This window comes from Syzygium oleosum, unplaced genomic scaffold, assembly GCF_021117445.2.
Source record: "Syzygium oleosum isolate NSW1041296 unplaced genomic scaffold, Sole_v2.1 Sole_v2.04, whole genome shotgun sequence".
Taxonomy (NCBI): Eukaryota; Viridiplantae; Streptophyta; class Magnoliopsida; order Myrtales; family Myrtaceae; genus Syzygium; species Syzygium oleosum.
Genome location: NW_026607488.1, coordinates 10,784,866 through 10,929,044, shown reverse-complemented (window position 1 = coordinate 10,929,044; position 144,179 = coordinate 10,784,866). Strand labels below are relative to the sequence as shown.

Here is a 144,179-nt window from a genome sequence, read left to right as displayed (position 1 = left end):
TTCAGAAGCTTTTGCTGTCTGAAAACCAATTCAGTGGCCTGTTACCAGAGACACTAACCCAATGCAAAGTGCTTGCAAAAGCTGCAGGAGCTCCATCTCGGTCCAAACAACTTGACTGGTACGATACATCGAACCATCAGTAACATGTCAAGTTTGGACCAACTGTACATAGAATATAACTGCATCGGAGGTGACACTCAAAGTGAGATTGGCATTTTTGTCAATCTGAATGAAATGAGCCTTCAGGATAATTTGCTAACAGGCAAAGTGCCTCAAGAGGATTTCAATATTATTTTGCTCCAACTGCTTTCTTTGATGGACAATTCCCTCTCCGGAAGCCTTCCCTCAGGTAGCGATCTAAGCCTTCCGAATTTGGAAGAAATCTTTCTAGCAAACAATGGCTTTGCCAACAACATCCTGAAGTATTTTTCGAACCTAATTTTTATTGATGCCGGGATCAATCAACTCAGCGGACTAATACCTATGAGTTTGGGCAACTTGAAGAACCTTAGATACTTCACAGTTCAGTCTATTAGCTAACAGGAGAGACTTGTGGTTCGGAGCTCAGTTTTCTCTCTGCTTTGTCTAATTGCCAATCCCTGCAGACCTTGGTTCTGGAAGAAAACTGGCTTTGTGGCTCCACACTGGAATCTATCAAAAACTTCTCAACTTCCCTACAAATTCTAGTCACTCCCCATTGTCAAATAACAGGTCACATTCCCAATTAAATGGGTTTCTTGAAGAGCTTGACTTTCTACAGTTGAGCGATAACAATCTAGACGGCAACATCCTGTCATCTATTGGAGGACTACAACAGCTTGCAAAGGCTGTACCGTGATAACGGCCATCTCGAGGGACCGATTCCCCTTGAGATATGCAACTTGACAAGTTTAGGATAGTTGCTGCTCCAGCAAAATAGTATATCAGTGTCCATCTTAAATTGCATTGGAAACAACTGGTCAGTCCGTGGAGCCTTCAAGAACTCATATTCCTCAATAGTCACAATTCTTTCAATGGATGACTACCACTTGAGATGGGGAAAATGACAGCTATAGAGAGCAATGATCCTTCTTGGATCGACTTAACAGCGCCATACCAAGTTCCATCCAGGAGTTGAAGAGCCTTGCTTCTCTTAACTTGTCAAAGAACTGGTTTCTAGAATTGATACCGCAATCAATTGGTGACCTCAAAGGATTGGATTTCCTCGACCTCTCCTACAACAAGTTATCCGGCACGATACTCAAGTCCCTGGAAGGACTAACATATCTGCAAAAATTGAACTTGTCCTTTAATAAGCTATTAGGAGATATTCCTAATGGCAGAACCTTTGGAAATTTTTCGATTCTCTCGTTCATTGGAAATAAAGCACTTTGTGAAAATGCAATTTTTCAAGCCCCACTGCGCAAAGTAAATAGAAAGAAATCATTAAGGGACAAGCGGCTCCGGTTACTATACATTATGATGCCAATTGTATCAGCTATACTTTTAGTCTTTGTCATTTGCTTGCTCAGAAAGCGACTAAACACTGGTAAAAAAGGTCTCCTGCAATTAACCACCTGATAATATCATATCAGGAGCTCTACTCGGCTACTAACAACTTCAGCGAAAGCAATTTGCTCGAAGCAGGAAGCTTTAGCTCTGTACACAAACGGACTCAGGCCAACGAGATAGACGTTGCGGTCAAATTACTGAATTTCCATATCAAAGGCGCTCTGAAAAGTTTTGCACAGAATGTGAGGTTTTCTGCATAATTGGCACCAAAATCTCGTCAAGATGATCAGTAGCCACACAAACACTAATCTGAGAGCTCGGGTGCTGCAATATGTGCCCAATGGTCCACTATAACTTGAGTCTCCATCCGCGAGTGAATATAACGGTCGACGTTGCAAAGGCACTCGAATATCTCCACCATGGCCAACTGGAACATGTTGTGCACTGCGATCTGAAGCCTAGCAATGTCCTTCTAAATGAGGACCTTGTTGCACAAGTCTGACACTTTGGAATCATGAAGATTTTTGCCGAGAACAAGATTGAAACAAGATAGAGTTGTCACTTCCTTGACAAGAAAATAAGGTGGAGAGCTGTTCATAGAAATTGAACATAGCATTATCTTAGTTTTGTACATAGTAACTTCGTTTCAATGGCTTTGTGTCTAGACATCTGCAGCAAAGTTCCTACTCTTCTTTTGAGACAAACCTTCTTTCCCTTTCACAATTATGATTGGAAAATTAGCATTCCTTTTTGTTTCGCTTGAACTAGAAAATCAACATCCTCGTAGATAGAATATCACTCACACGGTAATTGTCGATGTTGACGTGTTGCCTGAGAAAGTTCGCCATCTTTTGTTGCTCGCTGAACTTTGCCTTTAGTTGAAAGAGGTCAATGCATAAGTTGAACTTTCCAGTTATATCACTAAAAACAAATATTAAGCTTTTAAAGTTCGATCTGCAATCAAGTAACTCCCTTGATTTTCTTTTTTGCTTCACCCGTTTGTGCCCAGCCCCATCATGTAGTTGGGCCACGCTCTCTTTTCCTTGGCCTCCACTAAATTTCCTCGTGTCGCACATGTGGCGCAAGTGTGTCGTTGCCCCTCGTCGCCATCTACGTCACGTCGCCGTCTACTTCATTAATCCTTTGTATCTCCATCTCTCTCGCCACAGAACTACGCTTGGTGTATTTACCGAAAAACTGTTCCATCTCCTCCAGCGTCTGCCCTTGTATCTACCACATCATCGTGTAGAAAAGCTCCCACGTGATGCTCGTGATTGCCACAAAAAAGAAGAAGGCCCCATTGATGGTGATTGCCTTGTATAGCGATAAGAACATCATTAATAATACTCCGCTCACCATCCCGTTCACCGCCATGTCGGCTACACACCGCTGAGCACGTAGCCTTTGCGGGAAGATCTTCGAGCTGTACACCCATCGGTCCCACCCTAATGGAGAAGAATGCTACGTAGTACAACACCGAGGCAATACGTATGGCCACCGCCCATAACAGTTTCATGTGGCTATGGTTGCTGATGTTGAGGCACATTCTGAGGGAGGCGAGTGAGAAGATCATCCCGTCGAAACTATTTAGCAACAATAGCTATCGCCCGGCCTATGTCGAGAAAGGTGGCAATGAGGAAGAGCATTGTCTTTTCGAAGCCAACTGCAATGGCGTAATGAGCTTTTTATCGTAGGAGGTCATGTTGGCCTTCTCGAAAATGCAAGCGCCGTAGAGGATGACAGCATCGATACCAAGGGCCTACGGAAAGAAGTGGATTCTAACAACGTAAATAAGGATGTGGCGGACAGACAGGGTCAAGTGGAGGATGAGATCCCACCACACGCCGTCCCCAATGCTCCGCTTGGTGACATTGACAATGTTGTCATTGCACTCCTCAGGGATTTTGTTAATGCATCATTTATGCAAACTTCTCAATCCGTCTTTAGTTCGTAGAAATGTCCCTTTATTAAAACACCTGATGAGTGCAATGACGACGTCGTCAAGGTCACCAAACAAAGCACTGAGGAGAGTGTATGGCAGGAGCTCCTCCTCCACCCTACCCCATCCATCCACCACATCCTTGTCTACGTCGTTGGTATCCAATTCTTCTAAAATGCCAATGGCATAGATGCCGTCGTCCTTTACAACACTCGTATTTTCGAGAAGGCCAGCATTACCTCCTTCGACAAAAAACTCCTCATGATAAAATCATTGTAGTCAGCTTCATAAAGACAATGATTATCCTCATCGCAATCTTCTACCTCGACCAGGTGGGGAGCCGACCGTTGCTGACAAGTAGCATCGGTGCGACGATCTTATTGCTCGCCTCTCTCGGAATATGCCTCACCATCATCAACCACAGCCACACGAAGCTTATGTGAGCAGTGGCCATTTCCATCACCTTAGTGTTGTCCTGCATGATCTTCTTCTTGATCAGGATGGGGCCAATCATATTGGTGTGTAACTCGGAGATCTCCTCGCTGAGACTGCATGCGCAGAGATACGCAATCGACGTTGCCTTGAATTGGGTGGTGAGTGGAGTGTTATCAATGACGTTATTATCGATTTTATAAGGTGATTGCCATAGACGGGGCCTTCTTCTTTTTTGCAGTGATTGCGAGCATCGCGTAGGTGTTCTTCTACATGATAATGTCAGAAACGTTGGGGCAGATGTGGGAGGAGATGGGTCAGTTTTTTGGTAAATACACCAAGTGGAGGTCTGCGGCGAGGGAGATAGAGCTGCAAAGGAATAATGGGGTCCACGATGACGAGACGGAGGAAGTTGCGAGTTCTTTAGATCTCAGTAGGTAGTGCAGATTTGAATATGGTCATCACTCAGCAATCTATCTCGATACTGATGATGAATGGCATTCGAATAAGTGCGAGATTAATACTAAGATGATTGACCTATACAACCACTTTAACAAGCAGACAACATCATATCATATTAATGCCTATGTAACATTATCTGGTCACATTGTTTATTAAAGAGTATGATATATGGCAGCGTGACCTCTTTTTGGAAGCTATAGCAATCTTGTTCATCGTCAGTGCTTAGGGGATTACAGTCCTTTCTTGGTGCAAGTTGGTTGACGTTGAGTGCATGACTATCTTTCAACCCGCATAACCAAAGCTGATAATCATCCCAAATCTAATATTACCATCTACAAAAAATATAAAGCTCTAACCAAGACCTCCAAATCGTAAAAATCAAGTGAGAACAATGACCTACCTCTTGGATAGCTTGTTCGGCGCACCACCAATGACCTTGGTGATGCGGAGGAGGGCGAGCTCGGCCTTGAGCTCACCCAAAAACTCACGTTCACAGCAACAGTGATAGTGGTGACAAGCTTGGTGATGATCCCATCCCAATCCTATTCATAAACATAAGAGCAACGATGACAGCGAAGAGAAGCATATTGCCAGAAAGCAATTACCATGAATCACCTGGTCATGATGCGGAAGATGAATACGAACATCGATCGACAATTCGATTGCCTTAATTCTGACAAAACAAAGGAAATTGGTGAACCAATCGGAAGCTGGTCACAAACGATCGAACGCCAGGCCAAGGCGCCTTCGTACTCTTGTCCAAATCTTGAATCGACGGGGAAAGAATGTACGCTCGCCCGTCTCTTGAAGTGGCGCGGTCAAGACCCTGGCCGTGTGCACTTCTCCTAAAAGCGTGAACTCTCAAAAACCCATCTCGCCAAATTTCTTCCTCCTCTCAAGAACCACGGGGCTAAGGATTCGAGTGAAATTTGAAAAGAAAATTGCGATCTTCAAGAATCCCACTATAACAAATAAAGGTGGCTGTGGAGATGAGTTCATGCTTCAAAAATTGAAAGCCCAACGAATTCTATCTTCTTGCAACAACATACGAGCCAACATGCAAGATTTCCCAGGTTCCTTAATCCGAAGTCCACTCACCTTTGGTAACCGATTTCTTTCAAAAGAGAAGTTCCGATCCAAAAATCTCCTTTGGCGCTATTTTCAAATGTCAAACCGGCGATCGGTTCTTGGCCTGGATCAATCTTGTCTTATTTTGATTCAAATCAAACTCACTTGAGATAACCACTTGGATTCTTGAGCGAATGTTCCCCATCAGATTTGCTCTATCCCTTTTGTTCTTCACCACACCAAGATTTACGGCCACTATTGTTATCTTCATCTTTTGAATTCATGAGCATGCGATGGCCGGCTATCTATAGGAGGTGATCCCATGTGCGATAGTCTGTGGTAACGTCATGGAGAGGCCATGAGATTTGCACGTGCAATGCATGGTGTGAATGAGATCCAAATGTGATCTATGCAAATGGTATTTTTGTTTAGGGATCGATCTCTAATTTTCTCATGCAATAAATGACTAAATGAACTAGCCAGAATTGAGGTATCAACACATTTGACCAATGATCATTAGCTTATCTATTGTATTATGCTTAAACATCTATCTTTTATTAAGGGTGCGTCTGTTTTGCGGAAAACTTCGTGATATAGGAAAATACTTTTCGGAAAATCATTTTTCAAGAAAAAAATAAGTTTTTCTTTGTTTGGTGATATGTGATCGAAAATATTTTTTGGTGTTTGGATCTCGTTTATAAAATGATTTCAATCTCATGACTTTATCTCAGGCAAAAAAAATATTTTTTATTTTATTATTTTATCTTTTTTCTTTTCTTTTCTTTTTTCTTTTCCTTCTTGCTCCTCTGCCGGTCACCGGCCTTGGCAATAGCCATAGTAGGCCACCGCGTTGGCCAACCTGGTTGGCCTTGGGCGACCTCAACCTCGTCGCGGCGAGGTCGGCTTGCACCTGTGGCTAGTCACTGACCGTCGCTGAGGCCTAGCAACTGGCGGAGGAGGAAGTAGGAAAAGAAAAAAAATAAAAAAAGAAAGAAAAGAAAAAGGAAGAAAAGGAAAAGAAAAAAAAGACGGGGTGATGCAAATGGACCGGAAAGTGTTTTCACCTTCTTAAATTTAGGAATTCACTTCCGTTCTTGATCGGAAAGTGTTTTGGTTGACTAATAATTTTCGGCGAACCAAACATATGAAAGTTTTTAAAACTAGTTCCGAGAAGACACTTTACCTCAAACAAATGCACCATGAGTTCATAATTTCTGAAAAAAATGAATAAAAGGAAAGTCTCTTAAATATGTTCTTATATAGTTAGTTTCTAACATATCTTTCTTCAATCATATAATGTCACGCCCCGCACTCCTCGGCGCGCCACATCCCTCGCAAAGGTCGATTCGTGTGCGATGTCCCAGGACGTGCCGCCGACCCAACACCCAACACAGAGATTTAAAGCACATGCGGAAGTAATTAAAACCACCCGTACATTAAAATACACCTAACCAAGGATAGCCATACAACAACCAGCACGGATAATTATACACTTGCTTTGACATCGGGAAACATATACAATATTCATATACAGCCCACACTCAAAAATCAAAAGCGGGTACGTGGCTCGGCGATCAAACACTATATCTAGCCGGGGCTCCTCCCAAAACGTTTCAATACGCCTGCCATCCTCAAGGCTGGGGGTCTGAAAAATTGGGTTTCAACAACAGTGAGAATAAATCTCAGCGAGTAATTCCCTAAACCTAAATTAGGCTAAAGTGCACCTCCTGACGAGTACTAAATCAACACACCAAGCAAATCATAATTGACTTAGGCCCTCGGGCCCAAATCCAACACTCACCTTGCCCTGCAGGTTAGGCACTTACAGTTCAAGCATAAAACATAGGACCCAGTCGCAGCACATGTACACATCATTTGGTCACAACGCATATCATGCTTATGCTCGTGCTCATACGCGTGCTCACGCCTCATCAATGCATTTTCGCACGCTTGCACTCTAGCACACTTGCCATTTATCAATTTCTCCTCCGACCCGCGTTAAACGCATCAGGTCCGACCCGCGTAAAACGCATCAGGTCCATCACTTCGAGATCGATCTCTAGCCCGCGTAAAACGCATCAGGCTCATGACACATTACCCGCGTAAAACGCCTCAGGTTGGTCATCTTCCGGTAAACCGGGCATCGTCCCGCGTAACACGCCTCAGGACGGGTTCACTACCCCGCGTAAAACGCATCAGGGTTTATTGTGATCACACCTTCACAAGCACCAATTTTCATCTGAACCCCGCGTTAAACGCATCAGGGCATTTTAGGTGATCACAATGCACATGTCACTCGAGCACACTTGTAAATGCACATGCCGTGCCAATGCTCGTGATGCAAACTCATGGCCATAAACTTCACACTCGGGCATTCACGATTTCACAATGGACATTCAATAGCACAACGTCAATTAATTAGTTCACAGTGCACCATGTCCAATCAACATTTCAATATGCCCAACTCACATATTAGCACGACCATGAAATTCAATTCAAGCACTCATGCACGGTACACAATTCACGCGTATAAATCACACAATCAGTTCAGCATGAATCCACAAAAATTGAGGCCCATCACATTACTCCCTTCCTGATAGCATTAGGCACATGCCATGGCACTACAAAATCACTCGCATTTAGGGACAATTCAACCACTAGTTCGGTCAATCCATCATTTCCGGCACTTACACTCCAAACCTCAATTCAATCGCGCCTTGTCCGACTAATTTCCAAAGTGGACAGCCACTAAATCAATTGCGCCGGGCCATTTAATGACCTCAAAATGTTCCACTAGACTCCCCAAGACACCATTTTAATCAGCCACCATAATGCCAAATAAGTTGCGCACTAGAATCCACATTTTAAACCCGAAACTTCCCAAACTTGGGCTAATCCGATTCAGATCTGTCCAGCCAATACTCGGCGCTTCTCAGGCTACTAAACCTCCATTTATTTATCGCACTAAGCCCGTAGAACAGCCACCAAAACAGCCATGGCACAAACTTGACACACAATCCATGCACATATTCACACAACCGGGTCAACAAGAATTCGCGCATTCGAGGCCCGCCAAGCTATTCCCTTCTTAGCCCCGCTAGACATGTGACACGACATCACAAATCCAACCACAAATAAAGGCCAATCAGCCAGTCAATCAATCAATGCGATCATTCCCGGTAATTGCAAGATTAACTCCAAATAGATCGCGCCTTGTCCAATTCAATCCGTTATGGACAGCCACTATACCGCTAATTTTAGGCCAATAAATATCTTCAAAATGCCCCATTAAACTTCCCAAAACATCATTCTAATCAGCCACCACAAAGACCAAATGAGGCGCGCACTAAAATCCATATTTAAAGCCCGAACTTACTCCAAACTTGGACCGTTCCGAACCAATCTGTCCAGCCATCTCACGGCACCTCGCGGGTCACTAAATCTCAACTAAATTGTCGCACTAAGCCCGTAAAATAGTCACCAAGACAGCCACCATTTGGTCTCCCAATTTCACCCGCTAAATCTACAATTCCGTCCAAATCACGGCACCTATGCCTCGCCACATTACAGCACACTATAGTCCACTAAACCTCAATTAAATCATCATTCTCAATCACCAAACGCACCACAAAATCAGCCCCTAGCGGCCTCCACTCGGTCCTCAATTTGCACTCGCCCAATTCACATTTTCACCCAATTTAAGGCGCCTATGCCCAGCCACCGCACAGCACTATACGGGCCACTAAACTTCAATTAAATTATCACACTAAGCCCGTAAAATAGCCACAAGATCAGCCCCAACATCCGCCACAACGAAACCCCAAAATTACCCTAATTTAACCCCTAAAACTCATCTAGAAACGCATAAAAGCCTAACTAGGGTTTAGGGTCGAACTCACTTGGTGTCATAAGCTCCAAACCCAGCTGAACACGTGGCAATCGTGGCTGGACAGTGGCGGTCCCGCGCCGGAACAGTGGCGGCGAGCGGCGGCTCCGGCGAGCGGCGGCGACGGTCTAGGCGATTCCACGGCCTAGAGAGGGAGAGAGGGACATGGCCAGAAGGAGGGAGAGGAATGGGATGGCTGGACGGCTGGGCGAGGTGGTGGATCCGGGCCGGAACAGTAACGGCGAGCGGCGGCTCCGGCGAAGCCCTTGAGCGGCCGAGAAGGAGAGGGGGAGCGGGAGAGAGGGAGATACGGTGAGAGGGAGAGGGAGATGGAGGCTGAGAGGGGGGTGCGGACCGGCGGGCTGGCCGGACGAGCCGCGACGGAGCGAGCCGGCGGCGGGCGGGGATGGCTGGGCTCGCTAGAACCGAAACAGGGGAGAGGCCGGGGAGGAGAGAGACAGGGGGGAACTGGTCTCGCGGCAGGCGGAGGCGGCACGGCGGCTTCACGGGAGGCCGGGTGACGGAGGACAGCCGCCGGGCGACCAGCAGCGCCTAGGTCGCGGCGGTCGGAGCGAGGCAACAGCTTGCTCGCACGCCTCGCGAGCGGGCCGGCGACGGGCGGTCGCGGCGACAGATAGCGGCGCGGCTCGATCGGGGCGACGGCGGCGGCGGCGGCGACGGGGCTGGAGGCAAGCTTGGTCGGTGGTCGACGAGCAAGACGAAACGAGCGGAACCCGGTCGGGCGAAGGGAGAAGAGGAAGAAGGAGAAGAAAGAAAAGGGAAAAGAAGGAGAGAGGAGAGAGAGAGAGGGGAGTGTGTCGGGGGGTTGTTGCACTGGGCATGGGCTGAGGGGACGCATGCAGGGGGGGAAAACGTGCGCACAGAGGAGAGAGAGAGAGAGAGAGAATAAAAGAAAATATTTGAACATTCAAATATTATTTGCAATCCGATGGCCCAAATTAAAAACCGAAAGTGGTCTACCGGTCCAAAATAAGCCTCGCACATAAAAAGGGACAAAGGCCAAATTAATTAGACCAAATCATAACGAGGGAGGTCTACTAGTCCAAATTCATACGTGGTCAAAAATTCCCCTTTTTCCATCATTCCTGACAATCTCAACGCTGGCCACAACAATATCGACACCGTCCAATTTATTTCGTCCCGAAACTTCCGAAAATCGACTGCCAAGTTCGGGGTCTAAATAACGGTCAAATTTGATCGAGTGCGATTCTAGCGAAATCTCTAATTTAAAATTATAACCGGGAGTGATCAGTTCCCGGGCGAGATTTTACTATAAGTACACTGACAAATTACGCGTTTTATAAATCCCAAAAATGGGCCGAAATTCGGGATGCCACAACTCTTCCCCCCTTACAAAAATTTCGTCCTCGAAATTTACAATCCAAACTCGACTACTCAATCAATTGGGGGGGGGGGGGGGGTATTGGTGTCGCATCACTTCCTCGCTTTCCCATATGGCGCCTTCCGTCCCGTGATGTTCCCCAATAACTTTTACTGTTTTCACCGATTGCTGAACTAACTCTGGACCCGTTATACTTCTTTCCCCCACTTCATTCCAACACAAAGGTGTTCTGCACGCCCTGCCATATAGTTCTTCAAACGGTGCCATCCCGATACTCTGCTGAAAACTGTTATTGTAGGCAAATTCCACCAAATGTAACTGTTCTTCCCACTTGCCCTGAAAATCTAACTCACACGCTCTCAGCATGTCCTCCAAAGTCTGAATAGTCCTCTCAGACTGGCCATCCGTCTGCCCATGATAGGCCGTACTGAATTGTAACCCAGTCCCCATGGCCGATTGCAAACTTTTTCAAAAATTCGCAGTAAACCGGGGATCACGGTCCGAAGTGATTGATACCGGTACTCCATGAAGACGAACAACCTGTCGCACATATAACTCTGCCAGCCTTTCTAGCTCTAAGTCCTTTCGCACCGCCAGGAAGTGCGCTGACTTGGTCAATCTATCTACTATCACCCATATAGAGTCGTGTCCGCTCTGGCTTCTTAGCCATCCCGTTACAAAATCCATTGTAATGTATTTCCATTTCCATTCTGGGATTTCCAACGGTTGCAACATTCCGCCAGGTTTACAATGTTGTGCCTTCACTTGTTGGCACGTCAAACACTTGGCCACGTCCACTTTCATTCCATTCCACCAATAGTGCTGGCGAAGATTCTGGTACATTTTAGTGCTGCCCGGGTGAATGCTATAATTGCTCCTGTGAGCCTCCGACAAAATCTCTTCCTTAAGTCCCCAATCATCGGGCACGCATAACGTCCTCGAAACTTAAGAATTTCGTCCTCGGACACTTAGAAGTCCGGTTTCCTCTTAGTGCCATCCATCTCCAAAATCTTCTGAATCTCAGGGTCCATAGACTGCAACGCCTTAATCTTGGCTTGCACTTCCGGTCCAATCCTTAATGTCGCCATCAGACTAGAGAGGTGTCCTATCTCGAACTTAAATTCCGAGTTCCACGCTCCCTCCAATAAAATCCACTCTTTGACCAACAAATGCGCGATGCTCGATTTCCGACTCAAGGCATCTGCTACCCGGTTGGCTTTACCGGGATGATACAATATATCATAATCATAGTCCTTTAGCAACTCCATCCAACGCCCTTGGCTTATATTCAATTCCTGGAAACTCTCTTTGCGCTTTTCCCGTCCATTGGAACTTCGTTTTCCTTCTTAAGCAACATCATCAATGGAGTGGCTATCGCTGAGAATCCTTCCACAAATCGTCGATAATACCCTGTCAGTCCTAGGAAGCTCCGCACCTCAGTAACTATTGTCGATCTCGGCCAATCCATCACTGCTTCAATCTTTGCCGTATCCACGGAGATTCCTTCTCCGGAAATTATATGTCCGAGAAACGCTACCCGATTCAGCCAAAATTCACACTTGCTAAACTTAACATACAGTGCATGCTCTCTTAGCATCCTTAAAACCTTTTCCAAGTGTGCCTCATGTTCCTCGGGACTCTTTGAATACACTAGGGTATCACCGATGAAGACAATGACGAACTGGTCTAAGAATTCCTTGGATACTCAGTTCATTAAGTCCATAAGGCTGTAGGGGCGTTCGTCAGTCCAAACGGCATCATTGTAAACTCGTAGTGCCCATACCTCGTCCTAAGTGCCAACTTCGGCACGTCCTCTTTATTGATCCTCAATTGGTGGTAACCAATCCTTAAGTCGATCTTAGAAAACATCAATGCCCCTTGTAACTGATCAGACAGGTCATCAATCCATAGTAACGGGTACTTATTCTTAATGGTTACCTGATTCAGCTGTCTGTAGCCAATGTACAACCTTGACGATCTGTCCTTCCTCCTCACAAATAAAACTGGTGCTCCCCATGGAGACGTACTCAGGCGAATGAAGCCTTTATCTAATAACTCTTGCATTTGGACTTTCAATTCCTTCAATTCCGACAGTGACATCCTATAAGGTGCTTTCGAGATCGGTTCCGTTCCTGTGGCTAATTCAACCACAAACTCCACTTCTCTATCAGGTGGCAATCCCGGCAATTCCTGAGGAAAGACATCGGGAAGATTACACACATGGGCTATGTCCTTTAGCCTTGGTTCCTCGACCAACTAGTCAGCCACAAAATAATTATCTTTCTATACTTTAAAGACCAAGCTCAATCCATCCAATTTCAATCCAACAATCTCCCAAAAACGAATCACATCGGTCCTTTACAAAATCAGAAATTTCTAAGTAACACTTATCCTTCCAAACCCGTCCAAAAACATCATCAGTAATCCATAAATCCTTATACCGATTGCGCCTATTTACCATAAAATTAATTATAAGTCTTTCATGACCACTCAAGTGATAGCTTCAAATCCATCTCCTACTACACCCAATATCACCTCGTAACGCATACCGACTTTCAAGGCACATCTTTCTCTTCCTTCTCAGCCAAAACGTGCACTTTTCCTTACACCCTTAGTCGATTCTGATTAATCTTCAGGGCAGCTCTCGCTTAATGTCCTACCTGTGATCGATGTGATTGCATCAGTGGTCTAATCTATCGGTTCAGCAATTTCTCACTCGATGACCTTGCTGTCCACATCCACAACATGCTCTACTTATACCTTGGCAATGGCTATTTCTATGTCTTTTTCCACAAGACCTACATATGGTGTCGGAGTAGTAGTTCGGCTCTCCAAGTTCTTCCTTACCGGAGGGACAAGTCTCATATTCTCTGTCATAGACCTTTTTCCCAAGTTCCTATTGTCCCTAACCGGCGCGTACCGCGGTCCCGAAGCGGCAGCCATTTCACTCATATCCATTTCACCCATCGAGCCCTCTCACACAGCTCATTGTAATCCCTTAAGACTCAAAAGTAATAACTGATTGCAAAGCTCCGATTTCAATCAATCCCAGAACCTCTTTGTCCTATCCACATGGTCCTTGACCATCCTTGGTGCGTACTTGGCTAGCCTTACAAAATTGACCTCATACTGATCGACTGACATCCGATTGCGAAGCAGGAGAAACTCTGTCTTTTTCTGTTCTTGTGCACTCTCCGAAAATTACTTCCCATTGAAGTCCCCTACCAAAGTATCCCCCAATACTGCACAGCCTTTTCCGACTCTTATACATAAAGTGACGTAGCCTCGGGGTCACTTTTCCCATCAAACTGCGGAGGTTTCAATTTCGAAAATTGCTCAACTAGCTATTGCATCTGTCTGACTGCATTAACTTACTCTTAACCTTGGTTCCCATCATTCCCATTTAAAATTCCAACTTCTTCGAGTGCCCTCATAATTCCATCTACCCTGGGATCCTCTACAACTCCAGCTTGCGGACCTATGCGACCTCGACCTCGACCTCAACTTCAACTACTCAAACTCACAAGGTCACACCACTCACTTACATGCTATAATCTCATTCAGGAATTAGAAACCTAAACCAAGCTAAACCGATCTAAGGTCCTAGGCAGGTATACCTAACAGCAGTCAAGCAACCAGCATGCAATTTACACAATAGCACAACATTTCAACCAAGGAGATTCGCGTACTTACCTCGGGTCCTGCCGCACCTGCACTTTACGGGTCAACTAAAACAAGCACTCAATCAAACACAAGCAGTCAGGAGGTACACATAGCACACGAGGTCACCCTACTGACTACCCATGGTCATCGCTCCTTGTCACTCCAAGCTTCGACCTAAATGAATCGAGCTAACCTTGCTCTGATACCAAATCAAACGGGGATGTCACGCCCCGCACTCCTCGGCGCGCCACATCCCTCGCAAAGGTCAATTCGTGTGCGACGTCCCAGGACGCGCCGCCGACCCAACACCCAACACAGAGATTTATGCTTGCATGCGGAAGTAATTAAAACCACCCGTACATTAAAATACACCTAACCAAGGATAGCCATACAACAACCAGCACGGATAATTATACACTTGCTTTGACATCGGGAAACATATACAATATTCATATACAGCCCACACTCAAAAATCAAAGGCGGGTACGTGGCTCGGCGATCAAACACTATATCTAGCCGGGGCTCCTCCCAAAACGTTTCAATACGCCTGCCATCCTCAAGGCTGGGGGTCTGAAAAATTGGGTTTCAACAACAGTGAGAATAAATCTCAGCGAGTAATTCCCTAAACCTAAATTAGGCTAAAGTGCACCTCCTTACGAGTACTAAATCAACACACCAAGCAAATCATAATTGACTTAGGCCCTCGGGCCCAAATCCAACACTCACCTTGCCTGCAGATTAGGTACTTACAGTTCAAGCATAAAACATAGGACCCAATCGCAGCACATGTACACATCATTTGGTCACAACGCATATCATGCTTATGCTCGTGCTCATACGCGTGCTCACGCCTCATCAATGCATTTTCGTACGCTTGCACTCTAGCACACTTGCCATTTATCAATTTCTCCTCCGACCCGCGTTAAACGCATCAGGTCCGACCCGCGTAAAACGCATCAGGTCCATCACTTCGAGATCGATCTTTAGCCCGCGTAAAACGCATCAGGCTCATGACACATTACCCGCGTAAAACGCCTCAGGTTGGTCATCTTCCGGTAAACCGGGCATCGTCCCGCGTAACACGCCTCAGGACGGGTTCACTACCCCGCGTAAAACGCATCAGGGTTTATTGTGATCACACCTTCACAAGCACCAATTTTCATCTGAACCCCGCGTTAAACGCATCAGGGCATTTTAGGTGATCACAATGCACATGTCACTCGAGCACACTTGTAAATGCACATGCCGTGCCAATGCTCGTGATGCAAACTCATGGCCATAAACTTCACACTCGGGCATTCACGATTTCACAATGGACATTCAATAGCACAACGCCAATTAATTAGTTCACAGTGCACCATGTCCAATCAACATTTCAATATGCCCAACTCACATATTAGCACGACCATGAAATTCAATTCAAGCACTCATGCACGGTACACAATTCACGCGTATAAATTACACAATCAGTTCAGCATGAATCCACAAAAATTGAGGCCCATCACATTACTCCCTTCCTGATAGCATTAGGCACATGCCATGGCACTACAAAATCACTCGCATTTAGGGACAATTCAACCACTAGTTCGGTCAATCCATCATTTCCGGCACTTACACTCCAAACCTCAATTCAATCGCGCCTTGTCCGATTAATTTCCAAAGTGGACAGCCACTAAATCAATTGCGCCGGGCCATTTAATGACCTCAAAATGTTCCACTAGACTCCCCAAGACACCATTTTAATCAGCCACCATAATGCCAAATAAGTTGCGCACTAGAATCCACATTTTAAACCCGAAACTTCCCAAACTTGGGCTAATCCGATTCAGATCTGTCTAGCCAATACTCGGCGCTTCTCAGGCTACTAAACCTCCATTTATTTATCGCACTAAGCCCGTAGAACAGCCACCAAAATAGCCATGGCACAAACTTGACACACAATCCATGCACATATTCACACAACCGGGTCAACAAGAATTCGCGCATTCGAGGCCCGCCAAGCTATTCCCTTCTTAGCCCCGCTAGACATGTGACACGACATCACAAATCCAACCACAAATAAAGGCCAATCAGCCAGTCAATCAATCAATGCGATCATTCCCGGTAATTGCAAGATTAACTCCAAATAGATCGCGCCTTGTCCAATTCAATCCGTTATGGACAGCCACTATACCGCTAATTTTAGGCCAATAAATATCTTCAAAATGCCCCATTAAACTTCCCAAAACATCATTCTAATCAGCCACCACAAAGACCAAATGAGGCGCGCACTAAAATCCATATTTAAAGCCCGAACTTACTCCAAACTTGGACCGTTCCGAACCAATCTGTCCAGCCATCTCACGGCACCTCGCGGGTCACTAAATCTCAACTAAATTGTCGCACTAAGCCCGTAAAATAGTCACCAAGACAGCCCCCATTTGGTCTCCCAATTTCACCCGCTAAATCTACAATTCCGTCCAAATCACGGCACCTATGCCTCGCCACATTACAGCACACTATAGTCCACTAAACCTCAATTAAATCATCATTCTCAATCACCAAACGCACCACAAAATCAGCCCCTAGCGGCCTCCACTCGGTCCTCAATTTGCACTCGCCCAATTCACATTTTCACCCAATTTAAGGCGCCTATGCCCAGCCACCGCACAGCACTATACGGGCCACTAAACTTCAATTAAATTATCACACTAAGCCCGTAAAATAGCCACAAGATCAGCCCCAACATCCGCCACAACGAAACCCCAAAATTACCCTAATTTAACCCCTAAAACTCATCTAGAAACGCATAAAAGCCTAACTAGGGTTTAGGGTCGAACTCACTTGGTGTCATAAGCTCCAAACCCAGCTGAACACGTGGCAATCGTGGCTGGACAGCGGCGGTCCCACGCCGGAACAGTGGCGGCGAGCGGCGGCTCCGGCGAGCGGCGGCGACGGTCTAGGCGATTCCACGGCCTAGAGAGGGAGAGAGGGACATGGCCAGAAGGAGGGAGAGGAATGGGATGGCTGGACGGCTGGGCGAGGTGGTGGATCCGGGCCGGAATAGTAACGGCGAGCGGCGGCTCCGGCGAAGCCCTTGAGCGGCCGAGAAGGAGAGGGGGAGCGGGAGAGAGGGAGATACGGTGAGAGGGAGAGGGAGATGGAGGTTGAGAGGGGGGGTGCGGACCAGCGGCGGCTGGCCGGACGAGCCGGCGATGGGCGAGCTGGCCGGCGGGGATGGCTGGGCTCGCTAGAATCGAAACAGGGGAGAGGCCGGGGAGGAGAGAGACAGGGGGGAACTGGTTTCGCGGCAGCCGGAGGCGGCACGGCTGTCACGCCCCGCACCCTACGAGCACGCGATCATCCCTCGATGGTCGATCATTGAATGCGACGTCCCAGACACGTCGCCGACCAAACCCAAACATCAGAGATTAGGCACGCGCGGAAACAAATAAAAACAACCCGGACAATTAATAATGACAAGGGGTAACAATAGCACAAAACAATAACTGTAATTCCTACACTTGGCAGATACATACGACGTCTACAAAAAGACAATTCCTAAGCTAGGCCACAACAACAGAACCACATTCCTCAAAAGGGACAAAGGTTTACAAACTTAACTCCTCTACAAAGGGGGGGCTCAAAATACCGAGTACTTGACCCGTCCTCGATCTCCGAGATACCCTTGCAGCGTCTCCAGTCACTCATGATCGCGGATCTGAAATGGTTATATAATAACCGTGAGAACGAGTCTCAATAAGCAACCCCCTATACCCCACGTAGGCCAATGCGTACCCAGACAAGTCGTATATGCAAACTACCCCATAACATATAGAGTTCACATCATTATACTTACCTTGCCCTCGAATCACGAGCCAACCCTGCATATTAGTCCAAACAAGATAATGCAAGAATAGTTCATCATCATATCACGGTCACCCGGCACACGCAATCTCACTCGCATTCAACCAGCCCAGCCAAGCAACCACACGTTCAACTGGTCAATTAAATCACACGCTCAACCAGCCAAATCAGTCACACGCTCAACCAGCCAATTCAATCACACTCAAATCACATGCGTGTCCGAACATCTTTCTCACAACTCGCGCCACTGCGCCTCAAATTCATTCTCACAGGCACACAAGCCTCATAATTCGATCAATTCCAATGGCCGCTGTCAACACGTCCCAAGCCATATCATTCAATCAATTCCAGTGGCCGCCGTCAACACGTCCCAAGCCACACTATTCAATCAATTCCCATGACCGACGTAAACACGTCCCGGTCCAATCACACCTTTAACGGGCCACCATCAACACGTCTCAAGCCCGCATCCATTTGGCACATCGACCATTCATGCCTTCACACGGACCGCCGTCAACACGTCCCAAGTCCGTAGCCCTCCGATCGATCCGGGCTTAAAATCGACAGGCAAACACACGCCAATCAATTAAATCAATTTCACGCCAATTGCATCAAACAGCCCATAATCACAACTCAGTCCAATTCACAATTCGCCACCTCAATCCACAAACCCGACGTTCAAGTCGGCCACACGCAATTATCCAATCGAGCATATTATTTAATCAAATTCAAGTAGCAAAACTATAAAATAATATAATTAGATGAAACACGCCCTAGCCGTTCTAAACCCGAGACAAGTCGATGAAATACCCACATACAAATCAGACTCACATCACAGTCCATCACACTTGCCCACAAATCCGTCATTTATGCCTACCACATACGAACATCAAGTCCACCCATGAATGCCACTACAATATTATCAATTAGCCCACCATAATTAGTCATTAATTAAGCCCCACACTTCTCACAATTTAAACTATCAATTAAGCACGTACAAAAATTGTTCACAATCCACGTTAAGCCCCTAAACCGGTACTAATTACCCCCTGGACAAGTCTAATAATACCCAATGTACTAGGTAAGGTTTAGGGAGTCACTTACCAAGTTTTGGCCCGGGAAAAGTCGTCTCGGGCCTAGGATGGCCAAGGTGAACAGTGCGGACCAGGCACGTGCGCGGGAACGGCGGTCGGCCGCGGGCACGGGCACGGGCGCGGCGACGGGCACGGGCGCGGGCAACGGCGCGGCGCGGCGCGGGAGCGGGCGCGGGCGTGGGCAACGGGCGCGGGCGTGGGCACGCGGCTTGGTCACGGTCGGAGCTGGTCGGCGGGCTAGGCTAGGCTGGCCGGGCGGCGACGCCCGGCGGCGGTGACGCGGCGGCGGCGGCCGGGCGTGGCGGCGGCGTCTTTGGGAGGAGAGGCCGGTCGGGTGAGAGAAAGAGAGACAGAGAAACGAGAGGAGAGAGAAAGGAAGAGGAGGAGAGAGAGACAGGAGGGAGAGGAGGCGGCGGACCCGGCGGCGGCGACGGTCGGCTAGCGCACGGCGGAGCGGCGGCGGTGAGTGCGACGGCGGCGCAGCGAGCTGGCTCGGCTCGGGCGAAACCGGACGGGGAGGAGGCCGGGGGAGGAGAGAGCAAAGGGTTAGCGGCTGGTCTCGCGGCGTCGACGGGGCGGAGGCGGTGGGTGGGCGACGCGCCGGCGAGCCGGGCAAGCGCCGGGGTGACGAGTAGCGGCGGCAAGCTCGCTCGGCTGCTGCCGCGCCCCGCGGCAAGCCGACGAGGGGCGATCGGGGCGGCGGGCGAACGGCGTGACGGCGGCGGAGCTTGCGGGCGACGTGGCGGGGGCGGCACGGCGCGATGGCGGGCTCGAGCGGCGGTCGGCGAGCGGAACCGGACGGACGGAGACGATCGGGCCCAAAAAGGAAGAAGAAGAAGAAGAAGAAGAAGAAAAGAAGAAAAGAGAAGAGGAAGAGGAGAGAGAGAGAGAGTGTCGGGAAGGGGAAGGGTTGGTCTGCTGGGAATGGGCGTGGACGGGACGGGACGCATGCAGAGGAGACGTGCGGCCAGAAGAAAAAGAAACGAGAGAGAGAGAGAGAGAGAGAGAGAGAGAGAGAAACGTGCGCGGGGGAGGGGACGGGCGGCGCGGCAGAGGAGAGAGGAGAGAGAAAGAGAGAGAAAAAGTTAATATTTATCCTCGAGCGCGAACCAACGGACACGGTTCAAACTAAATATTATTCTAACTATCGCGATTCAAACCCGGAAAAAGATCTAACTGTCCCCGAAAAATCCCAAACAATAATATAAGACAACGGGCCAAAATGAAATAACTCAAGACTCACTACGAGGGAGGTCTACCAGTCCAAATTCGCACCCGGTCCAAAAATCCACTTTCTCACTATTCCTAATCACCTCGACGCTGGCCACAATAATATCGACACCGTCCAATTTATTTCGTCCCGAAACTCTCGAAAATCGACTGCCAAGGTCAGGGTCTAAATAACGACCAAATTCGATCGAATGCGATTCTAGCGAAATCTCAAGATTTAAAAATAATAACCGAGAGTGATCAGTTCCCGGGCGAGATTTTTACTATAAGCGCACTGACGAAATACCCGTTTTATAAATCTCAAAAATGGGCCAAAATTCGGAATGTCACAACTCTTCCCCCCTTACAAAAATTTCGTCCTCGAAATTTACAATTCAACCCAACTATTCAAACAAATGAGGGTACTTGTGTCACATCAACTCTTCACTTTCCCACATCGCATCTTTGGTTCCATGGTGTTCCCAAATCACCCTGACTGTTTCAATTGACTGCTGAACCAACTTGGGACCCGTGATGCTCCTCTCACCCACTCATCCCAACAAACCGGTGTTCTGCAAACCCTGCCATACCATGCCCCAAACGGTGCCATTCTAAAACTCTGCTGATAGCTATTGTTATAGGCAAACTCAACCAAGGGCAATTATTCTTTCCAACTTCCCCTAAAATCCAATGCACATGGTCGCAGCATATCTTCCAAAGTCTGAATCGTCCTCTCAGACTAGCCATTCGTCTGCGACTAATAGGCCGTGCTAAACTGTAACCTTGTTCCTAATGCCGTATGAAGACTTTTCCAATAAGCGGCAGTAAACTTAGGATCACGGTCTGAAGTGATCGTCACTAGTTCTCCATACAGACCGACTACAGGTCGCACATACAAATCGGCATACCTTTCCAAGGCCAAATCCTTTCACACCGGTAGAAAATGTGCTGACTTTGTTAACCGATCCACTATCACCCAAATCAAATCATGGCCCCTCTGGCTCCTCGGTAATCCCATGATGAAGTCCATCGTGATGTGTTCCCATTTTCACTCGGGAATTTCCAATGGCTGCAATATTCCACCCGGCTTGCAATGTTGCGCCGTCACTTGTTGGCATGTTAAACACTTAGCCACATGCTTGGCCACATCCACTTTCATGCCGTTCCACCAATAATGCTGCCGTAAATTCTGATACATTTTTGTACTCCCCGGGTGAATACTGTACGTACTACGGTGTGCTTCAAACAAAATCTCTTCCTTCAGTTCTGTATCACTGGGTACACATAACCGTCCACGGAACTTTAGAATCCCATCCTCGGATACCTGAAAATCCGATTTCCTTTTTATGGCATCCATACTCAAAATCTTCTAAATATCTGGGTCCGTCGATTGTAAAGCCTTAATCTTAGTCTGTATTTCTGGTTCAATCCTCAATGCTGCAAGTAGACTCGAGACATGACTCACTTCAAACTTAAATTCCAAATCTCGAACTCCCTCCAACAGAATCCACTCCTTGACCATCATATGCGCAATGCTTGATTTCCGGCTCAGTGCATCCGCTACCTTATTAGCTTTTCCAAGGTGATACATAATCTCGCAGTCGTAGTCCTTAAGGAGTTCCATCCAACGGCGCTGTCTCATGTTTAATTCCTTTTGGGAGAACAAGTACCTTAAACTTTGATGGTCCGTATAAATCTGAAATTTCTCCCCACACAGGTAGTGTCTCCAAATCTTAAGAGCGAAAATAATCGCGGCTAACTCCAAGTCATGCATCGGATAATTCTGCTCATGTGGCCTTAATTGCCGCGATGCGTATGCCACTACTTTTCTGTATTGCATTAGCATGCATTCTAATCCTCTTAGCGACGCATCACTGTAGATCTCATAACTTCCCGGTCCTGACGGGATTGTCAATACTGGCGCGTCTATCAACCTCTGCTTTAACCCCTGAAAACTCCTTTTGCACTTATCGTCCATTCACATTCCATTTCCTTCTTTAGCAAACGCGTCCGCGGTGTAGCTAACGCTAAAAACCTTTTTACGAAACGTCTGTAATAACCTACCAGACCCAAGAAACTCCAAACCTCGATTACCATTGTCGGTCTTGGCCAATTCATGACAGCTTCGATCTTTGTCGGGTCCACTGCAATTCCTTCCCCGGGTATCCTATGTCCTAAGAACGCCACCCGATGAAGCCAGAATTCGCACTTATTAAACTTAGCGTAGAGTGCGTGTTCCCTTGAGGTCCGTAGAACCTTTTTCCAAATGTAACTCACACTCGGCGGAACTCTTTGAGTATACCAAGATATCGTCTATGAATACGATTACAAACTGATCCAGAAATTCCTTAAATACTCGATTCATTAAATTCATAAACACAGCAAGGCGTTAGTCAATCCCAAATGGCATCACTGTAAACTCGTAGTGTCCATACCTCGTCCTAAATGCCGACTTCGGCACGTCCTCCTTCTTGATCCTCAATTGGTGATAGCCAGTCCTCAAATCAATCTTAGAAAATATTGATGTCCCTTATAACTGGTCGAACAGGTCATTTACCCTTGGCAACAGGCGTTTATCCTTAATAGTCACCTGATTCAACTATTTGTAGTCACTACATAACCTTAACGATCTGTCCTTCTTCATCACGAATAAAACTGGCGCTCCCCATGGAGACTTACACAGACGAATAAAACCTTCATCCAATAACTCCCGCATTTGGACTTTCGATTACTTCAATTCCGACAATGACATCTTGTAGAGTACTCCCAAAGTCGGTTTTGTCCCTGGGGCCAACTCAACCACAACCTCGACTCTCCTATTAGGTGGCAATCCCGGTAATTTCCTAAGGAAAGACATCGAGAAGATTACACACCTCGGCTATGTCCCTTTAGCCTTGATTCCTCAACCAACTAATCAGCCACAATTTAATTATCTTTATACACCTCAAAGACAAGCTCAATCCATCCAATTTCAATCCCACAGTCTCCCAAAACAAATCACATCAGTTCTTTACAAAAATCTAAAATTTCCAAGCAATACTCATCCTTCCAAACCCGTCCAAGAATATCATCAGTAATCCATAAATCCTTAAATCGATCGCGCCTATTCACCATAAAATTGATTATAAATCTTACATGACCACTCAAGCGATAACTTCAAAATCATCTTCTATTGTACCCAATACCATCTCATAACGCATCTAGACTTTCAAGGCGCATCATTCACTTCCTTCTCAGCCACAACATACACTTTTCCTTACGTCGTTAGTCGATTCTGATAAATCTGCGAGGCAGCTCTCGCTTAATGTCCTACCTGCGGTCGCTGCGATTGCATTAGTGACCTAACCTGTCGATTCAACAATTTCTCACTTGGTGACCTTACTGTCCACGTCCACAACATGCTCCACTTCTACCTTGGCAATAGTCATTCCTATGCCTCTTTCCATAAGACCGACATGCGGCGTTGGAGTCGTAGTTCGACTTCCCAAAGTTCTTTCTTACTAGAGGAACAAATCTCCGATTCTCTGTCATAGACTTCTTCCCAAGTTCTTATTGTCCCTAACCGGTGCGTACCACGATCCAGAAGCGACAGCCCTGTCACTCATATCCATTTCAACTATCGAGCCCTCTCATACAGCTCATTGTAATCCCTTAAGACACAAGAGTACTAACTAATTGCAAAGTTCCGATTTCAATCCATCCCAGAACCTCCTTGTTCTATCCACACGATCATTGACTATCCTTGGTGCGTACTTAGACAACCTTACAAACTCGATCTCATACTGATCAACTGACATTCAATTTTAGCGAAGCCGAAGAAACTCTGTCATTTTCTGTTCTCGCGCACTCTCTGAAAGTACCTCCCATTGAAGGCCTCGATAACGACACCCCAGCTTGGAAATATGCCCTCTGAAATATCCCACTTCGGGGCCCTCTTACCAATCCTTTGCATCTCCTTAGAGTTGATATATAGCCAGGGTCACTTTCTCCTCACCAGTGCACCCGAATACCTCCAAAGCAATTTAGCCTCAGGGTCACCTTTACCATCGAACTTCAGAGGTTTCGATTTCAAATATTTTCCAACCAGCTGACGCATCTATCTGACTGCATTAACGTGCCCTTGACCTTGATTCCCAACATTTCCATTAACGGCGACAATAATGGCCTCAGCATCAGTGGCATTAGTAGCAACAGTAGCATTTCGCTCCTCAGTTTGCCTTCCCATTAAAATTCCAACTCCCTCGAGTGCCCTCAAAATTCCATCCACTATGGGATCCTCTGCAACTCTAACTTGCGGACCTACACGACCTCGACCTCGACCTCTTCCTCGGCTACTCATACTCACAGGGTTCACACCACCCACTTACCTGCTATAATTCCCATCGGGAATTAAAGACCTAGGCCAACTATACCAGTCTAAAGCCCTAGGCAGTGAATCACAACAATAATTCACTAAGCAGGCAACCAATCACAACCAACAACCAATCACAACCAACAAGGTTCGTGCACTTACCTCAAGTCCTGACGCACCTGCACCTCACATAATATTGCAGAAAAAAATCACTTAGCAAATCACAGTCACACAGTCTGGAGTACGCATGGCCCACAAGTCTCCCTAACTGGCTACCCCAAAGTCATCGCTCCTTATCACTCCAGGCTTCGACCATCTTGGTTCGAGCTGACCTTGCTCTGATACCAAATCAACAGGGATGTCACGCCCCGCACCCTACGAGCACGCGATCATCCCTCGATGGTCGATCATTGAATGCGACGTCCCAGACACGTCGCCGACCCAACCCAAACATCAGAGATTAGGCACGCGCGGAAACAAATAGAAACAACCCGGACAATTAATAATGACAAGGGGTAACAATAGCACAAAACAATAACTGTAATTCCTACACTTGGCAGATACATACGACGTCTACAAAAAGACAATTCCTAAGCTAGGCCACAACAACAGAACCACATTCCTCAAAAGGGACAAAGGTTTACAAACTTAACTCCTCTACAAAGGGGGGGGGCTCAAAATACCGAGTACTTGACCCGTCCTCGATCTCCGAGATACCCTTGCAGCGTCTCCAGTCACTCATGATCGCGGATCTGAAATGCTTATATAATAACCGTGAGAACGAGTCTCAATAAGCAACCCCCTATACCCCACGTAAGCCAATGCGTACCCAGACAAGTCGTACATGCAAACTACCCCATAACATATAGAGTTCACATCATTATACTTACCTTGCCCTCGAATCACGAGCCAACCCTGCATATTAGTCCAAACAAGATAATGCAAGAATAGTTCATCATCATATCACGGTCACCCGGCACACGCAATCTCACTCGCATTCAACCAGCCCAGCCAAGCAACCACACGTTCAACTGGTCAATTAAATCACATGCTCAACCAGCCAAATCAGTCACACGCTCAACCAGCCAATTCAGTCACACGCTCAACCAGCCAATTCAATCACACTCAAATCACATGCGTGTCCGAACATCTTTCTCACAACTCGCGCCACTGCGCCTCAAATTCATTCTCACAGGCACACAAGCCTCACAATTCGATCAATTCCAATGGCCGCCGTCAACACGTCCCAAGCCATATCATTCAATCAATTCCAGTGGCCGCCGTCAACACGTCCCAAGCCACACTATTCAATCAATTCCCATGACCGACGTAAACACGTCCCGGTCCAATCACACCTTTAACGGGCCACCGTCAACACGTCTCAAGCCCGCATCCATTTGGCACATCGACCATTCATGCCTTCACACGGACCGCCGTCAACACGTCCCAAGTCCGTAGCCCTCCGATCGATCCGGGCTTAAAATCGACAGGCAAACACACGCCAATCAATTAAATCAATTTCACGCCAATTGCATCAAACAGCCCATAATCACAACTCAGTCCAATTCACAATTCGCCACCTCAATCCACAAACCCGACGTTCAAGTCGGCCACACGCAATTATCCAATCGAGCATATTATTTAATCAAATTCAAGTAGCAAAACTATAAAATAATATAATTAGATGAAACACGCCCTAGCCGTTCTAAACCCGAGACAAGTCGATGAAATACCCACGTACAAATCAGACTCACATCACAGTCCATCACACTTGCCCACAAATCCGTCATTTATGCCTACCACATACGAACATCAAGTCCACCCATGAATGCCACTACAATATTATCAATTAGCCCACCATAATTAGTCATTAATTAAGCCCCACACTTCTCACAATTTAAACTATCAATTAAGCACGTACAAAAATTGTTCACAATCCACGTTAAGCCCCTAAACCGGTACTAATTACCCCCTGGACAAGTCTAATAATACCCAATGTACTAGGTAAGGTTTAGGGAGTCACTTACCAAGTTTTGGCCCGGGAAAAGTCGTCTCGGGCCTAGGATGGCCAAGGTGAACAGTGCGGACCAGGCACGTGCGCGGAACGGCCGGTCGGCCGCGGGCACGGGCACGGGCGCGGCGACGGGCGCGGGCGCGGGCAACGGGCGCGGCGGCGCGCGGGAGGCGGGCGCGGGCGTGGGCAACGGGCGCGGGCGTGGGCACGCGGCTTGGTCACGGTCGAGCTGGTCGGCCGGGGCTAGCTGGTTGGCCGGGCGGCGACCGCGGCGGCGGTGACGCGGCGGCGACGGCCGAGCGTGGCGGCGGCGTCTTTGGGAGGAGAGGCCGATCGGGTGAGAGAAGAGAGACGACGAGAGAACGAGAGGGAGAGAAAGGAAGAGGAGGAGAGGGAGACGAGAAGGCGAGGGGAGCGGCGGACCGGCGGCGCGGCGACGGTCCGGCTAGGCACCGCACGGCGGAGCGGCGGCGGTGAGCCGCGGCACGCGGCGCAGCCGGCTGGCTCGGCTCGGGCGGAACCGGACGGGGAGGAGACCGGGGGAGGAGAGGCAAGGGGGTTGGCGGCTGGTCTCGCGGCGTCGACGGGCGGAGCGGTGGGCTGGGCGGCACGCCGGCGAGCCGGGCAAGCGCCTGGGTGACGAGTAACGGCGGCAAGCTCGCTGCTATTGCTGCTGCTGCGCCCGCGGCAAGCCGACGAGGGGCGATCGGGGCGGGCGGCGAACAGCGCGCGACGGCGGCGGAGCTTGCGAGGCGACGGTGGCGGGGCGGCACGACGCGATGGCGGGCTCGAGCGGCGGTCGGCGAGCAGAACCGAAACGGACGGAGACAGTCGGGCCCGAAAAGGAAGAAGAAGAAGAAGAAGAAGAAGAGAAAGAAGAAGAGAAAGGAAGAGGAGAGAGGAGAGAGAGAGTGTCAGAAGGGGGGGAAGGGGTTGGTCTGCTTGGGGAATGGGCGTGGACGGGACGGGACGCATGCAGAGGAGACGTGCGGCCAGAAGAAAAAGAAACGAGAGAGAGAGAGAGAGAAACGTGCGCGGGGGAGGGGACGGGCGGCGCGGCAGAGGAGAGAGGAGAGAGAAAGAGAGAGAAAAAGTTAATATTTATCCTCGAGCGCGAACCAACGGACACGGTTCAAACTAAATATTATTCTAACTATCGCGATTCAAACCCGGAAAAAGATCTAACTGTCCCCGAAAAATCCCAAACAATAATATAAGACAACGGGCCAAAATGAAATAACTCAAGACTCACTACGAGGGAGGTCTACCAGTCCAAATTCGCACCCAGTCCAAAAATCCACTTTCTCACTATTCCTAATCACCTCGACGCTGGCCACAATAATATCGACACCGTCCAATTTATTTCGTCCCGAAACTCTCGAAAATCGACTGCCAAGGTCAGGGTCTAAATAACGGCCAAATTCGATCGAATGCGATTCTAGCGAAATCTCAAGATTTAAAAATAATAACCGGGAGTGCTCAATTCCCGGGCGAGATTTTTACTATAAGCGCACTGACGAAATACCCGTTTTATAAATCCCAAAAATGGGCCAAAATTCGGAATGTCACAACGGCGGCTTCACGGGAGGCCGGGTGACGGAGAGAGACAGAGCCGGCCCAGGCGAGCTGGGCGTGGCCCATTGGTCGCGGCGGTCGGAGCGACGAGGCTGGCTTGCTCGCGCGCCTCGCAGGCGAGCCGTAGACGGGCGGTCGCGGCGACAGATAGCGGCGCGGCTCGATCGGGGCGACGGCGGCGACGGCGACGGGGCTGGAGGCAAGCTTGGTCGGTGGTCGACGAGCAAGACAGAAACGAAGCAGAACCAGTCGGGCGAAGGGAGAAGAGGAAGAAGGAGAAGAAAGAAAAGGGAAAAGAAGGAGAGAGGAGAGAGAGAGAGGGAGTGTGTCAGGGGGGTTGGTCTGCCTGGCATGGGCTGAGGGGACGCATGCAGGGGGGGAAAACGTGCGCACAGAGGAGAGAGAGAGAGAGAATAAAAGAAAATATTTGAACATTCAAATATTATTTGCAATCGGATGGCCCAAATTAAAAACCGATAGTGGTCTACCAGTCCAAAATAAGCCTCGCACATAAAAAGGGACAAAGGCCAAATTAATTAGACCAAATCATAACGAGGGAGGTCTACTAGTCCAAATTCGCACGTGGTCAAAAACTCCCCTTTTTCCATCATTCCTGACAATCTCAACGCTGGCGACAACAATATCGACACCGTCCAATTTATTTCATCCCGAAACTTCCGAAAATCGACTGCCAAGTTCGGGGTCTAAATAACGGTCAAATTTGATCGAGTGCGATTCTAGCGAAATCTCTAATTTAAAATGATAACCGGGAGTGATCAGTTCCCGGGCGAGATTTTACTATAAGCACACTGACAAATTACGCGTTTTATAAATCCCAAAAATAGGCCGAAATTCGGGATGCCACATATAATATTTTATTTAAATGAACCAAATTTACTTAACTAAGAATGATAAATACTCGTGAATCGATCTTACATTGTTCTGCGTCATATCCAAGTTCATTTTATCGTAATTCCTGTATAATTTTTCAACGCATTTCACATAAGAATTATGAGAAAAGTTACGACAAGCTTCAATAGAGATTGGTATTTCGAGATTCTTGCACTGACGGCAGTTGTTTTTAGGATCCGCATCTATTATATATTCAATGGAAGCTATTGATGGATATTTTCCAAAAAAAAGTCAGAATATGGTTCTTATGGGAGGTTTAAAAAAGCATGTACCAATTACACAACCGGCTTTTTTTGTAGGTACACTTTCTCTTGTGGTATTCTCGGGCCCCCCCTCGTGCTTGTTTTTGTCCAAAGATGAAATTCTTAATGATAGTTAGTTGTATTAACCTATTTTCGTAATAATTGTTGTTCTACAGCAAGATTAATTGCATTTTATATGATTCAGATCTATTTACTTACTTTTGAGGGACATTTCAATGATCATTTTCAAAATTACAGTGCTCAAAATTGTAGTTCCTACTGTTCAATATCTTTACGGGGAAAAAAGGTTCCAAAAACAAATAATTTTTTTTCGTCTATTATAAGTTCATTAACAATGAATAATAATGAAAGGACTTCTTTTTTTTTTGGAATAAGACATATCCAATTGGTGGTAATGGAAAAAACAGGATGCACCCTTTCATTATTATCACTCATTCTGGAACTAAAAATACTTTGTCTTATCCTCATGAATCAGACAATACTATGCTATTTTTCATGGTTATATTAGTGCTATTTACTTCGTTTGCTAGAGTTGTAGAAATTCCCTTTCCTTTTAATCAAGAAAGAATTCATTTGGATATCATGCAAATTGTTAAATCTGTCTATAAACCTTTTACATAAGAATTCAAATAATTATGTGGATTGGTATGAATATGTGACGAATGCAAGTTTTTCGTTAGTATAGGTTTTTCCAAAATAAGCCTATTTATTCATCTTTACAAAATTTGAGCTTACTCAATTTGTTTTCTAAAAGAGGTCCTAATATTTTAGGGGACAAAATTATAAATGTGATATATGATTGAGATAATTGTGGTTACGTTGATGCTTTTTATACAATATCCTTAACTTAGGGTATAAGAGGACTAGCTGAACTAATTCATTTTTTTGATAGGCGAGTAATTGACGGAATTACGAATGGTTTCGGTCTCACAAGTTTCCTTTTCAGAGAAGGTATCAAATATATTGGGGCCAGTCGCATGTCTTCTTATCTCTAATTATATTTATTGTTTGTATTAATATTTTTATTAATTTATTCTTTTTGTATTTTTTAAATTTGAATTTTTTTATAAGTTCCATTTTTTTAACAAAAATAAAAAAATTAAATTCTTATTCTGTCACGCCCCGCACCCTACGAGCGCGCGGTCATCCCTCGATGGTCGATCATTGAACGCGACGTCCCAAGACGCGTCGCCGACCCAAACGAACTACGCAAGCGGAAGCGAAATAAAACAACCCAGACAGTAAAATATGACGAAGGGATAGCACAAAACAATAATTCCAAATACACAACGTTAAAACGGAGTAGTGGTTGGATATCCTACTTCGCTATACAAAAGAGGGGCACACAAAAATATCGGGCAACTTGACCCGTCCTTGATCTCCGAGATACCCTTGCAGTATCTCCAGTCACTCATGGTCGCGGATCTGAAATGGTTATATAATAACCGTGAGAACGAGTCTCAATAAGCAACCCCCTATACCCCACGTAGGCCAATGCGTACCCAGACAAGTCGTACATGCAATCTACCCCATAACATATAAAATAAAATCGCATCCTTATACTTACCTCACCATCGAACCCATGTAAACTCTGCACGTTAGTCAAATCGCGACAAGACAATAATACTAACTCAATAACATATCACGATCAATCAAACGCCAACCACACTGGCACTCAATCAATCACACCAATTCAATCACACATTCAATTAGCCAGTCCAATCAGTTCAATCAATTCAATCACACACAACTCGCATGCGTGGTCGAACAACTTTCCACGACCTCCCAGGTCCTTTCACACTGCCCGCGCCACTGCGCCTCAGGCTCAGCCCTTAGATCAAGCCGGGCTCGGTCCCGCGTAACCACGCCTCAGGACATTTCTCTCGACCCGCGTAACCACGCCTCAGGTCATTACTTGCCTTTCTAGCCACACCCGCGTAACCACGCCTCAGGTTGGCAGCCCTCAGATCAAGCCGGGCTCGGTCCCGCGTAACCACGCCTCAGGACATTTCTCTCGACCCGCGTAACCACGCCTCAGGTCATTACTTGCCTTTCTAGCCACACCCGCGTAACCACGCCTCAGGTTGGCAGCCCTCAGATCAAGCCGGGCTCAGTCCCGCGTAACCACGCCTCAGGACATTTCTCTCATGCACATGCACCACCACACAATCTGTCATCTAACACGTCGTACATTTCACAATCAAATTACCAAGCTCACACCAATGTCAATCTGACACACTCTAACAACCAATTTAATTCACACTCCCCACGTCGGTCCACCGACCCGACATTCATGTCGGCACATTCAAATAATCCAATTCACCCACAAGCGCCACGACAATTCAGTCAGGCATATTTATCTCAGTCAATCACTAAATCAGCCGCACAATTATCGCCACAATAATTCACCAATTAAGCACAATCAGTCTAATTAGCCCACACCTAATTAAAGTCCTAAGCCGGTACTAAATTTCACCCTAAACAAGTCTAAAAATACCCAAAGTACTAGGTAGGGTTTAGGAAGTCACTTACCTAAGTTTGGCTCGGTAAAAGTCGGCTCGGGCCTAAAATGGCCCGAGTGAACAGTGTCTCACTCGGCGCGGGCAAGGGCGCGACGGGCGCGGGGCTCGGCCACGGTGCTCGGCCACGGGCACAGCCCTCGGCCACGGGCCGTGCCACGGGCACACGCATGGGCACGGCGCGGGCAACGGGCACGGGCGCGAGCACGGCGACGGGCGCGCGGCTTGGTCGCGTGGGCGACGAGCCGGCCACGGCTTGGGCAAGCCCGGGCACGGCCGAAATTGCCGGGCTGGCCGGGCGGGCTGGGCGACCGAGGCGGTGACCGCCGGCAGCAGCAGCGACGCTGCCGCGTGAACCGAGAAAGAGATCACCGGTGGGGTGAGGGTGAGGAGAGAGAGAGAGAGAGATCGGGGCGAGGGAGAGGGCGAACCGGCGGCGACGGAGTGGCACTGCGCGGCTCTTTGAGCGGGGTCGGGTGGCGTCGGGCTGGCCGAGCTTGGAGCGCGGCAATGACGGCGGCACGCGGCGGCGAACGCGGGAAGACAAAGGAGAGAAGAGGAAGTCGGTGAGGCGGTTGGTGCGGCTAGAGGGTGCTCGGCGGGACGACGGCGCGCCAGGCGTCGGGGCAGCGGCTGGGAGCTGGCCGGACGACCGGGCGGCAGGCGGACTCGCCGGGCCGCGGCGGCAGCGGCGGCGAGCCGAGCTCGCGCGTTCGGGAGAGGAGGAAGGTAGCATCGGGACGAAGCTGCCGAGCGACGCGGCGGCATGGCGAAGGCGCGAGGAGACGGCGGCGTCGGCGGCCCGGAGCGGGGTCGGGCGGAGGGCGACCGAGTGGCGAGCTGCGGAGGCGGGGAGGAGGCTGCGGTGGACGGGAGTCGGGGAGGGAGATTGACCAGGGTGACGGGGCGGCCGAGGGCACCGCAAGCGGGCGGTCGGGCGGCGCGGCGCGGCGGTCGAGCTAGCGACGGCGGCGCGCGCGACGGCCGAGCGAGCTCGGGCGATCGGCGTCGGGCAACGGGGAAAAGGAACGAGCGGACGCGAGAGGCTGGAACGAGCGGCAGGAAGAAGAAGAAGAGAAAGGAAGAAGAAGAAAGAGAAGAAAAGGAGAAAGGAAGAGAGAGAGATGTGTCGGGGTAGGTCTGCATGGGCGTGGCTGAGGGGAGACGTGCGCGGCCAGAGGAGAGAGAGAGAGAGAGAGAGAGAGAGAGAGAGACGTGCGCGAAGGGACGTTGCACGGGGGTGGGTGGCGCGGCGCAGAGGAGAGAGGAGAGAGAGAGAAAGAAAAAGATAATTTTTATCTTCGAGCGCGATCCAACGGAAACGGTTTAAACTAAAAATCGATTTAACGGTCGCGATTCAAATATTAAATGCGATCCGATGACCCAATTTCAAAACCGAAAGCGATCTACCGGTCCAAAATAAGCCTCGCATATAAAAAGGGACAAAGGCCGAATTAATTAAATCAAACTATAGCGAGGGAGGTCTACTAGTCCAAATTCGCACCCGGTCAAAAACTCCCATTTTTCCATTATTCCTGACAATCTCAACGCTGGCTACGATAATATCGATACCGTCCAATTAAATTCGTCCTGAAACTCCCGAAAATCGACTGCCAAGTTCGAGGTCTAAATAACGGCCAAATTCGATCGAATGCGATTCTAGCGAAATCTCAAGATTTAAAAATAATAACCGGGAGTGATCAGTTCCCGGGCGAGATTTTTACTATAAGCGCACTGACGAAATACCCGTTTTATAAATCCCAAAAATGGGCCAAAATTCGGAATGTCACATATTCTGTTTAATGATTAATAGATATCTTTATCTTTCTTAAGTTTTTCAAACCATAACAAAAATGGATCTTCGTTAAATATTTCTGACTTCGAATTCTCTTTAGTTTTATTCCCATCCATACAAGAAATTTTATAAGCATGGCTATTTTTATAGAATGTCTCTTGAAAGTTGAATTCATCCCTTGTTTTTTCCTTTCCATTCACTCAGATCTCTTCCCTTTCTTTGATTTTTATGGCCTTTTCTTTCGAAAAAAGGGAAGGAGAAGGATCTTCATCGGTGAATCCCTCTTGTTCCTGTTCAGTCCACTTCATTTTGAAAATTGTTTTCATTTCTACATCCAATTCTTTTTCGCTTTCCCCCCTTTCTTCCTTTTTGAGGTTTATTTAAATTTTTTAGTAACAATGGGTGATGGTATTCCGCCTAAATAGTAAACACAAGTAATACATAAGAGATTTTAGCCCAAAAAAAAAAGTAATACATAAGAGAATACTAGAGATTCGAGCCATAGAATTTCAAAAAAAGGTTCCCAAGATCAAGGTAAAAGAATGTAAGGAGCATAATCTAGATTAACAATGATACCTTTTCATGTTTTGTGTCGAGCTAATGTTTTTATTTAACTATCATAACTATAGCCCATTTATCTGGTACGAGATAGTATTCGCCAAAGCAGTGCCTTCATTTCCGAGTCCGGACTTGAACACCAGAAACCACCGACATCAGAAAATGTGCATCAATGTAGGCTTCCTTTATTTTGCAGAAAATAAATGATTTGGAAATTATATTCAAAAAAATTATTTCTTATATCGCTTGAAATAATTAGCCAATGAGATATGTTTTCATATCGACAAAACTTTAACCAAGTTACGAGACGATGAAATCCTGACATATAATGCCAGTAACAGCCCATTTATCTAGTTCGAGATAGTATTCGCCAAAGCAGTGCCTTCATTTCCGAGTCCAGACTTGAACACCAGAAACCACCGGCATCAGAAAATGTGCATCAATGTAGGCTCCCTTTATTTTGCAGAAAATAAATGATTTGAAAAATATTTTCCAAAAAATGATTTCTTATATCGTTTGAAATAATTAATCAATGAGATATGTTTTCATATCGACAAAAATTTAACCAAGTTACGAGATGGTGAAATCCTGACATATAATGCCAGTAACAGCCCATTTATCTAGTACGCGAAAGTATTCACCAAAGTAGTGCCTTCGTTTCCGAGTCCGGACTTGAACACCAGAAACCACCGGCATATGAAAATGTGCAGCAATGTTGGCTTCCTTTGTTTGGCAGAAAATGAATGATTTGGAAAATATTTTTCAAAAAATGATTTCTTATATCGTTTGAAATAATGAGCCAATGAGATATGTTTTCACATCAACAAAAATTTAACATTTTCATGGACGTTGAAAATAGTTTTCGTTCGTTCAATTTTGTAAGCGATATAAGCAATTATTTTTTGGAAAATAGTTTGAAAATCATTCATTTTTCGTAAAAGAAATGGAGCCATACTAATTGCTGAACTAAACATCATTGGGACGACATTGTTCAGTGTCTGCGGGAACCTGACATGGCGTTGAAGGAGCGCATATGCACAAATGCTAGGGATCATGAAGCGGCATATGTCCCTGCCTCCATCGGTATATCAGGATCTTACTTGAAGAAGATAAGAATTTTGCCTGCGTTGGCTGACATGATCACTAACAGAATGCTAGCTAATAGGAGGACTGACCCCATAATGTATCCAATGCACTTGCCATTCCTATCTGTTAGAATGATGAAATAATACATAAGGACTAATTCACAATTATCTGTGAAGTCATGTTTGGAACTATTTCTACACATCGTAAGATGAAATTTTAGAAATTTGTAGATATATCCTAGGAATCCACTTCACGCCATGCTTGAAAAGAAAATGGCATCAATTGCAATATCGGATTTGGGGCGGGGGAACTATCCCTGTCTCCTGTCCCAAACAATCATATTGAAATGCGCATGACAAATTTACTATTTCTTGACGAACACCCACTCTACATCTAGCTATTAAGAGATGACATGTTTAGCAGATCAATCTTGTCAAACTGCAAGAATCCTGAAGGAGCTAAGGTTGCTAGCAATACATTGTTATCCCGTTTTCTAACAGCTTTTTGGGAATACAAAAATGGTATTCTCTCACTTGGAAATCAGAGCCAGATTATGTCAAGAGCTTGGATACTTAGGGTCCATTTGGCAAGTTGCCAAATATTGAAAATTTTTGTTCTTTTGTTCCCAGAATCAATTTGGGAACAGAAATCCGTTTGTTAAAATTTTTGTGTCCGGGCACAAATTTGAAAAAAATTGTTCCCATAATCAGTTTTGGAACAGAATCAAGAAGCAAAAAAAAGTAGCTTATTGATTATGGGAACAATTTTTCCATTTTTGATTCTTCTTTGTTTTCTTCTTCCACTTGGTTTGTTGTTATTCGCCTGCCATCGGCCACCGAGACCACAGGCTAGGGACGGCGAGGGCGTCGCGGCCCTCGCCGGGTCCCCCTCAACGCCTGGGCGGGAGCAGCTCGCGTCCGCGACGGCGAGGCCTCGCCCAACCATGGAGAGGCCGACCTCGTCGTAGCAACCCAGGCGAGGGAGATGGGTCGCAACGGCGAGGTCGGCCTCGCTAGATGTGACATTCCGAAATTTCCACCAATTTGGATTTATTGAATAATTGAGTTTTATGAAATGTGCTCGCAGTAAATTCTCGCCCGGAACTGATCATTTCTACGAATGCTAACCATTAGGGAAAGGCTATTAGGGGGAATTAAATTCGCGCGGCTAAAGGAAATTCGATCGTGAATGGATTTCGACCATTAAATCGCGTAAGTGATATTTTGAGCCACTGTTGGCCGATCCAAGGATAGTTAGGAGTCAGTTCGCCACTGTCCTAGTAGTGAATCACGGGTGATTCCGTAGGACCATGAAACGACGTGACGAATGATTCTGAAATTATACCGAACGATCGTACCCCTCGGATCAAGTGATTGATCTTCGCGATTTTAATGACAACCGAGGTCGTCACGTACCGAACGGACTTGCACGTGACTCGATTTAGTATCAGTCATGAGTCGATTGAGCGAATTTCCCCAGCAAGCCGCCCGTTAGCTCGAGAAACGCTCGAGTTGCGTTTAATAGAATTTAATTATGGAATTTTGCCCAAATTGGACACCGAAAAATTAGGAAGTCACGACGGAACGTTAGGACAACGTTGCACGTGACACGTGTCAATTTTTGGTGCGCTCAATTCCTTTGGAAAAATTCGATTTCGGAGAGAAACGGAGGAAGGGACCATTTTACCCTTGGGAATTAATAAAGGGTTAGTTGTGTGAGAGAAGGGCATTTTGGTAAATTGCCAAAAGTTGGTCAAAATTGATTTTTAAGCCCTTGACCCCCTTTCTCTCTCTACTCTCTCTTCTTTCTCCCGCTCTTCCCGTGAAATCCCCCCTCCTCCGTGAGTCCCCTCCCCCTCCACCGTATACTCTCTCTCTTTCTCCCCCACCGCCGGCACCGCCGCTCGCCGCCGCACGCCGGACCGCCGTCTAGCCGCCTTGCCGCCCCCGTACGCCACCACCACCATCCTCAAACCTCACCATCTCACTCTCTTTCCCTCTTTCTCTCTTGGCCGTGAGCCCCCAATCACCGCCCAAGCCGCGTCGTTGCCACCCAAGCCGATTGCCGCCACCCGGGAGCCGTACGTCGTCGCCGCCGTTCCCGATTAAGGGCCGCCGCTTTCCGTTCTAGCCGCGATAGTCTAGAACGCGGGTAAGTCGCGCTCTAAACCCAATTTAGGATTTCGGGTATCTACAGGCGATTTTAGGCGAAACCAGGCATAGAGTAGGTGCGGAATGGCATGATTTAGAAGTGGGATTAGGTGGCGGGCCTTAGAATTGAAACCAGAAAATTTTTATTGGAAAATTCAGAAAATAGGGGCTGCGAATTACTGTTCACGAGCTGTGATTTACTGTTTACGGGGCTGTGATGGTCCGATCGGGACGCAAGTTGGATTTCTAGAACCGAGATTTAATGGTGAGAAAGTTCCGTGAAGGACCGGAATCAATTTGGCGTCATTTGGCAGGAGAAAAATAGAAATTTACGTGTTTTACGTGTGTTTTAATTATAATTGAGTTGGGATGGTGAAATTTACAATATGCGGGTGCGAAAAATTGGGGTTTATGATTGGAATTGTTTGGCGGGCCTTGAGGATTATTTTTGGAATTTTTGGAGAATAAATTGAGGTGAATTATAAGCTGCGAGTTACTGTCACAAGCTGCGAATTACTGTTCACGGGGCTGTGATGGTTTGTTCGGGACGCAAGCTGGATTTTTAGAACCATTATTTAATGACGAGAAAGTGTCGTGAAGGATCGGAATTAATCCGACGCCATTTGGTTGGAGAAAATTGGCAATTTGCGTGCTCTGGGCATGTTTGAATTATTCTGGATGGGGTTGATTTAATTGAGTATTTGTTTGTGTGTTATATGAGGTAACTCGAGGATGAAATGAGGATGTTTCGAGGCTGGAGTGAGATTGAATAGAGTGTCAGATGTTGTGGGATGGAATTGGCAAACTTAGGGCTCGATTTAAGGCCAGGTAGTATCGGTTTGGTGTGTGGTAGTATGGTTAGATTGTGATGTTTAATAAGCATGGAAATGTCAAAATTATGCATATGAACGTGGCTGTGATTGTGGGCCCTTGAGCGGCCTTGTGTGTTTATTGAACCGTGATTTGATGGATTGAAATGTGCTTGATTATGTGCACGCGTGAGCCAGATTATTTTAATTATTATCAGGCCATGTCGAATGCTGAGTGAGCATGGGTTGTGTGTAATTGATGCGTGCACAGGCCACGTGTGATTGGCCAGTTGTGTGTGGTACATGCATGTTGAGTATGTGCATGAGTAAGGAAAAGTTGTGGTGTGGCAAATGATGGTGGGAAAGTGTGTGAAAGTGCGAAAGTGCGAGTTTGGGATCGGGCCGAGTATCATAAACTCGGGCCGCGATCACTTAGGTCTGTTGCATTTGGCACAGGCTGAGGCTTGAAAAAGCAAGAATGAGAATCGGTCCGAGGCACGATCAGCTCGGGTGAGACCGGGATTGGACCGAGGCATCATAAGCTCGGGTTCCAATCATGTAGGCATGTCGCATTTGGCGCGGGCTGAGTTGGGATCGGGCCTGGGGCGTGTGATGCTCAGGTCGCGATTGGGGCCTGAGGCGTGAACGGGTACGCGGGCCGGATGTGGTGAATGATCGCAGTGTGCCTGAGGCGTGTACTTCAACGCGAGTCACTGGCGAGTGTTGTGGAAAATGAATGGTCGCAGTGTGCCTGAGGCGTGTACTTCAACGCGGGTCACTGGCGAGTGTTGTGGAAAATGAATTGTCGCAGTGTGCCTGAGGCGTGTACTTCAACGCGGGTCACTGGCGAGGAATATGAAAGAGGAATGAGGATGGAAGGAATAGTGGGATGAGAATGATACATTCGCGTGTGTACATCTGACATGATTGAGTTTGAATGCTGTTGTGCGCATGATTGAGCCTGGCAATATTATTTGAGGTGCCTGCGATGTGATGTTTCAGCGTGTGTGAATATATGTGTGTGATTGCGTAATTGTCTGGAGGTACGTGATAGCCTATGTTGGGTTTAGGGGTGAACTTACTAAGAAGTGTCTCACGATTGTTTCAACCAAACCATTTCAGAGCTCCCGTCTCGCCTGAACAAGGAATCAGTCGCCATCGCCACCGCCAGAACGTTTGGTACAGTTATGCACACCGAGGATAATTTCGTGGAGTACACTCTAATTGGACGCCGTGTCGAGGACGCAAGGACTAATGAGGAGGCGATGAGTTAATGTTCGTGTAGTACTGTTTTGGTAGATAGGGCGTCTACCTTTTTGGTGTATGATTTTTAAGGTAATCGTAGTAGGTGTACATATAGATTTTATGGACTCAAGGAATGGCGGACGGGTATAGGTGTACTTGCACATGGATGTTGTAAATTTTTGTGGTAATGTGAGGTTTGTAATTGTTGGCAGTTAGGCGTGCTAGTTAATTCTGGTGTTCTCCAATTTATTTGTCTGGGTTTAATTATTTGTTTCCGCTACAATTAACTCTGATGCGAAGCCGTTGAGTCGGCGACGTACTCCTGGGATGTCACATCGTTCAACTTATGGAAGTGAGGTGTGGAAAGCATTGGATTTGAGTCGGGGCGTGACACTAGATCTGGGTGAGGTCGAACCTCGTCGGCCCTAGCCTGTGGCTGATCGCCGGTGCGGGCGATCGACCATGGCCAAGGAAGGGAAGGGAAAGAAAGAAAAAAAAAAGAAAAAAATATTAAAAAATTCAAAATATTATTAAAATATTATTAATAAAAAGAAATTTTGTATAGTTATTAAACACATTTCTGGTCCTTTTCTATTCTAAGAATAAAAATTTTGGACAGTTACCAAACGCCTTCAAATGCTTAGAAATTGTTTCCGGATATAAAATCAAAAAGAATAATTTCTGAACAGAATCAGTTTTCGGGTATAAAATCGTTGCCAAACGCACCCTTAAAGACTTGGTGTGATCCGACTTTCAATGCTAAATTCTTTGATTGCCGTGACTCAGTCAGTGGAAGGAATGGCTTATCCTTCTTTTCAACTAGTTTGATTGGAAAGTACACACTGCTTCTTGTTTCCTTTGAATTATGAAATAAATATTCTTTGACGAGTGGAAATAAATTGAATATTATCCATTCCATAGTCAATGGCCATCGGATACTGATGTGTAGCTTCAAAATTAACCAGAGAAAGTATCTTTTGCGATCACTTAACTTTTGCCTTTGTTTTAAAACGTGTCACTTGAATTTCCAGTTTTATCAATTAGGTCACATAATTTTAATTTTGGTTTCAATCCAGTTGATCAATCTAATTCTGGATCAGTGATCCATTGAAAATCTAACTGGACAGAAACTTGAATCGCTGTTAAGTGACTTGGTGAACCAAAGTTTAGTGACTTGTTGTTTAAAAACAAAACCCAGTTATTTGGTCATCAAATACAATTTCGGCACATCCTCACTTGCATGCAATTTAATAGACGATTCTGCTGCTCCGAGTGTGTAAAATCAAAATCAATTTCCGTGCTCATAAGTTCATGAAAGTGTTGGTAACATATAAAAATTTTGAAATTTTTTTCTTTTAAATAAAATCTTGGCCTACAGCTTCACCTCTAAACATGCGAAGTTATTCCGTGATCAAGATGACAACAATTATAAACAAACTAGATCATTTAAAAACTCTAAGTTGCGTGAGATCAATCCTTTGAACAATTAGAGATTCAACTCTCTTAGAGTTGAAAGATTTTTATGAGTTATGACCCTCACTTCACCTCCAAAACTAGTGAAATTCTTCTATAATGAAACGGAACACAATAATCAACAAATTAGCTGATTTAAAATTTTTAACTTTTGCAATATTACTCGTGAAGAATTTGAAGCTTAACATTTCTTTCATTTTAAAGTTCTTTTCAGAATGTTGGAGTCTCTTATTGATAAGTTAAAATGCTATAATGGTACATTATTTCTGAGAACAAGTACGCCAACATCAACAGCGATTCTTGTTATGTGACCCAATGGCCCAGAGATCCATGTGGAAATTAAAAAAAAAGGTAACATATCTTGATAGAGTCAGTAACAATTGATCTGATGGATTGATCATGGAGAATTCTGCCTTAAGCATAAGGTTTCGATGCTTCTCGTAACTTCTTGAGATTCGATTGTGACTCGTGTGAAAGCAATATTTTGTGATCTCCTAATCTGGGCATGTATAGCGGACCTTTGACCAGACTTAGGTCCTGGACGAGCGAAGTAGTCTGATGCCTAAAGTTCGCCCCGAAAGAGTGGGAAGAGGATGATTCTCGCAAACACCAAAGAGGAGAAGTTCAAACTGATAAGATTGTCCTGATACTTCCTGGAGACTTATTTATGTCAGACTTCAGTTTAAAAGGTCGGAGAAGAACAGCTATACTTTGAGATGGTCTCTAGTAACTATTACAGGGGACTTATTCATGTCCGACTAATTGATCAAGAATAAAGAAGACAAAGTACGATCCGCCGACACGGGGTACTCCCCACAAGTCTAGGATGTCAAGAACAAAATTATGCTAAAGAAAGCACAAGTGGTGGACTGTGCACCAAACTCTTCCTAAATCCTAAACACAAGTAAGGTTGAGACTGCGACATTAGATCCTCATAAAGAGATTTCTGAGATCTTGCTGTATACCCATTTTGCATTTGTTTCAGACTTTTGGCAGAAGTTCCACATGTGGCTTTCCTCATGGGCGGCAGCATGAGATCCAGAGGGATAAGTACATCTTATTTCATCAATTCGCACTAGGTTTCAACACCAGGAACCGGAGGGTCTGTAGTCTACCATCCGATTCCAATGGCAATATTTCTTCACCGTAGCTTTTTGATAACAATCCAGCGGCAGGACTCCCGGCGCTATGTACTCTGTCAGTGGCTTTCTTTGCCTGCAACAATGCCAAACGTCAAGTACCAACCAAAGATCAAATAATACTTTACACGGTGAAAACGTTCGATTTATCGATTCACTATAAATTACCTCCTTCTTCCAGTTGGTACATCCTGTTAGGACTGCAAGTAACAATCCTTGCGCAAAGAGTGCAACCATAATCCCGGTCCAGAGGCCCTGCAGCTCAATAAGAAGAACAAGAACATTGGACTGACTCCTAGTTACGATGAAAGCAAAGGACGAATTGCATTAGAATGGTAGGGTAACTGTGATTTACCGTTCCACCAATGTGACACAGAAAGCTAGGAATATGGCGACCGGAACACCCAACAGATAGTTGGCACCCAAATTGATGAAAGCTGCAACCTTTTGCCATCCACATCCTCTTGCAGTGCCTGAAAAAACTGTATATTGTAGCATCAAAACAGTTGAAGTACAGGTGGGTTTTGACTTTAACATATTTGAGATTTGACTCATTCTCCGTCTTCCCTCCCTAATTATCAGGAAGAGTAGTCAATGTTAAACTAGGTCAGATGCGCCATTAAACTGCAATAATAAGCAAAGTATACCTGAAAACACGGACTGAATGCCACCAAGAAAATGGGAAGTTGCGATTAGTACCAGCATATCTCCCACATAGTTCACAACTTCTTCTGTGCTATAGAGGTAGCCCCATGCCCTTCGACTGAAGATCATGAGAGTACCAGCAAGCAAGCCTTCCATGGCAACCATCATTAAGGAAACATAAATTGCCAAACGAGGTGCTTGTGGTCTTCCAGCACCCAATTCATTTGAAACTCTCGTGCTACCAAAATAAGGCCAAGAAAGTGTGAGACTGTACTATAGCTGCTGCTTTGCAAGATCTACTGAAGTAAATAAGGCTTAACCAGTTAGGATTACATTATTGAACCACTGAGTCCTAGAGGTATCATGCAAACCAAGGAGCTGGTGTTGAGGCTGAAACAAGCAGAAGATACTAATTTTACATTGTTTAAAAATGATAGCAACTGGTGCCAAGAGCTAAGCAATTTTGTTTGCTTCTCGTTGATACAAAGTACAGATGCACCTGATTGAGAGGACCGACGTTTCAAGTTTTGGGTTGGGAAGAAGTCCTGATAATAACCATCATTTCGAATGACCAAATCTAATAGGAGAACGATCATGGCCCTCTGCTTGTGGATACCAAGCTTGTGGTATTGCTTAGCCCCATAAGACTGACCGCAAAATGTATCCAATGCACTTGCCATTCCTATCTGTTATGGACCAAGAATCTATCAGATGGTGCAATTCTTAGATGTCATAAAATGAAACTCAAGAAGTTTGTCACTATATCCTAGGAACCCAATTGAGGCTTGCTTGGAGCATCATGAGTGTTTTGCCATAGTTCACTCAACCTATATCCAGTGGAAGAATCTGAACAAAATAATTGTTTTATCTATTTCATTTTCGGACTGGGGTCCCCAATAATCTTCTTTAAGTGCAGTTAACAAATATCCTAATATGTGACAAACACCAACATTGAGTTTCCAATCTCAGCATTGCTAAACCTAGCTAGAGGGGAGAAAGGGACACATTTGGCGCACTGTGCTTATTGAGAGATAACATGTCCATTAGATCAATCTTTGTCAAACTGCAAAAATCTAATAAGGAGCTAAGGTTTAGATAAGCGATCTATTCATGGTGATTGGAAAGCCAGAGAGCACGCAGTCTTAATAGAAGTGGCACAATACATCTTTCAAGATAAACAACATCCTGGAAGAAAACTTTCATAGAAGTGACATAGTATGGTGCTACTTTCAGATTCTTAAAATCTTTAGTCTCTTTGTTCGTTTATCTCAAGATTAAAACAGGACGAATTGTGGTATCTTACCAACATGCTAAAGCCAGTCATGGAAGCGAAGGACGTGGCCATGGAAGCACCGGAAAGTGCCAGCTCTCCAAGATGACCCAGAAACGTCACCGAGATCACCTGCCAACAATATATCATCAGGTTCACCAATACCAATGGCCCGGCCAATGACAGTAGTTGCTTGATTTCCAAGAAAATCTCGTCTTTCTTGAATCCATTCCCTGATGTGGACGCCTTCTTCTCCTGGGAAACTGCTAACAGCGGTGACTCCAAATGTTGTTTCTGTTCTTCCACGTCCATTTGATTGGTTCTTCTGTGCTTTTGGGCAGAGTGAGCGAAGCAGAGGGAAAAAACAGGGCAATTGCTTTAGATATCCCAGAGATTCTCGCGGCAGAAATGACGAAGTTGACAACACACGTTTCTTTCTTTGACGGTTAAGTTTTTCTGCTCACATGCTTGGTGAAGTACAATTAGGCAGAGTTTTGTCGAGTTAGATTTCTTTTGGGTGTCTCTTTATCTGCTTGAGAGCTTCTGAGGTGTTAAATGCAAATAAAGGGAACAGACACAACCAGAAGATCCCACCAAATGAGACAAACCTTGTTTCCCTTTCACTATTATGATTGGAAAATTAGCATTCCTTTTTGTTTTGCTTGAACTAGAAAATCAACATCCTCGTAGATAGAATATCACTCACACAGTAATTGTCGATGTCGACTCACATATTTGGTTGCTCGCTGAACTTTGCCTTTACTTGAAAGAGGTCGATGCATAAGTCGAACTGTCTAGTTATATCACTAAAAACCCATATTAAGCTTTGATTTTCGATCTTCAATTAAGTAACGCTCCCTTTTCCTTGGCCTCGCCAAAATTTCCTTGTGTTGCAGATGTGGCACAAGTGTGTCGCGCATGTTCCATACACATTTTCTTTTTTTCTTTGAAAATTCAATTATAGTAATTCTGCTTTGTTCAATTTCATGTCAAGAATAATTACTCTAAATGCTCTCACAAAGTCAACTATTTTTTACCACATACCCCCAACCTTATAATCATTTACCTAACCGCCCCTCGTTGCTATCTACATCATGTCACCGTCTACTCCATTGATCCTTTGCATCTCTATCTCGCTCGCCACAGACCTAGTGTATTTACTGAAAAACTATCCCATCTCCTCCACCGTTCGCCCCTCTATTTCTGACATCATTGTGTAGAAAAAGTCCCCGCGACGCTCATGATCTATGCAAACAAGTAGAAGGCCCCGTCAATGGTGGTCGCGTTGTACAGCGATAAGACATCATATATAATACTCCACTCACCATCCCATTCACCGCCACTCCGATTACACACCCCTCCGCACGTAACCTTTGCGGGAAGATCCCTGAGCTGTACACCCATGTGATCAGCCCCATCCTGATAGAGAGGAATGCTACGTAGTACAACACCGAGGCAATACATATGGCCACCGCCCATATGAGTTTCATGTGGTTATGGTCGTTGATGTGAGGCACATTCTGAGGGAGGAGAGTGAGAACATCATCCCGTCGACACTGTTCAGCAGCAACGGGTACCACCCAACCTATGTCGAGGAAGGTGGTGATGAGGAAGAGCACTCTCTTTTCGAAGCCGACTGCAATGGCGCAAGAAGCTTTTTGTTGTAGGAGGTCATGTTGGCCTTCTTGAAAATGCAAGCGCTGTAGAGGATGATAGCATCGATACCAAGGGACCTACTGAAAGAAGTGGATTCAAATGGCGTAAATAAGGATGCGGCGGACAGACAAGGTCATATGGAGAATGAGATCCCACCACACACCGTCCCCAATGGTAGACTTTGACAATGTCGTCATTGCACTCCTCAGGGATTTTGTTAATGCGTCATCTATGCAAACTGGTCAATCCATCTTTCTAGAGTTTGGAGAAATGTCCCTTTATTAAAACACCTGATGAGTGCAACGACGACGTTGTCAAGGTTGCCAAACAGAGCATCAAGGAGGGTGTACGGCGAGAGCTCCTCCTCCAACCAATTCTGTCCATTCACCACATCCTTGTCTATATCGTTGGGATCCAATTCTTCTAAAATGCCTCTGGCATCGATGCCGTCGTCCTCTATAGCCCTCGCATTTTTGAGAAAGCTAACATTACTTCCTTCAACAAAAAGCTCCTCACGTTAAAATCATTGTAGTTCAGCTTCATAAAGACAATGATCATCCTCATTGCAATCTTCAACCTCGACCGGGTGGGGAGCCGACTATTGTTGAGAAGCAGCACCGATGGGAGGATCTTCTTGCTGGCCTCTCTCGGAATGTAAGCTCATGTGAGCATGGCCATGTGCATTGTCTCAGTGTTGTCCTACGCGATCTTCTTCTCGACTGTGATGGGGCCAATCACATTTGTTTATAGCTCAAAGATCTTCTTGCTAAGTCTGCATCTACAGGGTACGCAATCGACGTTGCCTTGAACTGAGTGGTGAGTGGAGTGTTATCAATGACATCCTTATCAATTTATAAAGTGATTGCCATTGACCGGGCCTTCTCTTGTTCGCGGTGATTGCGAGCATCATGTAGGTGTTCTTCTACATGATAATGTCGGAAACGGCAGGGGCGGATGCGGTAGGAGATGGGTCAGTTTTTTGGTAAATACACCAAGTGGAGGTCTGTTGCGAGGGAGATAGAGCTGCAAAGGAACAATGGGGTCCACGGTGATGGATGGAGGCAGTTGCGAGTGACAATTAGGGAAATAATTATAAGGTAACGGGTATCTAGTAAAAATGGATGGCTTTGTAAGGTATTTAGAGTATTTATACACAATATGAATATAGTAATCTATGCTAATGTGGATGAGGACAAAAAAGAATTATAATGATGAATTTTCAATGAGGATAAGTAGACAAAAATTTCTTAGGAAATTCAATTTCTTTTTGAATAAGAAGTTTCAAGGTAAAGCAGCTCAGACCATGAACTCATACTTCGCTTGATTTCCCTTTGCCTCTTTCATTTATTCTTTCTTTCCAACATCCAACAGAGACATGATCATATCTTTGCATTGTTCATCATTCACCTAGCTTCAAAATCATAACATCATACAAAATCTTCATCAACCAGGGAACTCATTAAAGCCATAATCCATATTGTATTCATCACATATGTAATGAAACATGTTCAAATCACAAACAGGAACTCAATGGCAGATAATCTTTAGGGAACCAATAGTTAAAACTTCTCGTCTTTGTTTCTCCAAGAAAAGAGTATAGAGAGGTACTTATCTTGGAGATGCAGATGTTGATTTCAAAGGATGATCAAACTAAGTAGCTGATGTCTTGGAGGTGTCATTTCTGGTGATCGACGTTGGTGAAGAAGAAACGAGCAGGAGCCAAGCTCTTTGAAGTCTCTGACAAGAAAAAACAGTAAAACAGAGGAACAATCAGTGGGACTCTGGAGCGGCGAATGGTGACAATCAGCGGTGGCTTTCGGTGTTAGGGGGGTGATAGAGAAGGAAGATTGGTGAAGAAGCTTCTGGTAGTTCAGGAAAAGACCGAGGATCAATGCTATTGAGTGAATAGAAAAATGAGAGTCAGAGAATGAGAGAGAACTTAGCTTTAATCATGTTGCCGTAATCCAATTGTTCGATGGAGAAGTTTCGACTGAATGTAACCAAAATCAAGATTGATCGAAGCTGAAATCGCGGAGCTAAAGGCACGATATAGAGAGAGCTTTGCTGTGGCGGGAACTGGAGATCTTCGTCTGAAAGCAGGACGAAGACATTATAGGACGGAGATGGCAGAAAGCACAAATCAGCGGGAATGAAGCTCTGGCTAGAGGCCAACAGGATAGGGTCGTCCTGACTAGATATTTTGACTTTCCCTGTGACACTGATCTCTCTCTTATCTACTACCAATCGATAGCAATTAAGTATCATTTCATTCCGATGGGTTCAATGTTGTTGTAGCTTCTATCCAGTACTTTGTCCCATTGAAACAAACTGGTTCGAGTCCTTTAGCTATCAGTAGGTAGTGCAGATTTTAATATGGTCATCGCTTAGCAAACTATCTCGCTACTGACGATGAATGGCACTCGAATAAGTGCAAGACTCATGCTAAGATGATTGACCTATACAACCACTTTAACAAGCAGACAACATATTAATGCCTATGTAACGTTTTCTGGTCATATTGTTTATGAAAGAGCTTGATATGGCATGGTGACCTCTTTTTGGAAGCTCTAGCAATCTTGTTCATGGTCAGTGCTTATGGGATTACAGTCATTAATAAGTTGGTTGACGTTGAGTGCATGACTCTTTCAACCAGTATAACCAAAGCTGATAATCATCCCAAATCTAACATTACCATCTACCAAAAATATAAAGCGCTGACCAAGACCTCCAAATCGTAAAAATCAAGTGAAAACAGTGACATACCTCTTGGATTAGCTTGTTTGGCGCACCACCGATGACCTTGGCGATGCAGAGGAGGGCGAGCTCAGCCTTGAGCTCACTCAAAAACTCACGTTCACAGCAACAGTGATAGTGGTGACAAGCTTGGTGATGATCCCAGCCCAATCCTATTCATAAATATAAGAGCAGCGATGATAGCGGAGAGAAGCAATTTACCAGAAAGCGATTTACAAGAAACACCTGGTCATGATGCGGAAGATGAATACGGACGGTCGATCGACAATTCGATTGCCTTAATTCTAACAAAACTGAGGAAATTGGTGAACCAATCTCAAGCTGGTCACAAACGGTGGAACACCGGGCCAAGGCGCCTTCATAATCTTGTCCAAATCTCGAATCGACGAGGATCCTGGCCATGTGCGCTTCTCTTAAAAGCGTGAACTCTCAAAAACCCATCTCGCCAATTATGTCTTCCTCTTCTCAAGAACCATGGGGCTAAGGATTCGAGTGAAATTTGAAAAGAAAATTGTGATCTTCAAGAATCCCACTATAACAAAGAAAGGTGGCTGTAGAGATGAATTTATGCTTCAAAAATTAAAAGCCCAAATAATTCATCTTCTTGCAACAACTTACGAGCCAACATGCAAGATTTCCCAAGATCCACAATCCAAAGTCCACTCACCTTTGCTAACCGATTTTTTTTAAAAGAGAAGTTCCCATCCAAAAAGGCATGTAAGGACGTGACCGCACACAAAGCAGGTAAGGACGCCGTGCTCCTCACTGGACCTTCTGGGCGTGAAGGCGGGGGCTCGTCAGGATCAGCTTGGGTGATGTCTCGCTACATGGGCACCAGGAGGGAGCAACGTCGGCAAAAGATCGCAGGAGATGTCGGGAAAGCTTCCGAGTTCGTCAGACGTACGGTCGCTGGAACTCGCAGCGGGAGGCATTGCAGGAATCTCATTGTGGCAGGGCTCGCTGAACATGGTGTGAGCGTCGGCGGAGCGCGATGGCTGGCCGTGGCAGCGGGACTGCTCATTAGAGTTGAACACGATTGAGAACAGTTGCAAACCATCGAAGAAAAAGGATAAAGATTCGGTTGAAAGGAAAATCTGAGCGGCTTCATCCGTTCCTTTCGTGTTATTTTCGAATGTCAAACCGACGATCGGTTCTTGGCCTGGATCAATCTTGGATTCTTTTGAATTCAAATCAAAGTCACTAGAGATAACCACTTGGACTCTTCAGCGAATGTTCCCCCATCAGATTTGCTCTATCCCTTCTGTTCTCACCTCACCAAGATTTACGGCCACAAGTGTTACCGCTTTGTCTTTTGAATTCATGAGCTTGCGATGGCCGGCTATCTATAGGAGGTGATCCTATGTGCGATAGTCCGTGGTAACGTCATGGACAGGCCATGAGCTTTGCATGTTCTAGATGAGATGCGAATTGTCAACTATGCAAATGATATTTTTGTTTATGGGTCTGGTTCGATCCCTAATTTTCTTATGCAATAAAGGACTAAATGAATTATCCAAAATTTAGGTATCAACATATTTGACCAATGATCATTAGCTTATCTATTGTACTTTCCTTAAACATCTATCTTTTATTAAGTTCAGAATTTCTAAAAGAAATGAATAAAAGGAAACTATCTCAAAAATGTTCTTGAATGCTATAGTTAGTTTCTAATAGATCTTTCTTCAATCATATTATATTTTATCTATATGAACCTAATTTACTTAACTAAGAATGATGGATCCTCGCGAACCGATCTTATGCCGTAATGCGTCATATCCAAGTTCACTTTATCGTAACGCCTGTATAATTTTTCAATGCATTTCCCATAAGAATTATGAGAAAAATTATGACAAGCTTCGATAGATAATGGTATTTCGAGAGCCCTTCATGCATTAGCAGCAGGGTGACGTAGCCTTATTCAGAGATGGTCTCCAGTCGACATAAAAGAAAAAATGTGGGAATGTATTAATCAGACCCCATTTCCTGATACGAAAAAGAAAAAAACTAGAAATAGCCCAAGCGTGAATTCCACACAATCTGGGATTGTATGGTTCAGGAGCATGTGAGATTTTACTGATGCTTTGCATGTTTGGGGTGTTTGGATCTTGGGAAAGGAAGTATAAACCATTATCTGGATCACAGAACCGGTCGGTGTCGCTGGTTGGAAGGAATGTTTGAAAAGCGCCATGCACCAAGCAGTTCCATGTTTTTTCTACTTATTTCCAACTCCTCGTTGACTAAGTGTGACACTAAAACAGTAATAGATCTTTATAAAAGAAAAGAAAAAGGTTCCCAAGATCAAGTTCAAGCCTCGTGTTATACAATCAATTTAAAATTTGTTTCAGGTTTTCGGCAGAAGCAACAGGTGTTTAGGCTGAGACAAACACAAGAATATCATGATGAGTTAACTTGTACGCTTCCTGTCAAGATATGAATTTGTGAAGTGCAGTACCTGATTGAGAGGACCGAAGTTTCAAGTTTCGGATTAGGAAGAAGTCCCGAAAATAGGACCTTCATCTCGAAGGACCAACTCTCAAAGCTGCTGCAGGCAATGAAACTATCAGAAAGGGCACTTTTAATTAGTTCGTCTTATAGAGATGTTAAGAGAACAAAAGAAGATAATCCAAGATGCCACAGGCGTATCTCTACAGCCAATTCATAAGACGATGAATTCCCGTCTGTTTTAATAGATTTTAAGGAACATAATCTAGATTAACAATGATACATTTTCATGTTTTGTGTCAAGCTATTGTTTTTATTTTACTTTCATAAATATAGCCCACTGCCACTAATGAGTCAGAAGAATGGTATCACTAAAATCAATTTTCTTGAATTCCCTTAGCGTTCTTTGCTAAGCAAAAGTGAAGTAGGAGAAGCATAAAGCTTGAGAAGTACCAGAGCATAACAGCAGAAGGAATTGCAAACTTCAGAAATCCAGGAATCCCATGAAAGGCATCGTTAGAGAACCGGTCCTAGTTCTTTTGCAAGACGGTGAAATCCTGACATCTAATGTAGGGGTAATTGGTTCCCGGGTGGTCCAGTTCCCACCTAGGAACCAGGAACCGGATCCCAGTTTCTAGAACTGGGAACCAGGCCGGTGGCATTTCAACCTGAATATAAAATGAGGAAAACTGGGGTTGTTTGGTCGTGGGTCAGGTGGCTCCCGTTGGTTTCATTATAGCTCGGAGAGAGAGAGTGCCATGTGCATGCACCAGCCACGAGGGATGTTGGGTCGAAGAAAAAACAATGATGCTGATCACAACATACACAATACACATCCAATTCAAAACTCCATTTCTCTGCTTTTGTTCTCTTTCCGAAGTGGATAAAGGATGAACTGTTCTTGAGGGGTTTCTTTCCAATTTTCATTGATGCTGATAACAATTTACAACTGCTCAAGATAACTTCATGATGCTGATCACAACTGCTCTTTCGCCTTATTACTTCACAAGGTATCATCACCATTGTCTTACTATTGCTGCTTAATGAAGCGAGCGCATGTCCCTGCCTCCACTGATATATCAGGATCTTGCTTGAAGAAGAGAAGGGTTTGGCCTGCGTTGGCTGACATGATCACTAACAGAATGCTAGCTAATAGGAGAACAATTATAGCCCTCTGCATGTGGATAATGAGCATGTAGTAATGCTCAACTCCATAGGACTGACCGCATAATGTATCCAATGCACTTGCCATTCCTATCTGTTAGAATGATGAAATAATACATAAGGACTTGATCACAATCATCTGTGAAGTCATGTTTGAAACAATTTCTACACATTGTAAGATGAAATTTTAGAAATTTGTAGATATATCCTAGGAATCCACTTCATGCCATGCTTGAAAAGAAAACGGCATCAATTGCAATATCGGATTTGGGGGAGGGGAACTATCCCTGTCTCCTGTCCCAAACAATCATATTGAAATGCGCATGACAAATTTACTATTTCTTGATGAACACCAACTCTACATCTAGCTATTAAGAGATGACATATTGTCACGCCCCGAACCCCAACGGGCTCGTGACACCCCATCCACGGTCGTATTGAACGCGACGTCCCAGGACGCGTCGCCGACCCAAACGAAGCACCCAACAATAAAGGCAAGCGGAAGCGAAATTTATTTAACCCAGACAATAAATAATAACAAAGAGATAGCACGCAACAGTAATTGCATAACATCATAAAGCAGTCACTAATACAAAACAGTAATCCAGGCTACCAATTTAAAAACCACAATTTTCAAAAGGGGGCGGTGGTTTACAAGCCTATCTCCTCTACAAAAATATACTCAAAAGACAGGGTAAATTGATCTATCCTTCAATCCCTGTAGTACTCTGGCGGCATCTTCAAGTCGATCACGGTCGCGGATCTGAAAGTGGTTATATAATAACCGTGAGAACGAGTCTCAATAAGCAACCCCCTATACCCCACGTAGGCCAATGCGTACCCAGACAAGTCGCACATGCAATCTACCCCATAATATATAAAATTCGCATCATTGTACTTACCTCGTCATCAAGCCCATGCCAACTCTACATGTTAGTCACAACGTGATAATACAATAATAGTAATTAAATAGCACATCACAACCGCTCAAACACCAACCACACTTGCACTCAATCAATCTAACTAATTCAACCAGCCAATTCAATCACACGCTCAACCAGCCAATTCAATCACACTCAATTCGCATGCGTGGCCGAACATCTTTCTCACGACCCGCGCCACTGCGCCTCAGGTCCATTCTCACTGCCCGCGCCACTGCGCCTCAGGCCCACTTGGCACACCGGCCATTCATGCTTTCACACGGACCGCCGTCAACACGTCCCAAGTCCGTAGCCCTCCGATCAATCCGGGCTCAATTTCCAATGACCGACGTAAATACGTCCCGGTCCAACACACCTCTAACGGGCCACCGTCAACACGTCTCAAGCCCGCATCCATTTGGCACACCGGCCATTCATGCCTTCACACGGACCGCCGTCAACACGTCCCAAGTCCGTAGCCCTCCGATCAATCCGGGCTTATAATCGACAGGCATGCACACGCCATTCAATTCAATCAATTTCACGCCAATTGCATTAAATCATCCATATTCACAACTCAATCCAATTCACAATTCGCCACGTCAATCCACAAACCCGACGTTCAAGTCGGCCACGTACGATCACCCAAATCATGCACATCATTTTATCCAATCCAATTAGCACAATCATATCATAATATAATTAAATTAAATCACGCTCTAACCGTTCTAAACCCGAGACAAGTCATAAAATACCCAAAGTACTAGGTAGGGTTTAGGAAGTCACTTACTTCAATTTGGCTCGGGAAAAACCCGCACGGGCTCAAAAACGGGCCGGATGAACAAGGCCGAATGAACGAATCGGTCCTTATGAACAGTGTTCGGAATGAACAATAATGGGCCTCGGATGAACAGTACTCGGAATGAACAGTAACGGGCCCCTGATGAACAGTACCCCCGGAATGAACAGTGACGCCCCTCCCCCCCTCGGCTGAACCGTACGAGCAAGGGCGCGGGCTCGGCCACGGCTCGGGGCACTCTCGGGCTGGCTGGGCAGGGTCGCCGGGGCTAGGTGGTGGTAGACGGGGCAGCGACGGCGGCGGTACGGCGCGCGCGGCTGCTGGTCGGGCGGCGCGGGAGAGCCCAAAACAGGGGAGGCGTCGGGGAGGAAGAAAAACGAGAGGAAGAAAGGTGGTGGCGGCCAAGGGGAAGCGGCGGGTCGGCGGAGGTGGGCCGAGGGGAGAGGCTCAGGTGGCGGAGGCCGCGGCGGCGGCCGGAACGACGGCACGCGGCGGCGGCGGCCGGGAGCCGAACCGGGAAGGCGTCGGGAAGAGAGAAACGGGGAGAGGGTCGCGGCGGCGGCCGAGGTGGCACGGCGGCGTCTCGGGTGGCCGGGCGACGGAGGACAGGAGCCGGCGGACGGCCGGGCAACGCCGGACCACGGCGGACGCAGCGGCAAGCTGCAGCTCTGCTCGCGTGCGGCGTGGACGGCCGGCGACAGGCGGACAAGGCCGACGAGCGGCGGTCGCGGGCGACGAGCGGCGGCACAGCTCGGTCGGGCGACAGCGGCGACGGCAGCGACGGCGACGGGGCTGGAGGCGAGCTCGGTCGGCGTCGGCTGGTGCGAGCAGAAGCAGAAACGATCGAGCGGCGAAGGAGGAGGAAGAAGAAGAAGAAAGAAGGAAGAAGAAAAAGAAAAAGGAAGAGAGAGAAGGAGAAGGGATGGGTCTGACACAGGGGAGAAGGGATAGACGTGCGCAGGGGGAGGTGACCGGGGAGAGAGAGAGAGAGAGAGAGAGAGAGAGAGAGAGAGAGAAAACAATAAAAAATTTAACTTCAATCAAATATTAAATGCGATCCGATGACCCAAATTCAAAATCGAAAGCGATCTACCGGTCCAAAATAAGCCTCGCATATAAAAAGGGATAAAGGCCGAATTAATTAAATCAAACTATATCGAGGGAGGTCTACTAGTCCAAATTCGCACCCGGTCAAAAACTCCCCTTTTTCCATTATTCCTGACAATCTCAACGCTGGCTACGATAATATTGACACCGTCCAATTTATTTCGTCCTGAAACTCCCGAAAATCGACTGTCAAGTTCGGGGTCTAAATAACGGCCAAATTCGATCGAGCGCGATTCTAGCGAAATCTCAATTTTAAAACAATAACCGAGAGTGATCAGTTCCCGGGCGAGATTTTACTATAAGCACACTGACGAATTACACGTTTTATAAATCCCAACTATGGGCCGAAATTCGGAATGTCACAACTCTTCCCCCCTTACAAAAAATTTCGTCCTCGAAATTTACAATCCAACCCAACTATTCAAACAAATGGGGGTACTGGTGTCGCATCAACTCTTCACTTTCCCACGTCGCACCTTCGGTTCCATGGTGTTCCCAAATCACTTTAACCATCGGAATTGTCTTGTTCCTCAACACTCGCTCCATTCTGTCCTCGATCCGAACTGGCTTTTCCACGTACGACACTCTGTCGTCCACGTCTATTTCCTCGTAGTTCAGCACGTGGGTCGGGTCCGGTTCATACTTTCTTAACATTGACACGTGGAAGACGTTATGAACTTGCGACAAATTCGGCGGCAAGGCGAGACGATATGCTAACATCCCAATCCTTTCCAAAATCTCGAATGGGCCTATATACCTTGGACTTAGTTTCCCTTTCTTGCCAAATCGAGATAGTCCTCTCATCGGCGAGACCTTAAGAAACACATGGTCGCCAACTCGAAACTCCAACGGTCTACGTCTTTGGTCTGCGTAACTTTTCTGACGGCTCTGAGCTGTTCTTAGCCTTTCCCGGATAATCTTTACTTGTTTCTACCGATCGTTGAACCAACTCGGACCCGTTATACTTCTTTCCCCACTTCATCCCAACACAACGGTGTTCTACACGCTCGCCATAAAGTGCTTCAAACGGCGCCATCCCAATACTCTGCTGAAAGCTGTTATTATAGGCGACCGACTAAATGCAAATGTTCCTCCCAACCACCTTTAAAATCCAAAACACATGCTCGCAGCATGTCTTCCAATGTCTGAATCGTCCTTTCAGACTGGCCGTCCGTCTGAGGATGATAGGCCGTACTGAATTGCAACTTAGTCCCCATGGCCAATTGTAGACTTTTCCAAAAATTCGCAGTAAACCGGGAATCACGGTCCGAAGTGATCGATACCGGTACTCCATGCAATCGGACTACCTGCCGTACATATAAATCTGCGTATTTTTCTAGTTCAAAATCCTTTCGCACTGCCAGGAAGTGCGCTGACTTGGTCAATCTGTCCCACTATCACCCAAATAGAGTCGTGTCCCCTCTGGCTTCTTGGCAATCCCGTTACAAAATCCATCGTAATATGCTCCCATTTCCATTCTGGGATTTCCAACGGTTGCAACATCCCACCAGGTTTACAATGCTGTGCCTTCACTTGTTGACACGTCAAACACTTGGCCACATACTTGGCTACATCCACCTTCATTCCATTCCACCAATAATGCTGTCGAAGGTTCTGGTACATTTTCGTGCTGCCCGGATGAATGCTATAATTGCTCCTATGAGCTTCCGATAAAATCTCTTCCTTAAGCTCCAAATCATCTGGCACGCACAACCGTCCTCGAAACTTAAGAATTCCGTCCTCGGACGCTTGGAAGTCCGGTTTCCTCTTAGTGCCATCCATCTCCAGAATTTTCTGAATCTCAGGGTCCGTAGACTGTAACGCCTTAATCTTGGTTTGCACTTCCGGTTCAATCCTTAACGTTGCCACCAAACTGGAGAGGCGTCCTACCTCGAACTTAAACTCTGAGTCTCGCGCTTTTTCCAATAAAATCCACTCTTTAACTATTAATTGCGCGATGCTCGATTTCCGGCTTAAGGCATCCGCTACCCGGTTGGCTTTTCCAGGATTATACAAAATATCACAGTCATAGTCCTTCAAAAGCTCCATCCAACGCCTTTGCCTCATATTCAATTCTTTCTGCGAAAATAAATACTTGAGGCTCTGATGGTCCGTATAAATTTGGAACCTTTCTCCATATAAATAGTGCCTCCAAATCTTAAGTGCGAAAACAATTGCTGCCAATTCTAAGTCGTGAGTTGGGTAGTTCATCTCATGAGGCCTTAACTGACGCGATGCATAAGCAACCACCCTTCCATGTTGCATTAGCACGCATCCCAATCCCTTGAGCGAAGCATCGCTATAAATCTCATATCCTCCCGGTCCTGAAGGGATCGTTAGCACTGGCGCAGTCGTCAATCTCTGCTTCAACTCCTGAAAGCTCACTTCGCACTTCTCCGTCCATTCAAACTTAGTCTCCTTCTTAAGCAACCTTGTCAATGGAGTGGCTATTGCTGAGAATCTTTCCACAAATCGTCTATAGTAACCTGCCAGTCCTAAGAAGCTTCGAACCTCAGTAACCGTCGTCGGTCTCGGCCAATCCATCACTGTTTCAATCTTTGCCGGATCCACGGAGATTCCTTCTCCGGAAATTACATGCCCAAGAAATGCTACTCGGTTCAGCCAAAACTCGCACTTGCTAAACTTAGCATACAGTGCATGCTCTCTTAACGTTCGTAGAACCTTTTCCAAGTGTACTTCATGTTCCTCGGGGCTCTTTGAATACACCAAAATATCATCTATGAAGACGATGACGAACTGATCCAAAAACCCCCGATTCATTAAGTCCATAAAAGCAGCAGGGGCATTAGTCAGTCCAAACGGCATTACCGTGAATTCATAGTGCCCATACCTCGTCCTGAATGCCGTCTTTGGGATATCCTCCTTTTTAATCCTCAGTTGATGGTACCCCGTCCTCAAGTCGATCTTTGAAAACATCGATGCTCCTTGCAACTGATCAAATAGGTCATCTATCCTTGGTAGTGGGTACTTATTCTTAATGGTCACCTGATTTAACTGTCTGTAGTCTATGCACAACCTCAAAGATCCATCTTTCTTTCTCACGAATAACACCGGTGCTCCCCATGGAGACGCACTCGGACGGATAAAGCCTCTATCTAACAACTCCTGCATTTGGACCTTCAATTCCTTTAATTCAGACAGTGACATCCTATAGGGCGCTTTCGAGATTGGTTCCGTCCCTGGGGCTAACTCAATCACGAACTCCACTTCTCTATCAGGTGGCAGTCCCGGCAATTCCTGAGGAAAGACATCGGGAAAATTGCACACCACGGCTATATCTTCTAGCCTCGGCTCTCCAGCCGTCGAATCAACTACATTTGCCAGAAATCCTTGGCACCCTTCATCCAGAAGCTTGGCTACCTCGAGTGACGAAATCCAAGGGATCGAGGTTCCTCCTCGGTTTCCCACAAACTCAAATCTAGGATGTCCAACCGGATTAAATTGGATCACCCTGCTACTACAATCCATAACAGCTCTCTGTTTGACTAGCCAGTCCATACCGACAATCACATCAAAGTCATGCATAGATAAAACTGCCAAATCTATCCTTTCTTTCCTATCACCGATCACTATCTTACAATCGGGACATCCAAACGCAATCAGCACTTTATCATTCAGTGGAGTAGTAACACACAGCATAACATCAAGCGATTTCGGCTCAATCCCAGATAATTCAACGAACTGCTCAGATATAAATGAATGCGATGCCCCCGGATCAAACAAGGCATATGCAGCATGATCACAGAGAGAGACGGTACCTGTGACCACGCCAGGCGCGTCCTGAGCCTCCCTCCTTGCCATTGCATACACCCGGCCTTGGGCCGGCGGCCTATTCTGATTGGCCGGCTGGATAGCTCTAGTTTGATTTCCATTCCGGGGCGGCGGCGGCGGGAGTGCAGGCGACCCAGCCTGCCTATTGTTGGGGTAGTCCTTCATCTGATGGCCCCTTCCGCCACATACAAAACAGACTCCGCTCCTATTTGGGCACGGTCCATTCCAGTGCCTTCCTCCACATAGCCTACATGGGGCGTTCTGATAACGGTTTGGCTTCCCAATATTCCTCCAAACGGGAGGGACAAAGCGACTATTTCCTGCCATGGGCCTTTTCCCAAGTTGACGGTCATCCCTAGTCGGGGCATACCGCGATCCAGAAGCGGCGGCCCGATCCGTTTGATCTCGCTCAATTGCCTGGGCCCTTTCATATATCTCGTTATAGCCCCTCAAGTTCAATGAGATCATCTGACTGCGAAGGTCCGGTTTCAGCCCATCCCGGAATCTCCTAGCTTTGTCCATTGGGTCCTCCACCATTCTGGGGGCAAATTTGGACAGCCTTGCAAACTCAGCTTCATACTGATCTACTGACCTTTGACCTTGGCGGAGTCTCATGAATTCGGCCAATTTCTGTTCTCGGGCACTTTCCGAGAAATACTTGCCGTTGAAGGTCTCGGTAAAAACGGTCCAATTTGGGGCAGTACCAGCGGGGAACACTTGACCTCTGGTGGCTCTCCACCAATCGCTGACATTTTCCTGAAGCTGGTAGACTGCTAAGGTTACTTTCTCTTCCTCAGTACACCCCAGCACCTCAAAAGCTTTCTCTAGCTCTTCTACCCATCTCGGTGCAGCCTCGGGGTCACCTCTCCCATCAAACTTTGGGGGTTTCAACCTTAGAAACTGTTCGACCAGCTTGGACATTGGCCTGATCGCATTTACTCGCACTGGACCAGGATTTCCACCAATTACATTATTCCCTTGATCTCCATTATTCCCAACAATCTCGCTGGCAGCTGCAGCGGCGACATTAGCACTTCTTTCCCCCGTCTGTCTACCCGATAATATTCCTGCTTCTTCGAGCGCCCTCCAGATTTCATCCACCCTAGGATCCTCCATAACTCCAGCTAACGGGGCTACGCGACCTCGACCTCTACCTCGACCTCTACCTCGACCTCGACCTCGACTGCTCATCTTACCGATTCTCACAAACGCTCACCTGCTAAGTTCCACGCAGGAATTAAAAACCTAGGCCAACTATACCAGTCTAAGCCCTAGGCAGTGAATCACAACACAATTCACTAAGCAGGCAGCCAATCACAACCGACAACCAATCACAACCAACATAGTTCGTGCACTTACCTCAAGTCCTGACGCACCTGCACCTCACACATTATTGCATAAAAATCACTTAGCAAATCACAATCACACAGTCTGGGGTACGCATTGCACACAAATCTCCCTAACTGGCTACCCCAAAGCCATCGCTCCTTATCACTCCGGTTTCGACCACTGGGATCGAGCTGACCTTGCTCTGATACCAACTCAACGGGGATGTCACGCCCCGAACCCCAACGGGCTCGTGACACCCCTTCCACGGTCGTATTGAACGCGACGTCCTAGGACGCGTCGCCGACCCAAACGAAGCACCCAACAATAAAGGCAAGCGGAAGCGAAATTTATTTAACCCAGACAATAAATAATAACAAAGGGATAGCACGCAACAGTAATTGCATAACATCATAAAGCAGTCACTAATACAAAACAGTAATCCAGGCTACCAATTTAAAAATCACAATTTTCAAAAGGGGGCGGTGGTTTACAAGCCTATCTCCTCTACAAAAATATACTCAAAAGACAGGGTAAATTGATCTATCCTTCAATCCCTGTAGTACTCTGGCGGCATCTTCAAGTCGATCACGGTCGCGGATCTGAAAGTGGTTATATAATAACCGTGAGAACGAGTCTCAATAAGCAACCCCCTATACCCCACGTAGGCCAATGCGTACCCAGACAAGTCGCACATGCAATCTACCCCATAATATATAAAATTCGCATCATTGTACTTACCTCGTCATCAAGCCCATGCCAACTCTACACGTTAGTCACAACGTGATAATACAATAATAGTAATTAAATAGCACATCACAACCGCTCAAACACCAACCACACTTGCACTCAATCAATCTAACTAATTCAACCAGCCAATTCAATCACACGCTCAACCAGCCAATTCAATCACACTCAATTCGCATGCGTGGCCGAACATCTTTCTCACGACCCGCGCCACTGCGCCTCAGGTCCATTCTCACTGCCCGCGCCACTGCGCCTCAGGCCCACTTGGCACACCGGCCATTCATGCTTTCACACGGACCGCCGTCAACACGTCCCAAGTCCGTAGCCCTCCGATCAATCCGGGCTCAATTTCCAATGACCGACGTAAATACGTCCCGGTCCAACACACCTCTAACGGGCCACCGTCAACACGTCTCAAGCCCGCATCCATTTGGCACACCGGCCATTCATGCCTTCACACGGACCGCCGTCAACACGTCCCAAGTCCGTAGCCCTCCGATCAATCCGGGCTTATAATCGACAGGCATGCACACGCCATTCAATTCAATCAATTTCACGCCAATTGCATTAAATCATCCATATTCACAACTCAATCCAATTCACAATTCGCCACGTCAATCCACAAACCCGACGTTCAAGTCGGCCACGTACGATCACCCAAATCATGCAAATCATTTTATCCAATCCAATTAGCACAATCATATCATAATATAATTAAATTAAATCACGCTCTAACCGTTCTAAACCCGAGACAAGTCATAAAATACCCAAAGTACTAGGTAGGGTTTAGGAAGTCACTTACTTCAATTTGGCTCGGGAAAAACCCGCACGGGCTCAAAAAAGGGCCGGATGAACAGTGCCGAATGAACAGTAACTGGTCCTTATGAACAGTGTTCGGAATGAACAGTAATGGGCCTCGGATGAACAGACTCGGAATGAACGAACGGGCCCCCGATGAACAGTACCCCGGAATGAACAGTGACGCCCCTCCCCCCGGGCCGAACCGTACGAGCAAGGGCGCGGGCTCGGCCACGGCTCGGGGCACTCTCGGGCGGGCGGGCGGGGTCGCCGGGGCTAGGTGGTGGTAGACGGGCGCAGCGACGGCGGCCGTGCGGCGCGCGCGGCTGCTGGTCGAGGCGGCGCCGGGGAGAGCCCAAAACAGGGGAGGCGTCGGGGAGGAAGAAAAACAGAGGAAGAAAGGTGGTGGCGGCCAAGGGGGGAAGCGGCAGGTCGGCGGAGGTGGCTGAGGGGAGAGACTGGGTGGCGGAGGCCGAGCGGCGGCGGCCGGAACGACGGCACGCGGCGGCGGCGAAGCTGGGAGCCGAAACTGGGGAAGGCGTCGGGGAAGAGAGAAACAAGGGGAGAGGGGTCGCGCGGCGGCCGGAGGTGGCACGGCGGCGTCTCGGGTGGCCGGGCGACGGAGGACAGGCCGGCGGACGGCTGGGCAACGCCGGACCACGGCGGACGCAGCGGCAAGCTGCTGCTCGCGTGCAGCGTGGACAGGGCCGGCGACAGGCGGACAAGGCCGACGAGCGGCGGTCGCGGGCGACGAGCGGCGGTGACGGCAGCGACGGCGACGGGGCTGGAGGCGAGCTCGGTCGGCGTCGGCTGGTGCGAGCAGAAGCAGAAACGATCGAGCGGCGAAGGAGGAGGAAGAAGAAGAAGAAAGAAGCAAGAAGAAAAAGAAAAAGGAAGAGAGAGAAGGAGAAGGGATGGGTCTGACACAGGGGAGAAGGGATAGACGTGCGCAGGGGGAGGTGACCGGGGAGAGAGAGAGAGAGAGAGAGAGAGAGAGAGAAAACAATAAAAAATTTAACTTCAATCAAATATTAAATGCGATCCGATGACCCAAATTCAAAATCGAAAGCGATCTACCTGTCCAAAATAAGCCTCGCATATAAAAAGGGACAAAGGCCGAATTAATTAAATCAAACTATATCGAGGGAGGTCTACTAGTCCAAATTCGCACCCGGTCAAAAACTCCCATTTTTCCATTATTCCTGACAATCTCAACGCTGGCTACGATAATATTGACACCGTCCAATTTATTTCGTCCTGAAACTCCCGAAAATCGACTATCAAGTTCGGGGTCTAAATAACGGCCAAATTCGATCGAGCGCGATTCTAGCGAAATCTCAATTTTAAAACAATAACCGAGAGTGATCAGTTCCCGGGCGAGATTTTACTATAAGCACACTGACGAATTACACGTTTTATAAATTCCAACTATGGGCCGAAATTCGGAATGTCACACATATTTAGCAGATCAATCTTGTCCAACTGCAAGAATCCTGAAGGAGCTAAGGTTACTAGCAATAAATTGTTATCCCGTTTTCTAACGGCTTTTTGGGAATAAAAAAATGGTATTCTCTCACTTGGAAATAAGAGCCAGATTATATCAAGAGCTTGGATACTTAAAGACTTGGTGTGATCCTGCTTTCAATGCTAAATTCTTTGATTGCCGTGACTCAGTCAGTGAAAGGAATGGCTTATCCTTCTTTTCAACTAGTTTGATTGGAAAGTACACACTGCCTCTTGTTTTGCTTGAATTATGAAATAAACATTCTTTGACGGGTGGAAATAAATTGAATATTATCATCCATTCCATAGTCAATGGCCATCGGATACTGATGTGTGGCTTAAAAATTCACCAGAGAAAGTATCTTTTGTGATCACTTAACTTTTGCCTTTGTATTAAAACGTTTCACTTGAATTTCCAGTTTTATCAATTAGGTCACATAATTTTAATTTTGGTTTCAATCCAGTTGATCTATCTAATTCTGGATCAGTGGTCCATTGAAAATCTAACTGGACAGAAACTTGAATTGCTGGTAAGTGACTTGATGAAAGTTGAATTAAAGTTTTGTGACTTGTCGTTTGAAAATTAAGCCCAGATATTCAATCAACAATTCCAATTTCTGCACATCCTCACTTGCATGCAATTTAATAGACAATTCTGCTGCTCCGCGCATATATAATCAAAATCATTTTCCGTGCTCGTAAGTCCATGAAAGTGTTGGTAACATAAAAAAAAAAATTGAAGTCTGTTTCTTTTAAAATGAATTTTGGCCTACAGGTTCACCTCTAAACATATGAAGTTCTTCCATAATCAAGACGACCACAATTATAAACAAACTAGATCATTTAAAAACTTTAAGTTGCGTGAGATCAATCATTTGAACAATTAGAGATTCAACTCTCTTAAAGTTGAAAGTTTTTTATGAGTCACGACCCTCAACTTCACCTCCAAAACTAGTGAAATTCTTCTATAATCAAAATGAACACGATAATCAACAAATTAGCTGATTAAAGAGTTTTAACTTTTGCAATATTACTTACGTGATGGTAAATTATTTCTGATTGATATAACAAGTAGGTCAACATCAACACCAATTCTTGTTATGTAACCCAATGGCCAAGTGATCAGCAACAATTGATCTGATGGATTGATCATGGAGAATTCTGCCTTAAGCGCAAGGATTCGATGCTTGTTGTAACTTCTCGAGATTCAATTGTGACTTGTGAGAAAGCAATTTTTTTTAGCTTCTAATCTCGCATGTATAGCGGATCTTTGACCCAACTTCGGAGGTGGTCCTGGACGAGGGAAGTAGTCTGATGCCTAAAAGTTCGCCCAGAGAGTGAGAGAGGATTATTCTCGCAAACACCAAAGAGGAGAAGTTCCAACTGGTCACAGTGTCTTGATACTTCCTAGAGACTTATTTATGTCAAACTTCAGTTAATAGATCGGAGAAGAACAGCTCAACTTTGAGATGGTCTCTAGTAGCTGTTGCAGGGGACGTATTCATGTCCTACTAATTGATCAAGAATAAAGAAAACAAAGTACGATCCGCCGACGCGGGTACTCCCCACAAGTCTAGGATGTCAAGAACAAAATTATGCTAAGGAAAACACAAGCGGTGGACTGTGCACCAAACTCTTCCTAAATCCTAAACACAAGTAAGGTCGGGGTTCCACATGAGGCTTTCCTCATGGGCGGCAGCATGAGATCCAGAGGGATAAGTACATCTTATTTCATCAATTCGCTCTAGGTTTCAACACCAGGAACCGGAGGGTCTGTACTCTACCATCCGATTCCAACGGCGATATTTCTTCACCATTCCCTTTTGATAACAATCCAGTGGCAGGACTCCCAGCTCTAAGTACTCTGTTTGCCTGCAACGATGCCAAACGTCAAGTACCGACCACAGATCGAGTCAGATTTTAAATAGTGAAAACCTTCGATTTATCAATTCACTATAAATTACCTCTTTCTTCCAGTCGGTACTTCCTATTACGACCACAAGTAACAATGCTTGCGCAAAGAGTGCAACTATAATCCTGGTCCAGAGGCCCTGCAGCTCAGTAAGAAGAAAAATAATATTGGACCGACTCCTAGTTATGATAAAAGCAAAGGACGAATTGCAGTAGAATGGTAGGGTAACCGTGATTTACCTTTCCACCAATGTGACAAACAAAAGCTAGGAATATGGCGACCGGAATACCCTACAAATAGTAGGCACCCAAATCGATGAAAGCTCCAATCTTTTGCCATCCACATCGTCTTGCATTGCCTGAAAAAAATGTAAGTTGTAGCATCAAAACAGTTGTAGTACAGGTCGGTTTTGACTTGAACAGATATGAGATTTGAGTCATTCTCCTTCTTCCCTCCTAATTATCAGGATGAGTATTGGGTTGGGAAGAAATCCTGATAATAAGACCATCATTTCAAACGACCAAATCTAATAGGAGAACGATCGTGGCCCTCTGCTTGTGGATACCAAGCATGTGGTATTGATTGGCTCCATAAGACTGACCCCAAAATGTATTCAATGCACTTGCCATTCCTATCTGTTTTGGACGAAGCATCTATAAGATGGTGTTTGGAGCAATTCTTAGATGTCATAAAATGAAACTGAAGAAGTTTGTCACTATATCCTAGGAACCCAAATGAGGCCTTGCTTGGAGCATCACGAGTGTATTGCCATAGTTTACTCAACCTATATCCAGTGCAAGATCCTGAACAAAAAAATTGTTTTATCTATTTTATTTTCGGACTGGGGCCCCCAATAATCTTTTTTAAGTGTAGTTAAGGAATGTCCTAATTTGTGACAAACACCGACATTGAGTTTCCATTCTCGGCATTGCTAAACCTAGCTAGCGGGGAGAAAATGACACATTTGGTGCACTGAGCTTATTGAGAGATAACATGTCCAGTAGATCAATCTTTGTCAAACTGCAATAATCTGAAAAGGAGCTAAGGTTAATAGACAAGCATTCTGTTCATGGTAATTGGAAAGCCAGAGTGCACGCGGTCTTAATTGATCCAACAATTGCTAGACTCCGTTTATTCAACAGGAAAAAGAACTCCTATAATCATGTCACTAATAGAAGTGGCACAATACATCTTTCAAGATAAATAACATCCTGGAAGACAACTTTCATAGAAGTGACATAGTATGATGCTACTTTCAGATTCTTAAAATCTTTTGTCTCTTGGTTTATCTCAAGATTAAAACAGGAAGCATTGTGGTATCTTACCAACATGCTAAAGCCAATCACAGAAGCGAAGGACGTGGCCATCGAAGCACCGGAAAGTGCCAGCACTCCAAGATGATCCAGAATCGTCACCGAGATCACCTGCAAACAATATATCATCACGTTCATCAATACCAATGGCCCGGCCAATGACAGTTGTTGCTTCATTTCCAAGAAAATCTCTTCTTTCTTGAATCCATTCCCTGATGTGGACGCCTTCTTCTCCTGGAAAACTGCTAACAGGGGTGATTCCAAATGCTCTTTCTGTTCTTCAACATCCATTTGATTGGTTCTTCTGTACTTTTGGGCAGAGTGAACGAAGTAGAGCGAAAAAACAGGGCAATAGCTTTAGATGTCATAGAGATTCTCTCAGCAGAAATGATCTAGTTGACAACATAACTTTCTTTCTCTGACGGTTAATTTTATCTTCTCACATGCTTGGTGAAGTACAATTAGGCAGAGTTTTGTCGAGTTAGATTTCTTTTTGGTGTCTCTTTATCTGCGTGAGAGCTTCTGAGGTGTTACATGCAAATAAAGGGAACCAGACACAACCGGAAGATCCCACCAAATGAGACAAACCTTGTTTCCCTTTCACAATTATGATTGGAAAATTAGCATTCCTTTTTGTTTCGCTTGAACTGGAAGATCAACATCCTCGTAGATAGAATATCACTCACACGGTAATTGTCGATGTTGACGTGTTGCCTGAGAAAGTTCTCCATCTTTTGTTGCTCGCTGAACTTTGCCTTTACTTGAAAGAGGTCAATGCATAAGTTGAACTTTCCAGTTATATCACTAAAAACAAATATTAAGCTTTTAAAGTTCGATCTGCAATCAAGTAACTCACTTGATTTCTTTTTTGTTTCACCCGTTTGTGCCCAGCCCCACCATGTAGTTGGGCCACGCTCTCTTTTCCTTGGCCTCCACTAAATTTCCTCGTGTCGCACATGTGGCGCAAGTGTGCCATGCATTGCCGTGCGCATTTTCTGTTTTTTCTTTGAAAATCCAATTATTGTAAATCTTTTATTTCATACCAAGTATAATTACTTTAAATTCTCTCGCAAAGTTAATTGTTTTCTACAACATACCCCAACCTTATAATCATTTACCTAATTGCCCATCGTCGCTGTCTACGTCATGTTGCTGTCTACTTCATTAATCCTTTTAATCTCCATCTCTCTTGCCACAGAACTACACTTGGTCTATTTACCGAAAAACTGTTCCATCTCCTCCAGCGTCTGCCCCTGTATTTACCACATCATCGTGTAGAAAAACTCCCACGTGATGCTCGTGCTTGCCACAAAAAAGAAGAAGGCCCCATTGATGGTGATTGCCTTGTATAGTGATAAGAACATCATTAATAATACTCCACTCACCATCCCGTTCACAGCCATGTCGACTCTGCAGTGTTGCGCACGTAGTCTTTGCGGAAAGATCTCTGAGCTGTACACCCATCGGTCCCATCCTAATGGAGAAGAATGCTACGTAGTACAACACCGATGCAATACATATGGCCACCGCCCATAACAGTTTCATGTGGCTATGGTTGCTGATGTTGAGGCACATTATGAGGGAGGCGAGTGAGAAGATCATCCCGTCGACACTATTTAGCAACAATAGCTACCGCCTGACCTATGTCGAGAAAGGTGGCAATGAGGAAGAGCACTGTCTTTTCGAAGCCAACTGCAATGGCGTAATGAGCTTTTTGTCGTAGGAGGTCATGTCGGCCTTCTCGAAAATGCAAGCGCCGTAGAGAATGACAGCATCGATACCAAGAGCCTACGGAAAGAAGTGGATTCTAACGACGTAAATAAGGATGTGGCGGACAAACAGGGTCAAGTGGAGGATGAGATCCCACCACAAGCCGTCCCCAATGCTCCGCTTGGTGACATTGACAATGTTGTCATTGCACTCCTCAAGGATTTTGTTAATGCGTCATTTATGAAAACTCCTCAATCTGTCTTTCTAGAGTTCGTAGAAATGTCCCTTTGTTAAAACACTTGACGAGTGCAATGACGACGTCATCAAGGTCACCAAACAAAGCACCGAGGAGAGTGTATGGCGGGAGCTCCTCCTCCACCCTACCCCATCCATCCGCCACATCCTTGTCTACATTGTTGGTAACCAATTCTTCTAAAATGCCAATGGCATAGATGCCGTCGTCCTTTACAGCGCTCGTATTTTCGAGAAGGCCAGCATTACCTCCTTCGACAAAAAACTCCTCACGATAAAATCATTGTAGTAGGCTTTGTAAAGACAATGATTATCCTCATTGCAATCTTCTACCTCCACCAGGTGGGGAGTCGACTGTTGCTGAGAAGTAGCGTTGGTGCAACGATCTTCTTGCTCGCCTCTCTCGGAATATGCCTCACCATCATCAACCACGGCCACACGAAGCTTATGTGAGCAGTGGCCATTTGCATCACCTTAGTGTTGTCCCGCGCGATCTTCTTCTCGATTAGGATGGGGCCAATCATATTGGTGTGTAATTTGGAGATCTTCTCACTGAGACTGCACGCGCAGGGATATGCAATCGACGTTGCCTTGAACTGGGTGGTGAGTGGAGTGTTATCAATGACGTTATTATCGATTTATAAGGTGATTGCCATAGACGGGGCCTTCTTCTTGTTCACAGTGATTGCGAGCATTGTGTAGTTGTTCTTCTACGTGATAATGTCAGAAACGTAGGGGCAGATGTGGGAGGAGATGGGTCAGTTTTTTGGTAAATACACCAAGTGGAGGTCTGCGGCGAGGGAGATAGAGCTGCAAACGAACAATGGGGTCCACGATGACGGGATGGAGGAAGTTGCGAGTGACAGTTAGGAAAATAATTATAAGACAGTGGGTATCTGGTAAAAATGGATCGCTTTGTTAGGTATTTAGAGTATTTATACACAATATGAAATTAGTAATCTTTGCTAATGTGGATGAGGACAAAAAAGAATTATAATGATGCATTTTCAATGAGAAAAAGGAGACAAAAATTTCTTAGGAAATTCAATTTCTTTCTGAATAAGAAGTTTATGATAAAGAGATTGGGACATTTTTGTTTCACCCATTTAAGCTCAGCCCCACTCTGCATTTCGGCCACACTCCTTTCCTTGGCCTCGCCAAAATTTCTATTGCGCATGTGCCATAAATGTGCTGTGCATTACCATTCATTAGCCCATTGAGGTTAGCTAGAAACCAAATGAGATATGAGAGAATACCTCACTTCTTAGGCAACCGAAATTTTTTTACTTGGGGGACTTGATTGTGCTAATTATTCAACTAATGTCCTTTTACTACCTAACTTGTTTAATTGTTAATAAGTGTGTCATGCGGTCTTTGTCCAATTATGAGTCCTAAAGTTTTTGTCCCACAAAATGTCCATGCAAATTTTTTTTTGTGTGTTTATTATGGTCTTAGACTGTAATCTAACCATTTGACTAAGAAAATGAATCACACTACAAAAAATATATAAAAGCAATCACAACAAATAGATCAACAATAATAAGGAAGAGCGAATAAAAGGTAAGGTACAATAAAGTAACCCAATGCAATATCGATTAAAGAACATTACAAGGCCTCATTCTTAAGCGCCGGGAGAGCAACCTTTGTGAGCTAAAATCGACCGGAATCCAAAGCCTAATTCTAATTCTAATCTCTAAAAAGGAATCTATTACTAATGAAATCTAAAAAAAGGAAAACCATGTATATGAACTAATCCTTTAATGCAAATCTAATACTAATGCAATGCGATCATTATCTTTTCAATTTTATTTATTTTTTCTACATTTTTTATTTATATTTATTTTATCTGAAAAAAACACTATCAAAATTTCGAACTTGTTTAAAAAATTCAAAGAAAATATCTCCCTAAACAAATGAGCCCAAGCTAAAAGGAAATTGAATTAACCCTACAACCTAAGATGCAACCACCTAACTAAGGCTTGCACTTATTTATATACATATACACACGAACATATATATATATATATATATATATATATATTGTTTTTATTGTTTATTTTCTTTTTCCCCTTTTATTCCTATTTTATGATTTATTAGTTTCATTTTTTAATATTTTTTACTTTTTTTAATTATTTTCTATCTTTCAATCTCTTTCTTGGGACAGCACCCTCAGAACATGAACTCATACTTCGCTTGGTTTCCCTTTGCCTCTTTCATTTATTCTTTCTTTCCAACATCCAACAGAGACATGATCAATTCTTTGCTTTGTTCATCATTCATCTAGCTCTGTTTATCGTTGTTCTGGCTTCAAAATCTTAACATCATAAAAAATCTTCATCAACCAGGGAACTCATTAAAGCCATAATCCATATTGCATTCATCACATATGTAATGAAACATGTTCAAATCACAAACAGGAACTCAATGGCAGATGATCTTCAGGGAACCAATAGTTAAGACTTCTCATCTTTGTTTCTCCAAGAAAAGAGTACAGAGAGGTACTTATCTTGGATATGCAGATTTTGATTTCAAAGGATGATCGAACTAAGTAGCTCATGTCTTGGAGGCATCGTTGCTGGTGATCGGCATTGGCGAAGAACAAACGAGCAGGAGCCGAGCTCTTCAAAGTCTCTGATAAGAAAACAAAGTAAAACAGAGGCACAATCAGCGAGGCTCCGGAGCAGCGAGCGGTGTCAATCAGCCATGGCTTTCGGTGTTAGGGGGGCGGGGGGCGATAAAGAAGGAAGATCGGTGAAGAAGCCTCTGCCAGTTCAGGAAAGGACCGAGGATCAATGCTATTGAGTGAATAGAAAAATGAGAGTCAGAGAATGAGAGAGAACCCAGCTGTAATTATGTTGCAGTAATCCGGTTGTTCGATGAAGAAGCTTGGACTGAATGGAACCAAAATTAAGATTGATCAAAAGCTGAAATCATGGAGCTAAAAGGCGCGATATAGAGAGAGCTTTGCCATGGCAGGAACTGGAGATCTTTGTCTGAAAGAAGGACGAAGACATTACACAACGGACATGGCAGAAAGACGAATCAGCAGGAATGAAGCTTTGGCTAGAGACCCAACAGATTGGGTCTCTTCACTAGATATGTTGACTTCCCCGTGACACTGGTCTCTCTTATCATCTCGGTTGGTTCAATCTTGTTCTAGCTTCTAGCCAGTACTTTGTCCCATTGAAACAAACTGGTTCCAGTTCTTTAGATCTCAGTAGGTAGTACAGATTTGAATATGGTCATCACTCAGCAATCTATCTCGATACTGACGATGAATGGCATTCGAATAAGTGCGAGATTAATACTAAGATGATTGACCTATATAACCACTTTAACAAGCAGACAACATCATATCATATTAATGCCCATGTAACATTATCTGGTCACATTGTTTATTAAAGAACAAGATATATGGCAGCGTGACCTCTTTTTGGAAGCTATAGCAATCTTGTTCATGGTCAGTGCTTACGGGATTACAGTCCTTTCTTGGTGCAAGTTGGTTGACGTTGAGTGCATGACTATCTTTCAACCCGCATAACCAAAGCTGATAATCATCCCAAATCTAATATTACCATCTACAAAAAATATAAAGCTCTAACCAAGACCTCCAAATCGTAAAAATCAAGTGAGAACAATGACCTACCTCTTGGATAGCTTGTTCGGCGCACCACCGATGACCTGGGTGACGCGGAGGAGGGCGAGCTCGGCACTTGAGCTCACCCAAAAACACACGTTCACAGCAACAGTGATAGTGGTGACAAGCTTGGTGATGATCCCATCCCAATCCTATTCATAAACATAAGAGCAGCGATGACAGCGGAGAGAAGCATATTGCCAGAGAGCAATTACCAAGAATCACCTGGTCATGTTGCGGAAGATGAATACAAACATCGATCGACAATTCGATTGCCTTAATTCTGACAAAACAGAGGAAATTGGTGAACCAATCGGAAGCTGGTCGCAAACGATCGAACGTCGGGTCAAGGCGCCTTCGTACTATTGTCCAAAACTTGAATCGACGAGGAAAGAATGTACGCTCGCCCATCTCTTGAAGTGGCGCGGTCAAGACCCTGGCCGTGTGCACTTCTCCTAAAAGCGTGAACTCTCAAAAACCCATCTCGCCAAATTTCTTCCTCTTCTCAAGAACCACGGGGCTAAGGATTCGAGTGAAATTTGAAAAGAAAATTGCGATCTTCAAGAATCCCATCATAACAAATAAAGGTGGCTGTGGAGATGAGTTCATCCTTCAAAAATTGAAAGCCCATCGAATTCTATCTTCTTGTAACACCATACGAGCCAACATGCGAGATTTCCCTGGTTCCTTAATCCAAAGTCCACTCACCTTTGGTAACCGATTTCTTTCAAAAGAGAAGTTCCGATCCAAAAATCTCCTTTTGCGTTATTTTCAAATGTCAAACCTGCGATCAGTTCTTGGCCTGGATCAATCTTGGTTTATTTTGATTCAAATCAAACTCACTTGAGATAACCACTTGGATCCTTGAGCGAATGTTCCCCATCAGATTTGCTCTATCCCTTTTGTTCTCACCACACCAAGATTTACGGCCACAAGTGTTATCTTCATCTTTTGAATTCATGAGCATGCGATGGCTGGCTATCTATAGGAGGTGATCCCATGTGCGATAGTCTGTGGTAACGTCATGGAGAGGCCAAGAGATTGGCATGTGCAATGCATGGTCTGAATGAGATGCGAATGTGATCTATGCAAATGGTATTTTTGTTTAGGATCAATCTCTAATTTTCTCATGCAATAAATGACTAAATGAACTAGCCAAAATTGAGGTATCAACACATTTGACAATAATCATTAGCTTATCTATTGTATTATGCTTAAACATCTATCTCTTATTAAGGGTGCGTTTGTTTTGCGAAAAACTTCATGATAAAGGAAAATACTTTTCGGGAAATCATTTTTCAAGAAAATAATTAGTTTTTCTTTGTTTGGTGATATGTGACTGAAAATGTTTTCTGATATTTGGATATCGTTTATAAAAGGATTTCAATCTCATGACTTTATCTTAGGCAAAAAAAAATCAATTTTTTTAAAAATTTATTTTTATTTTATTTTATTATCTTTTTTCTTATCCTTCTTGCTCCTCCGCCGGTCACCGGCCTTGGCAACAGCCACGGCAGGCCAACGGGTCGGCCGACTTGGTTGGCCTTGGGTGACCTCAACCTCGCCGCGGCGAGGTCGGCCAGCACCTGTGACCAGTCACCGGCCTTCGCCGAGGCCCTAGCAACCATCGGAGGAGGAAGTAGGAAAAGAAAAAAAAACACAAAAGAAAGAAAAGAAAAAGGAAGAAAAGGAAAAGAAAGAAAAGATGGGGTGATGCAATTGGACTGGAAAGTGTTTTCACCTTCTTAAATTTAGGAATTCACTTCCATTCTTGACCGGAAAGTGTTTGGTTGACTAATCACTTTCGGCGAATCAAACAGATGAAAGTTTTTAAAACTAATTCTGAGAAAACACTTTACCTCAAACAAATGCACCATGAGTTTATAATTTCTGAAAAAATGAATAAAAGGAAAGTCTCTTAAATATGTTCTTGAATGTTATAGTTAGTTTCTAACGGATCTTTCTTCAATCATATAATATTTTATTTAAATGAACCAAATTTACCTAACTAAGAATGATAAATACTCGTGAATCGATCTTACATTGTTATGCGTCATATCCAAGTTCATTTTATCGTAATTCCTGTATAATTTTCAACGCATTTCACATAAGAATTATGAGAAAAGTTACGACAAGCTTCGATAGAGATTGGTATTTCAAGATTCTTGCATTGACTGTAACATTTGGATAAAAAAAAAAGAAAAGAAAAGAAAAGAAAAGCAAAAGGTTGAAAAGTCAAAGGAATAGAAATGAAAGAGAAAAGAAAGGGGCACGCTCTGCTCCTTAAAAAGGAAGAGAGAGCAGACCGAGAGCCCTCACCGGGAAAAGGGAAAGAGAGAATGAGAGGAAAAGAGAAGGAAGAAGAAGAAGAAGAGAAAAGAAAAGAGGGTTTTGCGCCGCGGGGATCTCGCCAAGCCGATTCGACTTCGATTAGCAACGCCCGGTACGTACTCGCGCCCCTCGTTCGTCCGATCGGAAAAGTTTTCCGATTTAGGGTTTAAATTCGGTATTTTGAGAAATTAGAGCTACGAAGTCCGATTTTTGAGTCGTTGAGCTGCGCATATATATAGAATTGATAGTTTAGGGTGCCATGGAGCCGTGAGATTTTACGGAACCTGAATTGGACTTACGGTGTACTGGATATGAATTTTTGAAGTTGGCCGCGCAAGGTGAACAGTGCGCGACCAGAGGCTCTTAGGCCAATTTTCGTCGGTTTTCGGCTCAATTTTGAGATGGCCAAGTTGGGGTTATTGTAGTGCTATGAATGGTCTTTCTATTGACTATAAGCCCGCTTGAAACGGGGTTCGGTGAAAAAAGTTATGGCGCAATCAAGTTTCGCGTTGCGGACGATTTGGATAATCGCTTTGGAGGAGCACTTTGTGGGCGTGTTTGAGTCGTTTTGGTTAGCGTCTAAGCTTAGTTTAGTCTAGTCGTTAGTGAAATGGTGTTTTACTTGGTGTTGACGTCGATTCTCGTTTAATTGATAAGATTACGAGATCTTCGGTTCGAGTGAGAGCCGTGGTGTGATTTTTGGGGATTCCAGGTGAGTAGTGTTATCTCTTCTTTGAGTTTATAAACTCATATTTTGAAAGTGATAATGATTTGAGTATCGTATGAGTTATTAAAGCATGTATGTTGCATAAAAGCCTGGATCGGGCAATTGCTACCTTTTAATATTTGAGGATGGTTTAAGAATGATTTTATGAGAGGTATTGTGAAACGATATATATGTGTCACTTTGTGAACTGGTTTATGAAATGAGTTCAAAGATGATTTAAGAATCGTTTTATGAAAAACGTTACAAAAGGTTATACTTATTGATTTATGAATCCGGTTTATGAAATGATACGAGAAATGCTTTACGAAAAAGTATTTCTATTGGATGAGCTGAGTTACGAAAGTTTGTATGATTGGTTTGTGAAATGTATTGTGGATTATTGGATTTATTGGTGTTTATTATGGATTTCTGGATTGAATTATAAGTTGCTGCTGCTCGTACTACTATGTTGAGAACCCGTTGAGGGGGGAGTATGCATACTATCAGGATATCCTTCTGGGCCGAACCGCCGGCTTATAATAGGTGGTAAACCTTGCTAAGAGGGGTAAACTTGGTCGACTTTGTCACGGCGTTAAACTTGACCATAGTTTGATGACGAGCATGAGATTGGTTGATGGATGAACCATCAACGTGTTATGTGTGATTTGAAATTAGTCAATGAAATGGACCATTGACGTGGTTTTTATAGAGATTGATCAATGGACTTGACCATTGATAGTTTGAATTGTGACGATGGATTTAAATGTGTATTTGGGACTTCTACAAAGCTTTGATGAAATGAAACAAATCGTATTTGAATTGATATGTATTTGATATCTTGAGTTTGGTTTCTGAAATTTTGGTATGGCTTTATGTATACATGCATAGTGGTTGCTCGATCTGCTTAAAAGAGATACGCACTGCTTACTGAGCTGTGGTTGCTCACCCCCCTCTTTTCCCAACCTTTCAGGTTTTTTGTTTACCAGCCAATAGAACGAGAGCGATGTCATTAGGACTCTTGGGTGGTTTGAGGTTGCGTCCTTTGGGCGAAAGGACGGCCGTGTCATTCCCCATCTTGGTAGGTTTCGGAGTGTGACATTGACAGCAGTTGTTTTTAGGATTCGGATCTATTATATATTCAATGGAAGCTATTGATGGATATTTTCCAAATAAAAGTCAGAAAATGGTTCTTATGGGAGGTTTAAAAAAGCATGTACCAATTACACAACCGGCTTTTTTTGTAGGTACACTTTCTCTTGTGGTATTCTTCGCCACCCCCCCCCCCCCCCCCCATCCCCGTGCATGTTTTTGTTCAAAGATGAAATTCTTAATGATAGTTTGTTGTATTAACCTATCTTCGTAATAATTGTTGTTCTACAGCAAGATTAATTGCATTTTATATAATTCAGATCTATTTACTTACTTTTGAGGGACATTTCAATGTTCATTTTCAAAATTACAGTGCTCAAAATTGTAGTTCCTACTGTTCAATATCTTTACGGGGAAAAAAGGTACCAAAAACAATTTTTTTTTTCGTCTATTAAGTTCATTAACAATGAATAATAATGAAAGGACTTCTTTTTTTTTCTTTTTGGAATAAGACATATCCAATTGGTGGTAATGGAAAAAACAAGATGCACCCTTTCATTATTATCACTCATTCCGGAACTAAAAATACTTTGTCTTATCCTCATGAATCAGACAATACTATGCTATTTTTCATGGTTATATTAGTGCTATTTACTTCGTTTGCTAGAGTTGTAGAAATTCCCTTTCCTTTTAATCAAGAAAGAATTCATTTGGATATTATGCAAATTGTTAAATCTGTCTATAAACCTTTTACATAAGAATTCAAATAATTATGTGGATTGGTATGAATATGTGACGAATGCAAGTTTTTCGTTAGTATAGGTTTTTCCAAAATATTTATAGTGTCTTTTTTATATAAGCCTATTTATTCATCTTTACAAAATTTGAGCTTACTCAATTTGTTTTCTAAAAGAGGTCCTAATAGAATTTTAGGGGACAAAATTATAAATGTGATATATGATTGAGATAATTGTGGTTACGTTGATGCTTTTTATACAATATCCTTAATTTAGGGTATAAGAGGACTAGCTGAACTAATTCATTTTTTTGATAGGCGAGTAATTGATGGAATTACGAATGGTTTTGGTCTCACAAGTTTCCTTTTCAGAGAAGGTATCAAATATATTGGCGCCGGTCGCATGTCTTCTTATCTCTAATTATATTTATTGTTTGTATTAATATTTTTATTAATTTATTCTTTTTGTATTTTTTTAATTTGAATTTTTTTATAAGTTCCATTTTTTTAACAAAAAAAAATAAATTCTTATTCTGTTTAATGATTAATAGATATCTTTATCTTTCTTAAGTTTTTCAAACCATAACAAAAATGGATCTTCTTTAAATATTTCTAACTTCGAATTCTCTTTAGTTTTATTCCCATCCATACAAGAAGTTTTATAAGCATGGCTATTTTTATAGAATGTCTCTTGAAAGTTGAATTCATCCCTTGTTTTTTCCTTTCCATTCACTCAGATCTCTTCCCTTTCTTCGATTTTTATGGCCTTTTCTTTCGAAGAAAGGGAAGGAGAAGGATCTTCATCGGTGAATCCCTCTTGTTCCTGTTCAGTCCACTTCATTTTGAAAATTGTTTCTATTTCTACAACCAATTCTTTTTCGCTTTCCCCCCTTTCTTCTTTTTCGAGGTTTATTTAAATTTTTTAGTAATAATGGGTGACGGAATTCCGCCTAAATAGTAAACACAAGTAATACATAAGAGATTTTAGCCAAAAAAAAAGTAATACATAAGAGAATACTAGAGATTCGAGCCATAGAATTTCAAAAAACAGTTTCCCAAGATCAAGGTAAAAGAATGTAAGGCGCATAATCTAGATTAACAATGATACCTTTTCATGTTTGTGTCGAGCTAATGTTTTTATTTAACTATCATAACTATAGCCCGCTGATGAATCAGATGAATGATATCACTAAAATCAATTTTCGTGAATTCCTTAGCGTCCTTTGTTAAGCAAAACTGAACTAGGAGAAGCATAAAGCTTGAGAAGGCTGGGAATCCCATGAAAGGCCTCCTTCGAGAAACCAGTCCAAGTTACAAGACGATGAAATCCTGACATATGATGCCAGTAACAGCCCATTTATCTGGTACGAGATAGTATTCGCCAAAGCAGTGCCTTCATTTCCGAGTCCGGACTTGAACACCAGAAACCACCGACATCAGAAAATGTGCATCAATGTAGGCTTCCTTTATTTTGCAGAAAATAAATGATTTGGAAATTATATTCAAAAAAATTATTTCTTATATCGCTTGAAATAATTAGCCAATGAGATATGTTTTCATATCGACAAAACTTTAACCAAGTTACGAGATGGTGAAATCCTGACATATAATGCCAGTAACAACCCATTTATCTAGTACGAGATAGTATTCACCAAAGTAGTGCCTTCGTTTCTGAGTCCGGACTTGAACACCAGAAACCATCGGCATATGAAAATGTGCAGTAATGTTGGCTCCCTTTGTTTCGCAGAAAATAAATGATTTAGAAAATATTTTTCAAAAAATGATTTCTTATATTGCTTGAAATAATTAACCAATGAGATATGTTTTCACATCGACAAAAATTTAACATTTTCATGGATGTTGAAAATATTTTTTGTTCGTTCAATTTTGTAAGCGATATAAGCAATTATTGTTTGGAAAATATTTTCAAAATCATCTATTTTCGTGAAAGAAATGGAGCCATACTAATTGCTGAACTAAACATCATTGGGACGACATTGTTCAGTGTCTGCGGGAACCTGACACGGCGTTGAAGGAGCGCATATGCACAAATGCTAGGGATCATGAAGCGGGCATATGTCCCTGCCTCCATCGGTATATCCGGATCTTGCTTGAAGAAGATAAGAATTTTGCCTGCGTTGGCTGACATGATCACTGACAGAATGCTAGCTAATAGGGGAACAATTATGGCCCTCTGCATGTGGATAATGAGCATGTAGTAATGCTTAACTCCATAGGACTGACCGCATAATGTATCCAATGCACTTGCCATTCCTATATGTTAGAATGATGAAATAATACATAAGGACTAATTCACAATCATCTGTGAAGTCATGTTTGGAACAATTTCTACACATCGTAAGATGAAATTTTAGAAATTTGTAGATATATCCTAAGAATCCACTTCACGCCATGCTTGAAAAGAAAATGGCATCAATTGCAATATTGGATTTGGGGCGGGGGAACTATCCCTGTCTCCTGTCCCAAACAATCATATTGAAATGCGCATGACAAATTTACTATTTCTTGACGAACACCCACTCCACATCTAGCTATTAAGAGATGACATGTTTAGCAGATCAATCTTGTCAAACTACAAGAATCCTGAAGGAGCTAAGGTTGCTAGCAATACATTGTTATCCCATTTCTAACAGCTTTTTGGGAATAAAAAAATGGTATTCTCTCACTTGGAAATCAGAGCCAGATTATGTCAAGAGCTTGGATACTTACGGCCCGTTTGGCAAGTTACTAAATAGTGAAAATTTCTGTTCTTTTGTTCTCAGAATCAGTTTGGAAAAAGAAATCCGTTTGTTAAAATTTTAGTGTCCGGGCACAAATTTGAAAAAAATTGTTTCCCGAATCAGTTTTGGAACAGAATCAAAAAGCAAAACAAAGTAACTTATTGATTCTGGAAACAATTTTTCCATTTCTGATTCTTCTTGGTTTTCTTCTTCCACTTAGTTTGTTGTTCTTCGCCTGCCGACGGCCACCGACCACAGGCTAGGGCCAGCGAGGGCGTCGCGGCCCTCGCCGATGGCCGGCGAGGGTCCCCCTCAATGCCTGGGTGAGGGCGGCTCGCAGCACCAACGGCGAGGTCTCGCCCAACCATGGCGAGGCCAACCTCGTCGTATCAACCTAGGCGAGGGAGATGGGTTGCGACGGTGAGGTCGGCCTCGCTAGATCTGGGTGAGGTCGAACCTTGCCCAGCCAAGGCGAGGCCAACATCGCCGTCGTGATCTGCGTGGCGGGTGGTGAGGACCGCGACGCCCTCATCGGCCCTAGCCTGTGGCTGATCGCCGGTGCGGTCGACCGGCCATGACCAAAGAAAGGAAGGGAAAGAAAGAAAAAAAAGAAAAAAAAAAGAAAGAAATATTAAAAAATTTAAAATATTATTAATAAAAAGAAATTTTGTATAGTTATTGAACACATTTCTGCTCCTTTTCTATTCTAAGATTAAAAATTTTGGACAGTTACCAAGCGCCTTCAAATACTTACAAATTTTTTCCGGGTACGGAATAAAAAAAAATCATTTCTGAGTAGAATCAGTTTCCGGGTACAGAATCGTTGCCTTGCGCACCCCTAAAGACTTGGTGTGATTCGACTTTCAATGCTAAATTCTTTGATTGCCGTGACTCAGTCAGTGAAAGGAATGGCTTATCCTTTATTTTCAACTAGTTTGATTGGAAAGTACACACTGCTTCTTGTTTCGTTTGAATTATGAAATAAACATTCTTTGACTAGTGGAAATAAATTGAATATTATCCATTCCATAGTCAATGGCCATCGGATACTGATGTGTAGCTTAAAAATTAACCAGAGAGTATCTTTTGTGATCACTTAACTTTTGCCTTTGTTTTAAAACGTGTCACTTGAATTTCCAGATTTATCAATTAGGTCACATAATTTAATTTAATTTTGGTTTCAATCCAGTTGATCAATCTAATTCTGGATCAGTGATCCATTGAAAATCTAACTGGACAGAAACTTGAATCGCTGTTAAGTGACTTGATGAACTAAAGTTTAGTGACCTGTCGTTTCAAAACTAAACCCAGTTATTCGATCATCAAATACAATTTCGGCACATCCTCTCTTGCATGCAATTTAATAGACGATTCTGCTGCTCCGAGTGTGTAAAATCAAAATCATTTTCCGTGCTCATAAGTTCATGAAAGTGTTGGTAACATATAAAAATTTTGAAATTTTTTTCTTTTAAATAAAATATTGGCCTACAGCTTCACCTCTAAACATGCGAAGTTATTCCGTGATCAAGATGACCACAATTATAAACAAACTAGATCATTTAAAAACTCTAAGTTGCATGAGATCAATCCTTTGAACAATTAGAGATTCAACTCTATTAGAGTTGAAAGATTTTTATGAGTTATGACCCTCACTTCACCTCCAAAACTAGTGAAATTCTTCTATAATGAAACGGAACACAATAATCAACAAATTACCTGATTTAAAATTTTTAACTTTTGCAATATTACTCGTGAAGAATTTGAAGCTTAACATTTCTTTCATTTTAAAGTTCTTTTCAGAATGTTGGAGTCTCTGATTGATAAGTTAAAATGCTATAATGGTACATTATTTCTGAAAACAAGTACGCCAAAATCAACAGCGATTCTTGTTATGTGACCCAATGGCCCAGAGATCCATGTGGAAATTAGAAAAAGGTAACATCTCTTGATAGAGTCAGTAACAATTGATCTGATGGATTGATCATGGAGAATTCTGCCTTAAGCATAAGGTTTCGATGCTTCTCGTAACTTCTTGAGATTCGATTGTGACTCGTGTGAAAGCAATATTTTGTGATCTCCTAATCTGGGCATGTATAGCGGACCTTTGACCAGACTTAGGTCCTGGACGAGCGAAGTAGTCTGATGCCTAAAGTTCGCCCCGAAAGAGTGGGAAGAGGATGATTCTCGCAAACACCAAAGAGGAGAAGTTCAAACTGATAAGATTGTCTTGATACTTCCTGGAGACTTATTTATGTCAGACTTCAGTTTAGAAGGTCGGAGAAGAACAGCTATACTTTGAGATGGTCTCTAGTAACTATTACAGGGGACTTATTCATGTCCTACTAATTGATCAAGAATAAAGAAGACAAAGTACGATCTGCCGACACGGGTACTCCCCACAAGTCTAGGATGTCAAGAACAAAATTATGCTAAAGAAAACACAAGTGGTGGACTGTGCACCAAACTCTTCCTAAATCCTAAACACAAGTAAGGTTGAGACTGCGACATTAGATCCTCATAAAGAGATTTCTGAGATCTTGCTGTATACCCATTTTGCATTTGTTTCAGACTTTTGGCAGAAGTTCCACATGTGGCTTTCCTCATGGGCGGCAGCATGAGATCCAGAGGGATAAGTACATCTTATTTCATCAATTCGCACTAGGTTTCAACACCAGGAACCGGAGGGTCCGTAGTCTACCATCCGATTCCAATGGCAATATTTCTTCACCGTAGCTTTTTGATAACAATCCAGCGGCAGGACTCCCGGCGCTATGTACTCTGTCAGTGGCTTTCTTTGCCTGCAACGATGCCAAACGTCAAGTACCAACCATAGATCAAATAATACTTTACACGGTGAAAACGTTCGATTTATCGATTCGCTATAAATTACCTCTTTCTTCCAGTTGGTACATCCTGTTAGGACTGCAAGTAACAATCCTTGCGCAAAGAGTGCAACTATAATCCCGGTCCAGAGGCCCTGCAGCTCAATAAGAAGAACAAGAACATTGGACTGACTCCTAGTTACGATGAAAGCAAAGGACGAATTGCATTAGAATGGTAGGGTAACTGTGATTTACCGTTCCACCAATGTGACACAGAAAGCTAGGAATATGGCGACCGGCATACCCAATAGATAGTTGGCACCCAAATTGATGAAAGCTGCATCCTTTTGCCATCCACATCCTCTTGCAGTGCCTGAAAAAACTGTATCTTGTAGCATCAAAACAGTTGAAGTACAGGTCGGTTTTGACTTTAACATATTTGAGATTTGACTCATTCTCCGTCTTCCCTCCGTAATTATCAGGAAGAGTAGTCAATGTTAAACTAGGTCAGATGCGCCATTAAACTGCAATAATAAGCAAAGTATACCTGAAAACACGGACTGAATGCCACCAAGAAAATGGGAAGTTGCGATTAGTACCGGCATATCTCCCACATAGTTCACGACTTCTTCTGTGCTATAGAGGTAGCCCCATGCCCATCGACTGAAGATCATGAGAGTACCAGCAAGCAAGCCTTCCATGGCAACCATCATTAAGGAAACATAAATTGCCAAACGAGCTGCTCGTGGTCTTCCAGCACCCAATTCATTTGAAACTCTCGTGCTACCAAAATAAGGCCAAGAAAGTGTGAGACTGTACTATAGCTGCTGCTTTGCAAGATCTACTGAAGTAAATAAGGCTTAACCAGTTAGGATTACATTATTGAACCACTGAGTCCTAGAGGTATCATGCAAACCAAGGAGCTGGTGTTGAGGCTGAAACAAGCAGAAGATACTAATTTTACATTGTTTAAAAATGATAGCAACTGGTGCCAAGAGCTAAGCAATTTTGTTTGCTTCTCGTTGATACAAAGTACAGATGCACCTGATTGAGAGGACCGACGTTTCAAGTTTTGGGTTGGGAAGAAGTCCTGATAATAACCATCATTTCGAATGACCAAATCTAATAGGAGAACGATCATGGCCCTCTGCTTGTGGATACCAAGCTTGTGGTATTGCTTAACCCCATAAGACTGACCGCAAAATGTATCCAATGCACTTGCCATTCCTATCTGTTATGGACCAAGAATCTATCAGATGGTGCAATTCTTAGATGTCATAAAATGAAACTGAAGAAGTTTGTCACTATATCCTAGGAACCCGAATGAGGCTTGCTTGGAGCATCATGAGTGTTTTGCCATAGTTCACTCAACCTATATCCAGTGGAAGAATCTGAACAAAATAATTGTTTTATCTATTTCATTTTCGGACTGTGGTCCCCAATAATCTTCTTTAAGTGCAGTTAACAAATATCCTAATATGTGACAAACACCAACATTGAGTTTCCAATCTCAGCATTGCTAAACCTAGCTAGAGGGGAGAAAGGGACACATTTGGCGCACTGTGCTTATTGAGAGATAACATGTCATTAGATCAATCTTTGTCAAACTGCAATAATCTAATAAAGAGCTAAGGTTTAGATAAGCGATCTATTCATGGTGATTGGAAAGCCAGAGAGCACGCAGTCTTAATTGATCCAACAATTGCTAGACTCTCTTTATTCAACAGGAAAAAGAACTCCTATAATCATGTCAATAATAGAAGTGGCACAATACATCTTTCAAGATAAATAACATCCTGGAAGAAAACTTTCATAGAAGTGACATAGTATGGTGCTACTTTCAGATTCTTAAAATCTTTAGTCTCTTTGTTCGTTTATCTCAAGATTAAAACAGGACGAATTGTGGTATCTTACCAACATGCTAAAGCCAGTCATGGAAGCGAAGGACGTGGCCATGGAAGCACCGGAAAGTGCCAGCTCTCCAAGATGACCCAGAAACGTCACCGAGATCACCTGCCAACAATATATCATCAGGTTCACCAATACCAATGGCCCGGCCAATGACAGTTGTTGCTTGATTTCCAAGAAAATCTCGTCTTTCTTGAATCCATTCCCTGATGTGGACGACTTCTTCTCCTAGGAAACTGCTAACAGCGGTGACTCCAAATGCTGTTTCTGTTCTTCCACGTCCATTTGATTGGTTCTTCTGTGCTTTTGGGCAGAGTGAGCGAAGCAGAGGGAAAAAACAGGGCAATTGCTTTAGATATCCTAGAGATTCTCGCGGCAGAAATGACGAAATTGACCGCCCACGTTTCTTTCTTTGACGGTTAAGTTTTTCTGCTCACATGCTTGGTGAAGTACAATTAGGCAGAGTTTTGTCGAGTTAGATTTCTTTTGGGTGTCTCTTTATCTGCTTGAGAGCTTCTGAGGTGTTAAATGCAAATAAAGGGAACAGACACAACCAGAAGATCCCACCAAATGAGACGAAGCTTGTTTCCCCTTCACTATTATGATTGGAAAATTAGCATTCCTTTTTGTTTTGCTTGAACTAGAAAATCAACATCCTCGTAGATAGAATATCACTCACACAGTAATTGTCGATGTCGACTCACCATATTTGGTTGCTCGCTGAACTTTGCTTTTACTTGAAAGAGGTCGATGCATAAGTCGAACTTTCTAGTTATATCACTAAAAACCAATATTAAGCTTTGATTTTCGATCTTCAATTAAGTAACGCTCCCTTTTCCTTGGCCTCGCCAAAATTTCCTTGTGTCGCAGATGTGGCACAAGTGTGTCGCGCATGTTCCATACACATATTCTTTTTTTCTTTGAAAATTCAATTATAGTAATTCTGCTTTGTTCAATTTCATGTCAAGTATAATTACTCTAAATACTCTCACAAAGTCAACTATTGTTTACCACATACCCCCAACCTTATAATCATTTAACTAACCGCCCCTCGTTGCTATCTACATCATGTCACCGTCTACTCCATTGATCCTTTGCATCTCTATCTCCCTCGCCACAGACCTACACTTGGTGTATTTACCAAAAAACTATCCCATCTCCTCCACCGTTCACCCCTCTGTTTCTAACGTCATTGTGTAGAAAAATTCCCCGCGACGCTCATGATCTATGCAAACAAGTAGAAGGCCCCATCAATGGTGGTCGCATTGTACAGCGATAAGACATCATATATAATACTCCACTCACCATCCCATTCACCTCCACTCCGATTACACACCCCTCCGCACGTAGCTTTTGCGGGAAGATCCCTGAGCTGTACACCCATGTGATCAGCCCATCCTGATAGAGAGGAATCCTATGTAGTACAACACCGAGGCAATACATATGGCCACTGCCCATATGAGTTTCATGTGGTTATGGTCGTTGATGTGAGGCACATTCTGAGGGAGGCGAGTGAGAAGATCGTCCCGTCGACACTGTTCAGCAGCAACGGCTACCGCCCAACCTATGTCGAGGAAGGTGGTGATGAGGAAGAGCACTCTCTTTTCGAAGCCGACTGCAATGGCGCAAGGAACTTTTTGTTGTAGGAGGTCATGTTGGCCTTCTCGAAAATGCAAGCGCCGTAGAGGATGATAGCATCGATACCAAGGGACCTACTGAAAGATGTGGATTCAAACAAAGTAAATAAGGATGCGGCGGACAAACAAGGTCATATGGAGGATAAGATCCTGCCACACACCGTCCCCAGTGGTCTGCTTGGTTACTTTGACAATGTCGTCATTGCACTCCTCAGGGATTTTGTTAATGCGTCATCTATGCAAACTACTCAATCCATCTTTCTAGAGTTTGGAGAAATGTCCCTTTATTAAAACACCTGATGAGTGCAACGACGACGTTGTCAAGGTCACCAAACAGAGCATCAAGGAGGGTGTATGGCGGGAGCTCCTCCTCCACCCAACCCTGTCCATTCGCCACAGCCTTGTCTATGACGTTGGGATCCAATTCTTCTAAAATGCCTCTGGCATCGATGCCGTCGTTCTCTATAGCCCTCGCATTTTCGAGAAAGCCAACATTACTTCCTTCAACAAAAAGCTCCTCACGTTAAAATCATTGTAGTCGGCTTCATAAAGACAATGATCATCCTCATTGCAATCTTCAACCTCGACCGGGTGGGGAGCCGACTATTGTTGAGAAGCAGTGCCGGTGGGAGGATCTTCTTGCTGGCCTCTCTCGGAATATAAGCTCATGTGAGCATGGCCATGTGCATTGTCTCAGTGTTGTCCTACGTGATCTTCTTCTAGATTGGGATGGGGCCAATCATATTTGTGTATAGCTCAAAGATCTTCTTGCTAAGTCTGCGTCTGCAGGGTACGCAATCGACGTTGCCTTGAACCGAGTGGTGAGTGGAGTGTTATCAATGACGTCCTTATCAATTTATAAGGTGATTGCCATAGACCGGGCCTTCTCTTGTTCACGGTGATTGCGAGCATCATGTAGGTGTTCTTCTACATGATAATGTCGGAAACGGCAGGGGCGGACGTGGTAGGAGATGGGTCAGTTTTTTGGTAAATACACAAGTGGAGGTCTGTGGCGAGGGAGATAGAGCTGCAAAGGAACAATGGGATCCACGGTGATGGGTGGAGGCAGTTGCGAGTGACAATTAGGGAAATAATTATAAGGTAATGGGTATCTAGTAAAAATGGCTGGCTTTGTAAGGTATTTACAGTATTTATACACAATATGAATAGAGTAATCTATGCTAATGTGGATGAGGACAAAAAAGAATTATAATGATGAATTTTCAATGAGGATAAGTAGACAAAAATTTCTTAGGAAATTCAATTTCTTTTTGAATAAGAAGTTTCTCGGTAAAGCAGCTCAGACCATGAACTCATACTTCGCTTGATTTCCCTTTGCCTCTTTCATTTATTCTTTCTTTCCAACATCCAACAGAGACATGATCATATCTTTGCATTGTTCATCATTCACCTAGCTTCAAAATCATAACATCATACAAAATCTTCATCAACCAGGGAACTCATTAAAGCCATAATCCATATTGTATTCATCACATTTGTAATGAAACATGTTCAAATCACAAACAGGAACTCAATGGCAGATAATCTTGAGGGAACCAATAGTTAAGACTTCTCATCTTTGTTTCTCCAAGAAAAGAGTATAGAGAGGTACTAATCTTGGAGATGCAGATGTTGATTTCAAAGGATGATCAAACTAAGTAGTTGATGTCTTGGAGGTGTCATTTCTGGTGATTGACGTTGGCGAAGAAGAAACGAGCAGGAGCCAAGCTCTTCGAAGTCTCTGACAAGAAAAAACAGTAAAACAGAGGAACAATCAGTGGGACTCTGGAGCGGCGAATGGTGACAATCAGCGGTGGCTTTCGGTGTTAGGGGGGTGATAGAGAAGGAAGATTGGTGAAGAAGCTTCTGGTAGTTCAGGAAAAGACCGAGGATCAATGCTATTGAGTGAATAGAAAAATGACAGTCAGAGAATGAGAGAGAACTTAGCTTTAATCATGTTGCCGTAATCCAATTGCTCGATGGAGAAGTTTCGACTGAATGTAACCAAAATCAAGATTGATCGAAGCTGAAATCGCGGAGCTAAAGGCACGATATAGAGAGAGCTTTGCTGTGGCGGGAACTAGAGATCTTCGTCTGAAAGCAGGACGAAGACATTAGAGGACGGAGACGGCAGAAAGGACAAATCAACGGGAATGAAGCTCTGGCTAGAGACCAACAGGATAGGGTCATCCTCACTAGATATTTTGACTTTCCCTGTGACACTGGTCTCTCTCTTATCACTTAATACCAATCGATAGCAATTTAGTATCATTTCATTCCGGTGGGTTCAACGTTGTTGTAGCTTCTATCCAGTACTTTGTCCCATTGAAACAAACTGGTTCGAGTCCTTTAGATATCAGTAGGTAGTGCAGATTTTAATATGGTCATCGCTTAGCAAACTATCTCGCTACTGACGATGAATGGCACTCGAATAAGTGCGAGACTCATGCTAAGATGATTGACCTATACAACCACTTTAACAAGCAGACAACATATTAATGCCTATGTAACGTTTTCTGGTCATATTGTTTATTAAAGAGCTTGATATGGCATGGTGACCTCTTTTTGGAAGCTCTAGCAATCTTGTTCATGGTCAGTGCTTATGGGATTACAGTCATTAATAAGTTGGTTGACGTTGAGTGCATGACTCTTTCAACCAGCATAACCAAAGCTGATAATCATCCCAAATCTAACATTACCATCTACCAAAAATATAAAGCGCTAACCAAGACCTCCAAATCGTAAAAATCAAGTGAAAACAGTGACATATCTCTTGGATAGCTTGTTTGGCGCACCACCGATGACCTTGGCGACGCAGAGGAGGGCGAGCTCGGCCTTGAGCTCACAGAAAAACTCACGTTCACAGCAACAGTGATAGTGGTGACAAGCTTGGTGATGATCCCAGCCCAATCCTATTCATAAATATAAGAGCAGCGATGATAGCGGAGAGAAGCAATTTACCAGAAAGCGATTTACATGAATCACCTGGTCATGATGCGGAAGATGAATACGGACGTCGATCGACAATTCGATTGCCTTAGTTCTGACAAAACTGAGGAAATTGGTGAACCAATCTCAAGCAGGTCACAAACGATGGAACACCGGGCCAAGGCGCCCTCATAATCTTGTCCAAATCTCGAATCGACGAGGATCCTGGCCATGTGCGCTTCTCTTAAAAGCGTGAACTCTCAAAAACCCATCTCGCCAATTCTGTCTTCCTCTTCTCAAGAACCATGGGGCTAAGGATTCGAGTGAAATTTGAAAAGAAAATTGTGATCTTCAAGAATCCCACTATAACAAAGACAGGTGGCTGTAGAGATGAGTTTATGCTTCAAAAATTAAAAGCCCAAATAATACATCTTCTTGCGACAACTTGCGAGCCAACATGCAAGATTTCCCAAGATCCACAATCCAAAGTCCACTCACCTTTGCTAACCGATTTTTTTCAAAAGAGAAGTTCCCATCCAAAAAGGCAGGTAAGGACGTGGCCGCACACAAAGCAGGTAAGGACGCCGTGCTCCTCGCTGGACCTTCTGGGCGTGAGGGCGGGGGCTCGTCAGGATCAGCTTGGGTGATGTCTCGCTACAGGGGCACCAGGAGGGAGCAACGACGGCAAAAGATCGCAGGAGATGTCGGGAAAGCTTCTGAGTTCGTCAGACGGTCGCTGGAACTCGCAGCAGGAGGCAATGCAGGAATCTCATTGCGGCAGGGCTCGCTGAACATGGTGTGAGCGTCGGCGGAGCGCGATGGCCTGCCGTGGCAGTGGGATTGCTCATTAGAGTTGAACATAATTGAGAACAGTTGCAAACCATCGAAGAAAAAGGATAAAGATTCGGTTGAAAGGAAAATCTGAGCGGCTTCATCCGTTCCTTTCGTGTTATTTTCAAATGTCAAACCCACGATCGGTTCTTGACCTGGATTAATCTTGGTTTCTTTTGAATTCAAATCAAAGTCACTTGAGATAACCACTTGGACTCTTGAGCGAATGTTCCCCATCAGATTTGCTCTATCCCTTCTGTTCTCACCTCACCAAGATTTACGGCCACAAGTGTTATCGCTTCATCTTTTGAATTCGTGAGCTTGCGATGGCCGTCTATCTATAGGAAATGATCCTATGTGCGACAGTCTGTGGTAACGTCATGGAGAGGCCATGAGATTTGCATGTTCTAGATGAGATGCGAATTGTCAACTATGCAAATGATATTTTTGTTTAGGGGTCTGGTTCGATTCCTAATTTTCTTATGCAATAAAGGACTAAATGAATTATCCAAAATTTAGATATCAACATATTTGGCCAATGATCATTAGCTTATCTATTGTACTTTCCTTAAACATCTATCTTTTATTAAGTTCATAATTTCTAAAAAAAATGAATAAAAGGAAACTATCTCAAAAATGTTCTTGAATGCTATAGTTAGTTTCTAACAGATCTTTCTTCAATCATATTATATTTTATCTATATGAACCTAATTTACTTAACTAAGAATGATGGATCCTCGCGAACCGATTCAGTCCCGAAATAGCCACAAAAACAGCCCCTAAAATGCCTAAATCGAGTCCTAAACGGGCCTAGAAATACCCGAGGTCCTAAATGACATTTGGGGAAAACACTTACCTAAAAAGCGAGACAGAACGGAGCTGGAACGGTGCGGAACAAAACAGCAGCAGCAGCAGCAGCGGCGTCGCCGGCGTACGGACGGCCGTACGGACACCCGTACGGACACTGTACGGATCCGTACGGACGGCGACGTATGCCGACGTACGGCGAGGCTGGACGTCGTGGCGGCAGCGGCTCGGTCGTTCGAGCTCCGGTGCGGCGGCGATCGGCCTCCAAGCGGCGGTTCTCGGCTTTCCTTTTGCCGAACAGGGAAAAAGAGGGAGAGAAAGACAAGATGGGGCGGTGGTGGCTGGACAAGGCAGCAGCAGCGACGACGGCGGTCGGCGTGGCTCCGACGAGCTCCGGCGAGGACGGCCAAGGAAGAAGGAAAACAGAGGAGGAGGAAGAATCGTGGGGGAGGGGCTGCTGTGGGTGGTCCGGCCGAATGGGGCTGGGAGGAGAGAGAGAGAGAGGGTCAGCTGGTCAAATATGACAGCCCAAGTGCCACGTGTCGCGATCCTACGAACTTTGACCATTTTACCCTTGATCCGACGGCCCTTATTTGTCCAAATCCAATAATTGAGGGGTAAAAGTGTCCAAGGCCCAATAATGCAGCTGAAAAACCATTAATAATAATCCCAAATAATTACCCAAAAATCCGGAACTGAAACGGGCCCAAGGGCAAAATTGTCATTTTTCCGGTCCCGGGGCGAAATTCCAATTTTTATCCCAATCAACCCCAAATATGGCGTCGGAATCATAATATGGCGTCGGAATCGCGAAAATAGCTTCTTAAGCCCTCGAAAATTGACTGCAAAGTCCTGAGAATAAAATAATATTATTTTTCACTTCCGAGCCAAAATTCCAGTTTTTGACCGAAACAACTCTAAATGCACGTGGCCACCCCAAAATGACACTAGCCTCGAAAAATAACCTCAAACGACCTCAAAATCCAACATTGGTGTCCACAGGGGCAAAACCGTAATTTTTCTGGCCCCGAACCGAAATCCATTTTTTTGCAGAAATGGGTGGCCCCAAAGTTGGCCAAGCCAAAAATGTCATCGGCCGCTCAAAATTGTCACTTTCAAAATTCTCGATTCCCGGGCCCGAATTCCAAGAAATGACTAAAATTGAACAATCGCGACTTTAGCTTATCTCTGGCTAACGGGTGGCTCTCTGGAATTACGCGCTCTCGACCCGTGACCGACACTAAGTCAAATCACGTTTAAGTTACTCTACCCAGGACGACCTCGGTTGTCATATAATTGCGAGGGTCTATCACTAGTTCCCTTCAGACACGATCAATCAGATAGACCGGTTTCGGTTGGCTCAAAACATTCCCTCGTTAATTCATATGGTCGAAGATTGAACCCAGGTCAAGTTCTTTGGTCGTGCGAACTCAATCCCGTAACGGCCCTACCCCTAAGGTTAGCATCCCGTGAATGCGCATTTCCGGGTGAGACCTCACTATAGTGCATTGGTCAAATTCATTTCTTAAATCCCGGGAAAAGGATCGAAAATTCAGACTGTTACACTAGGGCTGCCACTGGCCCAGTCTATGCAGTTCGAAAGTAAGAAGATTTCTGATAGTAAACATGTATGTCTTAAGTGGTGGACCTTTGGATTGTTTTCCTTTGATTTATTTTCGTTTTATCCCTTCCAATGATTTTTAAGTTGAACATCAGCAAAGTAAGCCTTGCACAAAGGGGGCTTAGCTGTATAAATGCTTTTACGACATTGCGATATGTCCTCTATTGCTTTTTGTATGGAAGATATCTCTTTTCAATATGGAGTCCTAATTAGCTAGTTTTTGCCTCCTCCACTATTATATTGTTTTAAGTTTCTTTCCTAGATTAATGAGGTTTGCTATTGGTGTTGCTAATTGGCTTTTTATTGACAATATCATTCTACTAAATATATTTGCACTGATCCATTGATAATAAAGTTATATGCTGCTGAACTTTTGGTATTTTCTATTCTGCATAAATGGATCTAGGTTGTTAGATAATATCCTCTTTTCTACTAAGCGAAATATTATTTTTTAATAACTAGTCATTGTTGCGTTTATTTTCGTTTTGTTTAATTAAAAACGAAATTAAAAAAAAGAACCTATTGGAACCTGGAACCGACCCTGGAACCTGTGACAGGGTAGGTTCCAGGTTCCACGTTCTGACGGGTAGGTTCCAGGTTCTAAAAAATGAGGAACCTGTACCCAAGGGTAGGTTTCAGGTTCCAAGCGGAACCGAACCGGAACCAGGAACCGCTCACCCCTAGATTCAGAGGGATGAATAGGTCTTATTTCATTAATTTCCAAAGGGTTTCAATGCTAGGAACCAGAGTCTGTCCAGTCTACCATCCGATTCCAATGGTGATATTTCTTCACTGTAGCTTTATGACAACAATCCATTGGCAGGACTCACGGCGCGATGTACTCTGTCGGTGGCTTTCTTTGCCTACGACAATCCAAATGTCAAATACTAACCATACGTCAAATTATATTTTACAAGGTAGAAAGGTTCGATTCATTGATTCAGTGTATCTTACCTCTTTCTCCCAGTTGGTACATCCAGTCAGGACCGCAAGTAACAGTGCTTGTGAAACGAGTGCAACTATAATCCTGATCCAGAGACCCTGCAGCTCGATTAGAAGACCAAGCGATCATATGAATATCGGAGAAGACTACTATTTGCTGGGAAAGTAAAGGATGATGGTAGAATGGTAGGGTAACCAGGAATCACCTCTCCGCCAAAGTGACAGAAAAATCCTAGGAATATGGCAACTGGAATAGCCAACAAATAGTAGGCACCCAAATTGATGAATGCTCCAATCTTTTGCCATCCACATCCTCTTGTAATGCCCGAAAAAATGTAACTTATGCATCAAAATGGTCGATATACAAATTGGTGTTGACTTTGAAATATTTGTGATTTGACATATTCTCCATCTTCACTTGCTACTTATCAGGATAAGGAGTCAAAGTTAGAACTATATCAGGTGCACCATTGAACTGCAATAATAGGCAAAGTCGCGTACCTGAAAGCACGGACTGAATGCCCTCGAAAAAGTGGGAAGTTGCGAGTAGTACCAACATATCTCCCACGTATCTCACGACTTCTTCTGTACAATAGAGGTAGCCCCACGCCCTTCGGCTGAATATCATGAGAGTACATTCAAACAAGCCTTCTGTGGCGACCATCATTAAGGAACCATAAATTGCCAAACGAGCTGCTCGTGGTCTTCCAGCGCCCAATTCATTTGAAACTCTTGTGCTGCCAAAAGTAACACGAAGAAAGTGTGAGACTGGAATAGCTGCTTCTTTTGCAAGATCCACTTAAGTAAATAGAGCTTGACCAGTTAGCCTTACCTTATTGAACCACTGAGCCCTAGAGGTATCATGTAAACCAAGCTACAGGTGTTCAGGCTGAAAAAGAACAAGATAGTTTACATTGTTTGGAAATGTTAGCAACTGGTGCTAAGAGGTTAGCTTTTTTGTTCGCTTCTCGTTTACATACAAAGAACAAGATAGTTTACTTTTCTGGGACTCATCCGTAGGCCCAACTTGATAAATAAAAAAGAATCAGATTGAAATTATTCACTAGGGGCCAATTTGGGCTAAAGCCCGAGTTCCTTTAAAAAAAAAATTCAAAAGATATTTTCCACTGTTTCAAATTCCAAAACCCCAACATACTAAATATAATTTAAAAAAATTACTTAATTTCATCCAAAAAAATAAAATTTCGCGCAGCATCCACAAAAATCTTTTGCTTTATTATTTTACAAGTTTTTAATATATTGGCAAGAGATAATCTAACAGTCCTTTGCTTTGACTTAGATTATGGAAAACCAGTGCAATGGTCGAAAGTCCTTTGTTTTGGAAAGCTACTCGTAAAGTGGAATTGTCTCAACACCTTTTGTTCAAATGTGCTTTTTGTTTGGTTCGGGACCTCAAAACGGTTTACTTCGATCTTTTTCATGAGATATCTTGTGTATAAGCTACAAGGGAGCCTAGATGCACTGGCATGGGGTTAAGTTCCTTCATAGGAGACAGGTTGATTATTTGAAATAATATACTCTGGAACGATAATGATTTTTTCTTTTTTCTATATCTAGAATGTCAACCTAAGGTGACAAATGAAGTAGTAAAGTTCAGCTGCTAATTTTATATAAGAAGCCAGGACATTGTAAGTGCGGTTCATTTGGATGCTACTTTTATATGAGAAGCTAGGACATTGTAAGTGCGGTTAATTTGGAAACTTTTTGAACCATTGGATAGTAAACATTAGTGCTCTTCAATGTTTGAAATTTTGGAACTATATATTGATACGTTGGTAGCTTGATAGCATTTTATCCCGGCTCCAATAGTTAGACTCCTATCACACTAATAGCCATATTGTAGCCACCACGATACATCCATATTGTAGCCACTGTATCGAAGTTATTCACTTGAGGCCGATTTGGACTAAAGCTCGAGTTCCTTTAATTAAAATTAAAAAAAATCATCCACTTATTCAAATTCCAAAATCCTAATGTACTCAACATAATTAAAAAAAATACTTTATTTCATCCAAAGAAACGAAATTTCGCGCGGCATCCACCTAGAATCTCCCCCTCATATTAAGTTAACTATAATAAAATATTTTTTACAAATGTTATTCAACTACTAATTATCATCAATGGAGGTTTATAGGAAGCTGTATTAAATGCATCGACCAAGAATCTTTCCTTTATATCAAGTTAACCATCACTAACTCAAATATAACATGGACAACCAAATAGTGTTTAACATAGAATTGTCAGCAAGACATCTTATTGTTGTTGATGGAGGTTTATCCACCAAGTAGCGATCCATATTAAGTGCTTCCACTAAACATCTCTCTCTTATATCAATTTAACTATCATTCACTCGAATATAACATGAATTGTCAATTATTATTAAAATATATTTGTTAGCAATGTTATCTGACGTCTTTTGTTGGTATTGGCTTATCCACCAAGTATTACATCCATAAAAAATCTCTCGAAAAAACAACCACTAGAGAGTATTTTGTAGACTTTAATCATCAACTCTGTAATCTACTTCACTGGCACCAACTTAAGAAAAACTCCTTGCGGAATTCATCAAACAACTCCATGCAAAAACTCAATATTACTGCCAATCCGCATATGCTCGATCTTCTTATTGACCTGCCTTTCAGTCAAAAGGCTCCATTTCCTAAATCTAATGACAACATAAACTCTATACCCCGATACAAAACGCCTAAACAAATTTGGTATACTAATCTTAACATTTATCATAAAAAATTTGTCTTCTTTTCAATATACATGGCGGTGATCTAGCCCCCAAAAAGATTTGCAAGAAAAAGGAAAGGCAGAGAGATAAAGAGAATGTTATTAATCCGGGAACTACCAAAAATGGCGTTAGTATCACCATTCCATTCCATTACTTCCATCCCCACCGAAGCATAACTGCAAGAGGGAAACCTAACCAAAAGAAAGTAAAGCCAAAAGAAAAAGCAGTAGAGAAAAAAAAGAAAAGCCAAAAAAAATGTTGTAGAGAGAGAAAGCTTCAGACCCAAAAGCGACGGCTACTCAATAGTGACATACGCACTTCTTCTTGGACTTGGGAACGGCTTTGGCGGTGGGTTTGGACGTGACCCTCTTGAACTCCACCAGAGTCGAGTACTTGTCGGTGCATCCACTCCTCCTGTCGTCCACCTTCACGGTGGACTTGTACTTCACCACCTCCTTGCAGCCAGAACGTCCCGTAGTCCTGTCCACGGACCCCTCGGCCTTGAACTTCATGTCGGACTGGGTCGTGAACACACTGAACCCGTCATAGTACGAGCTCCTAGTCATCGTCTCCACCTCGGCCAAATGGGTTATCTGATGTCTCTTGTTCGAGGGCTTGGCCGGGGGCTGTGGAGGAGGGACGAACTTCACGATGACGCAGTTGTGGAGCGCCTGATTGTGGGCCATGGCTGTTTGGTCGGGAGATAGACAGAGAGAGAATGGCCTCGACTCGACCCTGAGGTGTGGATTTATAGGATGAAATGGTGAAGAGTATAAGATCAAGAAATGAAGAGTGTTAGAGATAATTGATATATTTAAGAGATATGTGTGTTTCTCTTAATTGATTGTGATTGATATTTTGCTAAGTTAGATAGTTTTCTGTAAAGCCCGTCTCATGTACTCTTCATTTGTGAATGAATAGAATATTACATTTTTCTATTATTCCAACTTGGTATCAAATCTTTCCATTCCCTTTTTACTTTCCTAATTGAATATGTCTACGCTTAGTTCTAGACAAAAATGACCATACTAAGCATGTGGGGAGCGATAAAATATTTAAATATTAAATCATTCTTTCATTTAAGAGCTTTTTTAGAATAGTTGGCAATAGTCCAATAAAATTTTACATCATATCTTCACCAAGATACATCCATCCGGGCGTTTTCCAGATCTTTTCTCCAAACTCAAGTTGACCTTTTTCAAATCATATTGAGTTTGAGAGAATGTTATAGATATATAGATATATTTAGGAGATTTTGTATATTTCTCTTAATTGATTCTGATTGATTGTGATTGATATTTTGCTAAGTTAGATTGTCTTCTTGTAAAGTTTAGGCTCATGTATTCTTCAATTGTGAATGAATAGAATATTACATTTTTCTCTTATTTCAACAAAGAGTTTGCGGGGAGAAGATCAACGTGTCAATCAAATGAGTTTGACAAATGTGGAAGAAAGAGAGAGACAGACGACGGGACTTGGGGGATTTAGAGATGCAGAGCGCAACTTTCGGGGGAGATTGATGGAGAAGCATCGGAACTCGTTCCGATTGGTTGGGTATGAGCGATTTATCAATTCTTGGTGTCAAAAACATTCAGATGCAGAGCAATGGACGTAGGTAAGGGAAGAAGCAGGACTATCTATGTTATGTTACTGTACCATACAGCCAAATGGCAAACGTGTATTTTTGATAATTTAGACGACTAAGGTATATATTGTATGATACGAATGACACATTTGGCCAATTATACGACAAAACATCTTACCCTTTTAAGGGGACTCACATAAAATAAAAGCTTATCATGCGTGGCTTTTATCCACCAAGTAGTAAGCTTATCGTGTTAAAATGTATTTGTTAGCAATGTTGTTCGACGTCTTACTGTCGTTGGTGAAGGTTTATCCACGAAGTAGTAAGCTGTACAATTGTACATTCATCAAGAATCTCTCGAGAAAACAACCACTAGAGAGTATTTTAAAAGCTTTGATTATCAACTTCGTAATCTAGTTCACTAGCACCAACTTCAAGAAAAACTCCTTGCAGAATTCATTAAACAACTCAGTGCAAAAACTCGATATTACTGCCAATCCGCATATGCTTGAACTTCTTATCGGTCTGCCTTTCAGTCAAAAGGCTCCATTTCCTAAATCTAATGGCAACTTAAACTCTGTACCCCAATACTAAACGCCCAAACAGATTTGGTATACTAATCTTAACATGTATCATAAAAGATTTATCTTCTTTTCAATATACATGGCAGTGATATAGCTCACAAAAAGAATTGCAAGAAAAAGAAAAGGCGGAGAGATAAAGAGCCACAAAAAGAGGAGTTAATATCACCATTCCATTCCATTAGTTACTTCCCCAACCGAAGCATAACTGCAAGAGGGAAACCTAACCAAAAGAAAGAAAAGCCAAAAGAAAAGGCAGGAGAGAGAGAGAGAGAGAGAGAGAGAGAGAGAGAGAGAGAGAGAGAGAGCTTCAGACATAAAAGCGACGGCCACTCAATAGTTACCGACGCTCTTCTTCTTGGACTTGGGAACGGCCTTGGCGGTGGGTTGGTACGTGACCCTCTCAAACTTCACCTGGGCAGAGTACTCGTCGGTGCACCCACTCCACTTGTTCTCCACCTTAAAAGTCGACTTGTACTTGACCTGCTCCTTGAAGCCCGAGCGTCCCGTGGTCCTGTCCACGAACTCCTCGGCCTTGTGCTTCTTGTCGAACCGGGTCGTGGCCCCGCCGAACCCGTCACAGTACGAGCTCCGAGTCGTCGCCTCCACCTCGGCACAGTCAGTAACCAGATGTCTCTTGTTGGAGGGCTTGGGCTTGGCCGGGGGCTGTGGAGGAGGGACGAGCTCCACGATGCCACAGCAGTGGAGCTTCGGATTATCACCCATGGCTGTTTCGGGAGTAGAGACACACACAGAACGAATGGTCTCGATTCGAGCCTGAGGTGTGAATTTATAGGATGAGGAGATGAAGAGGATAAGATCAAGAAATGAAGGGTTTGCAGGGAGAGATCAGTGTCTTGATCAAATGAGTTTGACGAGTGCTGGAGAGAGAGAGAGATCCGAAGGGTTTTGAAGGATTCAGTGAATGCAGAGAGCAGCTTTCGGGGGAGATCGATGTCTCATTTCTGATTCCAAGAATTGTCAAGAACATGCAGATGCAGAGCACCGGACGTACGTAACGGAAGTAGCGGGACTAATCTATGTTATGTTGCTGCACCATACAACCAAACGGCACACGTATTTTCCTTTTATTTTTTTTGATAATTTAGACGACCAAGATAAGTATGATACATTTGGCCAATTATACGACAAAACATTTTACACTTTTAAAGGGACTCATATAAAATAAAAGATTATCATGCGTGGCTTTTGACCTTCAGTACAACAAATTGTTATATAGGTACCATAAAATTTTCGTTTTGATAACAGTGTATATTTCCATCGTAATGTCTATTATATAATAAAAATGACAAATGACGGTATTTACTTGGAATAGAATGTAACGTCATGCAGTCGTACAGAAAAAAATTCTTAATTTATGATGATACGAGATAGAGTGGTGCGCATTTACAAAACATCGTATAGTATTAAAAGTCATGTACTTTTACTTTGGCCTTAAGTATGATCCAACTTTGCATGCCTTAGTAGAACGTGGTATTAGAAACGGTGTATGACGATGGGCCTAAGTACAATAGAAAATTATACTTTTGGTAAGACATCGTCTAATACTAAAAAAATAATGCACGAAGGTTTAAACCTTAGGTATTATTGAATGTGGTACGCCTCGGTAAAATACAGTATAATTTTAAAAAAGAGGCGTACGACAATTGGCCTTAAGTATGACAAAACGTTCACATTTTAGAGCAACGCGGCATCTACCACCTATAAAAGTGAGAAGAATCTGCTTGTTTCCAGAAATTTAAGTATTCTTATTTTACTCTAACATCATGTAATACATTTCAATTAATATAAGACATTGCCCTCTCTAATTTAAACCCTCAACAAATCTATTTCATATAATTAAAGCGAGAGCTGAAAGAGTGTTCGTTCCATACTTGTTATGTGGCCTTTTTCTTTATCTCTGTGATCGTCACGTGTTAGGACACATGTTAATAGTCTTAGCACGTGACCACATTCGACCAATGATCATTATCTTATCTATTCTATTATCCTAACACGTTTATCTTTCATTGAGTGTAGAAATGAATAAAGAGAAAAGATCTCAAATATGCTCTCAAATGATACGGTTTGTTTTAAACATATATTCGTCAGTGATATGATACTTTATCATAATGAACCAAATCTATTTAACTAAGAACGATGGATCCTCGCAAATCGATCTATGCGTTGTATCCAAGTTGATATATTGTAATGCTTGTACAATCTTTCAGCACATTTCACATAAGAACTATGAGAAAAATGGTGACAAGCTACGATATGGAATGGTATTTCGAGAGCCCTTCATGCGCTAGCAGCAATGTACATAAGACCATTTAGAGATGGTCTCCAGTCGACATAAAACAGTAAGTGAAAACACGAGCACTTCATGTTCATGCAGCAATCTGTTCCATGTTTTTGCTACTTATAATCAACTCATTTTCGTTGAGAAAGTGTGAGACTACAACAGTTATAGATCTGTATAAAAAACAAGAGCTTCCCAAGATTTGCGTTATACAACCAATTTTATATTTGTTTCGGGCTTTTGGCAGAAGCTCCTTATGAGCGACAGCATGAGATTCAGATGGATCATTTCATCATTCTGCTAAGTTTCAAAACTGGGATGCAATAGTTGTCCACCTTAGCTTCATGATAACAATGCATCGGTCGAGATCGTGGCGCTATGTGCTCTATCCGTGACATCCTGAAATTTGTCCATTTGGGATTTATAAAATAAGTGATTTTATGAACGTACTTGTAGTTAGGTCTCGCTCGGAACTGATCATTCCTGGGATACTAACCGTTAGGGAAGGGCTAATTAGGGATTTAAATTCGTGCGACTAAAGAAATTCGATCGTGAACTGACTTTCGACCATAGAATCGTCGATGTGACATTTTGAGCCAATGTAGGCCAATCTTAGGATAGTTATGGGCCGGTTCGTCATTGTCATACGAGTGGATCACGTGTGATTCCGTTTGACCACGAGGTGAGTTGACGAGCGATCCAGAACCTATACCGAACGATCGCGCCCGTCGGAACTAGCGATCAATCCTCGCGATTACATTGACAACCGAGGTCGTCACGATCCAAATGAGCTTGCACGTGACTTGATTTAGTATCAGTCACGGGTCGAATATGCGAATTTCCCCAAAAGCCACCCGTTAGTCTAAGACACCTCAAGTTACGTTATATAAAATTCAGTTATTAATTGGAGGCCAAATTGGGCATAAAAATTTTAGGAAGTCACTACAGGACATTTGGACGACGTTGTTATTGGAATGTTTAGTCTTGGAATTGTCCGAATCCTTCAGAAAAATTGAATTTCGGCGAAGAATGGAAAATGACCGTTTTACCCCTGGAGCTTTGTTAAGGCCAAGTGTTATTGGGGAAGGGCATTTTAGTCATTTCGCCCTAACTTTAGAAATGACAATTTTTGGACAATTTTGCCATTGGAATTTTATGAAATTCCCAAATTACCCTTGGATATTTTTGGAAAAGATTCGATCTCGGCCGTCGATCTCAGGATAAGAACGAATCTCGGCCGTTGATTGAAAAGTAGAGAGAGGGGCAAGATGGTCATTTTGCATAAAGGGGTTCAATTATTGGTTTTTAAACCTCTCTCTCTCTCTCTCTCTCTCTCTCTCTCTCTCTCTCTCTCCCCCTCTCATTTCTCTCCCTTTCTCTCGGCAACTCCCTCTCCTCTCCCTCACCGCCGATCGCCCCTCTCCCCTTGGCTGCGCCGCCGCCGTTCAGCCACCATCCGCCACGCCACCGCCGTTTCTCTCTCTCTCTCCCGTGGCCGTGGACAAGCTGGCCCAAGCCGAGCCACCGCCGCCGTTGCCGATCGTCGCCGCTCCAAGGTCACCGCCGTAGCCGCCGCGTTCCAACCGCCTGGTCAACCTTGGATAGGTTGATTTTGCTTGGAAATTTCCAAGTAAGTCGCAATCTAACCCCTGCCTAGGACATCGGGTATTATCGGACTCGTTTAGACGCGGTTTAGGGTAGTTTAGGGGTTGATTAGGGTGTTGATCGTGGTTATTGGTGGTTGATCGTGGCTGTTAGTGGCTGTTGAGTGTTGGATTAGATATCTGGGAATGAGTTTTGTGGGTTGGAGATCCATGGGTGTGAGCTAGAACTTGAATCTTGATTGTTTGGCTCAAAACTCGGATTCGTGACTACTGAACCCATCCGATTTTCTATTTTTGTGGAGAATTTTGTGGGCCGAATTTGAGGAAGTTTTCTTCATGAAAGTTGCTCCCAACATCTTGAAGTATAACATATTTTAAATTCGAAATTTTTGGAGGCCATTTGGGTCGCACGAAAACCCATTTTCAGACCGTCTTAAAACTGCTCGGAACACTGTTCATCCTGACCTTCTTGTCTTGCCGAATTTTTATAAAATTTTTCAGATCTATTTTCAATAAACTTCCTTCACAAAAGTTGTTGGAAACTTTATTTTCTATGACATATAAAAATTTCAAAGCTTTTCAAGGTGATTTTGGTGTTGAAAGAAACGTATTTTGAGGACAAAACAGTCTGTTAGAGCGAACTGATTTTGGTCTGATTTCAAGGGACAAAAAGGCATGGTTGTATATTGAACCGGATTTCGTATTCTTCATAAGAAATGTTTATCAAGATGTTTTTTATGATATATCCAAAATTTAGAATTTTTGGAGTTCGTTTACTATTTATTTTGATGGGATTTCGGTCACTGTGTAAACTGCCCAGATTTACCCTGATTCTATGGATGTTCATTTTTATGAGCGGAATGGTGGGGGTGTCGAGGTTGAATAGTTGCTGCCCTTATGACTGGAATTGATGCTTGAATGCGTGTGTATGTAGGCTGAATTGAAATGGTTGGAATTGATGCATTGATGTGCATTTAATTGATGCCCGAGTGTGTGCACGTGTAAGATTGGAGGCGTGCGATGTGCGTGTGATCACTAAAAGGCCCTGAGGCGTGTTTACGCGGGTTGTGATATGAATGTGGGATCGGGTCGAGACATGTTAAGCTCAGGTCGCGATCATGTAGGCCTGTTGCATTTAGTGCGGGCTGAGGAAAGAAAGTGAGAATGGGATCGAGCCGAGGCATGTTAAGCTCGGGTCGCGATCATGTAGGCTTGTCGCATTTGGTGCGGGCTGAGGAAAGAAAGTGAGAATGGGATCGGACCGAGGTGTGTTATGCTCGGGTCGCGATCATGTAGGCCTGATGCGTGTTTACGCAGGCTGAGGAAAGAAAGTGAGAATGGGATCGGACCGAGGCGTGTTATGCTCGGGTCGCGATCATGTAGGCCTGATGCGTGTTTACGCGGGCTGAGGAAAGAAAGTGAGAATGGGATCGGACCGAGGCGTGTTATGCTCGGGTCACGATCATGTAGGCCTGATGCGTGTTTGCGCCGGTTGAGGAAAGAAAGTGAGAATGGGATCGGGCCTAAGGCATGTTTACGCGGGTCGCCATCATGTAGACCTGATGCGTGTTTATGTAGGCTGAGGAAAGTGATTGAGCACGAGATGGTGCGATGTGGCAAGTTAAATGAAAATGATGTGGTGGTGCGTGAACGAGTGTGAATTGTGGAGTTCGGGAATGTGGTGTGTTTGACATGTGCCTTCGAGCATGAGATTGGGTTGGAAAGTGCATGCGATTTGTAAATGTGAATGTAAGACTAACGTGCAGGTTGCGTATATTGAGAACCAAGTAAGTACGATTGTGTGGACGTTGTTTGTGTGTTGCTTGATTTGGTGTCTGGACTTGTCTGGAATATGTGGTAGCCTAGGTAAGGTTTAGGTTGTGTACTTATTGAGAAGTGTCTCATAGTTGTATCAACCAAACCATTTCAGAGCACCCGCCCGAGCCATGAACCTTCCGCCGCCGCCGTCGCAGCGTTTTGGGATTGTTATGCACACTGATCATGATGTTGTAGAATATTCGATCGAGATTGAGGCCGATTCGGAGTCATCGGATGAGCATGTGCCTGATGAAGATTCGGATGAGGATTCCGAAGAGAGTGAGTCAGAGTGGACGCCATCGAGAAGGCGTAGGGATTAGTTTTGGAGCTGAGGAAGAGTTTGGAAGTGTCCCATTTTTGGTGTAGTGCTTACCCAGGCTACTGATCTTTTTGCGATATCGGTGGTTTGCAGTTTGGTAATTCAGTATACATATTTTTTTTTGTGGTTTGTAAATGGCGGTTGTGGCATAAGTTTATATTCTAAATGGATATCGTACTTAAATCGAGGTATAGTATAAGATTTGGTGTGTAAGGACCTCGGCCCCACCACGCTTCCGCTGCGCCACTCCTTATGTAATATTGTCTGCTTTGGACACTAAGTCCTCACGGTTTTAAAACGCATTACACAGGATAGGCCACCCAGGCCTTATAAGCAATCCCATGACTCCTCCCCTAAGCGATGTGGGACAGAGAGATGCCCCCCTTGCCATCCTAGAAGCCTGTCAGGAGCCGCTCCTTGTCCAGGCCCTCTGGCCCCGGCGACCACTCCCCGCCCTCGTCGGACCGGGTCGTTACATGGTGGTTTGGCAATTTATTCTCCCTAGTACCCCTGGTAAATCATTGTCTGGGTGTTTGTTATTTCCGCCGCGATTAAACTCTGATAGGTTCGTTTTGGGTCGGCGACGTTTCCTGGTACGTCGCACTAATTTGAACGAAGAGAGATGTCGCGTACTCGATGGGGTTCGGGGCGTGACACTATCAGAGGCTTTCTTTGCCTGTGATCACGCAAAATACCGAACCTCATCAGATAAGCCGAGTGTGACATTAGAAAGGTCCAATACAATAACTATACTGTATCTCACTTCTTTCTCCCAATTGGTGCATAATGTCACAACCCTGAGTACCCATGCTTGCACAATGAGTGCAACTATAATCCCGGTCCAGAGACCCTGCAGTTCCAATTTTCGAAACCAAGCAAAGAAAATATCATAATAACATCATCCATGACAAGTTAATGTAGAGGAACAGATCGCAGATTCACAATATAATGGGGGGGATGAGTGAGAGGACGTAAATCTGGTTTTTACCTTCCCACCGAGGTGACAAGCGAAAGCTAGGAATATGGCAAACGGAATGCCCACCAAATAGTAGGAGTCCATGTCTAAAGAATTTGTTTTAGACCAAAGGAAATAAAGAAGCTTGTAGTTGTAAGATTTGGGAGATTTGATTATTTCCCATCTTCCATTGCTAATTGTCAGGATCAGTAGTAACGGTCAAACCCAGTTGCACTATTCAACTGCGAGAGTAAGCAGAGTTTCCGTGTACCGCAGAAAACGGACTGAACACCATTGAAGCAGTGGGAACACGCAATTAGTACCAGCATATCTCCGACATATTTCACGACTTCTTCTTCTGTGCTATGGAGGTAGCCCCATGCTCTTCGATCCAAGATCATGAGAGCACCTGCAGTCAAGCCTTCGGTGGCGACCATGATTAAAGAGACACAAACAGCCAAACGGACAGCTCGTGGTCTCCCGGCACCCAATTCATTTGAAACTCTTGTACTAGAATAAATAATGACATAAAGAGTGTGAGGCAGATATTGTTATTACATGGTATCCACTGAAATAATATAGATAAATGCCTTAGCCTTACCTTATTAAGCCACTAAGACCAAAAGGCATCATATCATGTAAACCAAGCCACTGGTGTTTTGGCTGAGACAAACAAGAATTTTCGGATGAATTCATTTAAGTAAATCGATAATTGGTGCTTAATGTCGAGCCTCTAACTTATATGCTTCCTGTCAACATATGAAATTGTGGAGTGCAGATTTACCTGATTGAGAGGACTGAAGTTTCAAGTTTAGGATTAGGAAGAAGTCCTGACACCATCTCGAAGGACCAACTCTCAAAGCTGTTGCAGCAATGAAATAACCAGAAACGTCATTTTTAATTGGTTCATCTTGTAGAAATTGGGGAAACAAAAGAAGATAATCCAAGATTCAGCAAGTGTGGTGGTTACTGTTTAGAGCCAATTAATAAGACGGTGCATTTCCTCCCATTCAAAATGTATGTCATGAACATAAACTAGATTAACACTGATAATTTGTCATTTTTTGTGTGTCAAGCTATGATTTTTGTTTAAGTATTGTTATTATAGCCCACTAACGAATCTGAAGAATGATATCACTAAAATCTATTTTCTTAAACTCTGTTAGCGTCCCTTTTTGACATGGAGAAGCATAAAGCTTGAGAAGTACCAGAGCATGACAGCAGAAGGAATTACTAACTTCAGAAATCCAGGAATCCCATGAAAGGCCTCCTTGGAGAAACCGGTCCAAGTTCTTTTACAAGTCGGCGAAATTCTGATATATATTTCCAGTAACATCCAGTACGAGATAGCATTTGCCAAAGCGGCGCCTTTGTTTCCAGGTCCAGACTTGAACACCAGAAGCCAACATATGAAAATGTGCAGCAACGTAGTAATTGCTGAACTGATCATCATCGGAACGACATTGTTCTGCGTCTGGAGGAACCTGACGTGGCATTGAAGGAGTGCACTGTTGAGCGTCAGAGGCGCGGCAACATTATTGATTTGATGAAAGGAATTTTTGAAGGTGAAACAATCGCAATTCGCGTCTTTCTATTGCATGTCTCAATTACAAGAGAAATAGACTATATATAGACCATAGTTTGATTCGAAATAGGAAACCTCTTTCTAGGAAACCTATTCTAATTAGGAAATCTAATTGACTTAGGAAACTTTCCTAAAATATAACTAAAAACAATATCTCACAATATCTATCAAAATATGGAAATACGAACAGACTCAAAAAGGAAACAAGCACTAACAAATTTGGTTTAATTTCTAACACTCCCCCCTAAACCAAATTCTCTTCCATCGATCATTCCAAGCAGGCTCTTGAACTTTCGAAAAGCATCGATCTTGAGAGGTTTAGTAAAAATATCTGCTATTTGATCTCCGGTCTTCACATGCAATACTTCAACTTCATTCTCTTTAACCTATTCTCGGATGAAGTGATATCGAACATCGATATGTTTACTTCGTTCATGAAAAACTGGATTTTTCGCCAAAGCAATAGCAGAAACATTATCAACAAAAATCTCCATTGCTTTCTTCTGCTCCATAAGAATATCTTTGAGTAGTCTTCTCAACCATATTGCATGACAAACGCATAAAGATGCAGCTACATATTCAGCTTCACATGTCGACAGAGTAACACTTGATTGCTTCTTTGATGACCACGTGAAAGCAGTGTCGCACAAGAAAAATACAAATCCCGTGGTGCTTTTTCGATTGTCGATATCTCCACCATAATTACTATCCGAATAAGCTCTAAGTTTGAAAGATTCAGAGCAATAATAGTGTAAACCATGAGAAATAGTACCTTTGATGTACCGAAGTATTCTCTTTGCAGCTTTAAGATGAGATGATTTCGGCTTCTCCATGTATCGACTAACAATTCCAACACTATACATAATATCCGATCTCATGCATGTCAAGTATCTCAAACTTCCAATCAAGCTTTTATAATATGTCGAATCAACATCGGCACCATCATCAAACTGCGAAAGCTTGGTTCCACACTCCATTGGTGTATTGACCGGCATACAGTTCTTCATGTTGAATTTTTCAAGGATATTTTCTGCATATCCTTTTTGGGAAATAAAAATCCCATCGGCACTTTGCTTCACTTCGATACCAAGGAAATAATTCATGAGACCATTATCAGTCATCTCAAATTCTTTCACCATCGATGCCTTAAAAGCATCAATCATCGCCGAATTATTTCCTGTAAAAACAAGATCATCAACATATAAACAGGCGAGTAGAATATCACCTTTTTCTTGCTTCAAATAGAGTGCATGCTCGTATGGACATTGAGAGAATCCATTCGCTTTGAAATATGCATCAATTCTGGAATTCCATGCTCTCGGTGCTTGTTTAAGCCCTTATAGAGCTTTCTTCAACCTTAGCACTTTGCCTTCATAACCTTTCACAACAAACCCCTCGGGTTGTTCGACATAAATTTCTTCTTCAAGGATGCCATTCAAGAATGCTGATTTGACATCCATTTGATAAATCCGCCAATTATTTTGAGCAGCAATGGAAATAATCAATCTAATCGTTTCCATGCGGATGACAGGGGCAAAAACTTCATCATAGTCGATTCCGGCTTTTTGCTTGTACCCCTTCGTGACTAATCTAGCTTTGTACCTTGTTACTTCACCTTTCTCATTCTTCTTGTCCTTCGGAAGATTAGCAAGCTCCCATGTTTGATTTTTCTCGATGGCTTCAATTTCTTCGTTCATGGCTTTCCTCCACTTTTCTTCTTTGGCCGCATCATCATAAGCAAGTGGTTCATAATCTGCAAGAAGACATATAAGATGAAGCTCTTCGGTAGCTTCGTAAATTTCAGACAATCTTCTTGATCTTGGCACTAGCGGTTCATCGACACTATTTGAAGAGGATGGTGTTGATGAACTTGAATAAGATGTTGGAGAAGAAGGTAAAGGTTGATCTTTCAACTCCGTTTGATCGGAATCATCACGAACATTCGCTTCTTCTTTTAGATTTTCTTCCCACATTCCATCTTCATCGAACTTGACATTTCTACTTACATACACTTTCAAAGTGTTAGGGTCAAATAATCGATAGGTTTTGGATGATGAGTCATACCCGATAAAGATGAGCTTTTTGCTCTTGTTTTCAAGTTTCAATCTTTTTTGATCCGGGACATGAGCATATGCAATGCTCCCAAAAATTTTCAAGTGCGAAACACTTGGTGTTCTCCTGGTCCATGCCTCTTGTGGAGTTACGCCTTCAAGTCCATATGTTGGACATCTATTTTGAAGATAGACGGCACACGAAACAGCTTCTGCCCAAAGTTCCTTGGACAAATTTTTGCTCTTCAACATGCTTCGAACCATATCAAGAATGGTTCTATTTTTCCGTTCAGCCACACCGTTTTGTTGAGGAGAATACGGGGCCGTCAAGAAACGCCGAATACCATGATTTTCACAGAATTTGTTGAATATGGCTGAGGTGAATTCTCCACCACGATCAGTCCTCAAAGCCTTGATAAAATAGCCGCTTTCCTTTTCAGCCAGGTTCTTGAATTGTTTGAAAATATCAAACACTTCTGTCTTTTCTTTTAAAAAATACACCCAAGTTTTCTGAGTAAAATCATCAATAAAAGTAACAAAATATCGATGATTACCATATGCGTGAGGATTGATCGGGCCACACAAATCAGAATGAATCAACTCAAGCGGCTTCTTCGCTCGATAAGTCGCCTCCTTCGGAAAGCTAGTTCTGGAATGCTTGCCGATAACACACCCTTCACATAATTGATCGGGATGATCAATATGTGGTAAGCCATAAACCATCTTCTTGCGAGAAAGCAAATTGAGTCCGCCGAAATTGAGATGGCCAAACCTCAAATGCCACAGCCATGAAGGATTATCTACGCACGTCTTTAGACATCGAGACATCTCACTCTTTATATTAAGAATAAACATCCTGTTCTTCGACATCTTCACATTTGCAATCAATTTATTATTCCGATCTCTCAACATAAGATTAAGATCTCTCATATGAACAGTATAACCTTTCTCCAGAAGTTGTCCCAAACTCAAGATATTGCTTGACATTTTTGGAACATAATAAACATTAGTAATAAACTGATGTGCACCATTCTTTAAGCGAATCAAAATTGTACCTTTCCCTTCAACAAGAATTTTAGAATTATCACCAAATGAGACATTCCCTTTAATTGTCTCATCTAACTCGGCAAACATCTCCTTTCTCCCACACATGTGATTACTTGCGCCGGTATCCAAATACCACGTATCGCTTTGACCTTCTTCATCTTCTTTGAATGCCAATAAGAGAACTTGATCATCATTCTTTACCAAGTTCGCCTTTTTGTCTGGTCTGCTACTTTCTTTATTCCAGCAGTTAGAAGCATAATGGCCAAGTTTATTGCAATGATAACATCGGATTTTAGATTTATCATACCATTGGCTTGTCGAGTTCTTTCCTCTTCCACGAACACCTCTTTGGTACTGGTATCCTCCATCACTTCGAGCAGGATCTCCTCTGCTTTGTCCGCGACCTCTTCCTCGAAAGTGACCTCGGCCACGACCTCGATCACGATCTTGATTTGTCCCGCGATTTTGTATGGGATCTCTTCTTTGCTCCTTTTCATCTCATATGGTCAACTGCGTTTGGAGAACTTCCTCCACCGGTTCAATCTTTTTCTTTCTAAACCTTTCTTCATGGGCTTGTAATGAACCCATAAGTTCATCGACCGTCATGGCATCCAAGTCTTTGGATTCTTCGATTGCAACCGCAATATAATCATACTTCTTGTCTAAGGACCGAAGTATTTTCTCGACAACGCGAACATCGGAAACGTCTTCTCCGTTTCTTTTCATCTGATTAACAATTGCCAAAATTCTCGTGAAATAATCAGCAATCGATTCAGATTCTTTCATACGAATTACCTCGAATTCGCCTCTCAAGGTTTGAAGGCGAATCTTCTGAACTTTCTGAACTCTTTTGATGTGTGTTTTGAAGAATCTCCCATGCCTCTTTAGCGGTAGTGGCATTTGAAACTTTTTCGAACATGGAATCATCTAACGCTTGATAGATGATCGACAGGGCATATTGATCTTTCGTTCGAGCCTTTCTCCAAGGCATTCCTCTGATTCTGGTTCAACGTGGCTTCATCCTCTGGCTCATCATAGCCAGTGTTAACAAATTCCCACACACCGTAGGCGCCGAGTAGAGCTTTCATTCTAACAGCCCAGTTACCATAATTTTCTTTGGTAAGACGAGGGTATTGAAGAGGAAGCTGATTGTTCGTTGAGGCCATGATCACGAACCGTAAGCTCTGATACCAATTTGTTGAGCGTCAGAGGCGCGGCAACAATATTGATTTGATGAAAGGAATTTTTGAAGGTGAAACAATCGCAATTCGCGTCTTTCTATTGCATGTCTCAATTACAAGAGAAATAGACTATATATAGACCATAATTTGATTCGAAATAGGAAACCTCTTTCTAGGAAACCTATTCTAATTAGGAAATCTAATTGATTTAGGAAACTTTCCTAAAATATAACTAAAAACAATATCTCATAATATCTATCAAAATATGGAAATACGAACAGACTCAAAAAGGAAACAAGTACTAACAAATTTAGTTTAATTTCTAACATGCACATGCAAAAATGCTAGGTATCATGAAGCAATCGTATGCCCCTGCCTTTGCTGATATTTCAGGATCTTGCTTGAAGAAGAGAAGGATTTGGCCTGCATTGGCCGATATGATTGCTAACGGAATGCTAGCTAATAGGAGAACAATCATAGCCCTTTGCATGTGGATACCAAGCATGCAGTACTGCTTAGCTCCATAGAACTGACTGCAAAATGTATCCAATGCACTCGCCATTAGTATCTGTTAGAATGATGAAATAATACATTAGGACTTATTCACACTCATCTAATCATGGTAGGAACAGTTCATACATATCGACAAATGAAATTCCAGAAGTTTGTAGATATATCCTAGAAACCCACCTCATGGCATGCTTGAAGCAGTCAGATGGACTGAATTGCCATAGTTCACTAAAAATGTATCCAACTATGCAAGCTCAGAAAAAAAAAAGTGGAATCAATTGCAATATTGGACTTGGGGGAGGGGAGGAGGGGAATTGTGCCTGTCTCGTCCCAAACAATCATATTGAAATGTGCATGATAGAATTCCTAATTCATGATGAACACAAACATTTACATCTAGCTAGAGGGAAAAGAATCATCCAGCAACTAAGCTTATTAAGAGATAACATGTTTAGCAGATTAATCTTTGTCAAACTGTAAGAATCTTGAAGGAACTAAGTTTACTAGCAATACGTTGTAATCTTGTTTCCTAACAGCTTTTGGGGAATAAAGAAAATGGTTTTCTATCACTAGGAAACCATAGCCAGATTATGTCAAGACCTTGGATACTGTAAGACTTGGTTTGATTCTATTTTCAATGATAAAATTCTTTGATTTCTTGGCGCGACTTGCTGCTCCCGAAATGCAGTCAGTGAAAGGAATGGCTTATCGACCCAGTTTAATTAAAACGGGATGAAGTGTTTGTGAGACTAAAACTGAAGGATTCTAATCATGCATAGAAGAACAAAATTCAAGCACAATTAGAATCAAATGCGGAAAACAGGATCGAAAATAAACTGACCTCCAGCCATTGTTCAACTTTACGTTCGTCGGAAATCCACGGTAGTTCGACGTTAATTTGACAGCGATTACGGGCGCACTCTACTAACCCAATCCCCTCGCGTACTGATGGTGTATTACCGAATGAGAGGGTTTGTGTTAGACCTTGTGTTAGCCCTTATGGAATGAACGTTCATCTTTATAAACCGCTTCCCATCAAGGCGGTTACCGAAGAGGGCGGTTGTCACCGAAGGGGTACGAAGCGTGGAAAAACCGACAGTGGATAACCGTCACTCAAAAGAGAAAATTTGGGTCAAACCTAAATGTGGGATCACATTACAAATATAATATTCTCCCACTTGATCCCAACATTTTCATCATACAGATTACCCAACCAAATCCACGAAAACCATATGCTTAAGAAAAGAAACAAAACACATGAATCATGGCGACATGTCCTCTAAGAGCGAGTAATATCTTCCATGTATTACAATGCATCTTATTCCTTTAATGTCAGCCCATATGTGACAACACATCTTAATGAATAAACCCTATGTTTATTCCAGAACCAAGGATAATTGTTATTCTCATAAACAACTGAATGTGTACACCAGAAATTGAGAATAACATTACAATTGAGTAAGAGTTTCAAACAACAAAAGTCGTCCGTACGACGATAAATCACATCATGGGAACTATTCCCATACTGGCCACATGATCCTTATACTTCATTGGTGGCATGCCTTTAGTTAAAGGATCAGCTATCATCAATTCAGTGCGAACGTGTTCAATGACCACTTTATTCTCCTTAACACGTTCCTTTATGGCTAAATACTTAATGTCGATGTGCTTACTTCGACTGCCACTTCTAGCATTTTTAGCCGTAAAAACCGCAGCTGAATTGTCACAATATATTCTTAATGGCCTAGAAATAGAATCAACAATTCTAAGCCCTGAAATGAAACTCTTCAACCATACACCATGCGAGGTAGCCTCAAAATAAGAAACGAACTCAGCCTCCATAGTGGAAGTAGCAGTCAAAGTCTGCTTCGCACTCCTCCATGACACAGCTCCGCCAGCTAACATAAAAATGTATCCTGATGTTGATTTTAGAGAATCAACGCAACCAGCGTAATCCGCATCCGAATAACCAACTACTTCCAAGTTGTCAGTCCGTCTATACATAAGCATGTAGTCTTTAGTACCTTGAAGGTATCTCATCACTTTCTTTGCAGCTTTCCGGTGGTCTATCCCTGGATTACTCGATATCTTCCCAACATTCCCACAAAGAAAAGCGATGTCGGGTCGAGTGCAAACCAGCATACATCAAGCTTCCGGCAGAGAAGCATATGGGATGTTCTTCATTTGTTCCCTTTCTAGATCGTTCTTCGGGCACTGGTTCAAATTGAACCTATCACCCTTCACAATGGGTGCTACACTTGGTGAACAATCTTTCATCCGAAATCTCTCCAAGACCTTATTGATATAGGTTTCTTGAGATAGTCCTAAAACTCCTCGAGTTCTATCTCTATTGATCTTAATGCCAATGACATAAGATGCCTCACCCATATCCTTCGTGTCAAAACTCTTAGAGAGGAATTGTTTCACCTCATGCAGCAACCCCTTATCATTGGTTGCAAGTAGAATATCATCCACATATAGCACAAGAAAACAAATTTTGCTCCCACTGACTTTCTGGTATATGCATTGATCCATGATATTCTCTACAAAACCGAATGAAGAGATGACATCATGGAACCTTAAGTACCATTGACGGGATGCTTGTTTCAAGCCATATATAGATTTCTTAAGCTTGCACACCAATTGCTCACCTTTACTAGAGGAGAATCCTTCAGGTGATTTCATGTATACCTCCTCCTCTAGTTCCCCATTGAGGAACGCCGTTTTCACATCCATTTGATGTAATTCCATATCAAAATGGGCAACCAAAGCCAAAACAATACGAAGAGAATCTTTCTTAGATACAGGAGAAAAGGTCTCCGTGTAATCGATTCCTTCCTTTTGAGTGAATCCTTTGGCAACGAGTCTAGCTTTATATCTTTCAATGTTGCCCAACGAGTCCTTCTTAGTTTTGAAGACCCATTTACAACCAATGGCTTTTGCACCATTAGGCAACTCAACCAAATCCCAGACTTTATTTGATGCCATAGAACTCATCTCATCCTTCATGGCATTGTACCACAAATTGGATTCATCACTGCTCATGGCTTGTGAAAACGTTTCAGGATCATTCTCAGCTCCAATATTGTAGTCAGACTCTTGTAGATACACAATATAATCACTAGGAATTGCTGATTTCCTCATTCTAGTAGATCTTCTTAATGTTGTATCAACATTCTCTGGAGGAGCGTGTTGTTCAACTGGTTGTTCAACAGCTTCTGGTAATTGTTGAACAACTGGATCTACCGGATCATTATCAACAATATGTGGAACTTCAATAGTTGGTTGTTCAATAGCTGGTTGAACTGAAGGGGCGTTATGAACAACAACCAACCTAATACTTGAAGTGGAAGGTTGAGTATCTGAATGATCTTTCTCAGGAACAATGTCCTTCAATCGATCACTCCCACTAATCAAGTCATTTTCAAGAAACTTAGCATTTCTTGATTCCACAATCCTAGTAGTGTGAGATGGACAATAAAACCTGTATCCCTTGGACTTTTCGGCATATCCAATAAAATATCCACTTACAGTCCTTGGGTCCAACTTCCTTTCCTGTGGATTATAGACTCTTACTTCAGACAGGCATCCCCAAACGCGTACATGTCGCAAACTAGGCTTCCAACCTTTGAATAACTCAAAAGGCGTCTTTGGGACAGCCTTGGTTGGAACTCGATTTAATATGTACACTGCCGTCTTAAGAGCTTCAGTCCACAAGGACTTAGGAAGTTTGGAGCTACTAAGCATACTTCGCACCATGTCCAATAAAGTTCGGTTTCTTCTTTCTGCTACGCCATTTTGGTCCGGAGAACCTGGCATAGTGTATTGGGCAACTATCCCATTCTCTTGAAGAAACTTTGCAAACGGACCAGGTGCTTGTCCATCTTCAGTGTATCTATCATAAAATTCTCCACCTCTATCTGATCTCACGATCTTAATTTGCTTGCCGCATTGTTTCTCTACTTCCGCCTTAAAAACCTTAAAGGCATCCAACGCTTCATGTTTATTATGAAGCAAGTAGAGATACATGTAACGTGAGTAATCATCAATGAAGGAGATGAAGTATTTCTAACCATACGAGTCCATATCAGGACTACAAATGTCCGTATGTATGATTTCTAATATGTCTGTACTCATCTTGGCACCTTTCTTTGTCTTGTTGGTCTGCTTTCCCTTTATGCAGTCCACGCAAATATCATAATCAGTAAAATCTAAAGTACCGAGTACTCCATCATTTACTAATCGCTTAATTCTATCTATGGAGATATGTCCCAATCTCCGGTGTCACAACATGGAGGAATCTTCATTCACAACACATCGTTTTATACCAGCATTGTCATGAACATGCATCGCATTATAATAGGCATTGTCTTGTAAATTAATTCGAAAAAGACCATCAGACAAAATACCACTCCCAACAATTTCAGATTTAAACAATAAACCGAAGTTTGAACCTGAAAAGTTAAAAGAGTAACCCAAAGGTACAAGTCTTGAAACTGAAATTAAGTTTCTAGAGAAACTTGGAACATAAAAGGTCCTTTCCAAATTCAAAATAAAGCCACTATTGAGAACTAATCTACATGTCCCAATAGCTTCTACATGCGAACGCATCTTGTTTCTTGAATAGATGCTTTGTTCACTTCCCACTGGCTTCCTGTGGTTTTGAAAACCCTGCAAGGAATTCGAAATATGGATTGTAGAACCAGAATCAATCCACCAAGTGTTGTGACTCACATCAGCCATATTAGATTCATAACAAACATAAGAGGTTGGATTACCTTTCTTCTCGAGCCAGGCCTTAAATCTGACGCAATCCTTCTTCATATGCCCCTTCTTTCTACAGAAGAAACATTTGGATTCCTTCTTAATGTCAGCTTGGGGAGGTATTTTACCTTTCCCCTTCTGCTTGCCGTGACCCTTATTCCTTTCTTGTGTTGCCAAATGAGCACTTTCTCCCAATTCCATAGTCAGCCTCTCTTCCTCTTGAACACACATGGTCATAAGTTCATTAATTGACCATTTATTCTTATGTGTGTTGTAGGAGATCTTGAAAGGTGCATACTGTTGTGGGAGAGTGTTCAGAATGTAGTACACAAGAAATGATTCAGATATCTCAACCTCAAGGTTTTTCAGCTGGGCTGTAATGTCCCTCATCTTCATGATGTGCTCACGCACACCTCTAACACTTGTGAGCTTTAGAGATGAAAACTTCATTATCAGGGTCATGGCATGCGCCTTTTCTGAAGTCTAAAACTGCGCATCAATGGCCTCCAATAAAGCCTTAGCATTGCTAAGCTGAGCGACTGAACCACGGATACTAGGAGATACTTTAGTCCTTATGAACATTACACTAAGGCGGTTGGACCGCTCCCACTGTTCATAAAGGGCTATCTCAGCTGCAATGCTCGTGTCAGTAGGAGCAGGTGGTTCGTCTTTCCTTATAACATAGTCAATGTCCATGCACCCCAATTGAAGAAGAATTGACTCCTTCCAAACTTTATAGTTTTCACCATTCAGTATGGGAACATCACTCTTAAATTCAGAGAAATTCACAGGTTGCAAAACTGCATATCAAATAATCATGCTTATGTCACAAAATTTGAGGCAAAATCAACATATATCATGTTCTACCAATGTAAAACATGTCACAAAATATGAATCACATAACATAAAAACTGCCTGTGGGCTAAGTTTTTAATTTAAATAGATTCATAAATTCTTCATGAAGAAACTATCATATTATATTCCTTTCCTTAATCCCTGTGGGTAAATTAAGAAAAATAATATGATATTTCAACCTAATTAATCAAATTAATATAATGAAAATTCCTGTGGGATTAAATTCATCATATTAATAAGATTAATTACAATCAATGTCTATTTCCAAATGTGATCCGAATGCTCTTAATATATAATTTAATTAATTAAAGATGCTGTGGCTACTCCCCAATTAATTAAAATATATGGATCACTGGACATTTAATTTCATGCATAAATATATTCATAAAATGCATGAAGGACAAAACAATAAATTTAATTCGGCAAGGGGCAGAATGGTAATAACGGGTAAAAAGCAAGGGTAGAAGCGTAAAAATAAAGAAGGAGTTCGCCGGTCCCAGGGCGTGTGCGCGGCACGCGCCTGCCATATGCGCGGGCGCGTGGCGCGGGCGCGTGGCGCGCACGCGCCTTCTTTACCGCGTGGGCGCGTGCGGCGCACGCGCACACCCAGCCGCGCGAGTGGGCCGCACAGCGCTGCGGTTGCGCGCGCGTGCGACCACGCGCCAGCGGTTGCGCGCGCGTGGGGCCACGCGCCTTCTTCCTCCGCGCGAACAGAAGCCATTTTCCGACGTTCTTCGCCTTTCCGCCGCACCTTCGACTGAATGGGTCTCCTCCGGTAGCCCATATAACACCAAAATAATTTATGGGTTTCGGAGACCACGTCGGCGCGACCACATGGACCCAAAATTCGGCGAAAACAACCAAGAAATTGGCTCGAATCAAGCAAAATTCCGTCAAAACGCACAAACCCTAACCCGCAACTTCCGCCGCTCAAACAGCCTCCGGCGATCACCGATATGCCAGATTAACTTAGGGCTATTCTTCTCCATGGCGGTGCACCGTGCCGGTCCGAAGTCGAGCGGTGGGTCGCCGGAATTTGGCCGGAATCAGCGATTTCCCTCTTAGCCCCAAGAAGCCCGAATTACTATTCATCTCAAAAAGCCCCGAAATAAACACCAAAATTCAACAAGAACAAGGCAGAGGCACTAATCACGCTCTGATACCAAATGTGAGACTAAAACTGAAGGATTCTAATCATGCATAGAAGAACAAAATTCAAGCACAATTAGAATCAAATGCGGAAAACAGGATCGAAAATAAACTGACCTCCAGCCATTGTTCAACTTTACGTTCGTCGGAAATCCACGGTAGTTCGACGTTAATTTGACAGCGATTACGGGCGCACTCTACTAACCCAATCCCCTCGCGTACTGATGGTGTATTACCGAATGAGAGGGTTTGTGTTAGACCTTGTGTTAGCCCTTATGGAATGAACGTTCATCTTTATAAACCGCTTCCCATCAAGGCGGTTACCGAAGAGGGCGGTTGTCACCGAAGGGGTACGAAGCGTGGAAAAACCGACAGTGGATAACCGTCACTCAAAAGAGAAAATTTGGGTCAAACCTAAATGTGGGATCACATTACAAATATAACAGTGTTGTATCTTACCAACTAGCTAAAGCTGGTCACAGAAGCAAAGGAAGTGGCCATTAAAGCACCGGAGAGAGCCAGCTCTCCCAGATGACCCACAAACATCACTGAGATCAACTGCAAACGATGTATCATTAGGTTCACTAATACCAAAGGCCCCACCAAGCAGTTGCCGCCTCATTTCCAAGAAAATCTCTTCTTTCTTTAACCCGTTCCATGATTCAGACACCTTTTCCTGAGAAAATGCTAAAAGGGGCGACTCTAGATGCTGTTTCTGTTCTTCTTCATCCATAGCTTTCTCTATACTTCTGCCAGAATCAGCAGAGTCAAGAGATGATTGCTTATATGAACTTCTTAGCAGAGAACGAAGAGTAAGTTGATGATTTTATAAGATCAACGACCGCATTTGTCCATGGCGGCAGAAAGCGAAGTTATCTAAACTCCACATGTTTGGTACAAAGAGTTGTGAGTCAGATTTCTTGAGCATCATGTATTTCAATGATTTTTTTATTTTACTTGTCAGAACTTTTGCTGTATTATCAGCTAATAAAGTGAAACAAGACAACCAGAAGATCCCACCACGAGGCAAAATTTGTCTCTTTTCGACTAGTTTGATCGGAAAGCACACACTGCTTCTTGTTTTGCTTGAATTACAATATACATTCTATTGCGAGTGGAAAATATTATATAGTCCATAGTCAATCGCAATGGGATGCTGATGCGTTGCTTCAAAAAAATTCACCATAGAAAATATTTTTTGTGGGACTTTCCAGTTTGATCAATTAGGTGACATAATTTAGTTTTGCTTTCAATCAGGTTCATCTATCTAATGCTGGATCAGTGAATAAATCGAAAATCTAACTGGGCTGCTTACATTGATGTTAAATGACCTGATAAAAGTTGAAATAAAGTTGAAATAAAGTTGAAATAAAGTTCAGTGACTACTCGCTTGAAAATTTAGCCTAGTTATTTAATCATCAAATATAATTTTGGCATATCCTCACATACATACAATTTAGTGGACGATTTTGCTGTTCTGTGTGTGTAAAAATCGGAATTATTTTCCATGCCAGTAAATTCATGAAAGTGTTGGTAACTTTCTATGAATTGAAAATTTTTCTTTTATAACGAATTTGGCCTACAGGTTCACCTCTTAACATAAGAAGTTCTTCCATAATCAAGATGATTACAATTATAAGCAAATATTTCACAACAGTTTCGCAAGATCAGTCATTTGAACAAAAAGAAATTCAACTCTCTAAGAGTTGTAAGATCTTTATGAATTATGACCCTCAACTTGACTCAAAACTGGTGAAATTCTCCCATAATGAAAATGAACACAATAATAAACATATTAGCTGGTATAAAGTTTTTAACTTTTGCATTATTATTCATGTGACGAACTCGGAGCTTTAATTTTCTTGCATTTTAAGGTTCTTTTCATAACGTTGGAATCTCTGATTGATAACTTACAATGCTATAATGGTTCATTATTTCTGATTCACATAACATGTGCGCTGACACCAACAGCAATTCTTGTTATGTGACCCAATGGCCAAGTGATCCTTCTGGAAAGATGCCAAAAAGGTAAATCTCTTGACGGAATCAGTAACCATTGATATGATCGATGGATCATGGAGAATTCTACCTTAACCGCAAGGTTTCGATGCTTGCTGTAACTTCTTAAGATTGGACTGTGACTTGTGAGAAAGCAATTTACTGTGATCTCCTAATCTTGGCATGCATAGCCTTCCTTTGACCTGACTCAGGAGGTGGTCCTGGACCAGGGAAGTAGTCTAATGCCTAAAGATTCGGCCCGAGAGAGAGCAAACAAGGATTATTATCGCAAACGCCAAAGAGAAGTTCAAACTGGTAAAGTGTCTTGATATTTCCTGGAGACTTATTTATGTCAGACTTCAGTTAGAAGGGTCAGAGAAGAACTGCTCAACTTTGAGACGGTCTGATCAAGAGTAAAATAGAGAAAGTATGATCCGCCTACGCGAGTATTTCCCACGATCTAGGAAGTCGAGTGAATTGTAGTAAGGAAAACAGCAGCAAAGGATCGTGCACCAAACTCTTCCTAAATGCTAAACACAAAGTAAGGTTGAGACTAGGACATTAGATATTACTAAAGAGATCTCTGAGATCAACCTTGTTGAATACTGATTGAACTTTTGTTTTAGACTATTGGTAGAAGTTCCAGATGTGACCCTACCTTATGAGGACAGCATGAGATTCAGAGGGATGAATACATCTTGTTTCATCAATTTCCACTAGGTTTCAATGCTAGGAACCAGAGTCTCTCTAGTCTACCATCCGATTCCAATGGTGAAATTTCTTCACTGTAGCTTTATGATAACAATCCATCGGCTGGACTCACAGTGCCATGTACTCTGTTGGTGGCTTTCTTTGCCTACGACAATCCAAATGTCAAATACTAACCATATGCCAAATTATATTTTACAAGGTAGAAAGGTTTGATTCATTGATTCGCTGTGTCTTACCTCTTTCTCCCAGTTGGTACATCCTGTTAGGACCGCAAGTAACAGTGCCTGTGAAACGAGTGCAACTATAATCCCGGTCCAGAGACCCTGCAGCTCGATTAGAAGACTAAGCGATTATATGAATATCGGAGAAGACTACTATTTACAGTGAAAGTAAAGGATGACGGTAGAATGGTAGGGTAACCAGGAATCACCTTTCCGCCAAAGTGACAGAAAAAACCTAGGAATGTGGCAACCGGAATACCCAACAAATAGTAGGCACCCAAATTGATGAACTCCAATCTTTTGCCATCCACATCCTCTTGCAATGCCTGAAAAATTGTAACTTACAGCATCAAAATGGTCGATATACAAATTGGTTTTGACTTTGAAATATTTGTGATTTGATATATTCTCCATCTTCCCTTGCTACTTATCAGGATAAGGAGTCAAAGTTAGAACTATGTCAGGAGCACCATTGAACTGCCATAATAGGCAAAGTCGCGTACCTGAAAGCACGGACTGAATGCCCTCGAAAAAGTGGGAAGTTGCGAGTAGTACCAACATATCTCCCACGTATCTCACAACTTCTTCTTCTGTGCTATAGAGGTAGCCCCACGCCCTTCGGCCAAAGATCATGAGAGTACCTGCAAACAAGCCTTCTGTGGCGACCATCATTAAGGAAACATAAATTGCCAAACGAGCTGCTCGGGGTCTTCCAGCACCCAATTCATTTGAAACTCTTGTGCTGCCAAAAGTAACGCGAAGAAAGTGTGAGACTGGAATAGCTGCTTCTTTTGCAAGATCCACTTAAGTAAATAGAGCTTAACCAGTTAGCCTTACCTTATTGAACCACTGAGCCCTAGAGGTATCATGTAAACCAAGCTACAGGTGTTCAGGCTGAAAAAGAACAAGATAGTTTATATTGTTTGGAAATGTTAGCAACTGGTGCTAAGAGGTTAGCCTTTTTGTTCGCTTCTTGTTTGCATACAAAGGACTGATCTACCTGATTGAGAGGACCGACATCTCAAGTTTTGGGTTGGGAAGAAGTCCTGATAATAAGACCATCATTTCGAATGACCACATCTCGAAGCTGTTGCAGGCGATGAACCAAATAGAAATATCGTCATTGCTCCAAGTTACAGAGAATCAGGAAAACCAATGTCGATAATGTAAGATTATATATTTGCCCGCAAAGAATAGCGTGAAAGCAAATTTATAAGAAAATGAAATCCCTTCAAAGGTGTAAAAATCTAATCATGAACGTAAACTAGAATAAAAAGGTCAACAGCTCATTAATGATTCTGAAGAAGGATTACGACCATCATATGTCTTGTACAACCATCCTGCGAGTTGTTGGATTTTTATAAATCATTTAGTTTGTCAATAGTGAACTAGGAGAAGCCTAGAAGCTTGAGAAGTACCAGAGCATGACAGCCGAAGGAATTGCTAATTTCAGAAATGCAAAGATCCCATGCACGGCCTCCTTGGAGAAACCAGTCCAGGTTCTCTTACAGGATGGTGAAATTCTAACATAAATCGCCATCAACAAAACGTTTATCTAATAGGAAATGGAATTCGCCAAAGCAGCACCTTTGTTTCCAAGTCCAGAGTTGAACACCAGGAACCAACATATGAAAATGTGCAGCAATGCAGTGACTCCTGAAATGACCATCAGCGGAATGACATTGTTCTGTGTCTGCAGAAACCTGATGTGGCACTGCAGAAGCGCATACGCAAAAATGCTAGGGATCATGAACAGAGCATAGGATCCTGCCTCCGCCGATATTTGAGGATCTTGCTTGAAAAAGAGAAGGATTTGGCCCGTGTTAGCCCATATGATAGCGAGCGGAATGCTAGCTATTAGGAGAACGATCATGGCCCTCTGCTTGTGGATACCGAGCATGTGGTATTGTTTAGATCCATAAGACTGACCACAAAATGTATCCAATGCACTTGCCATTCCTATCTGTTATTGACCAAGCATCTATAAGATGATGTTTGGAGCAATTCATAGATGTCCACCAATAATATCAAAAAATCTTGTCAAGATATCCTAGAAACCCAAATCAGGCCTTGCTTGGAGCATCATCAAGAGTGTATTGCCATAGTTCACTCAACCGACATGTGAATGGAAGAATCTCAACAAAAAAAAGTGTTTATCTAATTCATTATCGGCCTAGGGCCCCCAACAATCTTTTTCAAGTGCAGTTAACAAATGTTCTAATTCGTGACAAACACCAACATTAAATTTCCAATCTCAGCATTGCTACACCTAGCTAGAAGGGAGAAATCACACATTTAGCACACTGAGCTTATTGAGAGATATATGTTCAGTAGATCAATCTTTGTCAAACTGCAAGAATCTGAAAAAGAGCTAAGATTAATAGATAAGCAATCTATGCAAGGTACTTGGAAACCCTTACCCAATAATCACGTCAAGAATAGAAGTGGGATCGTTTTTTCCAAGATGAATAACATTCTGGAATAAATCTTTCATAGAAGTGACAAAGTATGATGCTACTTCCAATGCTTAAAATCTTTCGTGTCTTAGCGATGCAGTCAGTAAGAAGAATGGTTAATCTCAAGATTAAAACTGGAAGAACTGTTCTGTCTTACCAACAAGCTAAAGCCAGTTACGGAAGCGAAGGAGGTGGCCATGGAAGCACCGGAAAGCGCCAGCTCTCCAAGATGACCCACAAACATCACCGAGATCACCTGCAAACAATATATCATTAGGTTCAACGATACCAGTGGCCCTGCCAACGACAGTTGCTGCTTCATTTCCGAGAAAATCTCTTCTTTCTCGAATCCATTCCTCGGTTCGGACGCCTTCTTCTCCTGGGAAACTGCTAACAGCCCCCCCCACCACCACCACCAAAAAAAAAGAAGAAGGGCAATAGCTTTAGAGATACAAAGAGATCTTTCAGCAGAAAAAGAACCAGTTGATGGCTTTGAAGAACATCAACACACGGTCTTTCTCTGACGGCTACGCTTTTCTTCTCACATTCTTGGTGAAGTAGACTTTGGCAGACTTTTTGTCGAGTCTGATTTCTTTGGAGTATCACATACCTCAATGGTCTCCAGAGCCTACGTGCGAGAGCTTTTGAGGTGCTAAATGCAAATGAAGTGAACCGAGGGAACCAGAAGTTCCTACCAAATGAGACAAACCTTATGTCGTTCTGACAAATATGGTTGGAGGTTTGGCATTCCTTGTTGCTTTGCTTTAATTAGGAAATAAAAATCCTCGTAGACAGAATATGATCCGCGTAGGTATTATCGATGTTGATGTGTTGCCAGAGAAAATTCAGTCATATTTCGTCGCTCACTGAACTTTTCCTTTGCTTTAAACAGGTCGATGCATAACATTAATGTTCCAGTTGTTACTAGAGCAAACGCTGAGCTTTTAATTTCGATCTTTAATCAAGTCACTCCATTGATTTTCCGATCAATGATACACTGAAGATCTAATATTGCTGAAAGATGAATTAAGGGTTAGTGTCGTATAATGAATATATTACTATGTAGTTCATTTTAATCATTGACAAAAGTTTTGGAATTGAGCTTGTAGGAAAACATCCCTTAATTGATTTTCACGAAAACAAAACTTAAATGAGTATTTAATATCTCTTCGATTAAGGCTTTGTTTGTTTTGCGGAAAATAAATGTTTTGAAAAATATTTTGAAAAATATTTTCCTAAAAACGGTGATTTGTATCACTTATAAAAATAAATGAATGATAAATATTTTTATCGTCCACAAAAAAAATTAGATATAAATTATTGCTGATAAAGATAATATTTTGCATTGATCAATTATTACAAGTAATACAAGCGATCATTTTTAAAAAAAATATTTTTCAAATCATTCACTTTTCACTAAACAAATGGATCCTACTGTGCAACTATAGTTTGTTACTGTTGATATAAAAAAGAATAAGATGTTGTATTTGTGAAGTCATGGGCTACTAGATTCAAAAGAGAGGAGTAGACTTATCAAAACCGAACCTTATAAATCTCGCTTGCAATTTCTCTTTCCTAAACTCCTGACGATATTGCACGTAGAAGCCAAAAGGGATTGGTTCTAAATTTGCAGCTTTTATTCTTGAAAATCCAATTCAATCTCTCTTGGTTGCTTATTTGGACCTAACACGGAGTTGATTAGAAATGGCCGGAGCGATGTGATTGAAAGTGGAATGAAAGTTTTCGTGACCAGATTGGCAAAATCAAGAGCTTCGTGACCTGTTTGAAGTAACAGCGTAAGTTTTTGTGATTGTGACCTTAATAATCCCTCCACTAAATCGTCATAGTGTCAAAGGTACAAGATTATTGCACTTAAACTTCGCTAAGACGGGACAAACACCATGATTAATATTGACTAAGTTAATCGAAACTGTTAAACAACCTTCAGGTGATATTGGTAAGTTACTTCTTATATTTCTGTATCCCTAATTAGAATAATAATAGCATTCATTGCCGGTGTAATAGAGAAACTTTCCACAAGCGACTTTATTATCAACAATAATTTATATCTAAATATTTTCGTGGATAATAATTTCTTTTTAATTTGTTCATTCTTGTAAGCGATACAATCAATTATTTTAAGAAAATATTTTTCGAATCATTCATTTTTTTTGAAGCAACACACTCTAATCGGATCAATGGTTTACCAGGAAATAGTCATACCTCCGTGCTTTATCTGTGTACAGGTCCTTCATTTGAATGGTAATTGCATGAACTACGGCGTCTTGCTAAACTACTAAGATTTACTTTTTCAAAAGTTAGATTTGTGTTTATTCAACCTATTTTGATTGTCTCCACAGCTATGATGTTAAGGAAGCTGAACTTAGGTGCGCACCACCAACTTGTAATTGTTATTGGAGAAGGAATTTTTGGCGTATGTTCATCACTGACCATGATATGAGATCTAGTGATCGACTGTCGATTATTTTGTTTGACATATCTGTTCTTATAGAATGAATGTGTGCTTTACCCTGTCAGTACTTTGTTGATCCTCTTTGTTTTATGGATTTGACTTTGATTTGTAGTATTCTGGGCTTTGCTTTGCTTCGCTTCGAATTTTCTTTGCCATGAAAGTTTATGTACTTCTCATGTATCATTTTGAGCAATAAATACAACTTTCTTTCAATAAAAAAAAAAGATCAACTTGAGGAATATAAGCTCTATTTATAGCCTCTAGATATCTCTTATTTTAAATGACGATGAAGTCAGTTATATGTGCGTTGACTTCTAGTGTCTTCGCAATATATGTCATCCTAGTCAAGGCTGAGAATGGTTGGGTAACTTGCTAAACCACGCATATAACCTAGGTTATAATTGATTCCTATTTAACCCATGTAATGCTTGCTTAGTAATAAATATCACGCAGATTATTACAATATTTATATATTGGGTCATAAAACTTCTCGCAGAAGTACGATTGAGTACTAAAACTTTTAAACAATGCAATCAAATTTTAAAACATATCAAATTGGTGCAATAAGTCCTTTTGTTAAAAAAAAACTCTATTGATTTGCGTAACGGAAAATGCTCACGTGGCAATTTTTCTATTATTTCATCTCTGCTACATGAGATTTTTTATTATTTTCTTTCTCAAATCTTACTTAAATTAGATTAGAATATAAGAAATGATATAAACAAATTTTAAAAAAAACTTAAGCTTAAAAAGGATCCACAAGCAATTGTGTGAATTTTTTAAAATTTATTTTGTGGGCATCGGATGTCAATTTTGTGAATTTTTCAACCTCCGCGTCGATGCAAGTACACCTCCCATCCGTGTCAGGATGATAGAAAGAAAAGAGAATTAACACCATGCTGTAAGATTTGATTTGAATTATAGCTTGTTGAAGAATTTTAGATGGTTACACACTTGTCCCTTTGCAGATATATCCATGGCACATTCTTCTTCTCCTCTAGCCACTCCTTACAAAAATAAGGTTAGAAGATCAAGTAATCTAGGGAAAAAAAGCTATTGAAGAATGTCATGAACAATATGTAATATGAGGAGAGTGGATGGGATATGGAAGAATTATGAACAAAAAGCAATACCAATTACCGGTGCATTTGTCTCACGGAAAATTCAGGATTTGGAAAAAAATTTCTAAAATATTGTTATTAGTATTGATTACAAACCAAACTTAAATAAATGAAAAATATTTTTATCACCCACAAAATTAGTTAGGTCTAAATTGTTGTCAATAATACAAATTTTTTTCATTGACCAATTTTTCTAACCAATATAATCGTTTGTTTCCCTCTTCCTTTTTATCCTATCCCAATGTATAAAAGAAAAAATTAATGATTTCTTAACGTAGTTGATTCGATTGGGGCATACCGTTCTCTCCTTTGTATACTTGCACCAATGTTGTCAAAAGGAATGAACTCCAATCGAATCAGTGTTCTACCAGGGAATAATTGAAGCAAGGTTTGTTGCGAAAATAATTTTCTAGTAGAGCACTGATCGAGCAGAGTGGCATCCTTAATCCAGTTTGCTTGAAAAGAGCCAACTCTTCTTTTGAGAATGATGAACTTGGTGAACATGAGCTCTATTTATAGCCCTCTAGGATTTGAGCCACTCCTTCCATCAACAAGGTTAGAAGATCAAGCAAATTAAGATAAAAACTATCAACGAATATCATGAACAATCTGCAATATAAGGAAAGTGCAGATATGGAAGAATCATGAGCAAAAAACAAAGATAATGTATTACGCAATCTTCCTTTTTATCCTATCACGATATACGAAAAAGGTAAACGATTTTCTTCACACGGATGATTTGATTAGGGGCGTACCATTCTCTCATTTGGATAGTTGGACGAATGTGGTCGAAAGGAATGAACTCTTATCGGATCAGTGGCTTACGAGGAGATAATCGGAGCAAAATTTTGGTTACAAATGAATAAATTTTCTGGTAGAGCACTGGCCGGACAGAGTATTCACTTCGCTTCAAAAGAGCCATTTCTTCTTTGGTTAATGGTGAACTTGGTGAACATGAGCTCTATTTATAGCCTTTAGTTACCTCTTTTCCTAGATGATGATGCCGTCAGTTGCATATATGCGCGTACATCTAATCTCTTCGCAGTATGTGTCATCTTTTTTAATGGCTGAAACTGATCGATTTACTTGCTAAACCAGGAGATAACCTAACTATAGTGGTTATAATTGAATGCCAATTTCTCTCGTGTAGATACTAACTAAGTTTTAGATATCCTACAAATGTTTTTCCAATTCATTTAGCACATATTCAGTCTCCCCCCTTTTGCACGAAATTGCAATATAGCTCTTCCGGTCAATTTTCGCCGAAAATCGTTAATATGGCAGTATGCTACGTAGGCCGGCCGACAATGACAAGATTGCCACATCAGCGATTTCCGGCGAAAATTGATCGGAATGACTACATTGAAATTTCGCGCAAAGGCTTACAACTAAATTAGCAAAATTGAAAGGCTTGGAACTGAATTGACATCCATACAATATATTTATGACTAATTGAATATTCATAGGACACTTTCTTCCGTTGGCTATACCAGTACTGATAAATAAACTTGCTAATATACATATAACAAACCCTTCAAATTTAGGGAGATCCTAACCTTCCGTGATTGAAGCACTCGATTACTTCGGTCAACTATTGGATCGAGCCTATTACGTCATACTCAATCATTTCATCCGTTAACGGTATCATAGAGATTCCTTTCAAAAATAGCTCCGACAGCAACAGCTCTTTGCGAATTGGGATGCCAACTTTGTGTATTGTTCGATCTGACATCGATGCAAGACACCTTCCTAAAACTTAGAATTGACCGGATTTTACTCCATGTATAGATTGACGAAGAATGTCAAAAAAAATATATGACAGATTCTTCTCCTCAAGCCTGGTTAGAATGTCATGTAATCTTAGGAAAAAGAAAATTAAAGAATGTCATGAAAAAACGTGTAAAATAAGTGGATGAGACATGGAAGAACTACGAGCCAATTTAATGAAAGCTCCTCGAGCAGTGCCTGAAATGAATGTAATGTACAGATTCATAACACAGTCGGGGTCCATGTGCAAGGATTTTGTTTCAGACAAAGGAAATAAAGAAGTTTGTTATTGTAAGATTTGGGAGATTTGATTAGTTCCCATAGTCTATTGCTAATTATCCGGATCAGTAGTAACGATCAGACCCAGGTGCGCCATTCAACTGCGAGAGTGATAAGAGTTTCTGCATACCGCAGAGAACGGACTGAACGCCGTCGCAGCAGTGGTAACATGCAATTAGCACCAGCATATCTCCGACATATTTCACGACTTCTTTGCTATAGAGGTAGCCCCATGCTCTTCAACAAGAGATCATGAGAGGACCTGTGGTCAAGCCTTCGGTGGTGACCATGATTAACGCGACACAGTTAGCCAAATGGACTGCTCGTGGTCTCCCGGCACCCAGTTCATTTGGAACTCTTGTGCTAGGACAAATAATGATATAAAGAGCGTGAGACAAATAATGTTATTACATGATATCTAATGAAATAATGAAGATTAGTGCCTTAGCCTTACCTTGTTGAGGCACTGAGACCAAAAGGCATCATGTAAACCAAGTAACCGGTGTTTAGACTGAGACAAACACAAAAAAATATTAGGTTGAATTCAATTTGAAAAAAAAAAAAGAATTCAATTGGGAAAATTGATAATTGGTGCTAAGTGTCGAGTCTCTAACTTGTCTGCTTCCTGTCAACATATGAAATTGTGAAGTGCAGATGTACCAGATATAGAGGACCGAAGTTTCAAGTTTCGGATTAGGAAGAAGTCCTGACAATAGGACCATCATCTGAAAAGACCAACTCTTGAAGCTGTTGCAGGCAATGATACAACCAGAAACGTCATTTTTAATTGGTTCGTCTTATAGAGAAATCGTGAGAACAAAAGAAGATTATCCAAGATGCAGCAAGAGTAGTGGTTACTGTTTAGAGCCAATTAATAAGAGAATCAATTGCCTTCTATTCTAAAAGAATGTCATGAACATAAACTAGATTAACAATTATAATATGTCAGTTTTGGTGTGAAAGCTATTATTTTTATTTAACCATTGTATGTATATCCCGCTAACGAATTGGAAGAATGATATCACTATAATCAATTACCTTGATATCACTATAATCAATTCTCTTGAACTCCCTTTGGCGTCCTTTGTTAAGCAAAAGTAAACTAGGAGAAGCATAAAGCTTGAGAAGTACCAGAGCATGACAGCAGAAGGAATTGCCAACTTCAGAAATCCGGGAATCCCATGAAAGGCCTTCTTAAAGAAACCGGTCCAAGTTCATCTACAAGATGGTGATATTCTGACATATATTGCCACTAACAGCACGTTTATCCAGAATGAGATAGCATTCACCAAAGCAGCGCCTTTGTTTCTGTGTCCAGACTTGAACACCAGAAACCAACATATGAAAATGGCAGCAATGTAGTACTTGCTGAACTGATGATCATCGGGACGACATTGTTCCGCATCTGCAGGAACCTGACATGGCATTGAAGGAGTGCACATGCAAAAATGCTAGGGATCATGAAGCGAGCATATTTCCCTGCCTCCGCCGATATTTCCAGATCTTGCTTGAAGAGAAGGATTTGGCCCACATTGCCGATATGATCACTAACGGAATGCTAGCAAATAGGAGAACAATTACAGCCCTCTGCATGTGGATACCGAGCATGCAGTACTGCTTAGCTCCATAGGACTGACCGCAAAATATATCCAATGCACTCACCATTCTGTTAGAATGATGAAGTAATACACAAGCACTTATTCACAATCATCTACGAAATCATGTTTGGATCAATTCATACAAGTTGAAAAATGAAATTCCAGAAGTTGGTAGATATATCCTAGAAAGCCACTTCATGGCATGCTTGAAGCAGTCAGATGGCCTGAATTGCCATAGTTAACTAAACATGTATCCAACTGTGCAAGCTCAGAAAAAGAAAATGGAATCAATTGCAATATCAGACTTCGGAGAGGGGAATTATCTGTCTCTTGCCCCAAGCAATCACATTGAAATGCACATAATAAATTTCCTATATCATGATGAACACCAACATTTACATCTAGCTAGAGGGAAAAGAATCACACAGCAACTAAGCTTATTAAGAGATGACATGTTTAGCAGATTAATCTTTGTCAAACTATAAGAATCTTGAAGGAGCTAAGGTTACTAGCAATACATTGTTATACTGTTTCCTAACAGCTTTTGGGGAATAAAAAAAATGGTAGTCTATCACTTGGAAACTATAGCCAAATTATGTCAAGACCTTGGATATGGCAAGACTTGGTATGATCCTACTTTCAATGCTAAAATTCTTTGATTTCTTGGCGTGTCTTACTGCTCCCAGAAATGCAGTCAGTGAAAGGAATGGCTTATCCACCCGATTTAATTAAATACAAGATGAAGTATTGTATCTTACCAACGAGCCAAAGCTGGTCACAGAAGCAAAGGAAGTGGCCATGGAAGCATCCGAGAGAGCCAGATGACCCACAAACATCACCGAGATCACTTGCAAACAATGTATCATTTGGTTCATTAATACCAAAGATGACTTGCTGTTATTTGTCAAAACCACTAAGCATTGACACCTGTTGCTCGTGGACAGGTTAAAGCTTGAATCAACAGAAGTCGTTGGTTTCTTCTCTGAAAACACTTCTATGGGCATGAAAAAGTTCTGGATGGACGAACTCCACATGAAAAAGAAAGATCCAAATGCACTGCACCTTGGTAATCCCTTGTTCAAGCAAGGAAAGGGAAAGACAAACTACCAATTCCTTGAACAGAAGGATAACAAACTTAACCCTTGGAAAAGGAAGGCACTGTTCTTGGCTGGTAGAGCAACGAACATTCGATCTGTTGTTCAAAGCATACCGATATATGCTATGCAATCTAATCAGCTGCCAAAAAGCGCGTGTGACAAACTCGACTCATCTACCAGAAAATTCTGGTGGGGTATTCCGCCAGAAAAACAGATACCTCACACCTAAATGCTGGGAATCTCTGTATATAAGCAAGAGAAGTGGTGGAATGGGATTTCGACGATTCAAGGATTCCAACAATGCTTTGCTTCTTAAGCTCGGTTAGGGATGATCCACCATAGAGACAAATTATGGGTTCGCGTACTTGAAGGTAAATACTTAAGGCCAAATTTTGGAACCATGAGGTTAAGGCATCGGCATGTTCATTGTGGAAGGCAATTATGCATATCAGAGAAATACTCAAGCTGAGCACTTTGTATCGATAGGGGATGAAAAGTTAATTGAGGTCGGAAATCACCCTTGGTTCCATAACGTGTCAAATCATATGCCTTCTTTTATTGATATTGATCCTCTTCTAAAGAAAAGAAAGACAGAGAGCTTTTTCATCCTACGACAAAAAATTGGGATATAAATAGTCTAGCTCAGATATTTTTCCCAATCTCACTCCAAGCTATTCTTTAAATTCATGTTCCGAACTCTACTTGGGTTGACAAACTGATTTGGCAGCCAATTAATGATGGAAAATTCACAGTTAAATCTGTCTTTAAGCTTATCAAGTCACGTACATGGCAACAACTCGGAGATTTGGAACGAACTCCGGAAAGATAGAGTCCATGAGCAGCTTAAATGATGTTGTGAAGGACATCAGCTAATGTCTTACCTTGTTGAGCTAAACTGGTTCGATCGTGTCATATTTCAGACCTTTCTTGGCCATTGTATGGATACTCGGAGGAAAATTCAGTCCATTTGTTTACAACATTCCCCTTAGCCCAGAGTTTGCGAAGATGGAGTTCATGGGGTATCATATTGTCTGCTTGGAATTTCAGGGCACCGAAGGAGATGGTGCACTATTTTCTTCATCCTGGACAAATACCATAGAGAATGGGATTGGACTGCAAACTATTCACACTTTATGCAGCAATTTTTTGTACTAGAACGTGGCGTCATAGGAATTCGACCTTACAAGATCAGATTCTTCCAAATTCTTCTCAGGCGGTTAAGCTAATCATACAAGATTTTATGGAATTTTCAAACATGCACAGAGAGGGGAATAGAGTCATGATAAGCGACGAAGCTAGTCATCGTAGGGAAAGGATAGAATCCTAGCTTCCCTCGTCAGATCAGGAGCTTAAGTTTAATGAAGATGGTGCTTGAAAGAATACTAAAGGGACGATTGGTATTATTGCACAATCAAGTAGAGGCTTAGTTGTACAGGCATGGACAGATGCGAAAGATGGAAATCGCTGGTCGAAGTGGAAGGGGAAAATTGTCTAAGAAGTCCCAAACCTATTATACAGCGGTTAATTCAGTCCTAAACTTTTCAATTAGGCCAATTTAGTCCTAAATATTTTGACAATTTGCTAATTTAATTCTTTCAGCCAATTTTGATAGGAAAATAGTTGATGTAGATGCTGGTTGGCCTACACGGCACTGCCGGGGCTGACATGGATGATTTTTGGAATTTTTTAAAAGATTTTCTGAATTTTTCTTTTGGTTTCCTTTCCTTTTTTTCCTTTTTCCTTTCGCCGGTGGCCGGTCTTGGGCAATGGCCAATGAGGGCTTGCCTTGACTGGGCGAGGGTTGTTGATTATCGCTTGAGAACGGCCATTGGTGAAAAGAAAATAGAAAAGAAAAAATAGAAAGGGGAAAAAGGAAATAAAAGAAAATTCATAAAAAAATTTAAAAAATATTTCAAAATTCATTCACGTTAGCGCTAATCATGCCACATAGCCCGGCCAATGTCCGCATCAGTGATTTTCGGCCAAAATTGGCAGAAAGTACTAAATTGGCAAATCATTAAAATGTTTGTAATTAAATTAATACAATTGAAAGGTTTAAGATTGAATTAGCCACCGTATAATAGGTTTAGGACTTTTTGGACAATTATCCCAAGTGGAAGTTGCAGCCTTTCTCCTTGCTTGCAAATCTGTTCAATCCCTCGATAACCACAATGCTGTTTGTGAAAGTAATTGCAAGGTTTTAATTGATGTCGTTCAACAAAAGAATATTTGCCATTAGAGTATTCATCCAACCATTAGGGTTTGCCCTAGTGGCCATCCTTCCTATTTGAAAAGGAGGAGGTGGAGAATTCGATTCCCCACCTTCTCAGGGAGTTGGGGATGGGGACGTGTAGTTTCAAATGAGGGTTTCGACTCCTATATCCTGCAAGAGGTAGAATAAAAATTTGAGAGTGAGTTGAGAGTTAGAGTAAGACAAAAAAAAAATTCATCCTTTCTTCTAAGACACTTGCTCCCTACTTCGCAGCAACCCGAGATTGAGTTTGTCATGGACCCATCACAGACCTCAAAATAGCGCTACTCGCGAGCTTGCAAAATAGATACTTCATCGGTTAGGAACTATTTCTTCTTTTCTTTTTAATAATCTCCCATCTAGAGCAAAAAAATATATTGCTAGTAGAGTCTTCTTTGCTTTATTATCTGCATGTGGGTACAGACTCTTCTTCGTAATATTTTCATTACTTCGTTGGAATTGGAAGGCTTCCTTTAGAAACAAGAAAAAACAACAAAAGTCCCCGCCAATAGCAGTTGCCGCCTCGTTTCCAAGAAAATCTCTTCTTTTTTGTAAGATCAACGACCGCCATTTGTCCGTGGCGGCCAATCCATCGAATTTCCACATGTTTGGTGAAGCGGAACTCGGCAGATTTTTCCAAAAGAACATAAGAGTACAAAGAGTTGTGAGTCAGATTTCTTGAGCACCAAGTATTTTAATGGTTTTTTAATCTACTAGTCAGAACTTTTGCTGTAGTAACAGCTAATAAAGCGAAACAAGACAACCAGAAGATCCCACCACATGAGGCAAATCTTGTCTCTTTTCGACTAGTATGATTCTAAAGTACACACTGATCCGGTTTTGCTTGAATTATGAAAAACCATTCTTTGTCGAGTGGAAAGTAATAAAATATAATTTATTCCATGGTCAATGGCAATGGGATACTGATGTGTACCTTAAAAATTGACCAGATTAAATTAATGTTGACTTAAAGTTTAGTGACTTATCGTTTGAAAATTAAGCCAAATTATTTTGTCATCAAATATAATTTCGGCACATCCTCACTTGCATGCAATTTAGTTGATGATTCTGTTGCTCTGCACGTGTAAAATTGAAATCATTTTCCGTGCTCGTAAATTCATGAAAGTGTTGGTAACATTTAAAAATTTTGAAAGTTTTTTCTTCTAAAATGAATTTTGGCCTGCAGCTTCACCTCTAAACATATGAAGTTCTTCCATAATCAAGATGATCACAATCATAAACAAACTATGTTATTTCAACTGAACAATTGGAGATTCAACTCTCTCAGAGTTGAAAGTTCTTTATGAATTATGACCCTCAACTTCACTTCCAAAACTAGTGAAATTCTTCTATAATGAAAATGAACCTGATGATAAACAAATTAGCTAAAAGTTTGAACTTTTGCAATATCACTCATGTGAAGAATTTGGAGCTTTAGTTTTCTTGCATTTTAAAGTACTTTTCAGAAAGTTGGAATCTCTGATTGATAAGTTACTATGCTATTATTGTACATTATTTCTGATTCATATAACAAGTACGCTGACATCAACAGCAATTCTTGTTATGTGAACCAATGGCCAAGCGATCCTCATGGAACGATGTGAAAAACATAACATCTCTTGATGGAATCAGTAACTATTGATATGATGGATGGATCATCGAGAATTCTGCCTTAAGCGCAGGGTTTCGATGCTTGTTGTAACTTCTCGAGATTCGATTGCGACTTGTGAGAGAAAGCAATTATGCGTGATCTCCTAATCTCGGCATGTATAGCGTACACAGGAGGTGGTCCTAGACAAGGGAAGTAGTCTAATGCCAGAGAGAGAGAGAGAGAGAGAGAGAGAGAGAGAGAGAGAGAGAGAGAGAGAGAGAGAGGTTTATTCTTGCAAACCCCAAAGAGGAGAAGTTCAAACTGGTATCGTTGTCTTGATACTTCTTGGAGACTTATTTATGTCAGACTTCAGTTAAAAAGGTCGGAGAAGAACAGCTCCACTTTGAGATGGTCTCTAGTAGCTGTTGCAGGGGACTTACTCATGTCCTACTAATTGAACAAGGATGACACAAGCGGTGGACGGTGCACCAAACTCTTCCTAGATCCTTATAAAGAGATTTCTGAGATCAACCTTGCTGGATACCGATTTCACATTTGTCAAGCCCCGTTCTCTCGAGTACGCTAACATCCCTTCTTGGTCATTATGTTTCGACGTCCCAGGACTCGTCGCCGATCCATTCTTCTATCTTTTATTAGACACAAGCGGAAATGTACAAACTCCTAATCACATAACAGTAAGGGAAATAGTTAGGAAAACTCATTAACATAAAAACCAACGAGCCATTTTATAAACATCAGTTAACCTTGAGAAGCTACACTTTACAAGCTCATCCAGGGCGGCTTTCTCAACGACCGGTCATACAAAAAGAGGCAACCAGTCAGGTCAACCTAGGCTTCTCTATCTAAAAAGGGATGATAAAAAAGGTAGGGCATCTTAAGCCCATCACCAAAGCTGGTAGTATTTAGGAGGACACTACGGATCGGACTCCTCAGCATCCGGATCAGTCTCTGGATCAGAGATCTCCATCAGGAGGGTTGAGGTCCATCGGGTCTCGACCTCCTCGCCAGTACCTCCCACCTGGTGGTCCGTCGAATCCCCTAATAGGATCAAAGAGCTCATCTCCCTCCCTAATATGACCTTATGCGGTGTCCACATAGCCAACCCTTCGTCGACCCAAACGATCGTCAAATGACTCTGAAAGGCTCTATCCGGTCCGCTCAGTCACTACCGTGCCCATATCCATGGGCACCCCGAACCGTATAGGACGCTGACTCATAATTGGGGGTCTGAAAACAGTTAAACAAACAACAATGAAATAAACTCAGCAACTAAGCTCCCTAAACCTTGTTTAGGAGAATACATTGCCTCTAGATCGCCCTAAACGTGCAAGTCACTATCGATGACAGATCAATAGTAAAGCCTCTGCTTTGCCTAAACTATATACATGAGGTGGTTATCTCACCCTTTTACTACCATCCTAACATGGCAATCGCTCCAACGAGCACATAACAGGGTCACAATAACGTGCATATTCATGAGGCATATTCCAGCATATTCCATTGCATAACCATGCACAACAACAATTTAATAAACCAGACATAATCAATCATTATTCTCAGGCACGTCGAACTCATCGATGCACATCGCACTCGTGATAATCCAGATTATTAAACGACCCTTCGGGCCACGGCACATCTCAAAGGAAGGCGGTCTTCCGGCATGACCGGGTATCGTTCCGCTCCGTCGGGCATGGCATCGTCTCACCAACCTCAATGACAGCATCCCATAAATGGGTTCGTTCCGAATTCCATTCGCGAACGACTTCGTCTCACCCTACCCTCGCGACGGCATCCAATTACCAAATTGGGCACGACCTCTCACGGCCACGGCCAAACTCTAGGTTGGCGCGATCTTCCGGTATAACCAAGCACAAATGAAACTTTTAGATGATCATGCACACACAGCAATCACTCAAGTCCCATTTCTTATCTTTGGAATTTAGCCAATGTCAAGTGTTTATGACGTGCAATTCTTTTACGCATAAAGCTACCATGAAAACACACTCATATATCAACACCAATAACATTGTCTATTCAATTTCCAATTAAACTTAAGCATATCAAAGATTGCCATTTAATCAAGGCATTTTTCAACAAAAACTCATCCTTTTTCTCATGGCAATTTAAACCTTATAACACATATCAATGATCATTAATCAAGACAAGTTATCATTTAACTCATGATAAGTAGTCTACTCAATGTGATAAGTTATCTATTTATTTCAAGGTAAGGTATCACTATTTTCTTGATAAGCTATCACCATTTTCTTGATAAGCTATCACATAAGTCTAGAAAAGTTATCAACTACACTAGATAGGCTATCACCTAAAGTATGAGACGAGTTATCAATTACAAATATAAGCTATCAACTAATCTTAAGATAATTTATCCACTAAACCTCCTAATTAGCTCTAAACTAAACCATTAGCAAACCTAATGCCCTAATCAAGGTTTAGAGAGTAAACTTACCCTTAAACCAAAGGGAAACAAGGGAAGGGGTGGCTCGGCTTGGGCGGATGCATGATGACAGCGATGGACGGCTTGGCTCATGGCAGCGCAAGAGGGAAGCGGCGAGGGCGTGCGGTGGTGGCCGGTGAGGATGAGTGACCGAAACAACAAGGGGACAAAGAAGGAGGGTGGCCGGTGATGATGAGTGAGAGGGAGAGAGAGAGAGGAAAACCAAAAGTGAGAAATGAGGAGGAGAGAGAAAGTTGTCTTGCAAGCTACCCCAAGGATGGATGGCCAAGATCATCCCTTACTCAACAAACTTGAATCAATGGCTAGGATTTGTTCTTGCAATTCAAGTTTCACAAATATCCAAGGGTAAGAATAGAATAAAGACAAGATGAGAGGGGTATTTTGGTCATTTTACCCTCCATGTGGCCGGCCAACTCTTGAGCGGTAGAAAGACCATTTTTCCCTTCAACAAACTAAGGAATCCAAAAAGGCACGGGGTAAAAAGGTCTTTTCACTCAAATACACTATTCAAGTCCTAAAAGGCTTTAGAATGGGCCTAAACTTGGTCCAAGCCCATTTCTCCTCTTTTCTTTGGTTGAACTCCTCGGGCCCCGTCATCGGGCTTAGTTCCTTGCGGGCTTATTGTCTTGGGTTTTTTCTTGCATAAATTTCTCAAAATTATTCAATTGGGCCCAAAAGGACAAAACTGTAATTTCCCGCAACTTGGGCCCTTGTGGCCGACTATTGAGTCCATGAGGCCCATTGGGCCTTTAAAAATTCGTGGGCCCCCTTGTGGGCCTCAATTTCCAGCCCGAATTTTCACTTTTCCAATGTTTTGCGATTTATCGATTAATAGCGATTCCCTGAAATTATCCAATAGTCGTCTCTTTATCCTCTAGAGTCTGATGTCCTCAACTGGAATAGAATTCATGGTTAAAATCTCTCAAATACGTCTTTCGCATAATTAGAACAATGGGCGGCTTTTAGGGGTTTCGTGTGTTAACCTGTAATTGACTCTAAATCAATCCACGTTTAAGCCCTTTTCAATTCATGGATGACCTTCGCTTGTCATGTAATCGAGAGGAGTCAATAGCCCATTTCGAAGTATACGATCATTAGGGTTTGGTCTAGTGTCGTTCGGAACTAATACAGTAATCGCGTGGAACCACCCGCAAACCGATTTTATACTATTGCCGAATCGAGCTATAACCGTTCCTGGATCGACTTGAAATGGCTTATGATTATCCCTCATCGATCCTTATGGCCGAATTGTCAATCTATGATTGAGTTCTTTGGTTGCCCGCATCGAAATCCTAAATTGCCTTTTCCAAAGCTTGGAATACTCTTGAATGATTCTCGAATCAATTCAGAGCCTAATTCTACTCATTGCGCATTGACAAAATAACCATTTATTATATCCAGAATAAGATCAAAATTTGAGGATGTCACAACATTTATTTCAAACTTTTGGCAGAAGTTCCACATGTGGCTCTTCCTCGTGGGTGGCAGCATGAGATCCAGAGGGATCAGGACGTCTTATTTCATCAATTCGCACTAGGTTTCAACGCCAGGAACTGGAGTTTCTGTAGTCTACCATCCGATTCCAACGGCAATATTTCTTCACTGTAGCTTTATGATAACAATCCAGCGGCAGGACTCACGGCACTATGTACTCTGTCAGCGGCTTTCTTTGCCTACAATAATACTAGATGTCAAGTACCAACCATAGATCAAATAATACTTTACACGGTAAAAACGTTCGATTTATCGATGCATCGTAAATTACCTCTTTCTCCCAGTTGGTACATCCTGTTAGGACCGCAAGTAACAATGCTTGCGCAAAGAGTGCAATTATAATCCCGATCCAGAGGCCCTGCAGCTCGATAGGAAGAACAGGCAATCATATAAATATCGGGGACTGACTTACAATGAAAGCAAAGGACGAATTGCACTAGAATGGTAGGGTAACTGCGATTTACCCTTCCACCAATGTGACAGACAAAAGCTAGGAATATGGCGATCGGAATACCCAACAAATAGTAGGCACCCAAATTGATGAAAGCTCCAATCTTTTGCCATCCACATCCTCTTGCAGTGCCTGAAAAAAATGTAACTTATAGCATCAAAACAGTCGAAGTACAGATCGGTTTTAACTTGAACATATTTGAGATTTGACACAATCTCCATCTTCCCTCCCTGTTATCAGGATAAGTAGTCAAAGTTAAATTGCAATAATAAGTAAAGTTCGTGCATACCTGAAAGCACGGACTGAATGCCATCGAGAATATGGGAAGTTGCGGTTAGTACCAACATATCTCCCACATAGTTCACGATTTCTTCTTCTGTGCTATATAGGTAGCCCCACACCCTTCGACCAAAGATCATGAGAGTACCTGCAAGCAAACCTTCCATGGCGACCATCATTAAGGAAACATAAATTGCCAAACGAGCTGCTCGTGGTCTTCCAGCGCCCAATTCATTTGAAACTCTCGTGCTGCCAAACATAAGGCCAAGAAAGTGTGAGGCCGTGGAATAGCTGCTTCTTTTACAAGATCTACTGAAGTAAATAAAACTTAACCAGTTAGGATTACCTTATTGAACCACTGAGTCCTAGAGGTATCATGTAAATCAAGGAGCAGGTGTTCAGGCTGAAACAAGCACAAGATAACTAAGTTTACATTATTTAAACATGATAGCAACTCGTGCCAAGAGGTTAGCAATTTTGTTTGCTTCTTGTTGATACAAAGTACTGATGCACCTGATTGCGAGGATCGACGTTTCAAGTTTTGGATTGGGAAGAAGTCCTGATAATAAGACCATCATTTCAAATGACCAAATCTCGAAGCTGTTGAGCAATGAACCAAACAGAAACATCATAATTCCTTCTAGCCACAGAATCATGAAGACCCATGTCGACATTGCACAATGAATAGCATCAGGGCCAATTAATAAGAAAATGCAATCACTTCAAAGTCGTAAAAATCACATCATGAACATAAACTAGAATAAAAAGGTTGATAGCCCTTTAATGATTCTGAAGAAGGATAATGACCATTACTTGTCTCGTACACTGTCCCACAAGTTTTTGATCCTTTATGGATCTCTTTTTCTTTCTCTTTTTGTTGCCAATGTGAACTAGGAGCATAAAAGCTTGAGAATTACCAGAGCATGACAGCAGAAGGAATTGCTAATTTCAGAAATCCGGGAATCCCGTGAAAGGCCTCCTTGGAGAAACCGGTCCAAGTTCTTTTACAAGACGGGGAAATTCTGACATATATTGCCAGTAACAGCACATTTATCCAGTATGAGATAGCATTTGCCAAAGCAGCGCCTTTGTTTCCAAGTCCAGACTTGAACACCAGAAACCAACATATAAAAATATGCAGCAATGTGGTGATTCCTGAACTGACCATCATTGGAACGACATTGTTCTGTGTCTGCAGAAACCTGATGTGGCACTGCAGGAGTGCATACGCGAAAATGCTAGGGATCATGAACCGAGCGTAGGATCCTGCCTCCTCTGATATCTGAGGATCTTGCTTGAAGAAGAGAAGGATTTGGCCCGTGTTGGCCCAAATGATAGCGAGTGGAATGCTAGCTAATAGGAGAACGATCATGGCCCTCTGCTTGTAGATACCAAGCATGTGGTATTGCTTAGCTCCATAAGACTGACCGCAAAATGTATCCAATGCACTTGCCATTCCTATCTGTTATGGACCAAGCATCTATAAGATGGTGTTTGGAGCAATTCATAGATGTCCCAAAATGAAATTAAAGAAGTTTGTCACTATATCCTAGGAACCCAAATGAGGCCTTGCTTGGAGCATCAGGAGGGCATTGCAAAAGTTCACTCAACCTATATCCATTGGAAGAATCTGAACAGGAAAATTCTTTCATCTATTTGATTTTTGGACTAGAGTCCCCAACAATCTTTTTTAAGTGCAGTTAACAAATGTCCTAATTTGTGACAAACACCAACATTAAGTTTCCAATCTCGCCATTGTTAGATCTAGCTAGAGAGAGAAAATCACACATTTAGTGCACTGAGGTTATTGAGAGATAACATATCCAGTAGATCAATCTTTGTCAAACTGCAATAATCTGAAAAGGAGCTAACGTTAATAGACAAGCAATCTATTCATGGTACTTGGAGAGCAGGAGCACCACGCAGTCTTAATTGATCCAACAATCGCTAGTCTCTGTTTATTCAACAGGAAGGAGAATTCCTATAATCATGTCAGTAATAGAAGTGGCACTATACATCTTTCAAGATAAATAACATCCTGGAAGAAAACTTTCATAGTAGTGACATGGTATGATGCTACTTTCCGATTCTTAAAATCTTTTATCTCTTAGTTAGTTTATCTCAAGATTAAAACGGGAAGAATTGTTGTGTCTTACCAACATGCTAAATCCAGTCACAGAAGCGAAGGACGTGGCCAAGGAAGCACTGGAAAGTGCCAGCTCTCCAAGATGACCCACAAACATCACCGAGATCACCTGCAAACAATATATCATCAGGTTCACCGATACCAATGGCCCGGCCAACGACAGTTGCCGCTTCATTTCCGAGAAAATCTCGTCTTTCTTGAATCCATTCCCCGAAGTGGACAACTTCTTCTCCTGGGAAACTGCTAACAGGGGTGACTCCACATGCTGTTTCAGTTCTTCCACATCCATTGATTGCTTCCTCTGTGCTTTGGGCACAGTGAGCGAAGCAGAGGGAAAAAACAGGGCAATAGCTTTAGAGATCCTAGAGATTCTCTCCGCAGAAAATGACCTAGTTGATGCCTTTAAAGACAACAACACACGTTTCTTTCTCTGACGGCTATGTTTTTCTCACATGCTTGGTGAAGTACACTTTGGCAGATTTTTGTCGGGGTGGATTTATTTTGAGTATTAAATATCTCAATCGTCTCTTTAATGCAAATAAAGTGTACCGAGACAACCAGAAGATCCCACCAAAGTAGACAATTCTGGTGTCCTTTTCACCAATACAATTGAAAAATTAGCATTTCTTTTATTAAATTATGACTCTAGTTTGAGCTGTTTACGAAACATGTCTTGCTTGGATAAACATATCTTTTCTATTGGAGATAACATTGAAGATTGCTCACGAAAGGAAATCCTCTCCTGGTACGTACCGTGGACATCTTCAGCGAAAAGGGCATATTGGACACTAAAGGACGAAATAGGGGCACCTTTAATAAATATATTAAAGGTTTATTTCATGGAAAGAAACAACAAAAGGGGAGCTCTGCTCACGTTATGCGAAGTTTTGCTGATTTGTATTAGAAGGACTTTCTTATCTTTTTGATTCTGACGAAAAGGGTTTGCTATGGAGAGGAATAAAAGGGAACGCGTGTTCTTCAATGAAAGTGAGCCGCCGTACAGAGAAGTCCTCTACTAAGCCGCGAGAACAAAAGAAAACAGAACGCACAAACGTTCTCAAGGCTCAGCCGCACGAAGAGATCCAGATTTGTGCCGTGAGTTTACTTTGTCCAATTAAGTTATTTATTCGTAAACACTTTGGGTTTGGGATTAATTCTAGGTATGGGAAACACTCAAGCATATGAGAGAATTATAACTCTGATTCTCTGATTATAGTGGATTATTTATTGCTGGCTCTTCCCGTGGACGTAGGTACCGATATTCGGACTGAACCACATAAATCTCTGGTATCCTTTATCATTCCTCATTTATTTATCTGATATTTTCGTATTGACTTAATTTGTAAGATCCTGTCGTTTCTACGTTATATTCAACACTTTTTGTGTTGCCTGAACTAGAAAATCAACATCCTTGTAGATCGAATATCAATCACACGGTAATTGTCAATGTTGATGTGTTGCCAGAGTATGTTCCCCGTATTTGGTTGCCCACTG

The 144,179-nt window shown here is 42.7% G+C and overlaps 2 protein-coding genes, 1 long non-coding RNA gene and 4 pseudogenes across 3 annotated transcripts in view; 2 read left to right on the top strand and 5 right to left on the bottom strand.

Moving 5' to 3' along the window:
- Positions 1 to 838, top strand: part of LOC130137884 (uncharacterized) — a 1,522-nt gene extending 684 nt beyond the window's left edge. Inside the window, exon 3 of the mRNA XM_056310393.1 lies at positions 606 to 838. Within this exon, the coding sequence (XP_056166368.1) occupies positions 606 to 838 (233 nt within the window). The remainder of the gene's footprint in view (positions 1 to 605) is intronic.
- Positions 839 to 42,023: 41,185 nt separating this feature from the next.
- On the bottom strand, positions 42,024 to 84,707 carry LOC115663690 (protein DETOXIFICATION 16-like; annotated as a pseudogene).
- On the top strand, positions 46,653 to 47,168 carry LOC130137996 (uncharacterized). Its single transcript, XR_008816426.1, has 2 exons — positions 46,653 to 46,729; positions 46,828 to 47,168. It is a non-coding gene; the product is annotated as an uncharacterized LOC130137996 (long non-coding RNA).
- Positions 84,708 to 93,046: 8,339 nt separating the features above from the next.
- On the bottom strand, positions 93,047 to 119,421 carry LOC130137995 (protein DETOXIFICATION 16-like; annotated as a pseudogene).
- A 1,622-nt stretch (positions 119,422 to 121,043) lies between these two features.
- Positions 121,044 to 123,228, bottom strand: LOC115662435 (protein DETOXIFICATION 16-like; annotated as a pseudogene).
- Positions 123,229 to 129,343: 6,115 nt separating this feature from the next.
- LOC115662433 (protein DETOXIFICATION 16-like) lies at positions 129,344 to 131,880 on the bottom strand (annotated as a pseudogene).
- Positions 131,881 to 139,754: 7,874 nt separating this feature from the next.
- Positions 139,755 to 143,121, bottom strand: LOC115662434 (protein DETOXIFICATION 16-like). Its single transcript, XM_030584581.2, has 8 exons — positions 142,696 to 143,121; positions 141,457 to 142,001; positions 141,053 to 141,139; positions 140,886 to 140,942; positions 140,550 to 140,788; positions 140,274 to 140,392; positions 140,081 to 140,167; positions 139,755 to 139,988 (listed from the first exon to the last, which is right to left on the bottom strand). Exons 1-8 carry the CDS (start codon positions 142,972 to 142,974, stop codon positions 139,926 to 139,928), a joined length of 1,476 nt encoding a protein of 491 aa, XP_030440441.1. The 5' UTR covers positions 142,975 to 143,121; the 3' UTR covers positions 139,755 to 139,925.
- Positions 143,122 to 144,179: the final 1,058 nt, after the last annotated feature.

Bases quoted from the DNA above. Each gene is read 5' to 3' on its own strand.
- LOC115662434 (XM_030584581.2), bottom strand. From the start codon at position 142,974: ATGGATGTGGAAGAACTGAAACAGCATGTGGAGTCACCCCTGTTAGCA. The intron at 140,168-140,273 runs GTAAATCGCAGT...ATCGAGCTGCAG, and splicing joins TCTGTCACATTGGTGGAAGG to GGCCTCTGGATCGGGATTAT. The intron at 139,989-140,080 runs GTAATTTACGAT...GTATTATTGTAG, and splicing joins GTACCAACTGGGAGAAAGAG to GCAAAGAAAGCCGCTGACAG.